This window comes from Triturus cristatus, chromosome 4_1 (assembly GCF_964204655.1).
Source record: "Triturus cristatus chromosome 4_1, aTriCri1.1, whole genome shotgun sequence".
In the NCBI taxonomy this organism is placed as follows: Eukaryota; Metazoa; Chordata; class Amphibia; order Caudata; family Salamandridae; genus Triturus; species Triturus cristatus.
The window spans coordinates 215,391,369-215,535,547 of NC_140585.1; positions in this window are offsets into that span (position 1 = coordinate 215,391,369).

Here is a 144,179-nt window from a genome sequence, read left to right on the forward strand (position 1 = left end):
CATGTCACATGGAAGTGGTGGGATGGCTCATTAGGTGATGGAGAAGTACTTGCTGCTGTCCAGAATTATATTTAATGTGTGGGCAGGGACTAAATGCAGCAGCTGTCCACAGCCCCCACCACTCTACTTGAATGTCCCTTGCAATGTTTCTGGGACCAGGAATAATGGGTCTGGAGATTGTGGACCCAATTACTCTGGGCCCACAGACACTAGGAATGAGAGAAGAACCTGGAACACAAACCCACAAGGACATACTACTTCATGCCACTTGAAATAATGGCCATTGTTTGAGGCTCAAATAAGTTCAGTGGCTTAGAGTCACAAGATGTATCTGACCAAGATTCCACAGGTCTGCTTGTCCTTTACTGGAACACATTCTGTGAATGCCTTTGGAATAAAACAAAAATCTTCAACATGGATCAACGATGTAGTTAGCAAATGAGGTTGTATTGTGGCTGTATTGGTGATCTTACCTCTGTCCTTTGGAATTGGAAATGGGCAACTTATACTTCACAAAGCAAGCTAATGTCCTTCAAAACAACATTTTCAGGCAAAGCAAACTTCATGAATAGCTTGTTTTAAGTTGGCTTCTTCTGCATTGGCCTGAACGGTCCCTTTTAAGGAACACATTGACTGAAAACAAAGATGTACTGATACCTGCTCTCTCTTTTAAATAAAGTGTAACTGTTTCTTTTAGAAAGTCACTTCAGAACTTCTGTTCAGCCCTTGCATTCTTGCATCTGGATGGTGGTCCCACCCTACCCAATGCCTCCCAGACTCCACGGGGCAGATTTTCAAGCCGCTTGCATGACTTTTGCGCTGCAGTTGCGTCACTTTCTTGGGGCAACAGCGGCGCAAACAATGCGGCCTATTTACAACGTGACGCATCTAGGGAGATGAGTCAAGTTGTAAAGCCCTGCGTCACATTATACCTGCGTCAGGTATAATGTATGCAGGGTGGGCGTTCCCACGCAGGAAGGCCTCGTAAAAGTGACTCAGTGAAATATACAAGATTTCTCTGCGCCACTTTTATGATGCCACTGCGTCAAAACCTTGCGCCTGTGCAGTGTAGTGGAAATAGGCCTCAACACGCATTGCTGGAGTTGCGTTGTGCTTGCAACACGACTCCAGCCATGCGTGACTTTTCCGCCAACAGATGGGTCAGAATATCTGACGCATCTGTCAATCCTTGTGCCACAGTGCGCCGTATTGTAAATACGGCGTATCTATGGTGGCGCAAGGGTTTCTAAGGGTGGCGCAGGGAAAGTGACGCATCTGTACAGATGCGTCACTTTCTTGTAAATCTGCCCCCACATTGACAATCATAAAGGGCATCCTACATGCTGCATCAAGTCTCATTCGGGCCTGAAGACATCACCTCACTCCATCCTGATGGAACTTCATTAGCTCCCCTTTCCAGTCTGCACTATACTCAAAACCAGCTTTATCGATTGTGAATTCATCGTGACCAGCATCTCCGCTTCTATTCCAGACCAGCTCAACTTCCCTGGTGATTTTCAGCACACCAATAGCTAGGACAACATCAGACTAAAAAGTGTGAAACTGAACATCAACATGACATCCGTGTATCAACACACTGTGCATATCAGAGGCTTCCTTTCTCTGAATCAATTCACCTTCTGGCATTCTGGAGTGTTGTGATCACATTCATGCGGAGCGTCAAGAGGTAAGTACAGATCACAGAACATGACTGAGTACATTTGGCTAATACTTGTTTAGAAAGCTATGGTGGCAGCACCCTAAAACGCATTAAGCAGCTGAATTTCCTTACACACAGCCATATAACAGTCATAGAACAAAGGTCTTCAAAGTTTCTAATGCCACGCTCCCCTCCAGTAAAAAATAAATTGATCAGACACCCAAAAATGGCAAACATTTTTCGTACAATTATTTCATAGAATTGTCAGCACTGACACATTTAACATGTCAAAGGTTGAATTTGTTTTAAGCTATCCCTTTTAAAATCACAATAAAAAAATGATTGCCAAATTCAGTATTAACAGTGTGATATTTTACCAGAAATCAAGAAAAGAGACTTTGGGGGTTATATGTTTCCTTACACCTTGATACTGCTACTTATTTTTTTGCATTTAACACATAGCCAGCATGAAGTCATCTCATTGTCCCTGTTTACTAGGGGATAGATGCTCCATTTGGCCAGAACTTGACACCCCAGTGAGATTAAGTAATGCCTCCAAGTGATTCTGCCATAAACAAATACATGTATAACTGACCATTGCCTTTGTATCATTTTTCTCGTTTTTTCATTTTGCACGTCTGAGTACTGCACTTTTCAACAGTAGACACAACACAAAGAATGCATAAATATACACACCTGACCTCCCTATTTGCACTGAACCAATTGTTGAATCTTATGTTGGCTGAGTTTTAGACATTCCACAATTTTTCAAGAGGAACAGATTCTAAATGGACAGCACTGGGGAGTATAATTGGGTTGTAGGGGGTGCGCCGGATCTCCCGCTGGCACAGCATCCTGCAGCATCATTTGCTCATTTCGTGTCATTAACAGGTAAGTGGTTTATAGTTTTGGTTTAGGCCAGATAGGTATTTATCTATTTAATAAAATACTACATATATTTTATAGCTAAATATATAAAAATATGCACAGATCATTTGTTTGATTACAAATGTATATTTGTATCAATCTGCATACCTTTATGAACATCACAAGGGAGTGGAGAGCATGCAGTCTCAAGAGACGAGATTCCTGTTTCATGGGAACCTATGATGCACATAGAGGCAACTTGACCCTAGAGGACAGTATCATTAAATTACCTGAAAGGGAGCCTTGACTAAGAAGAACAGGTGTTAGAGAGGTAAATAATGGTGTGTTCAGATACTATTGATGAGAAGAACCATTCTGATAAACAAGCAACCTATGGAAGATAGCTATGATACCAATTCTGGAAAACCACACATGAAAGAAAATCACATTTGAATAAGCCAGAGACAAGCATAATGTGTGCTAAGAGATTCTACTGTCAGATACAGTGATTATTAATGTTTCTTGGTATTATAGCTATATCTAGATCCATATATTGAAAAAAACAAGGGTTACAGAGACATTATAATTTGACTCACATTTCATTCATACAGAACTAGTGACATTCAGCAGTTATAGTTAACTGAGCTAACTATAACATATGCCCCCTGCTTATGACCTCATATATCACATCATACATGGGCAGTGACATTTACTCTTAACATCTCAAAGAACATCACTGATGACATCATTCAGTGATTGTGAGTGTTTTCTAAATGTTTATGAGTATTAAACCTTGATCCTAAGGTACTGTAAAAGTACCAGATACGCCTAGAAAAACAAATTTGTTTTTCCTATAATACCTCCAAAACTGCTGAACAGATTTATAACAAATAACTAAAAAGCGTGATCATATTAGCAAAATCTACCTTTCTGCCAAATTTCGTGTGAGACGTTTGAACTGCAAACGTGTCTAAAGAATCTATGGGAAGAAACATGGAAAACACACTTTTTTGACATATCCCCTGAAATTTTCCATGCACAACTAGAACTACCTGCACATTTCATAAAAATTCGTCAACCAGTGCAAAAGATAGCAGCCAGTGAAAAAACGCAAAATATTCACTAGCCACCTCAAAAACCCATACCGACCCTAAACCCTAAATGTTCCCTTGCCAACCATAAACCTATACCCAACCTTAATCCAAACAATTCCCTTGCCACCCAAAAACCTACACCCACCTCAAACCCTAAAAATTCCCTTGCCACCTAAAAATACGTACTCACCATAAACAATCACTTACCACCAAAAGTCCACATTCACCCTAAACCCTAAAAAATCCCTTGCCGCTTAAAAACCCACACCCACTCTAAACACAAACAAATCCTTGCAACCCAAGCATCCATACCCACCCTAAGCCCTACAAATTCACTTCCTACCCAAAACCCCTACCCACCCTAAACCCTAAAAGTTACCTTGCCACCCAAACCCCACACACACCCTAACCCCTAAAAAATCCCTTACTACTCAAAAACCTACACTCACTCTAAACCCTAACAATCCATTGCAGCCTAAAACCCATACTCACCCTAAGCCCTTAAAATGTACTTGTCACCCAAAAAGCCATACCCAGCCTGAACCCTAAAACGTTCCTTGCCATCCAGAAACCCATAACTGCCATCAAATACGGCTCCCCCATTTAAATTTGGTCAGCTCCCAGAGAATGGTGTCCTAGGGGTCGAAATCAGGGAGGGAGTTGTGGCCAGGGCTGAGGGGATGTGGTCCCTGGGACTGTTCTGGCCCTGATGCTCATTTCACAGAAATAAATCCTCAATAGGAAGCACTTACAAATACAAACATAGCAGATGCCCCAGCTGAAGCTCCATTTCTGTAAGGGACAAATTATAGCAAATCATACAGTTAAGAAGAAAAATCCTTGTTTGATGAAGATTAACCTCTTTGTAGTCTTGATGTCTTCTCTATAGGAGGATTTATCTTATGGCAAATTTCTGGATAAAGATGCACCAGGAACAATCCCATTGCCAAAGCGCATGCAAGGTCACTAGTGACATTTCCTCATGCTCCTTAATGCAGCAGTGGTGTAGAATATGTACCGCACATTTACCGAAGGAGGTAGCACTTAGTAATAAACCAGTAGAAAGTGCTCCACTCATGTAGATATATTGTGCAAAACTGTCAAGTCCTGTTGGAGTAAGTTGCATGTACAGTCCCTTTGTGGCCAAATCACTCACACTGCTTCTAACACACATAAACAGACACTTAGATGCCTTCTCATACTCTTAGGCACTCGAACACCCACTTGTCAAATGGCCCATGGGGTCATTGTTGTCTTCTTTGGGTTAGCATGAGCACGCTGCAGATGGTCTGCTGCTTCGTGCATGTTACTACACAAGTTTATTTTGCAAAGGCCTTTTACCATTTCCACATGAGAACCTACCGCTGTGTTCACATTCTGCAGGTTACTGGAATTTAGTCAGAACATTCTGAGCAAGGTCGGTCAACAATGCCCCTTGTTATTTTGTTCTGGTCAGGCCCTAGCACCTAGACAAAACATACTGATGCAGCTGTTGTTTGGGAATACGCACTTTGGTCTTATTGGAATACATGAATAGGTAGCACACACTTGGAGAGGGACCATTCCAGGGAGAAGAGAGAGACAGTACCTATGATGTAGATCTACAATCTATAGGCTATGGTATGGGATCTGCAGACAAAGCCCAGAGATCTTCTGATATATAATCATTCTGCTTCTATGCAAGGGGAGGGAGGTTACTGTCTTTACCATAATGACATCTCCTTTCATGATTTATGGACTAACTGCGTTGCTAACCACATTTGTATTCTACATTTTTCTGCTTGTTCTGGCAGGTATACATCATATTAGAGCTGGTTCATTAAAAACAATATTTTAAACTGTTTCATGTGTCTGTCAGATTAGTGCGAGTGAAAGGGTGTGTCTTGTAACCCCGACTCCTGAGAGATTCAGGAGTGTTGCGTTCTGGGCTATCTAATCACTTGTTTCTCTGTGAGTAAGTAGGAGAGCAAGTGAGACACTATAGCTAGTTGGTCCTGGGCTCATGGGTACTTAGGTGGTAGGATGACTCAGTCCCTATGCACTAAGGTCCCATATTCCTACCCATAGTTCTGTGTTCATGCAGAATCCCTGCAACACACTGACAGAGAAACTGATACAGCCACTCACAGATCCCCTCAGATACAGATCTACTCAAATCAAACACTCTCACACATACTCATAGACCCACTAAGACTCTCATGTACTAACAAAGACACACTCGGACACCCTTATACCTGCTCACAAACCCACTCAAACAAAACCAAAGGGGATGATGGACGGATTGTTGAACACTCACCCCCAGTCAACTGATCGGGGTTTAATCCATCATCATTCTTTAGCTAACTCCGCCACCCCAGTTCAGACATGGCCATATGCAAATCAGTCTGACCCTGTGCCTCATGGGAACAGTCTAGCCCAAACTGCCAAGCCATGTCTTCCCTGGACCGTAAACAAGCATCCTGGGACCGGTTTCTGGCTAATCAGCCATCATCAGCCAAGCTAGTATGAATCCAGTGGCAAAGTGAGCAAGGGACCCACATCTGGGCATACCCTGCCAAATTAGGGCGAACAAAGCAAAACCAAAGGGGATGATGGACAGAGTGTTGAACATTGCAAGCACTCACCCCCAGTCAACTGATCTGGGATTAATCCATCTCATTCTTTAGCTCACTCCGCCACCCCAGTTCAGACATGGCCAAATGCAAATCAGTCTGACCCTGTGCCTCATGGGAACAGTCCATCCCAAACTGCCAAGCCATGTCTTCCCTGGACCGGAAAAAAGAATCCTGGGACCATTTTCTGGCTAATCAGCCGTCATCAGCCAAGCTAGCTTGAATCCAGTGGCAAAGTGAGCAAGGGACCCACGTCTGGCCATACCCTGCCAAATTAGGGTGAACAAAGCAAAACCAAAGGGGATGATGGACAGAGTGTTGAACATTGCAAGCACTCACCCCCAGTCAACTGATCTGGGTTTAATCCATCATCATTCTTTAGCTCACTCCGCCACCCCAGTTCAGACATGGCCATATGCAAATCAGTCTGACCCTGTGCCTCATGGGAACCATTCAGCCCGAACTGCCAAGCCATGTCTTCCCTGGACCGGAAACAAGCATCCTGGGACCGGTTTCTGGCAAATCAGCCGTCATCAGCCAGGCTAGCTTGAATCCAGTGGCAAAGTGAGCAAGGGGCCCACGTCTGGGCATACCCTGCCAATTTAGGGCTAACAAAGCAAAACCAAAGGGGATGATGGACGCAGTGTTGAACATTGCCAGCTCTCACTCCCAGTCAACTGATCTGGGTTTAATCCATCATCATTCTTCAGCTCACTCTGCCACCCCAGGCACTAATGCACTGACTCAAAGAAGGACTCGGACACTCTAACTGCCCCTCACAGACCCATTCAAACACTCATGAACCCACTCAGACACTCATGCACCTACTCACAGACTGACTCAGAAGCTCATGGAAGCACTAACAAACCCACTCATGCACCCACTAAGGCACCCACTCAGATACTCAGACACCCACTCACAGATTCACTCTACAATCACAAACCCACTAACACACCCAGTGTGACACTTATGCAGCCACTCCTAGGCCCACTCACATACTCACAGACACATTGACACACCCACTCAGATACACTCTCACCGACGTATAGACCCACTGAAACATGTATGCAGTCACTCACAGACTCACTCTCAAAGGTTACAGGTTACACATAGGAAATAGGGGGTAGATGCACAACTTTTTTTGAGGTTGCAAATGGGAATTTGTCCCATTTGCAACCGCAAAATTGGTCAGCCCCATGTACAAACTATATTTTATGAGTCGCTAACCTATAACCGATGCGCAAAATATGGTTTGCAACTTGCAATTAGGAAGGGGCATGCCAAGGGCATCCCTTCCTCATAGCGAGTCTGACTGCAATGTATGATTATTTTGCGACCGCATTTGCAGGCTCAAAACACTCACAGTTTACCACCATTTGTGAATGGGTGCAAAATTAATTTTTTAAGAGCAGGCAGTGGTCCCAGGGACATTGCCTGCCCTAAAAAAATTAACCTGAAAAATTTCAATTTTCTTTTTTAAATGCATCCCATTTTCCTTTAGGGAAATCGGGTTGAATTTAAAAAAAATGGTTATTAAAAAACAGTCACAGATATGGTGGGCTTCAGACCCCAGCAGGCCACCATCCCTGTGAGTGCTAGCCATTCCCAATGGGGTCTAAAATTACGACTGCCTCATGACAATTAAATAGGCATGCAATTTGTGACCCAATTGGGAATCACAAACAGTGTCTGATACACTGTTGTATATTAACATTTGCGAGTCGCAAATTGTGAGTCGCAATTTGACGCAATTTTTAACTCACAAATGTTAATGTTCGTACATGTAGCCCTAAATTTTTTTTAAAACCTTAGAAATTCACATAAAATACTAAAGATTACAGAACAATATAGTTAGGAAGTAACACCAAAAAGCCATACAAATTCACCCAAAAACTAAAGGATACAGGGATTTTATAGTTAGGAAATAGAATTAAAGAAACCTTACAAATTCACTGAAAAAACAAAGGTTCCAGGGTCACCAAGTGAGTATAAGTGTTTTCTAAGAGTTTTGAGTGTTAAACATATATACTAACCTACTACACAAGTTAGATTAGTATGCTAGGTGTAGTACTACTAAGTAATACTTTTTCCATCATGTGAGTCTGTCTGTACCAGTGTGTGAGCGGGTGTTTGAGTGGTTCTATGGGTGTGTAACTGACTGTGAGGGACTTTCTAGATGTGTGAGTGGGTGTGGGAGAAGCTATATGAATGTTTAAGTGTGTGTGTGAGCAACTGTGTGGGTGAGTGAGTAGCTGTAGGGGTGTGTGAGTGGCTGTATACGTGTTTGAGTGGGTATATCAGTTGCTGTATGGGTGAGTGAGTGCCTGTGTGAGTGTCTGTAAGGGCGGGTGAGTAGGTGTGAGTGACTGTATAGGTGATTGAGTGTGAGTCTTAATGGCTATTTGAGTGAGTGACTAGTTGGATATGTGGGTGTATGGGTAAGTGAGTGGCTGTTTGAGAGGGTGTTTGGTTAGGTGAGTTGCTTTGTGATTGGCTGTATGGTTGAGTGAGCAAATATGGGAGTGCTTGTATGGATGTGTGAATGAGTATGTAAGTGGTTGTGTGGGTGTTTGAGTGAGTGTTTGAGTGCTTGTATGGTTGAGTGAGTGGATGTGTTGAAAGGCTGCATGTGTGAGTTAATGATTATATGAGTGGCAGTATGAGTGAGTGTGTTAGTGGGTATGTGAGTGGCTATATGGAAGAGTGGTTGTGAGACAGCATAATCCCCATCAAGAGCAACATCCAGAGAAAATCCTCCAAAAAGGCCAGCTGGAACACCTAAGAACTCAGAGCAGCAAAACAGGACAACAAACAGTTGGAGGGAAGATCTTGCACCAGCAAGGACACCTCCAACAGGGCTGACTTAAAGACCTCCCTTACCACTATCAGCAACTGCTGAGAGCAAGAAAGAAGACAGGCCTTCCCACATCCATTGAAACCAGCACCAACAATACAAAGAAGCTTTTTTAACATTGTTAAGGCATTCTCCCTCCAAACTGACTGCCAGAGAAAACAACATCATACCCACATGCCAACTTTGCTCACGTCTTCCACAACACAATTGCAGCCATATATAAAAACGTCAAACCCCAACCCACACCTACTGACTTCCTCAACAGATACGCCACCACAGTAACCAACACAAACCACACACTGACCACAAGGAATATCCTCTCCACCCAGGATATCATCTCCACTATGAAATCCATTCACTCAGGAGCTCCCAAATACCAATGCATGCACCACATCTTCAACCTTGGAAACCAAAGGATCGGCCCAGACCTCGTCACCCTACTCAACACCTTTATCATGACTTCACCATTTCACAATACCTGTGTGAGAAGTTAGCCTGGTATATGCTGTCACCATTTATAGTGGGCACCCTGTACCAGTTAAAACAACCCCTTATTGGTTATAGGTTAAAGACAACATTTATTGAAAGCTATCCTAGTGGTAGCTATGGAGAGCAGCCTTCATGTTAAGTCTTGAAGGAAAGTAAAGCAGCTTGTTTTACCAGTCTATAATCTTTTGAGTGCCTAAATGAAAAATATCCACACTAAGTATATATATAAAATATATGCATTTATTACTAAACACACCCTCCTAGTTTCTTTATGAGACTAGAGGTCAAAACACATAAGTTACACTTCAAATATGACAGTAAAATAGCACAAATACACATCAGGCACTAGAGCCAATGCAAACCATCTACTAAAATAGTGGTATAAGAACCACAACTCAACTAGACACAAGGCCTAGAGCCTGTAGAATTGCTGGGACCCCAAGGAACCACCCAAGGTAGTGACACAGGGGACGCACGGGGGCTGTTTGCAGTGTGCGAACACAGCCGCGAGCTCCCATTAGCTTCTATGGGGAAAGTTGCGGTTAGATTTTTAAAGATTAGGGACACTTAGTATTGAGTCAGGACCAAACCCTTTTGGACTTGGGAAGTTCTAGGGCCAACACCCACAGGATCACCGGAGTATTTGTGTTCGTTCACCCAGGGAAGCCGGGTGCATAGGTGTATTTTGGTGACGGGTCATGTCGTCGATTTCAATTGGAGCTGGCAAAGAAGTGCTGCTGCCGGGAAGATGCAAAGTGTCCAAAGAGATCCAAGCCTGGATCAAGGATGAGAAGAACCTGAAAGCAGAGGGGACAGAGTCTGGGTCACTAGCCAGTGACCAGGAAGGTGATAGGCAGATGCCCACCGATGTCTGGTTTGTTTTCAGGTGAATCTTGACTCTTCAGCCACGAGGACCAGGAGGTGTCAAGGACAACCAGCAGCTGGATTCGAGCTGTCCCACAAAGGATGTTGAGTGCTGCAGCATCGGTGCCCAGATTGGACACAACAAGCCTTGACAACAGCAGCCCATGCAGAAATGAGAAAGATGCTTCGGTGCAGACCAGCAAGGTCTGTGGGACTCACCACTTGGTAGGGAGTCAGGGCACATCTAGAGCAACCAGGGAAGACCAAGGAAATTCAAAGTTACCCCCCCAGGGACCCACCAGGTCAACAGACCAGGGGCCGCGAAGGGACCTCAAGACAAAACACACAATTATGGCCCATGGGTCACTCGGGGTGAGTAGGCCGACAATCTTCGGTGGATTCTGTGCTTGAGGTGGAGGCTACAAGTCAGCCCATGCACGGCTTCAGGAGACGTTGAAAAGTTAATGCACTTGCAAAAGTGCACAGTGACCAGGAGTTCCGGTTCCACGCTATTCACGAGGGCTGCAGGTCTCAGCTTTGCTAGGGACTCGGGTCGGTCTGTGAGATGTCTGGAAATCCTCTTCCTGGGCTGCAAATACTTCGGAGTGCGGCGGGAGCTTCGGAAATGCAGACTGACAAATTGCTTCGCTGGTGTCTGCCAAGCAGGGGAGTCACTCCTTGATTCCAAGGGAGATTTCTTATGTCCTCTAGTATTGAGTAGAGCGTCGAAGTTCCAGGATCCAGCTTCAGAGTTTCGTCCAGGGATATCTAAAGTTCTGGTTACAGAGGTTCCTTACTTATACCTAAGGAGGGGGTTGGACTAGCTCTGGGGACCCACCTATGGGAGAGTTTGGAAAGAGGGGTGGCTACACCCATTTTCTTTGTCCAGTTTCACGCCAGAGCAGGGACTGGAAGCCCCTGAACCGGTTTGAGTTGGACTATGGACAGGGACACCAAATATGCCCCCAGTGCAGGACTTCAAAGCACACAGAGAGTGCTCCCACCAAGCCCCAATACACATAAGCCTGTCTGGGAGGTAGTTACACCTCCTTGTGACAGGAAACCTATTGTCTAGGCCTCCCCTGCCAGAGTTTTGGTCAGCAGCAGGAGGCCAGACCCGTGTCTGTGGTTGCAGCATCCATTTTGTGATGCCAGGGCTCTATTAAGTTTCTACCGGGCAACCCAGTACTGCCATGTCTCTCCCTCTAGAAGGATGGGATCATACTCCCACACCAGTTACTGGTGTGGGGGTATGATTCCAAGGTGTTTGACACCAAACATGACATGTTTCCGTGCAGCCGGTCCAAAGTTAGCATTTATCGTTGGGTTATAATACACTTAAGAGTATATGGTCAGGTTGCACTACAAACAGCATCAGAGAAGGGACTCTGAACACTGCAGAGGGGCTCTGCTCATGCAGGGGCACCCTCTCACATAAGAACCACGCACACTTCCTTGAGGATTGACAAGGCCTGCCATAGGAGTGACTTATAGGTTTATATGTGTGTATATGTATAGTGATACACGTAACCTATATCACAGTAAGGGGTGCATGCACCACCTTACCCAGGCTGCAGTAGCAGGTGTCATTTTGGGTGGCTTAATACATGCTTCAGCCCCTGGTAGGCCTCTGGGGTACCTATGCCCTGAGTACATAGTACACCATATACTAGGGACTTATAAGGGCACTCCAGATCCAATCTGAAATGTACCTAAAGTACATGCAACCAATTTAGAGAGGAAGTAGCTAGGCTGGGGCCCTGAATAACAGGGTCCCAGCCAGACTAAAGTAAAAAAAACTGTGAAACACCAGCAAAAAGTAGGGATAAATATGTGAAGCAGATCCTACTCTCCTACAGCCTGAAAACAAACAAGGCCACTACTCAAAAAACCTCTGCTGACCCCAGCAAACTAAAAATCTATTGGCCAAGCCCCCTGCTCCTATTCCCGGTGAAGGTACTGGAAAAGATAATCACAATTAACTCATTAAATTCACAGAGCAAAACCAGCTACTCGACGCTTCCCCATCTGGCTTCCACAGCAATCACAGCACCAAAACTGCACTGATGGCAGCAATTAATGACATCCCAATCTCCTCAACTGAGGAGAAACAGAAGCTTTGATCCTCCTAATCTCTCTGCAGCCTTAAACACTATCAGGCACATGCATCAAGCAAAATACCGGTCGCAAACGGGCAGATTCTCAGAATCTGACCCTTTGCTCCCGGTATTTTTGCATTTGGGATGCATCATCCCAAATGCAAAAATCGCTATGTAAGGAATCTCAAAATTGGGATTCCTTAAATAGCGATTGCATTTAAGGAATCCCTAATTGAGATTCCTTAAATGCAATGCATTACAGTTTAAAAAATAGCGATTTCGCTATTAGCGTGAGCAAATTACCATGAGGCTGGACCTCATGGTAATTTGCGAAAACTTAGAAAAATGCACTTATTTGCATTTTTCTAAGTTTCATGTTGCCCACACACATGCCCTTAGAGCATGTGTGTATGCAACATTTGTGCAGATGGAACATACATGGGTGCAATAGGGTGTCATTTTGACACCCTTGCACCATCGTAATTGCGGGAGCAATTTGCGAGTACCTACTGGTACTCGCAAATTGCTCCCGCAATCTCTAATTCATTCCTATGGGCCTGTAGGCCCATAGGAATGAATGGGAAGACATTCCTTAATTGCGACTCGCAATTTGCTAGTCGCAATTAAGGAATTTGTGGGAATCGCTATTTCTTTAGCGATTCCTACATGCATAGGGTTTTGCTATTCCTTAATTGCGATTCCTTAATAATCGCTATTAAGGAATCGCAAAACCCTATGATGATGCATGTGCCTGTAAATCCCACAACACGCCGATTGAAAGACTCCACCACATTGGCATCCAAGGGAACACGCTCAGATGGATTACCTTCCACCTCCCACCTTTCACCTCTGAACCCAAGGATATCATCTGTGGTATCCCTCAAGCTTATCCCTCAGCCCCATGATATTCAACTCATATATGACCCCACTGGCCAACATCGTCAAACCCCAGGGTCTTAAAATAATTTCCTACACAGACCACACCCAACTCATCCTCTCACTCTCCGAGAACCCCACCACTACCAGAATCAATTTCCACAGGTGCATGACAAACATCGCCGAGTGGATGAAGAACAACTGCCTGCAGCTGAAAACAGACAAAACGGAAGTACTGATCTTTGGCAAAAGCAGCAGTAAAGACTGGAACAGCCTCCCCACGCACCTCCTGACCATTACCTCACTTCCGGAATTCCGAATGAACCTCAAGATCTGACTGTTCGAATAAGCCTACGGGATGCAAGTGTCTGGACACCCTATCAGGTGATTAGCCGTGCTTTATAAATCCTGACTGATTGGTTGATTGTAAGGGTGTTTGAGTGGGTGCATGAGAGGTTGTAGATGGGTGTTAGTGGGTGTGTGAGAGGTTCTGTGGATGATGCCATCAGTATTGTCATTTGAGATATCATGAGTGATGTCCTGAGTGATTTTACTGACCATGTCATAAGTGATATAATATTTGAGGTCATAAGAAATGCATTTCGGGATGAAAGTTATAGCTAACTCTGAAAACTATCACTGTTGAATTTCACTTGTTTTGTGCGAGTGAAATCTGAGTCTAATTATCATGTCCCTGTAACTTTTTTTTTAGTGATATATATAATATATTAACTTCCGTGTCATGTGATCAAGGCTCTTCTGAGCCGAAATGCGTCAGACCGAGCAAATAGCAATAAAGAAAACTGTGGCACGACTCTGTGGTCCGTCTCCGTCTGTGGAGCGAATGCTGAGGAGCAAAGGAGTGACTGGATATTGGGAGACAGAGAAGCAGCGGCTCTGGAAATGTTTGATGATTGCCCAGCAACAACAAATAGTGCTACTATACCCAAACCGACACAAAGTCAAGCAAAAACATTGAAAGAAAAATGTGAAATCCTAGAAAAAAAGAGGAAAGCTGAACAAAGTAAATGGTGGGAGTCCTGCTCCCTGCGGCGCTATTTCAACGTTGACAGAATCCCCCGCAGCCTTCGTACATTTTTTGCACCTAATTACGAAAATCCGAACACCGAAATGATGCGTGAATGGGCGGGGTGTAACTTAGATTCTGCCAAATGTTTGCTATTGATTCTTATTAAATATGCAGACATTGACCGGGCAGCCCTTTTGGAGGAAATAAATAAACTGAATGAGTGTGAGAAGTTGGCCTGATATATGCTGTCCAATTGTCATAGTGGGCACCTTGTATCAGTCCAAACGACCCCTTATGGTGCTAGGTTAAAGACAACCTTTATTGAAAGCTATCCTAGTGGTAGATATGGAGAGCAGCCTTCAGGCTAAGTCTTGAAGGAATGTAAAGCAGCTTGTTTTCCCAGTCTATAATCTCTTGAATGACCAAATGAAAGGACAACCACACCAGATATATATTTAAAATATATGTATTTAAGATAAAACACACCCCTCCAGTCTCTTTATGAGGCTGGAGTACGAAGTACTAAAGTTACAGTCAGTATTCAACAGTAAAAGCACAAATACACGTTTGGGCCCTAGGGGCGTACCAAACCATAATCCAATAAAGTGGTATAAGAGCCACGAGTGAACTTGACACAGGCCTAGAGCCTGTAGAAATACTTGGACCACAAGGAACCACCCAAGGTAGTGACACAGTTAACTTCTATGGGGAAAGTCACGGTTGAAAATTAAAGAGTTTAAGGACACTTAGAGGGTGACTACAAGTGAACCCTTTTAGACTTAGAGGTGTCTAGGGCCAACACCCACGGGAGCACTGGAGTACTCGAGTTACCTCACCCAGGGAAGCAGGGTGCATACGTGTCAAATGGTGTTGGGTCACGTCGCTGTTTTCAATGGAAGCTGCTCAGGAAGTTCTGCTGCCGTGAAGAGGAGAAGTGTCCGGACAGATCCAAGCCTGGGTCGAGGATGGAAGGAACCTGAAAGCAGAGGGGACAGAGTCTGGGTTACTTATCAGTGACAAAGGGCACGATAGTTCAATGCCCACAGATGTCAGGTGCTTCAGGTGAGTTGACGGGTGTCTTGATTCTTCAGCCACGAGGTCCAGGAGGCGTCGACGACAACCAGGAGCTGGAATCGAGCTGTCCCACAAAGTCTGTTGAGTGCTGCTGTGTCGGTAACCAGATTGGACCCAACAAGCCTTGGCAACGGCAAGTCACTTGGAAATAGAAAAAGGACGTCGCTGTGGACCAGCAAGGTCTGGGGGACTCACCCAGCGAGGGTGAGTCGGGGCACGTCTGGAGCAACCAGGAAAGCCTAATCAGAAGAGGACTCACATTCCTGTAGACCCATTAGCCAACGAGCTAGTGATCAGCAAAGGAGCCTTGAGCGGTTGCACTTGAAACTGGCCCACGGGTCACTCGTGGAGTGGAGGCCAGAGATCTTCGGTGCAGGAGGTGCTCAAGGCTGGAGCTACGCAAAGCCCAAAGCATAACTTCGAGGAAGACCAGGAAGATGACGGATCAGCAAAAGATCACGGTGTCCAGGGGTAACAGTTCCACGTCACCCATGATAGCCATGGGCCTCAGCTTTGCTGTGGACTCAGGGTAGCCCTGGAGAAGTCTGGAAATCCACCTCTGGGGATGCAGAGACTTTGGCATCTGGTGGAAGGTTCAGAATTGCAGACCAGACAGTTGCTTCTTTGGTGACTGCCAAGCAGGGGAGTCACTCCTTGACCCCAAGTTAAAGTAGAATGTCAAAGGTCCAGGATATATGTTGCAGAGTTTCATCCAGGGTAATCTAAAGCCGCAAGGACTGAGTTCCCATTCTTATACAAAGTTTGGGGGTTGGACATACTCTAGGGACCCACCTATGGAAGGGTTTGAAAAGAAGGGTGGTTACACCCATTTCCTTCATCCAGTTTCACACCAGAGCATGGGCAGGTAGCCCCTGCAACCAGTTTGAACTTGACTATGCACAGGGACATCAAGTGTGCCCCCAGTTCAGGACTTCAAAGCACCAGAGAGTGCTCCCGCCCAGCCCCAATACACATCTGCCCATCTGGGGAGGTGGTTACACCTCCCTGGGACAGGAAACCTATTGTCCAGGCCTCCCCTGCCGGAGTTTCCGTCAGCTGCAGGAGGCCAGACCCGTGTCTGTGGCAGTGGCATCCATTTTGTGATGCCAGGGCTGTAGAAAGTCTTTACCGGGTTAGATAAGTGTGAACATGTCTCACCCTCTAGAAGGGTGGAATGCTACCCCCGCCACCAGAAGTGGCGGGGGGTAGTATTCCAAAGTGTTTGACACCAAACATGACATGTTTCTGTGCAGCCAGTCCAAAGTTAGCATTTACCGCGAGGTTATAATGCACTTAAGAGTATATGTTCAGGCTGCACCACAAACAGCATCAGAGGAGGTACTCCTAATGCTGCAGAGGGGCTCTGCTCATGCAGGGGCACCCTCTCACGTAAAAACCAAGCACCTTCAGGATTGTTAAGGCCTGCCATAGGAGTGACTTATAGGTTTTATATCTGTGTGCAATGGTAGTGATATAGGTAGTGTTGGACTTGGTCCTTTTGGCAGGTTCACCCCTAAACATTTTGCCTTTTAATGTGACCTGATGTTAGTAGTTTTTGGCCTCTGCGCACTTTGGCACTGTGTCCCAGTGTAAAGTGCGAGAGCTCTCTGAGAGCGTGTGGTGAGATTGGCCTGCCCTCCCATAGGAATGCATGGGGGATATGTGTGTCCATGGTAATTCCTGGTGTGAGAGGAGTGCAGGGTCAAGTTTAGTATGTGCGAACTTGTGAGAATAAATGCTGCGCAATGGTGTGCGCAGAGTTATTGTGACTGGTGGAGAAGTGCCATTTTTTGAAGTTGGCATTTCTGTGTACTCTGCGTCTGCCTGCCTGATGTGGAGTGCATGTCTGGCTAGTGATTGACAGGCGCTGGATGGTGTGGGGAATTCCAGAAGCCAGGGTGAGTCAGCCTAGTGGTGAATAGAGAGATCTGCATCTATATTGGAGGGAGGAGTTGCACCTGGTACCTGAAAAGAGCTGTGTCTTCACTCCACAATGCTGGCTCCGCCCCCTGTGGTGCATCTGAGCACCTAGCCCCTACCTAACAAAGAAGAGAGGAGCTGAGCATAAAAAAGTGCTCCAAAGCTCCCCCAAACCAGTTGCATCTGGGTTTACCCCCAGCCCTGTGCTGGGGCACAAAGGAAAAGGGTGTATAAAAGAAGAGGTGGTGACCCCATGAAAAGTACTGTTGTGCTGTTCCTGACTTGAGGGGGGGCCTGCTGCTGCTGCTGGGCTCCAGGAGAAACCGCCACTAGGGACTGCCTCCCTGCTGGAGGACCCTGTGAGCTGGCCTGCCTGGGCCCAGCCCTTGCCCCCTTCCTCCTAAAGTACTTTTCCCTGGACTTTGGGGGACTTTCAATCCTAGCGCCTTGAAAGTGCTACATTTTTGGTGAGGAGCACTTTTTTTGCCCAAGGAGCGGGTGGGCACCGCAGCGCTGAGCTGCCTCATCTACATAGGGAATCCTGGCGCAGGGATTCCCCCGCAATTGCCATTCAGCAAGCAGGTGCCCAACCTGCCTGTGTGCGCTTTGAAATCCAAGCGGGAGTCCACCCCGCTGATCTATGCTGAAAACGGAGCGGGAGCCCACCGTGCGTTTCTGCCGGTTGTGAGCGGGTGCCCACCCGCAGGTAACTTTATTTGAAGTTAACGGGAGCCTACCCCGTATTGAGGAGATCACCGCCGCAGCCCAGGCCAACTAGGAAGTCAGGCAACCCTCGCCGAGACGTGGGCAGGGCCTGACCAGGCGAGCAGGAAGTAGTCTGGGAGCCTCGCAGGCTCCAAAACAAAGTCCCGGTCCAAGCACGGCTGGATGGTGGTGCGGGGCTCCCATAAGTGGAGAGAGCCCTGCCCCCATCAAGAGAGTAAGGCGGAGTGGGGGGGCTCGAGGCGCATTGTCAGCGCCTGCCTCCGCTGCATAGGACAGCCGCCGCAAAATGTGACGGATCCTCCCGGGCTTCAGGGATGACGTCTTCAGCCTTCCCCCACCTGGCAGAGGGGAAGGAAGGTCCCAGAGATCCCCGGGGAAGCAAGGAAAAATGCCTGGAGTCCTGAACAGCCCGGTGAGTGGGGCTGATTCCTAGTACGGGGTGTGCTACCTGAGGCCCATGGGGCCTGTGCTTGTGTATTTTGTGCATCCTCAGCTGCCCCGCTGCAACTTGGGGCCGCAATTGTTGTTCCAGAGTCCCAAGGTGGGGCTCACGAGGACCTAGTGGTGCCATTGCCCATTTCTACATCAGCTGCACCGCCAGTTAGCGGCAGCTGCAACATTGGCGGAATTTGTTGTAAAGAGTCCCAGAGGGGGACTCAGGGCACAGTAGTGCCAGCCCCACTATTTTTCTTGGGGGCATTACAGCTTCAGATTCCCAGAGAGGGGCTCAGAGGGCACGCTGGTGCCCGTGCTCATTTTTTACAGCTGCCCAGCAAGTAGTGGGCAGCTGCCACGTTTAGGCCTGAACTTTTGCGCCCTCTACTTGTGCTGCATGCGCAGCCGCCCTGACATTTTGGACATCGGGCATTTGAGGCCCTGTGAGAGGCCAGCTGGCCTGGGGCCAGTTGGCCTGGGGCCAGTTTTCAGGTGCTGTGCCCCCGCTTGGGGCACACTGTGTTTATGATGGTAATTACATTAGGTTTTATACCTAACATGATGCCTAATGTGATTTATGCGTAATGTATTCACGCCCTTGAGGTTTGGGCAGGATATCTTTGATTCCTATTTTGTAGTGTATTTATGCTTAGGATGTTAGGCATAATGGGATTTATGCTACGCTGAGGGTGCCAAGTTTGTTTCTTCTACCAGTAGAGATGGGTTGTTATTACTGATTGACTACATTTATTATTTTGTGCTACAGTTAGTATATGTTCTGCATTTGCTAATTTCCCTTTGTGATTGTTCTGACAGTGGCGCAAATTGCCCTGTCATGTGTATATAATCCCCTGTAGATACTGCCCAGTGCCAGTTGGCACAGTGTACATTGTGTGATTATGATCTAATGTGTTTATGGTAATACAAAGGTTATTGTTATATATAACCTTGTATGGAGTTCTTTTTGTGGTGTGTCTAGTGGGTTGCTGCTGTGTGTGAGTGTTGAGCAAACGCTTTACACATCGCCACTGGGATAAGCCTTACTGCTCGTGCCAAGCTACCAAGGGGGTGAGCAGGGGTTATCTTTGGCGTGTAACTCCCAAGCCCTGACTAGAGGGGTGGTATCTGCCTGGCTTTGGCGCAAGCCTTAGCCAACCAGAGATCCCATTTCTAACTGGTGATCAGCGGTGGGATAGGACTTGCGTTTGCGCAGTACCACAGCGACAACTGGCTGCACTACAAAGCTCTGCATTTAGATAATCACATGTTTCTGGATTATTGTTCTGAGTTTTAATTTAATTATTCTCCTAAATGTGTCATTTTTTAATTGTGTACTCTTGCTTCAGCTCAGACACCTAGTTCCCTAGGCGGGCAGGAAGTAGTCTGGGAGCCTCGCAGGCTCCAGAACAAAGTCCCCGTCCCAAGGAGGGGGACCGGGTGAAGCACGGCTGGATGGTGGTGCGGGGCTCCCATAAGTGGAGAGAGCCCCTCCCCCGCTGAGATAGTAAGGCAGAGCGGGGGGGCTCGAGGCGCATTGTCGGCGCCTGCCCCCGCCGCATCGAACATCCGCCGCGAAATGTGACGGAGCCTCCCGGGCTTCACGGACGACGTCTTCAGCCTTCCCTCACCTGGCAAAGGGGAAGGAAGGTCCCAGAGATCCCCGGGGAAGCAATTAGAAACGCCTTGTGTCCTGAACAGCCCGGTGAGTGGGTCTGATTCCTAGTACGAGGGTGTGCTACCTGAGGCCCGTGGGACCTGTGCTTGTGTATTTTGGGCATCCTCAGCTGCTCCGCTGCAACTTAGGGCCAGTTTTGAGGTGCTGTGCCCCCGCTTGGGGCACACTGTATTTATGATGGTAATTACCTGAGGTTTTATACCTAACATGATGCCTAATGTGATTTATGCTTAATGCATTCATGTCCCTTAGGTTTGGGCAGGATATATTTGATTCCTATTTTGTAGTGTGTTTATGCTTAGGATGTTAGGCATAATGGGATTTATGCTACGTTGAGGTTGGCAAGTTCATTTCTTCTACCAGTAGAGACTGGTTGTTATTACTCATTGACTACATTTATTATTTTGTGCTACAGTTAGTATATGTTCTGCATTTGCTTATTTCCCTTTGTGATTGTTCTGACAGTGGCGCAATTGGCCCTGTCATGTTTATATAATCCCCTGTAGATACTGCCCATTGCCAGTTGGCACAGTGTACATTGTGTGATTATGATCTAATGTGTTTATGTTAATACAAAGGCTATTTTTATATATAACCTTGTGTGGAGTTCTTTTTGTGGTGTGCCTAGTGGGTTGCTGCTGTGTGTGTGTGTTGAGCAAACGCTTTACACATCGCCTCTGGGATAAGCCTGACTGCTCGTGCCAAGCTACCAAGGGGGTGAGCAGGGGTTATCTTTGGCGTGTAACTCCCAAGCCCTGACTAGAGTGGTGGTATCTGCCTGGCTTTGGCGCAAGCCTTAGCGAACCAGAGATCCCATTTCTAACTGGTGATCAGCGGTAGGATAGGACTTGCGTTTGCGCAGTACCACAGCGACAACTGGCTGCACTACAAAGCTCTGCATTTAGATAATCACATGTTTCGGGATTATTGTTCTGAGTTTTAATTTAATTCTTCTCCTAAAAGTATCATTTTTGAATTGTGTACTCTTGCTTCAACTCAGACACCTAGGTCCATTGTGTTGCACAAGTCCCTGAGCGTCCTGCCAAAATGGAGTCTGCTTTTAATTTCTGGGGTCTGTTTAGATACAGTTTGTGGGAGTTGGTTGAGTTTTGTGAGGAGAGAGACATAGCAGTGAGTGGGTCAGACTCCCACTCAAGACTTAGGGAAAACCTGATCCAATGGCAGAAGGATGAATGGGAATGTGAGCGAAGTGAGGAGGAAAGGGCCCGGGCCGCACGCCAAGATGGTGGTGGGTCAGAGGGGAGCCCTGAGGAGTCTGAAGAGGAGGAATAAAATGACAGACCAGGGACGCCAGTAGATAGTGAGGACCACATGGATAGGGAGTCCCTTGCTGGGTCCAGTTTAGGGGGCAGCGCCCCATCCCTGGTCCTGTCCCCAGAGGAAAGGGTAGATAGGAGGGAAGAAAGGGAGAATCAGCTGACTTTGGAGAAGCTCAGGTTAGAGCATGCCACGGAGATAGCACAGCTGAGTGTGGAGGAGAAAAAGTTTGAGACCCAGAGGGTCTTAGCGCAGGAGAGGATGGTTAAGGCAGAGAGGGCCTTCGCCAGAGAGAAATTAGCTCTGGAGGGTAGATTATCCCCTTGGCGCAGTTGTAGTTTTTTGGATTCACCAGTGAGGGTGGGGGCCAGTGGTGGCAGCAATATAGAGTCCAGTGCAGGAAGTCCCATTCCCAGGTCCCAAAGTATGGTAGCTTGTTCCCTTGGAGAGGAGTACTGGTTGAAGTTCAGGGGCAGTAAGAAACTGTCTCACCAGTCTTGGGGGGAGTTTGTGGACGAATGTGGTAACGCACTGGACGAGTGGTTCATGACTAGTGCAGCAGAAGATTTTTATTATGGCTGGCTGGCCCATTTGACTATCAAAGAGCACAAGCTCAGTCATTGTTTTCTGGGGTTGCGCCAACACCTGCTGGGGTGTGTGTCCTCTGATCCCAGGGAGCTTGCACGGGAAGCCGACCTCTGGGTGGTGGCCCGAGGTTCTGAAGAGGCATTGGGGAGTGATCCCAAAAGTAGTGGCTCAGGTATCTTCCAGCCCAGAGTGGTGGAAGACGTTCAGAGAAGCCCAGCTAGGTCCCAGTGTAGCGAGAGGGGTGTAGGGGCTCATGTCCTGTCTCAGTGGAGTAGAAGTGAGTGTGGGACTGAGTGTTCCCAGGTGCCCGAAACCCAGTCACAGAACCTGGATGGTTTCTTCAGGGAACACCAGGTTGGGGGCCTAGGCTGTCCTGTTAGTCCATTTGAGGAGGATCTCCTAGTGTCTGGAGAACCTGGAGCGTCTGTAAATAGAGCTCTAGTGGTTCTGGTGTCTGGCGGTGCCGCTCCAGTAGGGAGGGTACAGAAGTCCGAATTGAGGGGTGAATGGGGGATGTGTTCCCCAGTGGAAGAACCAGTGGGTCAGGGACCAGCCAGAAGGGCTGAGTTCCCTTGGAGTGACCATGGTGACACCACTTCTGTTCTGGGGGATCTTTGCGCACTGTCAGGTGGACAGGGGATGGGAGATCTGCGCCAGGCAGACGGTCACGCAGCATGTGAGTCAGGTGTTACCCTCGGGGGATACTCTGTGAGTCCCCAAAAGTACTGGCGTGCCAGGCAAGTACTCTGCCAAAGGGTTTAGACCAAAGGTTGGAAGGCCAGGCTCAGGATCGGCCTGACCTGGAGGGACGGACAACTGTAAGCAGTGTCCTGACCGATGTAGCTGCTAGGGGCACCACTCCAGTTGGGGCGGTGCCGGACTCTGGAAGGGAATGTAGAGGGAGGGAGTCCTCGCCTCTAACCCCGGTGCAACCTGAGGGGTTAAACCCTAGGTTGGGAGACCAGTTCTTGGAAAGAGGTCCTCAACTGGTGGGAGAGTTGTGTTATGAGGGTGCCTCTCAGAGGAAGAGAGGGCAGAACCCTAGAAGAAGAGGTAGGGGGAGGAAAGCCTCGCCCGTGACTTTTGGCCAGCTTGAGGGTGCAGACCCTAGGCTAGAGGATCAGTGGCAGTTTAGAACCGCCCTGATGAGGGGTAGAGTGGGGAATGGTTACTATATGCCAGGGGTTCCTACCCCCCACTCTGTGGATGTGCAAGGACCAGCGGCATCTGGGTGGCCTGGGACCTGGTCCTGGCCGCGGACAGCTAGGGAGTACCAGTGGGGTAGCCAGTTGGTCCAGAGAGCTTTTACAGAGGGAACCACATGGGTTCAGAGTGGCATAGAACCGGAGGGTGTCCCTGCCGTTGCAGGCCCACGTCCGTGTTCTATCACCCAAAGCAGGGAAGCCCATCACGGTGGTGATTGGTCTACTCTGCGTTTTGGCTGGGAGGCGGCCGTGTTGGACTTGGCCCTTTTGGCAGGTTCTCCCCTAAACTTTTTGCCTTTTAATGTGGCCTGATGTTAGTAGTTTTAGGCCTCTGCGCACTTTAGCACTGTGTCCCAGTGTAAAGTGCGTGTGCTCTCTGAGTGCGTGTGGTGAGATTGACCTGCCCTCCCATAGGAATGCATGGGGGATATGTGTGTCCATGGTAATTCCTGGTGTGAGGGGAGTGCAGGGTCAAGTTTAGTATGTGCGATCTCGTGAGAATAAATGCTGCGCAATGGTGTGCGCAGATTTATTGTGACTGGTGGAGAAGTGCCACTTTTAGAAGTTGTCACTTCTGTGTACTGTGTGTCTGCCTGCCTGATGTGGAGTGCATGTCTGGCTTGTGATTGACAGGCGCTGGATGGTGTGGGGAATTCCAGGAGCCAGGGTGAGTCAGCCCAGTGGTGAATAGATAGATCTGCATCTAGATGGGAGGGATTAGTTACATCTGGGACCTAAATAGGGCTGTTCCTTCCCTCCACAATGCTGGCTCCGCCCCCTGTGGTACGTCTGAGCACCTAACCCCCACCTAACAAAGAAGAGAGGAGCTGAGCACAACAAAGTGCTCCAAAGCTCCCCCAAACCAGTTGCATCTGGTTTTTCCCACAGCCCTGTACTGGGACACAAAGGAAAAGAGTGTATAAAAGAAGGGGCTGTGACCCCATGAAAAGTTTCTGTTGTTCTGTTCCTGACTTGAGGGGGGCCTGCTGCTGCTGCTGGGCTCCAGGAGGAACCGCCACTAGGGATTGCCTCCCTGCTGGAGGGCCTTGTGAGCTGGACTGCTTGGGCCCAGCCCTTGCGCCCTTCCTCCTAAAGGACTTTTCTCTGGACTTTGGGGGACTTTCAATCCTAGCGCCTTTAAAGTGCTTCATTATTGGTACGGAGCGCTTTTTTTGCCCAAGGAGCGCATGGGCTCCGCAGCGCAGAGCTGCTTCATCTACAGAGGGAATCCTGACATAGGGATTCCCCCGCAATTGCCATTCAGCAAGCAGATGCCCACCCTGCCTCTGTGCCCTTTGAAATCCGAGTGGAAGCGCACCCCGCTGATCTATGCCGAAAACAGAGAAGGTGCCCACCCCGCGTTTCTGCCGGTTGTGAGCGGGTGCCCACCCGCAGGTAACTTTATTTAAAGTTAATGGGAGCCTACCCCGTATTGAGGAGATTACCGCCGCAGCCCGGGCCAACCAGGAAGTCAGGCAACCTTCGCCGAAACATGGGCGGGGCCTGACCAGGCGAGCAGGAAGTAGTCTGGGAGCCTCGCGGGCTCCAGAACAAAGTCCCGGTCCCGAGGAGGGGGACCAGGTGAAGCACGGCTGGATGGTGGTGCGGGGCTCCCAGAAGTGGAGAGAGCCCCGCCCCCGCCGAGAGAGTAAGGCAGAGCGGGGGGCTCGAGGCGCATTGTCGGCGCCTGCCCCCGCCGCATAGGACAGCCCCCACGAAATGTGACAGAGCCTTCCGGGCTTCAGCAACAACGTCTTCAGCCTTCCCCCACCTGGCAGAGGGGAAGGAAGGTCCCAGAGATCCCCGGGGAAGCAAGGAGAAACGCCTGGAGTCCTGAACAGGCCAGTGAGTGTGGCTGATTCCTAGTATGGGGGTGTGCTACCTGAGGCCCGTGGGGCCTGTGCTTGTGTATTTTGGGCATCCTCAGCTGCCCCGCAACAGAGGGCCGCTGCAACTTGTGGCTGCAATTGTTCCAGAGTCCCAAGGTGGGACTCACAAGGACCTAGTGGTGTCTTTGCCAATTTCTACATCAGCTGCACCGCCAGTTAGCGGCAGCTGCAGCATTGGCGCAATTTGTTGTAAAGAGCCCCAGAGGGGGACTCAGGGCACAGTAGTGCCAGCCCCACTATTTTCCTTGGGGGCATTCCAGCTTCAGAGTCCCAGAGAGGGCCTCATAAGGCACGCTGGTGCCCGTGCTAATTTTTTACAGCTGTCCAGCAAGTAGTGAGCAGCTGCCACGTTTAGGCCTGAACTTTTGCGCCTTCTACTTGTGCTGCATGCGCAGCAGCCCGGACACCTGGACATTGGGCATTTGAGCCCCTGTGCAAGGCCAGGGGCCAGTTTTCAGGTGTTGTGCCCCCGCTTGGGGCGCACTGTGTTTATGATGGTAATTACATGAGGTTTTATACCTAACATGATGCATAATGTGATTTATGCGTAATGTATCCATGTCCCTGAGGTTTGGGCAGGATATATTTGATTCCTACTGTGTAGTGTATTTATGCTTAGGATAATGGGATTTATGCTACGTTGAGGGTGGTAAGTTTGTTTCTTCTACCAGTAGCGACTGGTTGTCATTACTGATTGACTACATTTATTATTTTGTGCTACAGTTAGTATATGTTCTGCATTTGCTAATTTCCCTTTGTGATTGTTCTGACAGTGGCCTAATTGGCCCTGTCATGTGTATATAATCCCCTGTAGATACTGCCCAGTGCCAGTTGGCACAGTGTACATTGTGTGATTATGATCTAATGTGTTTATGGTAAAACAAAGGCTATTTTTATATATACCCTTGTATGGAGCTCCTTTTGTGGTGTGCAAATTGGGTTGCTGCTGTGTGTGTGTGTGTTGCGCAAACGCTTTACACATCGCCTCCGGGATAAGCCTGAATGCTCGTGACAAGCTACCAAGGGGGTGAGCAGGGGTTATCTTTGGCGTGTAACTTCCAAGCCCTGACTAGAGTGGTGGTATCTGCCTGGCTTTGGCGCAAGCCTAAGCCAACCAGAGATCCCATTTCTAACTGGTAATCAGCGGTGGGATAGGACTTGCGTTTGCGCAGTACCACAGCGACAACTGGCTGCACTACAAAGCTCTGCATTTAGATAATCACAGGTTTCGGGATTATTGTTCTGAGTTTTAATTTAATTATTCTCCTAAAAGTGTCATTTTTGAATTGTGTACTCCTGCTTCAGCTCAGACACCTAGGTCCCTAGGCGAGCAGGAAGTAGTCTGGGAGCCTCGCGGGCTCTAGAACAAAGTCTCCGTCCCAAGGAGGGGGACCGGGTGAAGCACGGCTGGATGGTGGTGCGGGGCTCCCATAAGTGGAGAGAGCCCCTCCCCCGCTGAGAGAGTAAGGCAGAGCGGGGGGCCCGAGGCGCATTGTCGGTGCCTGCCCCCGCCGCATAGAACAGCCGCCGCAAAATGTGACGGAGCCTCCCGGGCTTCACGGACGACGTCTTCAGCCTTCCCTCACCTGGCAGAAGGGAAGGAAGGTCCCAGAGATCCCCGGGGAAGCAAGGAGAAACGCCTTGTGTCCTGAACAGCCCGGTGAGTGGGTCTGATTCCTAGTACGAGGGTGTGCTACCTGAGGCCCGTGGGACCTGTGCTTGTGTATTTTGGGCATCCTCAGCTGCCCCACTGCAACTTGGGGCCAGTTTTCAGGTTCTGTGCCCCCGCTTGGGGCACACTGTGTTTATGATGGTAATTACATGAGGTTTTATACCTAACATGATGCCTAATGTGATTTATGCGTAATGCATTCATGTACCTGAGGTTTGGGCAGGATATATTTGATTCCTATTTTGTAGTGTATTTATGCTTAGTATGTTAGGTATAATTGGGATTTATGCTACGTTGAGGGTGGCAAGTTCGTTTCTTCTACCAGTAGCGACGGGTTGTTATTACTGATTGACTACATTTATTATTTTGTGCTACAGTTAGTATATGTTCTGCATTTGCTAATTTCCCTTTGTGATTGTTCTGACAGTGGCCCAATTGGCCCTGTCATGTGTATATAATCCCCTATAGATACTGCCCAGTGCCAGTTGGCACAGTGTACATTGTGTGATTATGATCTAATGTGTTTATGGTAAAACAAAGGCTATTTTTATATATACCCTTTTGTGGAGCTCCTTTTGTGGTGTGCAAATTGGGTTGCTGCTGTGTGTGTGTGTGTTGCGCAAACGCTTTACACATCACCTCTGGGATAAGTCTGACTGCTCATGCCAAGCTACCAAGGGGGTGAGCAGGGGTTATATTTGGCGTGTAACTCCCAAGCCCTGACTAGAGTGGTGGCATCTGCCTGGCTTTGGCGCAAGCCTTAGCCAACCAGAGATCCCATTTCTAACTGGTGATCAGCGGTGGGATAGGACTTACATTTGCGCAGTACCACAGCGACAACTAGCTGCACTACAAAGCTCTGCATTTAGATAATCACATGTTTGGGGATTATTGTTCTGAGTTTTAATTTAATTATTCTCCTAAAAGTATCATTTTTGAATTGTGTACTCTTGCTTCAGCTCAGACACCTAGATCGCTTGTGTTGCACATGTCCCTGAGCGTCCTGCCAAAATGGAGTCTGCTTTTAATTTCTGTGGTCTGTTTAGATACAGTTTGTGGGAGTTCGTTGAGTTTTGTGAGGAGAGAGACATAGCAGTGAGTGGGTCAGACTCCCACTCAAGACTTAGGGAAAACCTGATCCAATGGCAGAAGGATGAATGGGAATGTGAGCACAGTGAGGAGGAAAGGGCCCGGGCCGCACGCCAAGATGGTGGTGGGTCAGAGGAGAGCCCTGAGGAGTCTGAAGAGGAGGAATAAAATGACAGACCAGGGACGCCAGTAGATAGTGAGGACCCCATGGATAGGGAGTCCCTTGCTGGGTCCAGTTTAGGGGGCAGCGCCCCATCCCTGTTCCTGTCCCCAGAGGAGTGGGTAGATAGGAGGGAAGAAAGGGAGCATCAGCTGACTTTGGAGAAGCTCAGGTTAGAGCATGCCAAGGAGATAGCACAGCTGAGTGTGGAGGAGAAAAAGTTTGAGACCGAGAGGGTCTTAGCGCTGGAGAGGATGGTAGAGGCAGAGAGGGCCTACGCCAGAGAGAAATTAGCTCTGGAGGGTAGATTATCCCCTTGGAGCAGTTGTAGTTTTTTGGATTCACCAGTGAGGGTGGGGGCCAGTGGTGGCAGCAATATAGAGTCCAGTGCAGGAAGTCCCATTCCCAGTTGACAAAGTATGGTACCTTGTTCCCTTGGAGAGGAGTACTGGTTGAAGTTCAGGGGCAGTAAGAAACTGTCTCACCAGTCTTGGGGGGAGTTTGTGGATGAATGTGTTAACGCACTGGACGAGTGGTTCATGACTAGTGCAGCAGAAGATTTTTATTATGGCGGGCTGTCCCATTTGATTATCAAAGAGCACATGCTCAGTCATTGTTTTCTGGGGTTGCGCCAACACCTGCTGGGGTGTGTGTCCTCTGATCCCAGGGAGCTTGCTCGGGAAGCAGACCTCTGGGTGGTGGCCCGAGGTTCTGAAGAGGCATTGGGGAGTGATCCCAAAATTAGTGGCTCAGGTATCTTCCAGCCCAGAATGGTGGAAGAGGTTCAGAGTATCCCAGCAAGGTCCCAGTGTAGCGAGAGGGGTGTATGGGCTCATGGCCTGTCTCAGTGGAGTAGAAGTGAGTGTGGGACTGAGTGTTCCCAGGTGCCCAAAACCCAGTCTCAGAACCTGGATGGTTTCTTCAGGGAACACCAGGTTGGGGGCATAGGCTGTCCTGTTAGTCCATTTGAGGAGGATCTCCTAGTGTCTGGAGAACCTGGAGCGTCTGTAAATAGAGCTCTAGTGGTTCTGGTGTCTGGCGGTGCCGCTCCAGTAGGGAGGGTACAGAAGTCCGAATTGAGGGGTGAATGGGGGATGTGTTCCCCAGTGGAAGAACCAGTGGGTCAGGGACCAGCCAGAAGGGCTGAGTTCCCTTGGAGTGACCATGGTGACACCACTTCTGTTCTGGGGGATCTTCGCTCACTGTCAGGTGGACAGGGGATGGGAGATCTGCGCCAGGCACACGGTCACGCAGCATATGAGTCAAGTGTTACCCTCGGGGGGATACTCTGTGAGTCCCCAAAAGTCCTGGCATGCCAGGCAAGTACTCTGCCAAAGGGTTTAGACCAAAGGTTGGGAGGCCAGGCTCAGGATCGGCCTGACCTGGAGGGACGGACAACTGTAAGCAGTGTCCTGACCGATGTAGCTGCTAGGGGCACCACTCCAGTTGGGAGGGTGCCGGACTCTGGAAGGGAATGTAGAGGGAGGGAGTCCTCGCCTCTGACCCCGGTGCAACCTGAGGGGTTAAACCCTAGGTTGGGAGACCAGTTCTTGGAAAGAGGTCCTCAACTGGTGGGAGAGTTGTGTTATGAGGGTGCCTCTCAGAGGAAGAGAGGGCGGAACCCTAGAAGAAGAGGTAGGGGGAGGAAAGCCTCACCCGTGACTTTTGGTCAGCTTGAGGGTGCAGACCCTAGGCTAGAGGATCAGTGGCAGTTTAGAACCGCCCTGATGAGGGGTAGAGTGGGGAATGGTTACTAAATGCCAGGGGTTCCTACCCCCCACTCTGTGGATGTGCAAGGACCAGTGGCATCTGGGTGGCCTGGGACCTGGTCCTGGCCGTGGACAGCTAGGGAGTACCAGTGGGGTAGCTGGTTGGTCCAGAGAGCTTTTACAGAGGGAACCACATGGGTTCAGAGTGGCGTAGAACCGGAGGGTGTCCCTGCCGTTGCAGGCCCACGTCCGTGTTCTATCACCCAAAGCAGGGAAGCCCATCACGGTGGTGATTGGTCTACCCTGCGTTTTGGCTGGGAGGGGGCCGTGTTGGACTTGGCCCTTTTGGCAGGTTCACCCCTAAACTTTTTGCCTTTTAATGTGACCTGATGTTAGTAGCTTTTGGCCTCTGCGCACTTTAGCACTGTGTCCCAGTGTGAAGTGCGTGTGCTCTCTGAGTGCATGTAGTGAGATTGGCCTGCCCTCCCATAGGAATGCATGGGGGATATGTGTGTCCATGGTAATTCCTGGTGTGAGAGGCATGCAGGGTCAAGTTTATTATGTGCGAACTCGTGAGAATAAATGCTGCGCAATGGTGTGCGCAGATTTATTGTGACTGGTGGAGAAGTGCCACTTTTAGAAGTTGTCACTTTTGTGTACTGTGTGTATGCCTGCCTGATGTGGAGTGCATGTCTGGCTTGTGATTGACAGGCGCTGGATGGTGTGGGGAATTCCAGCAGCCAGGGTGAGTCAGCCCAGTGGTGAATAGAGAGATCTGCATCTAGATGGAAGGGAGGAGTTACACCTGGGACCTAAATAGGGCTGTGCCTTCCCTCCACAATGCTGGCTCCGCCAACTGTGGTGCGTCTGAGCACCTAACCACCACCTAACAAAGAAGAGAGGAGCTGAGCACAACAAAGTGCTCCAAAGCTCCCCCAAACCGTTGCATCTGGTTTTTCCCCCAGCCCTGTGCTGGGACACAAAGGAAAAGAGTGTATAAAAGAAGGGGCTGTGACCCCATGAAAAGTTTCTGTTGTTCTGTTCCTGACTTGAGGGGGGGCCTGCTGCTGCTGCTGGGATCCAGGAGGAACCGCCACTAGGGATTGCCTCCCTGCTGAAGGGCCTTGTGAGCTGGACTGCTTGGGCCCAGCCCTTGCCCCCTTCCTCCTAAAGGACTTTTCTCTGGACTTTGGGGGACTTTCAATCCAAGCGCCTTGAAAGTGCTTAATTTTTGGTACGGAGCACTTTTTTTGCCCAAGGAGCGCGTGGGCTCCGCAGCGCAGAGATGCCTCATCTACAGAGGGAATCCTGACATAGGGATTCCCCCGCAATTGCCATTCAGCAAGCAGATGCCCACCCTGCCTCTGTGCGCTTTGAAATCCGAGTGGAAGCGCACCCCGCTGATCTATGCCGAAAACAGAGCGGGTGCCCACCCCGCGTTTCTGCCGGTTGTGAGCGGGTGCCCACCCGCAGGTAACTTTATTTAAAGTTAATGGGAGCCTACCCCGTATTGAGGAGATTACCGCCGCAGCCCTGGCCAACCAGGAAGTCAGGCAACCTTTGCCGAAACATGGGCGGGGCATGACCAGGCGAGCAGGAAGTAGTCTGGGAGCCTTGCGGGCTCCAGAACAAAGTCCCGGTCCCGAGGAGGGGGACCAGGTGAAGCACGGCTGGATGGTGGTGCGGGGCTCCCATAAGTGGAGAGAGCCCCGCCGAGAGAGTAAGGCAGAGCGGGAGGGCTCGAGGCGCTTTGTCTGCGCCTGCCCCTGCCGCATAGGACAGCCGCCGCGAAATGTGACGGAGCCTTCCGGGCTTCAGCAACGACGTCTTCAGCCTTCCCCCACCTGGCAGAGGGGAAGGAAGGTCCCAGAGATCCCCGGGGAAGCAAGGAGAAACACCTTGTTTCCTGAACAGCCCGGTGAGTGGGTCTGATTCCTAGTACGAGGGTGTGCTACCTGAGGCCCGTGGGACCTGTGCTTGTGTTTTTTATGGGCATCCTCAGCTGCCCCGCTGCAACTTGGGGCCAGTTTTCAGGTGCTGTGCCCCCGCTTGGGGCACACTGTGTTTATGATGGTAATTACATGAGGTTTTATACCTAACATGATGCCTAATGTGATTTATGCGTAATGCATTCATGTACCTGAGGTTTGGGCAGGATATATTTGATTCCTATTTTGTAGTGTATTTATGCTTAGGATGTTAGGTATAATTGGGATTTATGCTACGTTGAGGGTGGCAAATTTGTTTCTTCTACCAGTAGAGACTGGTTGTTATTACTGATTGACTACATTTATTATTTTGTGCTACAGTTAGTATATGTTCTGCATTTGCTAATTTCCCTTTGTGATTGTTCTGACAGTGGCGCAATTGGCCCTGTCATGTGTACATAATCCCCTGTAGATACTTCCCAGTGCCAGTTGGCACAGTGTACATTGTGTGATTATGTTCTAATGTGTTTATGGTAATACAAAGGTTATTTTTATATATAACCTTGTATGAAGTTCTTTTTGTGGTGTGACTAGTGGGTTGCTGCTGTGTGTGTGTGTTGAGCAAACGCTTTACACATCGCCTCTGGGATAAGCCTGACTGCTCGTGCCAAGCTACCAAGGGGGTGAGCAGGGGTTATCTTTGGCGTGTAACTCCCAAGCCCTGACTAGAGTGGTGGTATCTGCCTGGCTTTGGCACAAGCCTTAGCCAACCAGAGATCCCATTTCTAACTGGTGATCAGCGGTGGGATAGGACTTGCGTTTGCGCAGTACCACAGCGACAACTGGCTGCACTACAAAGCTCTGCATTTAGATAATCAATTGTTTCGGGATTATTGTTCTGAGTTTTAATTTAATTATTCTCCTAAAAGTGTCATTTTTTAATTGTGTACTCTTGCTTCAGCTCAGACACCTAGGTCCCTAGGCGAGCAGGAAGTAGTCTGGGAGCCTCGCGGGCTCCAGAACAAAGTCCCCGTCCCAAGGAGGGGGACCGGGTGAAGCACGGCTGGATGGTGGTGCGGGGCTCCCATAAGTGGAGAGAGCCCCTCCCCCGCTGAGAGAGTAAGGCAGAGCGGGGGGCCCGAGGCACATTGTCGGTGCCTGCCCCCGCCGCATAGAACAGCCGCTGCGAAATGTGACGGAGCCTCCCGGGCTTCACGGACGATGTCTTCAGCCTTCCCTCACCTGGCAGAAGGGAAGGAAGGTCCCAGAGATCCCCGGGGAAGCAAGGAGAAACGCCTTGTGTCCTGAACAGCCCGGTGAGTGGGTCTGATTCCTAGTACGAGGGTGTGCTACCTGAGGCCCGTGGGACCTGTGCTTGTGTATTTTGGGCAACCTCAGCTGCCCTGCTGCAACTTGGGGCCAGTTTTCAGGTTCTGTGCCCCCGCTTGGGGCACACTGTGTTTATGATGGTAATTACATGAGGTTTTATACCTAACATGATGCCTAATGTGATTTATGCGTAATGCATTCATGTACCTGAGGTTTGGGCAGGATATATTTGATTCCTATTTTGTAGTGTATTTATGCTTAGGATGTTAGGCATAATGGGATTTATGCTACGTTGAGGGTGGCAAGTTCGTTTCTTCTACCAGTAGAGACTGGTTGTTATTACTGATTGACTACATTTATTATTTTGTGCTACAGATAGTATATGTTCTGCATTTGCTAATTTCCCTTTGTGATTGTTCTGACAGTGGCGCAATTGTCCCTGTCATGTGTATATAATCCCCTGTAGATACTGCCCATTGCCAGTTGGCACAGTGTACATTGTGTGATTATGATCTAATGTGTTTATGTTAATACAAAGGCTATTTTTATATATAACCTTGTATGGAGTTCTTTTTGTGGTGTGCCTAGTGGGTTGCTGCTGTGTGTGTGTTGAGCAAACACTTTACACATTGCCTCTGGGATAAGCCTGACTGCTCGTGCCAAGCTACCAAGGGGGTGAGCAGGGGTTCTCTTTGGCGTGTAACTCCCAAGCCCTGACTAGAGTGGTGGCATCTGCCTGGCTTTGGCACAAGCCTTAGCCAACCAGAGATCCCATTTCTAACTGGTGATCAGCGGTGGGACAGGACTTACGTTTGCGCAGTACCACAGCGACAACTAGCTGCACTACAAAGCTCTGCATTTAGATAATCACATGTTTGGGGATTATTGTTATGAGTTTTAATTTAATTATTCTCCTAAAAGTATCATTTTTGAATTGTGTACTCTTGCTTCAGCTCAGACACCTAGATCGCTTGTGTTGCACATGTCCCTGAGCGTCCTGCCAAAATGGAGTCTGCTTTTAATTTCTGTGGTCTGTTTAGATACAGTTTGTGGGAGTTGGTTGAGTTTTGTGAGGAGAGAGACATAGCAGTGAGTGGGTCAGACTCCCACTCAAGACTTAGGGAAAACCTGATCCAATGGCAGAAGGTTGAATGGGAATGTGAGCGCAGTGAGGAGGAAAGGGCCCAGGCCGCACGCCAAGATGGTGGTGGGTCAGAGGGGAGCCCTGAGGAGTCTGAAGAGGAGGAAGAAAATGACAGACCAGGGACGCCAGTAGAAAGTGAGGACCCCATGGATAGGGAGTCCCTTGCTGGGTCCAGTTTAGCGGGCAGCGCCCCATCCCTGTTCCTGTCCCCAGAGGAGTGGGTAGATAGGAGGGAAGAAAGGGAGCATCAGCTGACTTTGGAGAAGCTCAGGTTAGAGCATGCAAAGGAGATAGCACAGCTGAGTGTGGAGGAGAAAAAGTTTGAGACCGAGAGGGTCTTAGCGCAGGAGAGGATGGTAGAGGCACAGAGGGCCTTCACCAGAGAGAAATTAGCTCTGGAGGGTAGATTATCCCCTTGGCGCAGTTGTAGTTTTTTGGATTCACCAGTGAGGGTGGGGGCCAGTGGTGGCAGCAATATAGAGTCCAGTGCCGGAAGTCCCATTCCCAGTTCCCAAAGTATGGTACCTTGTTCCCTTGGAGAGGAGTACTGGTTGAAGTTCAGGGGCAGTAAGAAACTGTCTCACCAGTCTTGGGGGGAGTTTGTGGACAAATGTGGTAACGCACTGGAAGAGTGTTTCATGACTAGTGCAGCAGAAGATTTTTATTATGGCGGGCTGGCTCATTTGATTATCAAAGAGCACATGCTCAGTCATTGTTTTCTGGGGTTGCGCCAACACCTGCTGGGGTGTGTGTCCTCTGATCCCAGGGAGCTTTCGCGGGAAGCCGACCTCTGGGTGGTAGCCCGAGGTTCTGAAGAGGCATTGGGGAGTGATCCCAAAAGTAGTGGCTCAGGTATCTTCCAGCCCAGAGTGGTGGCAGAGGTTCAGAGTAGCCCAGCTAGGTCCCAGTGTAGCGAGAGGGGTGTAGGGGCTCATGTCCTGTCTCAGTGGAGTAGAAGTGAGTGTGGGACTGAGTGTTCCCAGGTGCCCGAAACCCAGTCTCAGAACCTGGATGGTTTCTTCAGGGAACACCAGGTAGGGGGCCTTGTCTGTCCTGTTAGTCCATTTGAGGAGGATCTCCTAGTGTCTGGAGAACCTGGAGCGTCTGTAAATAGAGCTCTAGTGGTTCTGGTGTCTGGCGGTGCCGCTCCAGTAGGGAGGGTACAGAAGTCCGAATTGAGGGCAGAGTTCCCTTGGAGTGACCATGGTGACACCACTTCTGTTCTGGGGGATCTTCGCGCACTGTCAGGTGGACAGGGGATGGGAGATCTGCGCCACGCACACGGTCACGCAGCATATGAGTCAGGTGTTACCCTCGGGGGGATACTCTGTGAGTCCCCAAAAGTCCTGGCGTGCCAGGCAAGTACTCTGCCAAAGGGTTTAGACCAAAGGTTGGGAGGCCAGGCTCAGGATCGGCCTGACCTGGAGGGACGGACAACTGTAAGCAGTGTCCTGACTGATGTAGCTGCTAGGGGCACCACTCCAGTTGGGAGGGTGCCGGACTCTGGAAGGGAATATAGAGGGAGGGAGTCCTCGCCTCTGACCCCGGTGCAACCTGAGGGGTTAAACCCTAGGTTGGGAGACCAGTTCTTGGAAAGAGGTCCTCAACTGGTGGAAGAGTTGTGTTATGAGGGTGCCTCTCAGAGGAAGAGAGGGCGGAACCCTAGAAGAAGAGGTAGGGGGAGGAAAGCCTCGCCCGTGACTTTTGGTCAGCTTGAGGGTGCAGACCCTAGGCTAGAGGATCAGTGGCAGTTTAGAACCGCCCTGATGAGGGGTAGAGTGGGGAATGGTTACTATATGCCAGGGGTTCCTACCCCCCTCTCTGTGGATGTGCAAGGACCAGTGGCATCTGGGTGGCCTGGGACCTGGTCCTGGCCACGGACAGCTAGGGAGTACCAGTGGGGTAGCCAGTTGGTCCAGAGAGCTTTTACAGAGGGAACCACATGGGTTCAGAGTGGCGTAGAACCGGAGAGTGTCCCTGTCATTGCAGGTCCACGTCCGTGTTCTATCACCCAAAGCAGGGAAGCCCATCATGGTGGTGATTGGTCTACCCTGCGTTTTGGCTGGGAGGGGGCCGTGTTGGACTTGGCCCTTTTGGCAGGTTCACCCCTAAACTTTTTGCCTTTTAATGTGACCTGATGTTAGTAGTTTTTGGCCTCTGCGCACTTTAGCACTGTGTCCCAGTGTAAAGTGCGTGTGCTCTCTGAGTGCATGTGGTGAGATTGGCCTGCCCTCCCATAGGAATGCATGGGGAATATGTGTGTCCATGATAATTCCTTGTGTGAGAGGAGTGCAGGGTCAAGTTTAGTATGTGCGAACTCGTGAGAATAAATGCTGTGCAATGGTGTGCACAGATTTATTGTGACTGGTGGAGAAGTGCCACTTTTAGAAGTTGTCACTTCTGTGTACTGTGTGTCTGTCTGCCTGATGTGGAGTGCATGTCTGGCTTGTGATTGACAGGCGCTGGATGGTGTGGGGAATTCCAGGAGCCAGGGTGAGTCAGACCAGTGGTGAATAGAGAGATCTGCATCTAGATAGGAGGGAGGAGTTCACCTGGGACCTAAATAGGGCTGTGCCTTCCCTCCACAATGCTGGCTCCGCCCCCTGTGATGCGTCTGAGCACCTAACCCCCACCTAACAAAGAAGAGAGGAGCTGAGCACAACAAAGTGCTCCAAAGCTCCCCCAAACCAGTTGCATCTGGTTTTTCCCCCAGCCCTGTGCTGGGACACAAAGGAAAAGAGTGTATAAAAGAAGGGGTTGTGACCCCATGAAAAGTTTCTGTTGTTCTGTTCCTGACTTGAGGGGGGGCCTGCTGCTGCTGCTGGGCTCCAGGAGGAACCGCCACTAGGGATTGCCTCCCTGCTGAAGGGCCTTGTGAGCTGGACTGCTTGGGCCCAGCCCTTGCCCCCTTCCTCCTAAAGGACGTTTCTCTGGACTTTGGGGGACTTTCAATCCTAGCGCCTTGAAAGTGCTTCATTTTTGGTACGGAGCACTTTTTTTGCCCAAGGAGCGCGTGGGCTCCGCAGCGCAGAGCTGCCTCATCTACAGAGGGAATCCTGACATAGGGATTCCCACGCAATTGCCATTCAGCAAGCAGATGCCCACCCTGCCTCTGTGCGCTTTGAAATCCGAGTGGAAGTGCACCCCGCTGATCTATGCTGAAAACAGAGCGGGTGCCCACCCCGCGTTTCTGCCGGTTGTGAGCGGGTGCCCACCCGCAGGTAACTTTATTTAAAGTTAATGGGAGCCTACCCGTATTGAGGAGATTACCGCCGCAGCCCGGGCCAACCAGGAAGTCGGGCAACCTTCGCCAAAACATGGGCGGGGCCTGACCAGGCGAGCAGGAAGTAGTCTGGGAGCCTCGCGGGATCTAGAACAAAGTCCCGGTCCCGAGGAGGGGGACCAGGTGAAGCACGGTTGGATGGTGGTGCGGGGCTCCCATAAGTGGAGAGAGACCCGCCGAGAGAGTAAGGCAGAGCGGGGGGCTCGAGGCGCATTGTCGGCGCCTGCCCCGCCGCATAGGACAGCCGCTGCGAAATGTGACGGAGCCTTCCGGGATTCAGCAACGATGTCTTCAGCCTTCCCCCACCTGGCAGAGGGGAAGGAAGGTCCCAGAGATCCCCGGGGAAGCAAGGAGAAACGCCTGGAGTCCTGAACAGCCCAGTGAGTGGGGCTGATTCCTAATATGGGGGTGTGCTACCTGAGGCCCGTGGGGCCTGTGCTTGTGTATTTTGGGCATCCTCAGCTGCCCCGCAACAGAGGGCTGCTGCAACTTGGGGCCGCAATTGTTCCAGAGTACCAAGGTGGGGCTCACGAGGACCTAGTGGTGCCATTGACAATTTCTACATCAGCTGCACCGCCAGTTAGCGGCAGCTGCAACATTGGCGCAATTTGTTGTAAAGAGTCCCAGAGGGGGACTCCGGGCACAGTAGTGCCAGCCCCACTATTTTCCTTGGGGGCATTCCAGCTTCAGAGTCCCAGAGAGGAGCTCATAGGGCACGCTGGTGCCCGTGCTCATTTTTTACAGCTGCCCAGCAAGTAGTGAGCAGCTGCCACGTTTAGGCCTAAACTTTTGCGCCTTCTACTTGTGCTGCATGCGCAGCCGCCCGGACACTTGGACATTGGGCATTTGAGCCCCTGTGCAAGGCCAGTTGGCCTGGGGCCAGTTTTCAGGTGTTGTGCCCCCGCTTGGGGCGCACTGTGTTTATGATGGTAATTACATGAGGTTTTATACCTAACATGATGCCTAATGTGATTTATGCGTAATGTATTCATGCCCCTGAGGTTTGGGTAGGATATATTTGATTCCTACTGTGTAGTGTATTTATGCTTAGGATGTTCGGCATAATGGGATTTATGCTACGTTGAGGGTGATAAGTTTGTTTCTTCTACCAGTAGTGACTGGTTGTTATTACTGATTGACTACATTTATTATTTTGTGCTACAGTTAGTATATGTTCTGCATTTCCCTTTGTGATTGTTCTGAGAGTGGCCCAATTGGCCCTGTCATGTGTATATAATCCCCTGTAGATACTGCCCAGTGCCAGTTGGCACAGTGTACATTGTTTGATTATGATCTAATGTGTTTATGGTAAAACAAAGGCTATTTTTATATATACCCTTGTGTGGAGTTCCTTTTGTGGTGTGCAAATTGGGTTGCTGCTGTGTGAGTGTGTGTTGCGCAAACGCTTTACACATCGCCTCCGGGATAAGCCTGACTGCTCGTGCCAAGCTACCAAGGGGGTGAGCAGGGGTTATCTTTGGCGTGTATCTCCCAAGCCCTGACTAGAGTGGTGGTATTTGCCAGGCGTTGGCGCAAGCCTTAGCCAACCAGAGATCCCATTTCCAACAGGTAGCCTATACCACAGTAAGGGGTGCATGCACCACCTTACCCAGGCTGCAGTGGCAGACCTGTGATGTTATTTTGGAGTGCTTCCCAGGGGTGGCATGATACATGCTTCAGCCCCTGGTAGGCCTCTGAAGTACCTATTCCCTAGGTACATAGTATACCATATACTAGGGACTTATAAGGCACTCCAGAATCCAATTAGGAGTGTACCTAATGTACATGGAAACCATTTTAGAGAGGAAACAGCTAAGCTGGGGTCCTGATTAACAGGGCCACAGCCACACTAAGGTCGACAAACAGTGAAACACCAGCAAAAAGTGGGGGTACCCATGTGAAGCAGATCCTACTCTCCTACACAACCCCCACCCCCCAAATGCAGGGACATTAAACTAACCTTCACCAGTTGAGTTTCATGTTCTAAGTGGAAATACCTAGAGAGTCCATCTGCATTGACATGGTTACTCCCAGGTCTATGTTCCATTGTAAAGTCCCTCCCCTGTAGGGAAATGGACCACCTAAGCAGTTTGGGGTTTTCACCCTTTATTTGTTTTAGCCATAAGAGGGGTTTATGGTCTGTCTGAACAATGAAGTGAGTACCAAACAAGTATGGCCTCAACTTCTTCAGAGCCCAAACCACAGCAAAGGCCTCCCTCTCAATGGCTGACAAACATTTCTCTCTAGGGGTCAGCCTTCTGCTTATGAAAGCTACTGGCTGATCCTGACCTTCATCATTCAAATGTGACAGTACAGCCCCTACCCCCAATTCAGATGCATCTATTTGGACAATGAACTTCATGGAGTAGTCAGGACTCTGCAGAATGGGAGCAGTGCACACGGCCTGCTTCAGGTCATCAAATGCCTTTTGACAGCTAGCTGTCCACTGAACCTTTTAGGGGCATCTTTTTTGAAGTTAAGTCATTCAAGGGTGTCACTATTGATCCATACCCTTTGACAAATCTCCTATAGTACCCAGTCAGGCCTAAGAAGGCTCTCACCTGAGTCTGGGTAGTTGGAGCAATCCATTCCATTATGGTCTGGATTTTGCTCTGCAATGGTTGAACCTGGCCTCCACATACAAGATGGCCCAGGTACACAACCTGACTCTGCCCTATCTGGCACTTAGTAGCCTTGATAGTTAGGCCTGCTTTTTGCAGGGCCTCCAAAACATTCCTCAGGTGGACCAGGTGATCCTCCCAGGTGGAGTTAAAGACAGCAATATCATCTAGATATGCTGCACTAAAGTCTTCCAGGCCTGTAAGGACTTGATTCACCAACCTTTGGAAAGTGGCAGGTGCATTTTTCAGACCAAAGGGCATTACCACAAATTGATGGTGCCCACTACGGGTAGAAAATGCTGTCTTTGGCTTTGCATCATCAGCTAGTCTGATCTGCCAGTAGCCAGCTGGCAGGTTAAATGTGCTTAGGAACTTGGCTGAGGCCAAAGTATCTATCAGTTCATCTGCCCTGGGGATGGGATGGGCATCAGTCCTAGTGACTGCATTGAGACCCCTGTAGTCTACATAAAACCTCATCTCTCTTTTCCCACCACTGGTGTGAGGCTTAGGTACCAGGACTACCGGGTTAGCCCAAGGGCTAACCGAGGGTTCAATTACACCCAGATCCAACATCTTTTGGACTTATACAGTCTCTGACATGGTCAGGTTGCCTGTAGATCTTATGCGTCACAGGTAGACTGTCCCCAGTGTCCACTTCATGAGTGCACCCGGTGGTCTGACTTGGAGTCAGTGAAAACATATGTCTAAACTGGCTGAGAAGGTTTCTGCAGTCAGTTTGCTGTTGGGCAGTGAGGCTGCCTGCCAAGGCTACACCATCCCCTGACCCATCATCAGGGTTCTGAGAAAGCAGGTCAGGGAGTGGGTCACTCTCTTCCTCCTGTCCTTCATCAGTGGCCATGAGCAAGCCCATGTCTGCCCTGTCAACATATGGTTTTAGTCTGCTGACATGAATACCCTATGGGGACTCCTAGGGGTTTCAAGGTCTACCAAGTAGGTAACCTCCCCTTTCTGTTCAACAATTTTATGGGGCCACTTCATTTGTCCTGGAGGGCTGCTGGGGCCACAGGCTCCAACACCTATACTTTCTGTCCTGGCTGGTAAACAGTCAGTACAGGCCTTTGGTCATGCCAGGCTTTTTGCATTTCCTGGCTAGCCTCAAGGTTTTTGTTTGCCTTTTTCATGTATTCAGCCATCCTGGAGCAGATACCAAGTACATAGTCCACTATGTCTTGCTTTGGGGGCTTGAGAGGTAACTCCCATCCTTCCTTCACCAAACACAATGGACCCCTGACAGGGTGTCCAAACAAAAGTTCAAATGGGCTGTAATCAACCCCCTTTAGAGGCACCTCCCTGTATGCAAATATAAGGCAGGGCAAGAGTAGGTCCCATTTTTGCCTAAGCTTCTCTGGGAGTCCTTTAATCATGTCCTTTAAGGTTTTGTTGAATCTCTCAACTAAACCATTGCATTGTGGGTTGTAGGGTGTGGTGAACTTGTAGTTCACTCCACACTCCTTCCACATAGCAGTCAAGTAACTAGACATTAAGTTTGCATCCCTGTCAGATACTACGTACTTAGGAAAGCCTACTCTTGAGAACACACTCAAGAGAGCTCTAACCACCACAGGTGCTGTAGTGGTCCTTAGGGGAATTTCTTCTGGGTACCTGGTGGCATGATCCACCACCACCAGTATAATTCTGTGCCAAGATGCTGTTTGGGGATCCATGGGACCAACAATGTCAATCCCTACCCTTTCAAACGGCACCCCCACCACAGGTAGTGGTATCAGGGGGGCCTTTGTAGTGCCACCTGCTTTGCCACTGGCTTGGCAGGTTACACAGGAGCGACAAAACTCCTTTGTGTCCTCAGACATGTGGGGCCAGTGAAAGTGCGGAACAATTCTGTCCCAAGTCTTGTTCTGACCTAGGTGTCCTGCTAGGGGAATATCATGGGCTAGTGACAATCGGAAACCCCTAAATTTCAGAGGTATAACCAACCTCCTGGATGCACCAGGCTTGGGGTCTCTACTCTGTGAGAAAAGGAGTCCATCATCCCAATAAACTTTATGGGTGCCACTAGCATTCCCAGCAGCCTCATCAGCAGCTTGCTTTCTGTGGGGTTCAAGAGAGGGGTAGGTTTTCTGCTCCTCTCTCAGATCAGACCTAGAAGGGCCCCCTGTCCCCAAGAACTCAACCTGGTCAGGTTCAAGCTCATCTGGGACAGTTCCTTCTTCAGGCTCAAGATCATCTCCCTGAGGAGACTGATCAGCATTCTGAGTCAGGTGGGAAGGCTCTGCCTTAACACTCCTGCTCCTCCTCTTGTGATGCACCTGGTCCATTATTCCAGAATCCAGGGCCTGTCCAGTTTTAGACATTTTAGCCTGTGACCTGGTCACAGCAAAGATATGTGCAGGGATCCCTAACAGTTCTGCATGTGTCCTGAGCTCCACTTCAGCCCAAGCTGAAGTCTCTAGATCATTGCCAAGCAAGAACTGTACTGGTAGGTCTGCACTTACCACAACCTTCTTAAGGCCAGTTACCCCTCCCAAGGAGAAGTTAACAACTACCAGAGAATGGTCTGTTCTGACATTGCTAGCATTGGTCACTTGGTACATTTCACCAAGTATAATCTGCCCAGGATCCACAAGATCTTTTGTCACCATTGTGACACTTGCTCCTATGTCCCTGAATGCCCAAGCTTCTACTCCATTTATCAAAGGCTGCTGTCTGTATTTGCCCAAGTTACTGGGACTCGCACAGGGGGACATATCAATGCCCCCATCACAGACAAGCAGAGCCTGAGTTGGTACTCTGACTAGGCCAGAGTCCATCTCAGAACCCAGGGTCAACCCTACTATACCCTTATTCTGTGTATTCCCACCACCAATTGTAACTGCACACGGGGGAGCAGGTGCCTTAGGGGCATTGGTGGTGGCTGGAGTATTTTGGCCTTGGTGCAGTCACTGGTCCAGTGAGTTTTCTGCTTACAGATTTTGCACAAAGGTTTCTTTTGGCCTTTTCCCTTACTTGATTGTGACTCCCCATTAGAAGAAGATTTTTGGGGCCCTTGAGAAGACTTATGGTCTTTGCCCTTGTCCCCACCCTTGTCAGAGTTCTTGGAATCTTGCTTCTTAGGGTCACCACCTTGGTTCTGTACCTTCTGCCTCACCCTGGTTCTGACCCATTTGTCTGCCTTCTTTCCCAATTCTTGGGGAGAGGTCGGATCAAAGTCTACCAGGTACTGGTGCAACAGCTGATTTTGACAGTTATTAAGAATCTGCTCCCTCATTATCAGATCGTACAATCCTATGAAGTCACACACTTTACTGCCCAATAACCAACCTTCCAGAGCCTTAGCAGCACAGTCAACAAAGTCAACACAGTCTTGATTTTGTGCGTTTTAGGTGTCTCTGAACTTTAACCTGTATTTTTCAGTAGTTAGGCCAAACCCATCTATTAGTGCACTTTTCAAGACCTGATAATCATCAGCATCCTCTTCTCTTACAGTGAGGAGCTTGTCTCTACCTTTGTCTGCAAAGGAGAGCCATAAGATTGCTGCCCACTGACCTTGAGGGACCTTCTGTACTTTACAGGCCCTCTCCAAGGCAGTATTCCATTTGTGGATGTCATCCCCACTCTGATAAGAAGGGACAATCATACTTAGGTTTCTATGATCTTAAGACCTCTCCCTATCTCTAGGGAAATTGCTGCCACCAAGGGACTCTAGTCCCTCCTTTTTACTAGCTCTGTAGAGCTCTAGGGCTTCCCTATCTAAGGTCATCTGCTGCTTTCTGAGGTTGAACCTGTCTTGCTCATACTTCAGCAGTCTCTCTCTCCTCTCCTGGGAGGGTTCCCTCCCTCTGTGAGAAGAGACAGAGGTCCCTATAGAGGAGATAGACTGGACAGATCCCCTTGACAGAGATCTTTCCCTTCTAGCCCTATTTTCAGGTCTACCTGGAGGGATAAAGGAAGGAGCATTGTTGGCATCCTCCTCCTCCTCCTCATCCTGGAGATATGTGTTCACCAGAGTCTGGTCATTGTCACCAGTCTGGTCAGCATTAGAGGTAGGGTCAGGGGAGTTTCCACCCCTAGGCCCACCCTCACCTGCTGCCCCACCCACAGTGTCTATCTCATCAGGTCCACTAGGCCCTGTGATATCATCCAGCTTAAGTATCTTTATGAGATTCTGGGTGGTTGGGCTTTTGCCTGTCTTCAGCTTTCTAATGGAACATAAGACCCTAAGCCAGTGGTCTTCAAACGTTTTTAGGCCAAGCCCCCCCAGACAATATTTTTTAGGAGTGGAGACCCCCCAATCACAGTAGTTGGAATTTAGCATCTTTGGCAACCATTTTTACCCCAAGGTCTTATCTGAAATCTAATTTTCACAATATCGAAACATTAACAGTGTTTTGTAAATGTAAGATTTGTGAGTTGTAAATCTGGCAAAAAATCACAGAACTCATGCAACACCATTTGAAGGGAAACTTTCTTTTGAGTGAAAACTGCTACAAGGTCAGTGCATGCAACCCCAACTTTCAGGACCGCATCTAGTACAAATTAAGTACTGGAAATAGCACTGGAAACAGTACTATAAGAAGACCAAAAGAGAAATGAAGAGTGGGAGGGTCTATTAGAAACATATTCTTCCTGGTTTTATGTAGTTTGTGCACATTGTACAGTAGTTAAGCCAGATCCAGTGCAAGGACTGAGAAAAGTACCCCCGAAATGACTCTGGAAAGTAGACACCCCTTCCTCACAGCAGCTGTAGTTTTTTGGCCGTTATGTCAGCACTCAGAGCAGTGGATTCAACAAAAAGAGAACACCCACTCCATCTGAAAGCATCGGTACGAAATCATTGGCAATAGTAAGCAGTACACAAGATAGTTAGTCTCATATCATTGTGAAATGTCTGAGTACATTCACTCGGCCTCTCAAGAAATGTTACTTGCATTTGTAATCAGTCATACTCATAGCCGGTTAGCCTCACATAAAGATTCCAATGATCCATGGTGTACAACGCACCACCCACGCCACTCTCTGACCTGGCAGAAGCATTGGAATTAGCTGCAGTTTCGGAGCACAGCAGAAGGGGTGGTGAAAATATATTTAGCCCCAGATCAGAGGCGCAACTAGAGCCAAATTTCGTGGGGGCTACTACAAATTTCAGGGGTTGGGCTAACTCTTTTAGCAATAGGCAGAGTGGAGATGAAGGGGTAAAAAAACAACAAAGCCTCACAAAAAAGTCTAGTTAACATGTAAATTGTCTTTTAAAGACCTGTGAAGTACTCGGGTGCGGCTTTGTGTGTGCCCGGGAAGCTGTCTCAGCCTGGGCTGACATACACGACGGAGGGCGGGGGCGGGGGCTGAAGGCCTTTGAGTCCAATTGGCATTGCGCGCCTGTCCCAGACAGAATGTACATCTTCGGCTAACAGCCATCCAATTGTTCATTGCAATATGTGAATATGTTTTAACAAGTCCTCAAATCTGGGCCGATCCCATCTCCAGTAAATCAACACGCATCTTGTCTCAAACAAATACAACAAAGGCTCTGCCTCTATGCTGCTCTGTCTCTGATTGGAGGAACGTCCGAATTGAGCTTCCAAATAGTGATTGGCTACTGTGACTGCTGCCTCTAATCAGAGAGTCCTGCTTGCGACGACCCTAATTCTGTAGAAAAAAAAAGCAAAAGTAAACGTACTTCAGACGTCCGAATGAACTCGGTGGAGCTTGTGCCCCCCCAGAGGTGTTTCCGCGCCCCCAGTTTGAAGACCTCTGCCCTAAGCTGAGCAAAGGTGAGATCCTCATATTTATAGGGACGGAGCTCACTGGTTCCTGGTAGGGACCCACTGGTTCCTGGCTGGTTAGACATTACTAATGTGGTGTGGTGTATTGCACTACCTACACTAGTGTGGCCTACTAAACTCTCTTGAGTTGTAGAAAGGGTGTGCTAGGCCTTAACACACAACTCTAAGTTCAGTAGAACTTACTGTAGCTAAACTTCATATTATATGTACCTTAGGTACCTTTAGTTGTTTTCAGTTGATCAATTCAATTGAGATTATCTGGTAAAACAATAGCAAGCTGGAATCCCACACGCTGCACACCAATGTGAGAAGGTGGCCTGATATATGCTGTCCACTAGTTCTAGTGGGCACCTTGTATCAGTCCAAACAACCCCTTATGGTGAATTGGTTAAAGACAACCTTTATTGAAATCTATCCTAGTGGTAGCTATGGAGAGCAGCCTTCAGGCAAAGTCTTGAAGAAATGTAAAGCAGCTTGTTTTACCAGTCTATAATCTCTTGAATGATCAAATGAAAGGACAACCACACCAGGTATATATTCAAAATATATGTATTTAGGTTAAAACACACCCCTCTAGTCTCTTTATGAGACTGGAGTTCGAAGTACTTTGGTTACAAGTTAGCAATTATAAATAATAGCACAAATACACGTTTTGACCCTAGGGGCGTACCAAACCATATACCAAAAAAATGGTATAAGAACCACGACTGGAATAGACACAAGGCCTAGAGCCACTAGAATCGCTGGGACCCCAAGGAACCACCCAAGGTAGTGACACAGGGGTCCCACGGGGACTGTATGCAGTGTCTAAACACAACCGCTGGTTCCCGTTATCTTCTATGGGCAATGTTGCGGTTGGAAATTTAAAGATTAGGGACATTTGGAATAGAGTCAGGACCAAACCCTTTTGGACTTAAGAAGTTCTAGGGCTAGCACCCACGGGAGCACTGGAGTACTCGAGTTACCTCACCCAGGGAAGCCGGGTGCATAGGTGTCTTTTGGTGTCGGGTCGCGTTGTCGATTGCAATGGAAGCCTGAAAAGAACTGCTGCTGCCGTGAAGAGGAGAAGTGTCTGAAGAGATCCAAGCCTGGATCTAGGATGTAATGAACCTGAAAGCAGAGGGAACAGAGTCTGGGTCACTAGCCAGTGACCGAGGGCAGGATGGACCAATGCCCACAGATGTCGAGTGCTTCAGGTGAGTTGATGGGTGTCTTGACTCTTCAGCCACGAGGTCCAGGAGGTGTTGACGAAGTCCATGAGCTGGATTCGAGCTGTGCTATGAAGTCTGTTGAGTGCTGCCGTGTCGGCAACCAGAATGGACACAACAAGCCTTGGCAACGGCAAGTCACTAGAATTCAGAGAGAGGAATACGGTGCAGAACAGCAAGGTCTGAGGGACTTCATGACATGGAAGCATCGGGCATATGTGGGGTACCAATAGTTTAAAAAATGTGGACCCTAGACGTGGGTAGCTGCCACACATCCTCTGCATTAAAAAGATAAACACGTGCATCTTGCTCAAACATATACTGCCATTAGCCTGAACAGTTTATAATCCCAAAAACTGCTGTCATGTATTATATACTAATAGGTCCAACTGGACACTGAGTATAAAGTGCTAGTGCAATAAATATTTACTATATACTATATAGTTATTAAGACAATAGATCTTATTAGCATAAACGTATATATGCACGAACATGCTCAATGGATTTAAACAGACAGTACAGAATAAAGTGCAAGTGCAATATTGCATAAGGTTTAGTAGCAAAAACCAAACAGACATTACAGTATGAAGTGCAAGTGCACTAATGTACACAGTTTAGCAGCAAATCTTAACAAGGGTCATAAAGTGCAAATGTAATTTTCATATAGAATAAGAACTTGCAGCATTTTTCAAAATCATAGAGAATGCCGGACCAGGTAGATCACACAACCCAAAAGAACACAGGGGGAGAAAAAATAATTATAACATTAGAGTAACAGTTTACATGATTAAAAGTGTCGCCCCTAAACCGCTGTAAAAACCAGCATAAAAACCCTGACTGAAACCAAGTAAAAACCAAACGTAAAACCAGGTTAAGAACAAGGCCCAGAAACTGGCTGATAAACAGCTAAAAAGCTAACACGAAATAATCAAGCATGAAAACAGAATATACAATGTTAAAATTGATGTATCTCATTGAAACTTGTGCAAATCTTCCCTTGTGTTCAGGCCATTATGCATCTTGGTATTTAGTAGCAGTATGCAGTGAGACTCTAGTTGTCGTAATTTCTTTTCCTTATTTCCACCCCTGAGCATCTTGGGTTTAAAATCTATTACATAGTATCTCAAATCATTTAAATTATTGTGATGCACTAGCTTAAAATGACGAGCTACCGGGTAACTTGAGTCAGAGTTGACAATAGCACGCAAGTGTTAAAGTATGTGTGTGAACACTTGCAATTTGGCACTCCCTACATACTTTAACTTGCAAGAACATTCCAGTATGTATACTGCATGGTCTGTCTTGCAAGTGAACAATCCTTTTATTTTAGTAGGAGGGGATTCAAAGGCATTATAAAACTCAGATGTGTTGATACCAAATTTACATGCTCTACAGGAGCTACACTTGAAGAAACCATTACGCTTAGATAACCACGTTCCTGACCTTGCTACCTTGGGGCTGTTTCTAACTAGGGCATCCCTCATAGTGGGAGCCCACCTGAAAGTAATTTGAGGGAGATCAGGCACCATTTGTGACATGGTTAAATCAGTCTTAATAATGGGCCAGTTCTTATAAATGATTTTTCTTATCTCTTTATCTTGACAGCTGAAGCCGGTTATTAATCTTACAGTTTCTTGGTTCTGGGAAACGCTAGTGGAGCGCATAGTTTTCTTGGATACAGTACCCAAATAGTCATCACGACTAAGGCTATTGGCTTTAGTTAAGGCTGCTTTCAAGTCGCTGTTTTTATACCCATGTGCCAAAAATCTTTGTAGAGAGTCGGCATGGCATTGGATAAGGTCCTTTTCTGAGCTACAAATTCTTTTTATGTGTAAAAACTCACCATATGGGATACTCTTTATCAGATGTTTAGGGTGGGAGCTTTGTGCGTGGAGTATTGAATTGTTGTTGATGGTTTTAACAAATTCTTCTGCTGTCTCAACCGACCCTTTCCAAATAATACAGACATTGTCAATGAAATTCCACCACTGAATAATGTTGGTTTCATACAGCTCCCTATGTGTTTTCCTTAGGACATGCTCCTCCCACCAGCCAACGTGAAGACACGCGTTGCTGGGAGAGAAGCAATCCCCCATGGCAACACTCCGAAGCTGCTGAAACAGCTCTTTGTTGAACATAAAGTAATTGTTACATAGGTATAGTTCAATCATATGTAAGAGCATAGCATTATATTGGTAAAAGTGGATGTTCCTTTTATCAAGATAAAATTTCACCGCATTAAGTCCATCTGTGTGTTGTATGCTTGTATACAGTGAGCATATGTCCATAACTATAAACTCATAGTCATCATCCCAAGCTATAGACTTTAAACTCGACAAAAAGTGCCCAGCATCTTTGATAAAAGACAGTACATTTTCTACAAATTCATGCATGAAGTAATCAACGTACTAAGACATAGCTTCTAGGAGACTTCCTTGGGCTGATATAATCGGTCTTCCTGGTATGGGTACCACTCTCTTGTGAACTTTGGGAATAAAATAAATACTAGGGGTCATGGGATGGTAATTTTTCAAGAAACCGTGTTCATTTTTGTTTAATAGGTCATCTCTCTTCCATTGCCCTAGCTCATTGTACACCAAATCCTTCACTTGTCTTATATTATTGGTTGTAGCTTTTCTATAACATCATTCAGATGTTGATATGCTTCTTCCATATACTGGTTCTTGGGCCAAAGAACAAAGTTACCCCCTTTGTCGGCTTTGTTCACAATGATATCACCATTATTTTTTAATTTACTCATTAGTGCTGAATATTACTTGTCTCTATTTGTGCGTTGTTTTCTTTTGTTAAGTATCCTTCGATTGAGTGTTTTTAGATCATTTATTACACAATCACTGAAAATATCAATTGCGTCCTTGGGCATGAGAGGAATAAAAGTCGATGCAGGATAAAATGGACTAGCAGATGGAGAATTGCTAGTGATACCTCGATCTAAGAGCTCTTCTTGTATAGAGCCCTGGATTTCACTTGTCTCTTGAGCCAAAGCATGAATGGTACATAGAGTTAAGATGTCAGATACCAATAAAGTCTTACTGGATTTAGTAGTAATCTGTACATTGGATTCTGTTTCTTTCACTTTGCCCAATTTGAAGTGTTTCATTAGTTTCAGTTTTTGAATAAATTTAAAAACGTCAATCCTGGATTGCACATATTTAAATTGATTAGGGGTCAGAAAGACAAACCTAAAGCTAGTAGCTGTGTTTCAGCAGTTGTAAGATCAATATCCGATAAATTGATTACAGTAGTGTCAATATATATATATATATATATATATATATATATATATTATATATTCACTTAAAAAACCATAGGTTTCACACATATTATAGTTAGCTGGACATTTAACTCGAAAAAAACCAATTAAATTCCCCCGTTATAGTTAGTTCAGGCAACTATAACTCACGCGACCGCAATCCACTGCTGATGACGTCAGATATTACATCACTGTATTTAGACACTTATTTACCCATTTATTCTTCCATTTACCTTTAGCTATACATATATTACAAATATTTATTTTACAGAAAGACACATATGTGATCAGTGATGTAATATCTGACGTCATCAGCAGTGGATTGCCGTCGCGTGAGTTATAGTTGCCTGAACTAACTATAACGGGGGAATTTCATTGGTTTTTTTCGAGTGAAATGTCCAACTATAACATGTGTGAAACCTATGGATTTTTAAGTGAATTTCAAAGGTTTTTTAAATGCTAATTCCTAACTATAACGTGTGTGAAACCTATGGTTTTTTCAGTGAATTTCAAAGGTTTTGTAAATGCTAATTTATGTATTATTTTTTTATGGCATTTTCACCGTGCGCGCGCGCGCACCCTCGCGATTTTTTGCTAAAAAAATAAAATGTTTTTTCTCACCCTTCGGGGTCCTTCAGGGACCCCCTGACAAAGGCTAGGGGGTCAGAAACTCTCTACCCTGCCCCCTTTTCACGTTCTTATATATATATTTTTTTAAGGGTTTTTCACCATGCGCGCACGGTGAGCACACCCCGCTATTTTTTGAAAAAAAAAAAATGTTTTTTCTCACCCTTGGGGGTCCTTCTGTGACCCCCTGACAAAGGCTAGGGGGTCAGGAACTCTCTTCCCTGCCCCCTTTTCACGTTTTCCACCTTTTTTCCACCTTTCCTTTTCAGTGCGACAGACAAAATGGCGGCCGACACTTCCTGATTTCGACCGATTCAAATGTTTACTAACATCTAACAACCAATCAGAATTTCGATCGCGCACGGCACCGTTCGCACGCGGTGCGCGCGTATAGATATTTATATGCTTTTAAATGCTATTTTCTCAGGAAATACTGAACAGATTTACACCAGACCTGCAAAAGGCACTTCCTTGACCTGAGGACTACCTCTCTGCCAAATTTCAAGTAATTCTGTTCAGCCGTTCGGGCTGTACCTTCGACTAAATGTCCTATGGAAAAATGCATGGGGAAAACGCGTTTTGGGACCCCCCTTTTTTCTCGGCCCCCGCTTGACGAATCACCCTGAGACTTTCAGGGTAGGAGCTGAACGGAGCGCCCCATTAGTTTTGAAAATTTCGCGAGGATTCGTCAATTGGCGCCAAAGTTATTCAAAATAGAATTTTGAGATTTCCTATGGAAACACGATCCTAACTATAACTATCTACTGGCGACCGCCAGTAGATAATATATATATATATATATATATATATATATATATATATATATATATATATATATATATATATATATAATATATAATATATATATATATATATATATTATCACCACACATATCCAATGTCCCGTGACAAAGGTGTGAAGGAACTCCGAAATGCGTCGGACCTAGAGGTGCCAATAAATCAAGCTTGCAATCGAGTGGCCGTGGCTCCAGTGTTTTCTTCTCAAGGATTTATACATTGGATTTGTGTGGTGATTATTTGGGGGTGGCTACCCCGGCCGTGTGCCCGTATTACCTACTGGCAGTCACCACCTCCACAGGGCTTTGTTATTAATGTGTGGGGACATGTGACCCCCGCAGCCCCAGGGACAGCCACCCCCCAGGGTTTTTCATAAGAAATGTGTGGGGAATTACTTTTCTTATGTTTGGGGGTCTTGCGGCCCCCCCCAAACCCTAACAACTGCCTCCTCCCCTGGGCTTTAATAATTGAAATTAAGTTGAGGGGGCTCCTGCACCCCCACACTACCCTGGGGACCATCACCTCTCTGGGGCAATGAATAAATTAAATAGTGAGGTCTGCAGGGGACCCCTGGCCCAGGGGCCACCACCTCCCTGGGGATTTAAATATGTTGGGAGGGGGGCTGTGCAGCTGCTCCTGGAGCCCTCCCCCAGGGCTAGCTCCAGCAATGTCCCTGTGTTCCCCCCGGGACATTGCAGTTTGCTATGTCAGGGCTGGAGCACTGCTCCCACCCTGCCACACCAAACTCCAGCTTTGCTTCATGGAAGTGAGAGCAGGAAAACTGTTCTGGCTTCCATGAAGCGAAGCAGAGTAGCTTTTGGGCAAAGGGAGCTGCATGTCAGCAACTTTTTTTGCTGAAAAGCAATGCCAGCTCCCACACGAGGCGGGGAGGCGGCAGGGACGGCGGGGGCATTGGGGATGGGGTCCCTGGGCCAAAAGTGGCCCGGCAGGGGGGCCACTAAGCCCTCCTCCTTTTCTTAAGTTTAAAAAAAAAAAAGCCAGGCCCCAGGGATGAAATTGCCCTGGGGTGGGGGCGGCGCGGCTCCTTGCTTTAAAAACTATAAATGATTTTTTTAAATGGCCAAGTCCCAGGGGATGGGGTCCACAGAGCCAAAAGTGGCCCAGGAGGGGGCCACGCAACCCACTCCCTTTAAAAGAAATTAAAGCCTTAGCATCGGTAGATGGGGACAAAAAGGCTCAAAGGAAGGGGGGCCACACAGCCTCCCTTCTTAAAAAAATAATAGAAACCGGAAACTCACCGGAGACCCCGCCCCCTCCCTGCAAGACTCAGCAAATGCACCTCCTGGTGCGCTCTCGGTTGGGGGATTAAGTCCCCTACGTTTTCAACTGCCCTTAGGAGCCAACTAGCTCAACAGGTACCTCCAGTAAGCCCCACACACTGGGATTGCTGTGAGGTGGTTTGAGGCCATGCCCCTTTTTGCACCATGACTCTTGGAGCACTGCTGGTAGGGGGATGAGGTTCCCTTGTGTCCTGAGGACTTCAGGACTAAAGTGGACTTCATATCACAAGCAGCAGGGCACCAGGAGGCATGTTTGCAGAGTGGTGTAAAAGGGGGTGTACCCTCCAAACACTCTCAGTAATCCAGCTGTGTGGGGCTTTCTGAAGGTTACAGGAGGGCTATTTGGCCCCAAGGGACCCTCAGGAGGCAAGGGGACATACATCAACCAAGAGCACGCCAGTAGGCATGTTTGCAGAGTGGTAGAGAAAGAGATTGTGGCCTGTGTCCACCTCTCAGCAATCCCACTGTGTGGGGCTTACTGGAGGTAACAGGTAGGCTAGTTGGCCCCTAAGGACCCCCAGCAATGAATGGTACTTCAATCTCCATCCAAGAGCGCACCAGGGAGCATGTTTGCAGAGTGGTAGGCAAAGGGGTCGTGGCCTGCTATGAGAATATAGCCATCCTGCTGTGTGGGATTTACTGGAGGTAATAGGAGGGGTAGTTGGCCCCCAATGATGTCCTTGGGGGCAACTACCCCTCCTGTTACCTCCAGTAAGTCCCATACAGTGTAATTGCTAAGATGTCTTCGAGGCCACGCCCCCCTTTCCCCACCACTCTGCAAACACCCCTCCTGGCACACTACTGATTGGGGGATGAAGTCCACTTTACTCCTAAGGGACTTTGGGGGCCAAGAAGCCTTCCTGGTACCTCCTGTAAGTCCTACGCTGCAGAATTTCTGAGCGCTGGTCAGAGGGCCAGTCCCCTTCCTCCACCACTCTGCAAACGCGACTACAAGTTAAAGAAGCATTTGCAAGGTAATAGGTCTCGCATTTGTGCAACTTACGGCTATTGGCATTGTGAATGTAAAAGTGTTTTACTAATGTTTTTTGGAGTGAAGTGGATGTGTGTTGTGTGTATCGGAATTATGTGGTAGGTTGTGCAGTGAAATGATGTGGATAGAAATTATGTGGTATTTAGTATATACAAATTATGTAGAGTGGGATTATGTGTTATGGAGAGTAATTATGTGGAATGGTACTGCGTTGTGGAGTGGCCAGGGCGACTGATTCTGGAATTTGGGGATCACGGTACGATCCCAGGCGCTGGCGGCAGATTAGCCCAGCACCATGTGACTCTGGGCAATAGTTTGCTTAATCTTCCTGAAGGCCCCCAGCGCCTAGAGACCCTTACTGGTGATTGTTTGTGCTCTACAAATGTGGAATATTATTATGAACTATAAACTCAATAAGACAAAAAAAAGAAGAAAACAATGAGGAGCACTTCTGGACCTAGTCAGAGGTATATGCAGGGCCACTGGAATTATGTGACTAGTCGGCTGCAGCGTTTTTTGAATAATTAGAAATGTCTTGCATTTGCCCCATAATCTATCATCTGCTTCATAATCTGGAGATTTGAACAAAAACAACCTTGTTTCTAGCTCAAACGGCTTTAATGTTACAAAATATGCAGTGACAACTATTACAGTATGGTGGAAGGCCCTTTGCAATCCTGGAATGGTCACCTGTTACTTATTGCTAAATGTGGGTGTAAAATTGGTACTAATGGTGCGCAAACCACTCTTGCTTCTTTCTGCGCCTTTCTTGCCTCTTTCTGCATTTCTCTTGCTTATTTGTGCACCTTTCTTCTTTTTTCTGTGCTTCTCTTCCCTCTTTCGGTGTATCTCTTCCAATTTCTGTACCTATCTTCTTTCTGCACCTCTCTTGCTTCTTTTTGCACCTCTCTTGCCTCTTTCTTCTGCACCTCTTGTGCCTCTTTCTGTACCTCTGTTGCTTCTTTCTGTCTTTCTCCTAACTCTTTTTTGCACCATCTTTCTGTACCTCTCTTGCCACTTTCTGCACCTGTCATGCCTGTTTATGCACTTCTCTTGCATCTTTCTGCACCTCAATTGCTTCATTTTGCAGTTCCATTTCTTCTTTCTGCTCCTCTCATGCTGGTGTCTGCACCTCTTTTGCCTGTTTCTGCACCTATGTTGCTTCTTACTGCACTTTTCTTGCTTCTTTCTGTACCACTCTTGCTTCTTTTTACACCCCTCTCCCAAATTTCTGCACTACTCTTCCCACTTTCTGTACCTCTGTTGCCTCTTTCTGCGCCTTCTTGCCTCTTTCTATACTTCTCATCCCTCTTGCTGGATCTCTCCTGCCTGTTTCTGCACTTCTATTGCCTCTTTATGCACCTGTTGTTTTTTCTGCACTTCTCTTGCCTCTTTCTGAATCTATGTTGCTTCTTTCTGCACTTCTCTTGTGTCTTTCTGCATCCCTCGTCACTCTTTCTGCACCTCTATTGTCTCCTTCAGCACCTCTCTTTCTACAGTTCTCTTGCCTTTTTGAATTTTTCACCAGTTCTCTTGTGTCTTTCTGCATCCCTCGTCACTCTTTCTGCACCTCTATTGTCTCCTTCAGCACCTCTCTTTCTACAGTTCTCTTGCCTTTTTGAATTTTTCACCAGTTCTCTTGTGTCTTTCTGCATCCCTCGTCACTCTTTCTGCACCTCTATTGTCTCCTTCAGCACCTCTCTTTCTACAGTTCTCTTGCCTTTTTGAATTTTTCACCAGTTCTCTTGCCTCTTTCCGCACCTGTCTTGCCTCTTTCTGAACTTCTGTTGCCTCTTTCCGCACTTCTCTTTCTTCTTTTTGCACCTCTCTTGCTTCTTTCTCTACCCCTCTTGCCTCTTTCTCTACCTCTCTTTCCTGTTTCTGCACCTCTGTTGCTTCTTTCTGTACCTCTCATGCCTCTTTCTGCACATCTCTTGCCTAGCCTATTTATGCACCTCTCATGCCTCTTTCTGCACCTCTCATGCCTCTTTCTACACCTCTGTTACCACTTTCTGTACATCACTTGCCTCTTTCTACACTCCTTTTCTATCTTTCTGTACCTCTCTTGCCTCTTTGTGTACCCCACTTCCCTCTTGTGCACCTCACCTGCCTGTTTGTGCACCTTTCTTGCCACTTTCTGCACTTCTCTTGCCTATTTCTGCACCTCTGTTGCTCCCTTTTTCACTCCTGTTTCTTCTTTATGCACCTCTCTTGCCTATTTCTGTACTGGTCTTGCGTCTTTCTGCACCTCTCTTGCCTATGTCTTCACTTCTCTTGACTCCTTCTGCACATCTGTTGCGTCTGTCTGAACTTATCTTGCTGCACCCTTCTGGCTTCATTCTGCACCTTTGTTTCTTCTTTCTGTACTTCTGTAACTTCTTTCTGCACTCCTCTTGCCTCTTTCTGCACTTCTCTTGCTTCTGTCTGCACCCCTTTTGTCTCTTTTTGCACCTATGTTGCTTCTTTCTGCACATTGCTTGCTTCTTTCTGCACCTCTCTTGCTTCTTTTTGCACCCCTCATCCCACTTTCTGCATGACTCATCCCTCTTTCTGCTCCTCTTTTGACTCTTTCTGCACCTTCTTGCTACTTTCTGAACTTCTGTCTCCTATTTCTGCACCCCTGTTCCCTCTTTCTGCACCTCGCCTGCCTGTTTCTGTACCTTTCTTGCCTCTTTCTACACTTCTCTTGCCTCTTTCTGCACCACTCCTGCCTGTTTCTGCACCATTCTCACCTCTTTCCTCACTTCTGTTGCCTCTTTCTGCACCTCAGTTGCTTCTTTCTGCACCCCTCTTGCCACTTTCTGGACCCCTCTTCCTGCACAACTCTTCCATCTTTCTGCACTTCTCTTCCCTCTTTTTGCACCCCTATTGCCTATTTCTGCACCTCACTTGCCTTTTTTGGCACCTATCTTGCCTCTTTTTGCATCTCACTTCCATCTCACTGCACTTCTGTATCTTTTTTCTGCACCTTTCTTGTTTATTTCTCCAATTCTCTTGTCTGTTTCATCTCTTCTCTTGCTTCTTTCTGCACCTCTGTTGCTCCTTTCAACACTTTTCTTTCCTCTTTCTGCACTTTTCTTACATGTCTCTGCACCCCTGGTCCCTCTTTCTGTACCTCTCTTACCTGTTTCTGTACCTCTCTTACCTCTTTCTGTACCTCATTTGCCTCTTTCTGCACCTGTGTTGGTTCTTTCTGCAATTCTCTTGCCTTTTTTGTACTTCTTTTGTTTCGTTGCACCTCTGTTGATTCTTTCTGCACCTATGTTGCTTTTCTCAGCACTTCTTGTGCCTCTTTCTGCACCCCTAATGCCTCTTTCTGCACTTCTGTTGCTTTTTTCTGTACTTCTCTTGCTTCTTTCTGCACCTCTCTTGCTTCTTTCCACACCCCTCTTGCGTCTTTCTGCACCCTACTTCCCTCTTTCTGCACTGCGCTTGCCTCCTTCTGCACCTCACTTGCCTCTTTCTACAGATCTGCCTTTTTCTGTACCTCTGTTGCTTCTTTATGTACCTCTCTTGCATGTTTCAGCACACCTCTTGCCTAAGTCCACAGCTCTGTTGGTTCTTTCTGCTGTTCTCTTGCCTCTTTCTGTACCTCTCTTGCCTTTTTCAGCAGTTCTCTTGCCTCTTTCTGCAGCCGTCTTGCCTCTTTCTGCACTTCTTTTGCCTCTTTCTGCACCTCTATTGCCTCTTTCTGCATCCCTCTTCCCTCTTTCTGTACCTTTCATCCGTGTGTACACCTATGTTGCCTCTTTCTGCACCTCTCTTGCCTTTTGCTGCACCTCTGTTTCCACTTTCTGTACCTCACTTGCTTCTTTCTGCACCACTCTTGCCTCTTTCTGCACTCATCTTCTGTCTTTTTTTACCTTTCTTGTCTCTTTCTGTACCCCTGTTCCCTTTTTTTGTACTTCACCTGCCTGTTGTTGCACCTTTCTTGCCACTTTCTGCACTTTTCTTGCCTATTTCTGCACCTCTGTTGCAACTTTCTGCACCCCTGTTCCTTCTTTCTGCACCACTACAGCTTGTTTCTGCACATCTCTTGTCTCTTTCTGTACTGCTCATGCTTCTTTCTGTAACTCCTTTGCCTATTTCTTCACTTATCTTACCTCCTTCTGCACATCTGTTGTTTCTGTCTACACTTATCTTGCCTCTTGCTGCACCCTTCTTGCCTCTTTCGGTACCTCTGTTGCTTCTCTCTGCACTTCTCTAGATTCTTTTTCATGTACCTTTCTGTACTCCTCTTGCCTCTTTCTGCCCCTTACTGACCTCTTTTTGCACTTTTGCTGCCTCATTCTGCACTTGTGTTGCTTCTCTATGCACTTTTCTTACCTTGTTCTGCCTCTTTATGCATCCCTATTGCCTCTTTCTGCATCTCTGTTGCTTCTTCTTATACCCCTCTTGCCTCTTTCTGCACCAATGTTGGTTCTTTCTGCAGTTCACGTGCCTCTTTCTGCACCACTTTCCCTTTTTTCTGCGCATCTATTGCCTCTTTCTGTACTTTTCTTGCTTCTTTCTGCACTTCTCTTGCTTCGTTCTGTGCTTCTCTTGCTTCATTTTGTACTTCTCCTGCTTCCTTATGCAATTCTATTGCCTCTTTTTGCACCTCTGTTGGTTCTTTCTGAACTCCTCTTGCCTTTTTCTGCACCCCTCTTGCCACTTTTTGCACCCCCTTGCCTCTTTCTACACCTATGTTGCTTCTTTCTGCACTTCTCTTGCTTCTTTCTGTACCTATCTTGCATCTTTCTGCACGCCTCTTGGTCTTTCTGCACCCCTCATCTTCTGCACCTCTATTGCCTCCCCTCATCCCTCTTCTGCACCTCTATTGCCTCCTTCTGCACCTCTCTAGCCTCTTTCTATAGTTCTCTTGCCTCTTTCTGCACCTCTGTTGCTTCTTTCTGCACCCCCTTTGCCTCTTTCAGCACCCATCGTGCCTCCGTCTGCACCACTGTTCATTCTTTCTACAGTTCTCTTGCCTCTTTCTGCAAACTCTTGGCTTTTTCAGCAGTTCTCTTGCCTCTTTCTGAACCCGTCTTGCCTCTTTCTGAACTTCTGTTGCTTCTTTCTGCACCTCTCTTGCTTCTTTCTGTGCCCCTCTTGCCTCTTTCTGCATCCCTTTTCCCACTTTCTGCATCGCTCTTCCCTCTTTCTTACATCTCTTACCTCTTTCTACACCTTTCTTGCCTCTTTTTGCATGTCTCTTGCCTAGCCTATTTCTGCACCTCTAATGCCTCTTTCTGCGCCTCTGTTGCCACTATATGTACCTCACTTGCCTCTTTCTACACTCCTCTTCTATCTCTCTGTACATCTCTTGCCTCTTTCTGTACCCCTGTCCCCTCTTTTGCACCTCACCTGCCTGTTTTTGTGCCTTTCTTGCCACTTTCTGCACTTCTCTTGCCTATTTCTGCACCTTTGTTGCTACTTTCTGTACCCCTGTTCCTTCTTTCTGCACCTCTCTTGCCTCTTTCTGTACTGCTCTTGCTTCTTTCTGCACCTCTATTGCCTGTTTCTTCACTTCTCTTGCCTCCTTCTGTAGATTTGTTGCTTCTGTCTGCACTTATATTGCCTCTTGCTGCACTTCTCGTGCCTCTTTTTGCACTTCTCGTGCCTCCTTCCGCACCTCTGTTGCTTCTTTCTGCATTTTCTTAGGCTTTTGCTGCACCCCTCTTGCCTATTTCTGTACCTCTGTTGCTTCTTTCTGCACTTCTCAAGCTTCTTTCCGTACCTTTCTCGCTTCTTTCTCCACTCCTCTTGCCTCTTTCTGCACTTCTCTTGCCTCTTTTTGCACTTCCCGTGCCTCCTTCCGCACCTCTATTGCTTCTTTCTGCATTTTCCTAGGTTTTGCTGCACCCCTCTTACCTCTTTCTGTACTTCTGTTCCTTCTTTCTGCACTGCTCCTGCTTCTTTCTGCATCCCTATTGCCTGTTTCTGCATCTCTGTTCTTCTTTTTCTATCTCTCTTGCTACTTTCTGCACCCCTCTTGCCAATGTCTGCACCAATGTTGGTTCTTTCTGCAGTTCATTTGCTTCTTTCTGCACCTCTGTTCCCTTTTTCTGCACATCTCTTGCCTCTTTCTGCAATTTTCTTGCCTCTTTCTGCACTTCTCTTGCTTCTTTCTGTGCTTATTTTGCTTCATTCTGCACTTCTCCTGCCTCCTTCTTAAAATCTATTGCTTCTTTTTGCACTTCTGTTGGTTCTTTCTCAACTCCTCTTTCCTCGTTCTGCACCTCTCTTGCCTTTTCCTGCACCTCTGTTGCCTATTTCTACAGTTCTCTTGCCACTTTCTGCACCTCTGTTGCTTTTTATTTACCTCCCTTGCCTCTTTCAGCACCCCTCTTGCCTCAGTCCACACCTCTGTTAGTTCTTTCTACAGTTCACTTGCCTCTTTTTGCACCTCTCTTGCCTTTTTCAGCAGTTCTCTTGACTCTTTCCGAACCTGTCATGTCTCTTTCTGCACTTCTCTAATCTTGCCAAATAAAATGTCAGCTCCTAAAGACCTGACCTCGTGGAATGAGCGGGTGAATTCCTCTACAAAGGTCAGCCGGTTGTTTGGTCCCACCTGAACAACCTAGTCAAAGGTCTCACACACCACAAAACACTATCGCTTCAGAACGCTCCTAGAGGTTGGAAACAGTTTCCCTGTGCCTCAGCAGAACTCAGTATTCCTTTAATGATTATAGGTAATGCCGACCACAGACATATTCTTGAAAGTCTGAAAAAGCCCATCACCCAGTTAGCAGCAGCATCTTTCGTGCAGCTGCACTCCCCCTCCTGGAACTCACTGCCTCCGTCTGTGGAACCTAAAACAATAGAGGCAGTCCAAAGCGCACACGTGGCTTACTGCCTGATGTTTCTTCTGACTTTTGAAACACTATAAATGTGTTCCAATGTTTGTGCATACTGATGCCATTTTTTTCAGATTTTTTTTCTTTTTTTTTTAGCAAGTCTATCAGCATAAAATCTGTACTAAAAACTGCTTGTAAGAAACACTTTTAACTTTTCAACATACCATCATCATCATCATCAGTCTTTATTCGATTTCAAAAGATCATAAAAGACACAAACATATAACTCAACATGGCATCTAGAGCCCAGTAGAATTTTTAAAATCCATCAATAAATACTTAAAAATTATAAAAAAGCATTAAACAGATCAGGATGACTACAGAATTAAAATTTGAATAATTAAAAATCACCCACATCTACAACAGAGTAAAAGAATATCAATTGATGAGGTTCACGTCATATTACATTAGTTTAAATAGGTTGATGAGGACACTTCTGGTATTTGCTAGAGGCCTGAGCCCTTAAAATCCATGCCCATCCCAAATATTTGGCTAGTGATATAGAAATAATTGGTAAAGTGCTTGTCCGTAAGATTCTTAATGCAACAGCGCAACTCCTAGTACCTAAAATTCTACACATTGGAGACAACCAGACTCGTCTTGGGGTGGCAAATACTGGGCAAACAAACATAAAATGGGCGATTGATTCTGCTTGTAACCCACAAGCAGGACATATTTCCTCACGTGCACTAGACTATCTTCCTGTAAGAGACCTATGTGGTAAAGAGCCAGCTCTAAACTGGAAGTAGAGCTTCCTATCTCCGGGTTTCGTAATCAAATCCCAGTACTGTTCTAGAGCAGGTGTAATCTTTGCCTCCAGATAACAACTGGTCATCCCAGAGAAATTTGCTCTACTCCATACATGATGTTCAACTCGTTCCCAATAGATCATTTGTAGAGATCTCTTTGAAGGGAACAGTGCAGCCACTGGGTCGCTCCACAGCCCCTCCATACCCAAGGCTGTCAGGGTCTGACGGAGCTTCCTCAACCATCCGATCTTGTGGAAGACATCTAGTTTTATGACATCCATGAGGCCTTTAGCATACAGGGAAAGTTCCGGAGTAGTCCAGAGCCTTCACCAGTATAAGACCGGACGGAGTTTAGCTATATCCATAATGGCCTTCCTACCTAGCTCGTATCTTAGAGGAACCAAAGGGGTACTCTGAGGAAGACCTGTTATGCTGCGGAGGAATTTGTTTTCAGCTATAGTTAAAGAAGTTAGCTGGTCAAACCCCCATAACTCTGCCCCATACAAAACTGAGCTTAGGGCCTTTGCCTCATAGACTTGGAGCACAGGTTTTATGGGTTTGGTAAAAGATTTTTTATGCTCCCTGGTTAATGCTCCCGATATTTGCCTAAATTTCAGGGCAGCCATCTCTATATGCTTGCTCCATTTATTATCTTTTGTTACATGCATGCCTAAATAAACAAAATTGGCAACCATTTCTAACGGTTGCCCATTCATAAAAAACTTCTTCCCTCTGTAGCTTGGATATGGGTTAAAAACCATGAGTTTCGTCTTGGCCACGTTTACCTCCAGACCATGACCAAGGCAAATGTCCTCGAAGACTAGTAAAGCTCTTTGCGGAGTTTTTGATACGTTGAGCGTATCACCCGCAAACATCAGTATCGGAGTAATAACTCCGGCCAGCTTTGAGGCATCTGTGTTAACGCTAAGCATGGATTCTACTATCCCATTAATGTATAGTGAAAAGAGCGTGGGGGCCATGGTACAGCCTTGCCGCACACCACGCTCTACCGGGTACTCGGGAGTAACATCACCTGGCCCCCCCCCACTGAATTTTAGCAAAGTTAGTCTTGTGTAGCCTCATTATCAGGGTCAGAATTTCTGCGGGGAGCCCTAAATTATCCAGCACCGCCCACAACCGCAGACGTTTTTAAAAAAAGTGTTTTTTTGCATCAGAATTGTTAGACTTGGCATCTTTTGGCATGTTTTCCCTTAGTTTTTGATTTGTGACCTCCTGGTTTTTAACTCTGTTTTTGCTGGCTTCGTGTCTCTGTGCACTTTTCTCACTGCTGATCAGTGAAGTGCACTGAGTGTGCCAGGGCCTGTAAATCAAATACTGTTAGTGGGCTGCAGCACTGGATTGTGCCACACACTCAAATAACCTGTAAATGTAACTCTGGCCTGGCTGTTCATGCTACTAACACAGAGGGAGAGTTGCTGCTGCTTGGAGGGACTGCCGGATTCCACAGACTTGTTTTGCCTGGAATAACAACTTCTCACGGCCCCCGCTGCGCGGGAGCCGCTCGAGTGGGGATTACTGCAGAGTGACATTGGTGCAAGGGGAAGAGACTGACCCCCAGATCACCGCGGGACTGTGAGGACCAGCGTGCAGTGCGGCGCTCGATCTGCCACAGCTGGTCCTCTTCCCACCCCTATCTCCCTGGTGAATAAAACCTCAGGCGGATACTGTTTACCTGGTGCTGTTTGTGCTACTAACACAGAGGGGGAGTTGCTGCCGCTTGGAGGGACTGCCGGATTCCACTGACTTTTTTTGCCTGGAATAACAACTTCTCGCGGCCCCCGCTGCTCGGGAGCCACTCGAGTGGGGATTACGGCAGAGTGACATTGGTGCAAGGGGAAGAGACTGACCCCCAGATCGCCGCGGGACTGCGAGAATCAGCGTGCAGTGCGGCGCTCGATCTGCCGCAGCTGGTCCTCTTCCCACCCCTATCTCCTCCTACTTAACCTCTATCCGATCCGCGCACGGGGGACGCGCGCTGGTGAACGCCGGGTGAAGCCCGGGCAAAGGGCGGGCTGTCTACGGCCGTCCAAGGACGAACAAGGCCGGGCTGGGCCACCTTATTTGATTCTAAGTTTTAATTCTATACTGTGTTATTATATTATATACAGTTACAGTTTATTCCCCTAACAATTGTTTACTGACTACTGTTGACCTGTCATTATAGCTTTACATTCAGGGAAAAGTAGATTGGTTACCTTGAATACAAACGCTGGTCTAGTTACGGGCACATTGGATCAGTTCTTTACAAGGACTACCAGAATTTTAGAGAAGGAAATAGCTCTTACAGAAAAACGCCTGTCGATTGACTTTTTGACGGGCAAGCGGTCTTCTCTGGGTGCGATCGGGTCTGCTGTAACACCGGCCTATTGTAATGACCCTGCCCCACTGGTAGCCACTAGCCCAATCCCTTGTTTATCAGAGGAGGGGCCAGGTGGTTCAGTTACCGGCTCTATGTCGAGTTCAAACTCACTTAGTTCTCTTTCCAGTGGCTTGAGCCGCAGAACCTCCACACCAACGTCTCCTACTCCTGCCCCCTCGGTTAGAACAAGAACAAGTTCAGGTGACGGGGGGAGTAAATAAGAATTGTATTGTAACTTCTAAGCTTGGAAAAAAGAAGAGAGGGGGAGGTCATAGGAAGGGTAGTGGCATGAGACTGACAAAAACCCAAAACCCTAGCGATTCCCCACGGTTTGTAGTCCAGTCTCCTACCCCAAATGGTGTTCCAACTAACACTGTTTTACCTCTGAACCAACAGAATCCCAATGACGATCTTCTTGTCAAAATGGAAACACTAGTAAGGTCATTAATATTGCCCCTGATCAATCGAACGAAACTAATCAAAGAAAAATTAGACCAGTTAGAGTTAATGGCTAAAGGGAACACGTCAAAACTCGACGCGCTGATTACAAGCATAAAAAGCAAGGATGTTAGAGTCCCTCCCATTGTACCCTCAGGAAATGCTAAGATTGCTAAAGCTGCTCATTCTGTGACAAATGTAACTGCTGTAGTTCAGAATACTCAACCAGCCACAGGGGAAAAAGGTGTAGCAATTAGAAACGCTCAAGGCACTGAGGTAGTCATGGTGGTTGCCTCTAAACAGGCTTCTAATCCAAAACAAGTGGTCAGACAGTCTTTGAGTGATGCACCCCAGGGCAGAGAAGTGCCAAGAAAGAGGCTCCCATGTGTAAATCTACCCCCGGAATCTATGCCTTTCACTATTATCTTAACAGGGGTACCAGAATTTAGCCCAGAATCCCACGAATCAGATAGGGAACTTAAGAATAAAGTCATTTTCTGGCTCAGTAAGAATAGGAGATTACCCCTGGGCTCTAATACGGAGATCTTAGGTGTGAGGAGAGTGGCTTTGTTAGGCCATAGTACTAAGGATCTCGAGGGAGATTGTATAATTGTTAACCTTAGAGATCCTTGGGCTGTAGACTATATATGTAGGGAGCCAAGGTTTGGCCGATTAGGTGATATCCAATCAATAGGCCTACATTATTTCTACCCTTATGTGAATCCTGGTTTGCCACGTTTGTCACAGATCTCTGGTAGGGGCAGACCTTTTGGTAACAACAGATTGGATTGGGTAGCACAGTATCTACCGCTAAGAAATAGGTTTGACCCACTCGTGGGACTGGAGGGGGTGGATTGACTCCGGAACGATTGTATCTCTAATAGCGGGGATGAAGATATGGCTCGGGATATGGCTGTTAGCCCCAGGAGGAAAAACTCAATTGAAGTAGTTGGCTTTTGGGTAGAGACGGTTAGCAATACAAGTCCATCTTCCAATCCGTTGATTGTCCCCATAGTGGCGTACAAGGGAGGGAGAGGAGCAACGGCACCTTTGGTCATAGAAAATACTTACATTGCAGTAAATCAGAGTAGGAGAGACAACACCAGACAGTTAAAATTGGCACCTCTTGATGCAGTAATTAATCCTGTAGGAATAATTCAGGGTGAGAGTGATGTGACCCAGCCGAAAGTAACAATATTCCTGGGAATAAAGACAGTCTGGCTGACGGTTGCCCTTTCCGTTTGATCTCATGGAACATAGCTGGTTTTTCTCGGAGGCTGGAGGACCCGGTATGGTTAAAATTCATTGAATCCTTTGATATAATTTGCCTCCAAGAAACCTGGAGTAGAGTGGACCATAGCTTGGACGGATATCAAATGTTTAATGTTCATGCTGAGCCCTCACATGCTGGAAGAGCTAAGGGTGGTCTCATGACAGCCATTTCTGTGAAGTATAATATGATAAAAACTGTCTCATTGGTGGAATCTCCCTGGTACCAAATGCTTATGATCAAGGACTTATTCCCAGTACCCTTGCTTCTAATAAATTGGTACTACAATATATTTGTTGCCCATGCTACATCAGTTATTGTAAAATTACAGGATGAGATTGTTAAAGTGACTAACATCGTATTTCCCCTTTTTATTATGTGGATAGGTGATTTTAATTGTGCTTTGTGCAAGTTTAGCAGGACTAGAGTCTGTGGCTTGGTAGACTTAAGTGATCAGCCTTTGGCACATTTTAAGCACTCAAAACAAGGGGATGCTTTGAATAATATCATTACGATTAACGAACTTTGTGTCCTGGACATGCCTAGTTTCTCTAGACCATCGGGTATACCCACCTTTCAAGGTACAGGGGCCAAATGAGCGTAATTGATTTCGCCATGGTCTCTAGCAGGTATACTCATCTTGTTAATGATTTTCAGATTGAAGTGAATCCTGCTAGCGACCATAACCCCTTAATCTGAAGTCTGAACCCTGTTCTTGAGAGAGTTCAGACTCCGGAACAGCCAATAAAATACAGCCAGAATCAAGGGGTCACCTTAAAGTGGGATAAGGTAGATGCAAGGCAATTGGAGGTGGAGATTTTTAAGACAAATATGGTAGGGATAGATGCTTGCTTAACCCCCACCACTGAGCCAGACTTAATAATTAAGAACTTTGAGGCTCTTCTAGGCAATGTGGCATCCCACCTCATAAAAACCGTGGGGGGGAAAAAGAAATTGGATGCAAATGGTTTGATGCTGAATGTTCCGCAGCACAATCAAGATTAACAAAGGCACTACATCAAGTACCACAGGATAGGGAGCTGGTTAGAAATTCTAGGAAAATTTACAGAGATGTCATCAATAGGCGAAAATCAGATTTAAGGACAAAGGCATGGGAAGACTTAGGAAAAGCATCAGAATTGAAGGATAGCAGGCTATTTTGGGAGGTTATAAACCGCCCATTTCTAAAGAGTGAAGAAAAGGGCAATATGCTAGTGCATATACCGGGGGATACCTGGGAAGCACACTATGGAAGAATTTTTAATCCAAATGAGGTGACGTTGTCAACTCCTAATGAGGGGGTTGGCGATTTCCATTTGGAGTCAGCCCAAACGCTTAGCCTTTCACTCACTCTTTCAGAGGTAGAGGCTGCTTTAAGGAAGGGCACCACACTAAAGGCCCCAGGGCCCGATGCAGTCCCTTTAGATCTTTTTAAACACAACGTTGAGGTGTGGGCACCACTTTTATTAAATGTATTTAGAGCAATTGTGGTACGGCGTATTCCAACTTCTTGGCAAGAGGCGGTAGTGGTACCGATCTTTAAAAAGGGTGACAAGGGTGATCCGTGCTGCTACACACCGATATCATTAATAGATGCGTCTTGTAAGTTGATGGGAAGAGTGATACTGGCAGGCCTGGAAACATGGGCTGAGTCATCAGAAATTATCGTGGATTTCCAGTATGGGTTTAGGAGAGGCAAAGGAACTACAGAGCAGTGTCTTAATTTGGCTTTAATTATGGGTAAGTACATGAGGGCCAAGCATAGTTGTATTCATCTGGCCTTCATGGACTTATCCAGTGCCTTTGACACTGTATGCAGAGGTAAGTTGTGGCAAATGATGGAGACCATGGGGTTTGAAGAACCGTTAGTCATCCTGCTCCGCAGGCTGCATGCCGCCACAACAGTGAAGATTCGATTTGGACCAGGTGGTGACAAGACAAAACCCATCCCATCTACTGAAGTTGTTCGCCAGGGATGTATCCTGGCTCCCTTTTTATTCTTGGTGTACACCAATGGTCTAGAAAGTATTCTGTTGGATAGCGGTAGAGACTTCCCCCAGGTAAATGGTAAACGGATACCGATGTTATCTTATGCAGATGACACGGTGCTAATGACCCTCACTGCCAACCGCATGCAAACTTGTCTGAATGCCTTTGATATTTTCATGGAAGGATTAGATCTTAGGGTCAACTTCATAAATTCTTTTGCCATGGCCTGTGGTCCCAAAGGGGTAAAATCTCGCAGGTTTATGGTGAAAGACTCAATCATTGCGAAGGTCGACAATTTTAATTATCTGGGGAATTTATTTAACAAAACGTTGAGTTGGGACCCTTTAATATCAGCTCGTGCTCAAAAGGCTACACAATCTATAGAGGCCCTTTTCCGTTTTTCCAGTAAATTGGGTCAAATGCCGATTGCAGAACTAAAAACTCTATATAAAGCAAAATGCCTCCCTGTTGCAACATATGGTGCAGGAGTGTGGGGATACAAAATTGTGACAAGATCCAAGTTATGGAAAATAAATTTATAAAGCGCCTTTTATCTGTCCCATCTGGTACCTCAAATAGTTTCTGCCATATTGAGGTGGGTATTGATTTTGTGAGTGATATTATCCATGTCTCTCCTCTGTTGCTATGGAGCAAGGTTTGGCAGTCTGAAGAATTGAAACTCACAAAGGAAATCTTACAAGACTGCCTTAAGCTTGATTATTCTATGGAGATCCCATGGCTGCTATATGTAAGGGAAACCCTTTACAAGATTGGGTTGGGACATATATTTCAAAATCCCGAAATGGTTGGCAAGGAGTCTAAGTTAATGATTAAAAACGCTTATTGTACCAGGTTAGGTATGTTAAGAAATAGTGAGCATGCACTATATAATAGGGGCAAGCTGCAGCAGCAGTTTTACCTATCGAATATCATGCAAACTTAATGGCGTTTTTACCTGACAAGGTTTCGTCTTGGCTCTCTGCACTTTCGTTTTGCTTTTCCAAAACAAGGGAGGTGGTGTGAGAGACTAACCCCTTGCCCTTGTAACGATAAGGTTTCACAAAGCACTGTGCACCTCATCCTCTTTTGTGCTCTGTATGAAGATCCAAGAAACCGGTTCATCAAGCCTGTTTTGTTAACTCTTGGATCCCGTTATTATAAATAAAGAGGGTTATGAGTATTTATTGTCCTTGTCAACTCCAGCTATATGTAGCACTGTGCTTAGTTTTATTAGATTGGCACTCAATATTAGAAATCTATATTGAACAGTATTATTCTTGGAAACCTTCTGTAATAGACTACTATGTGGATTTGTATCTAAATGGAACACACAAGCACTTTACAATATGCTCATATATGTGACCCTTTTAGTCTAAATGTATTGCAAATTTAATATGGATATATAATATGTACTATGGATGTTAACATAATTTCATGGTTTAAAAAAAAAAAAAATTATGTAATCTTTTATATCTGTGTATACTTTTATGATTCTATGTATGAATCGAAATAAAGTTTATTGAATGAACTCTGGCCTGCCATTGCAGAGCCTGTGTGCAGTCTGAGACTGCCATGTCGAATTGCCAAGTGTACCCACTTTCCAGGCTCTAACCTTGCCTTTTCTTACATGTCAGTCACCCCTAAGGTAGGCCCAAGGTAGATTGTCTGCTAGGTAATGACCTGGAGCAGTCCTTGTGTAAGGATGTTGAGCTCAGGTCTCACTTTGAGATGCTTGGGTTGCCAGAGTGGGCATATATGTCCACTCGGTCAATGGCGGCCAGAAAGGATGATCAGAAGGACTTGGAGCCTGAAACAGTGGCCCAGGTCCCTGCCAAGAGAAAGGGCAGGGGGCATGGGACACTGGCCCCTGAGGTTCCCATGGACCAAGCTGTCCTTGAGGGGGATGCCCCGGTACCTACAGTGGAACAGGTAGCTGAACTGGGGGACATCTCTGAGCTGACCCATTGACAGCAAGAAGGGGGTCCCACTAGAGAAGAATTGTGCAGGGAGCAGAAAGTGTTGCTTTCTCTGGAGGGTCTGCGGTTGCAGGCTGCAGACCAGGCAGCTGGTGATCAGTCTGAATCACGTTGGATCCACTGGGAGAATGGCCTCTGTATAGTGAGCCTAAGGTTGCTTGGCCTGGGTCAGCCCGTGTGCTGGTGGTACCTCAGTGCTTCAAGACTTTCCTTCTTTTTTTTTTTTTTTTTTTTTTTTGGTGTAAGAATTTTATTGCACTTTTGAACACACATACAACATGTCGAGAATCACTTATATTGCACTCGCCTACATCCGCCGTGGGCCGGCTACATGCAATCACAGTTCTCTGCTACAATGCTAGTTGTACACAGCCCATCAGCCGACATCCAGCGGACCGGCGGCGTGTTATCAGACAGTATGCAGTTGTGTGTCAGTGCTATGCTCGCTGCCTGGTACATCGGTAGTCTTACATTTTTACAGTTTTTGTTTATTTTATGCGCATTTTTGTGTTTTAAACTGAAACTTATCTTAACATTGCATTCCCCAACTTGTAGGTCTCCCCCTGCATCCTTCCCTCTGCGTCACGGCATCCTCCCTCCCAAGTGTCAGTACTGCACAACTGATCGCCCTGTGTTATCATTTGCAGTCTTTCAGTTTACGCAATTTCCGTTTCTGTGTCTGACGTGCCATGTTCAAGCAAATAGGCTCGTAAGTACCCCCAATAGTCTTTGGGCCTAGAGCCAACCGGCAATTCCTCTTCGTATGTGACGAGCGTATCTCGACAATACACGACAATACACCATGTCTTCAAGCCAGCGTTTAACCTCTGGCGCTCTTTTACTATGCCAGTGAAGCGACACCCTTCTTTTAGCCAGCAGTAGCGCCACAGCACAGAATCTACGCCTCAAAGCTCTCAGATGTGGAGTAATACCCAGCAGACAGACCTTCGCCTCGCACTGCACGCCAACCCCCAGCATTTCGCTCAAAACCTGTATGACCTGTTCCCAATATCCCGCCACTTTACGACAGTGCCATGCTAGATGCATGAAATCCGCGTCCTCCTGACCACACCTGCAACATTTTGAATCGTCCCGTAAGCCATGTTTGTAAAGCCTCTGAGGTGTGTGGTACACCTGATGCAAATACTTGTAATGTATAATTTTCAAATTCCCGTTGGGTGTCAGCATACCCGTGAGCATGCAAGCAGAATCCCACTCCACATCCGTCAGGGGTTCTGCTAGTCCAGCGCTCCATCTGTCCTTGGCCTTGTGTGTGTTGTTCCCTACCGCCCCTTGTATACTCGCATACAGTTTGGCGACCAGGTGGGATGCTTTGGGTGTAGTCAGGAGTAGAGTAGTTGTAGAGGTTCAAGGGTAGGTGGTTCTTCCGGATGTGTCGGGTAGTGTTCCCGTAGTGCTCTCTGCAGCCTATAGAAGTTAAAACTGAACAGCGGAGTTGGATTACTGATGTATTGTAACTTATCAAGTGTCTGGAATTCGCCATTTGTGTACAGGTCCCCCAATGTGTCTATTCCGGCCCGCCGGAACAGATCCATGCCAACCCTCTCTTGTGTTACCGAGAGGGCTGGGTGATGCGCTAGCGGGAGTGTGGGTGCATATAGCGGCAGGCAGCCTGCTTCCCTGCCCAGTAGTCTCCATGCCTCTGCGGTCGTGTTAACTGTGTTAATATCACGGTCGTGTAGCCTGGAGCGCTTATGAGTGAGCATACTGGCCAAAGGGACCGGGTCGGCGTCACCTGCCTGAGCGCATAGGTAATATAAGTAGAAGTCTGGAACTTTGAACCCCCCCTCGCGTATGGCAGTGTCATTGTGCGTAATTCCATCCTCGCCTGTTTGCCTGCCCATAGCAAACTAAGGACTAGCGTCTTGATATTGCGGAAGACGGCAGCGGGAGGTTTTATTGGGATATTGTTAAACAAATATAGGAATTTCGGCAGAAGTACCATTTTTACAATCGCTGCCCTGTCCGCCAAAGAAAGCGGAAGTCTGTTCCATTTTTTAATTTTGTCTTCCAGGGCTGCTATCGCCCGCCCGTAGTTTGTCCTGATTACCAATTCACCGTCTCTGTGGAACCATATGCCCAGATATTTGGTGGGTTCCTCTTGCCACTCTAATGGATAGTCTAATGTGGTCGGTCGTGTGCTGTCTGTTAGCGCCAATACAAGGGATTTATCCCAGTTTATCTGTAAACCTGCCTGGCGACCGAACTTTATATACTCTCTCAGAAGCGGATTCAGGTGCTGTTCAGGGTGTTTAACATATAACACCATGTCATCCGCGTATAGTGAGATATGTATGGGTCGGGAGGGCATTTGAATCGCAGAGTGATGGTAATGTTGCCGGATTTTGCAGGCTAGTGGCTCCAGCACTAAAGCGAAAAGCATCGGCGAGAGTGGGCACCCTTGCCGAGTGCCTCTGCAGATTTGTATGGGGTCTGAGATGTATCTGTTTACTCTGATGCGTGCTGTCAAGTTTGTGTATAGCATAGCTATCCATCTCTGAAATATCCACGGGAATCCCATGCGGACCAGCACTGCGTGGATAAAGGGCCAGCCAATAGTGTCGAACGCTTTAGCAGCGTCTAGTAGCACTGCCACAGCTTTCGTTTCCGGATCCAAATAGTGTGCTAATGCGAACAGTGTGCGAGTGTTGTGTGTAGTGGCCCTGTCCGGAATAAATCCCGACTGATCAGGCCTGATCAACAGCGGCATAAGTGGTTTAAGTCTGTCTGCCAGCAGACTAGCTATAATTTTGGTGTCTACATTTAACAATGATAGGGGACGGTATGAGTCACATTTATCTACTTCTTTGCCCGGTTTCAGCAAAGCAATGAGCAAGGCTTCCCTCATTGACGCCGGCAGTGTCTGGGCCTCATGTGCCGCCCCGTACAAGTTCACTAAGTGCGGGGCGAGTAAGTCAGCATACGCCTTATAGAATTCCGCTACAAAGCCATCCGGCCCTGGCGCTTTGTTGTTAGGTAAGCGCCTAATGGTGTCTGTGACTTCTTCTACAGTTACTGGGCGTTCTAAGTATTTTCTATGTCCATCAGCCAGCCACGCCATCTCTATGTCCTCCATGTATTTCAATAATTCAGCCTGTGACGGTGAGGGGTGTGCCTTGTATAGTGCGCCATATGTGTTCATGAATTCCTGCAGTATACCCTTGGTGTCTGAGATCACCTCCCTGGTGCCAGTAGTTATGGACGTGATATTTTGTGGTGATTTGCCTGCGCATATCTTTGAGGCCAGTTCCCTGCCGGGCCCACCTCCTTCCCCATATCTTCTCGCAGTAGTTCGTTTAGACACATATTGCAGCTCTTCAGTTGCAAGTTTAGCATGCTCCGTCAGTAGTACCTGGATATCCCCCAAGATTTTGGTGTCTCCCGTCTGGGTGTAGGACTGTTCCAGTTTTTGAATGGCCTGTTCGCGCGTGTGCAGTTGCCGTCTGAGAACTCTGAGGATGCCTGAGGTTGTACTGAGGCAGACTCCCCTGATTGTAGCCTTAAAGGCCTCCCATAACAAACCCGGGTCTTCCGTTGTTGGGCCGTTAAGGTCAAAGTAGTCTCCTATTGCCTCCTGTATTGTAGTAACGTATACAGGGTCTCTCAGTGCCGCTGCGTTAAAACGCCAGGTGAAAGGCGGTGGGTCGTAGCATGGGACCTCCACCTCCAAAAGCACCGGACTGTGGTCCGATAGTGTTCGGGGTAAGTGAACAACATCTAATACCCATGAGAGTACGTCTTGTGTGCCCAGCCAGTAATCTATCCTGGACCAACTGTTATTCGCCGCGTTTATGTGTGTCGCTGTCGTTACCCCCGAGTTACGCGCCCTCCACAGATCTACCATGCGTAGGTCTTCCATTGCGTCCCGCAACATTGTCCTGGCGTTCCCATGATGTTCCGCAGTGTGTGCTGCTCTATCTAGTGCGTCTTGCAACGTGACATTGAAATCCCCTCCCCATATTACGTGAGGCGCCTGCATGTCCGTGATGGTGTCCCATACCTGTCTAAAAAACCCCGGATCATCCACATTAGGGCCATATGTGTTTACTAATAGGATCTGTTGCCTTCGAATCCTGCCAGCTATTGCCACGCTCCGCCCAGCCGTGTCTCTGTGAACGTCGGTAATGTCAAAGCCCGTACCCTTCCTAATCAATATGCTCACTCCCCTGGAGTAAGATGAGTAGTTAGAGTGAGTGACCGATTCAGCCCATTTAGCCCCCAGTGTGGAAGTGACGTCTCGACCCAAATGTGTTTCCTGCAAGAAAACAATGTTGATTCGCAGCCTATCAAAGTAAGCAAACAGTCGCCTAATTTTCTTAGGGTTGCCCAGCCCTCTCACATTCCAAGTGAGTAATTTCAGCGAGTCCCTACGTGACATGCGTGTGTATAGGGTGATGGATTATCCCCGTCAGATGTTCAGTCAGGGTTCCATATCGCGTGTGCACTGTTTTATACCCTACGGTAGGTGAACGTGACAGCGGCATGCGTTGAGTGCAAACATTATATATGTGATAGTACCTTACCAAGGAGTTCGCCATGCTTCTCAGACACAGAGGTTGCAGTCGGTTGGAGTCCAATTCCCCCACCCTCCCCCCACCCACTTTAGCACCCGAACTTTGCCAAAGCCATCCCAGAAGTAACTGTAACTTCAACTGTAGTATACTTAGATTCGAAGTGGGGCGCACCCTCCTGGGGGTGTCGCCAGGTTCACACATCTCCATCCACATAGTGGATGTGGGCAGAAGTTTGAAGCATTAATATTGATTAACTTGCATGTTACCTTCCGTCCCCTCCCCCACCCCATACAAGTTTGCAATCACAACCGCCGGCCCGGCCGCCGATGCATAAGTGCGCCATGTCCCAAGTGTCCATCATCCCGCTGTACACCTGCAAGGTTCCTTTACTGCTGTCTCTCCCAGCCGGATTGCATCTCCCTCTATCGGTGGACCGCCACCTCCCAAGAGGCTAGTGTCACCCAGTGTCTCGCGCCGTTGCGCCAGCCCTCCGCGTGTTGCATGTGCATTGTGTTCCCCATCTTAGACGTAAGTCTATGGCCACCAATCTCCTCATTCCCAATGCGTTCACTGTACTCACTGCGATAGGGGACACCTCCGGTGCAACCGATCAACTGTTCCAGGCAGGGAGTGTGTCATCAGTACTTACTCCCGCACTCAGTGGGAGAGCAGGGTCGCCCGTCATCTCACTGGGCGCCCACTGCCACATTGATCGCAGTCTGCCCTGCGGCACTCGACGGCCTGTATATATCCACAACTGGGTGTAGAGTAGGTCTTACTTTTGTCGTCGCGCGTGGTCCAGTGTGTCCAGGAGTCATTCAACGTCGCTGGTTCGATCGGTCCTTTCCTGCGATTCCCTTCGCTTTCCCAGCTTCTTGACGTATTCCTGCGCCGCCTGCACTGTTGGGAGTATTACCGGCTTACCCGCTGACATGATCTTTAGTTTTGCTGGGTAGAGCATTGCATACCCTAGCCCCATGTCTCGTAATTTTTTCTTCACCGGGGCAAATTCCTTGCGGGCCATCTGTACCGCCATGGTGTGGTCTGGGTAAAATTCCAGGTTATTTCCTTGATGCGTGATTTTGCCCATTTCCCTGGCCATCCTGAGTGCTGTGTCCCTGTCTCTGTAATTCAACATCCTCGCTATTATCATGCGTGGGGCTGCTCCCGGTTTAGGTGTTGGTGCCAGTGACCTATGGGCCCGCTCAACAAGGAAGACAGGTGAGAATTTATCGGCCCCGAAGATTTCTTTTAGTAGTGTCTTCACATAGGTCTCCATCTTCCCAGTGTTTGTGGACTCCGGAAGGCCAGAAATGCGTATGTTGTTCCTCCTGGATCTAGCTTCCTGGTCCTCCACCTTTGCTCGCAGGGTCTCAAGCGCTTTATCGTGACCACTGCACGTTTTCAACGCAGCCCTGGAGTCGTCTTCCGCTTTTGAGATCCTGTGCTCCGCTTCCGTCAGCCGTCCATCATGTTTCTCAAGCTTTGCCGCCATGGTATCGACCCTCAGCATCACGTTATCCAGTTTGTTGTTCATTTCTTGTAGGCTCTGCTGGATCGCCTTCAGGACAGCCTCCATTCCCGAGCCTTCAGACGCCTCCCGATCCCCCTCAGCGTCTGGGGTGGCCGCGCTATTTTTGCCTTGTTTGCGGGCCTCGAACTGTAGCTTGGACTGTTGTTTGTCCGTTTTACCCATGTCAGCCGCCTGTGTCCTGGAGCTGTGGGCATGTGGGTCAGCGTGGTACCTGGCTATCTTCACGGCTGCGGCGCGGCAGGCAGTTGTACGGGGCTACAGCCAGGCAGCGAGTCTACACATCAGCCATCCATCGGCTGTTGGCAGGTGTATCACCACCCCCAGCCTCGCCAACACTGGCCTCAGCAGCCGACCCAGGCTCCGTGCGCCACCACACCCCCACACCCACCGATGCGAGTATGAAGGCCCCTAGGTCCGCCGCCCCGTCCCGTCTCCTGCGACGTAAGGAGGTGCTTCGTCCAGTGCCGTGAGGTGGTGTATTGCTCCAGTCCGAGGCCGTTGCGTCAGTGTCTAGCTATGTGGCGCTATGAGGTACCGCTTCAGTAGGGACAGGCCACACATCCCTCACCAGCCAAGATCGCCCTTCCAGCAACGTTGTTTTCGCGCCTGTTTCTCCCTCGCTGTTGAAGCCGCCATACAGCCGCGTTGGTATGTGTACTCCCGGGTACTGCCCACGTCATACCCCGCCACCGGCCATCCGTCGTGTGTCTTCCGAGTCCGATATAGCGGTGGTCATCTGGCTACATTCGCTCGTGCCTCCCTTCCTCACAGCATCTCGGGTCTGCAAGCCAGCCCCTCCGCCATTTTGTGGTCGCCGGAATGCACGCTATTTGCCAGTGCTTTTTTCGTGCCCCAGGGCTCACCTCCAGATTGCACCAGCGCCCCGTTGGCGGCGCTCCGCTTCTTACACCACGGCAGGTCCGGGCAGCCGCGGGCCGGTTTTTGGACGTTTAGAGGCGGCGGCAGTCCCGAGCAGTGGGCGCGGCCATCTTGTGTCGGCTCTCCGGTCCCCGTCCACTTTTAGCCGAAAATGTCCTGCCACGCCGCCGTTTCAGCCCCGCAACTGCATTTCCTTAGGCACCGAGGCGTCCGACTGCCATATTCGCCGTTTCCGCCGCTGTTGGGGTGGTTTAAGGGGGCGAAAGTCCGCTAATTGTCTTCCGCCCGGCGGAGCTGCCTTTCTCAGCCAGCCATTCCGCAGTGCGCCCTCTAGCGCCCCCAAGACTTTCCTTCTTGGTCTGGCTCATGATGTGCCTTTGGCAGGACATTTGGGGCGGGACAAGACCTTTGACAGGCTTGTCACCCACTTCTTCTGGCCCCAAATGCGAAGGCAGTCGGATGTACATTGTAGGTCTTGCCAAACTTGCCAGGCAAGAGATAAAAGTGAGAGGAGGGTAAAAGATCCTTTCCAACCTTTTTCAGTTGTTGGAACACCCTTTGAAAAGTTAGGGATGGACATTGTGGGGCCACTGGATCCTAAGACAGCCATGGGCAACAGGTACATCCTGGTCTTGGTGGACCATGCCACCCGGTACCCGGAGGCAATCCCTCTCAGGACAAAGATGGCACCAGTGGTGGGCCGACCGTTAATGGGCATCTTTTCCCACGTGGGGTTCCCCAGGGAGGTGGTTTCTGACAGGGAATCCAATTTCATATCCAAGTATATGACATCCCTTTGGAAGGAGTGTGGTGCAACCTACAAGTTCACCACTCTTTACCACCCCCAAGGTAACGGTCTAGTGGAGAGATTCAACCAGACCTTGAAGGGCATGATTAAAGGTCTAACAGAACCCATGAGGTGTAAGTGGGACTTCCACTTGCCATGCCTTCTCTTTGCATACACGGAGGTGCCACAGAATTCTCATGAATTCAGTCCCTTTGAGCTTCTGTGTGGTCACCCTGTGAGAGGATCTCTGAGTTTGGTGAAGGAAGGCTGGGAGGCAACTCCCAGGAAAACTCCCCAGGATGTGTTTAGTTACATGCTGGCCTTCAGAAACCAAAGTGCCCCGTTCAGGAAACTTGCTCAGGCGCACCTAGAAGCAAGCCAGGAATGAAGAAAGAAGTGGTATGACCAGAATGCCACTCTGGTGAAATTTCAACCTGGGCAAAAAGAGTGGGTCATGGCCCAAGTGGAACCTTGTGCCTTGCAGGACAAGTGGACTGGGCTGTTTGAGGTGCTAGAGCGCAAATGTGATGTCACCTACCTGGTGTATTTGCAGACTCCAAGGAACCCTTTGAGGGTCCTGCATGTCAACAGCCTCAAGCCCCTCTTCGAGAGGTCCAAAGTGAGCATGTTCCTGCCGACAGATGATGGGTTAGAAGAGGAGAGTGAACCTCTTCCTGACCTCCTGTCCACCAAGTAGCACGATGGGTCAGTGGAAGGTGTGATCCTCTCCCCTATACTGACCCCAGAGCAGCAGATCGACTGTCACCAGTTGTTGGGACAGTTTGACTCACCGTTTCCTCTGACCCCAGGTGTTACTCACTGATGTACCCATGACGTGGTCACCAGTGGCATCCCTCCCGTAAAACACAAGATTTACAGGTTCACTCACCGGGTCAGGGCCAGCTTCAAAGAGGAGGTCTTTAAGATGTTGGTGTTAGGGGTGATCAAGCCCTCCAACAGTCCTTGGGCCAGCCCAGTGGACTTGGTCCCAAAGGCTGCTGCACCCGGTGCCACTCCAGAACTGCAGTTTTGTGTGGACTACCATGGCTCAATGCAGTAACCATGACTGATGCACACCCCATCCCCAGAGTTGATGAGTTAATTGACCGGTTGGTAGCTGCCAAGTTCCTCTGCATGTTTGATTTAAATTTTGGGTACTTTAAGATTGCCTTAACCAGTGGGGCCAAGGAGAGGTCAGCATTCTCAACCCCATAAGGACATTACCAGTTCCGGGGGATGCCCTTTGGGTTTAAGAATGCCCCTACTAACTTTCAGAGGTTGGTCAACCAGGTGTTGGCTGGACTGGAGGATTTCAGTGCTCCTACCTGGATGACATTGCAGTGTTCAGTTCTAGCTGGGAAGAACACTTGCAGCACCTCGGGGAAGTGTTGAAGGCTCTGCAGAGGGTGGACCTCACGATCAAGGCCAGTAAGTGCCAGATCGGGCAGGGTCCTGTGGAGTACTTAGGACACCAGGTAGGAAGCAGTCAGATGTGCCCCTACAGCCCAATATTGACACCATTCTAGCTTGAGAGTCCCCGCCAAGATCCAGACAGAGGTGGGAGCCATTTTAGGTCTCACTGATTACTACAGGATGTTTGTAAAGGGCTATGGCACCATTGTTGCCCCCATAACAGAGCTGACTTCCAGGAAGCAGCCTAAGAAGGTGATCTGGACTGAGTCTTACCAGGTGGCTTTTGATGCCCTGAAGGTCGCCATGTGCACAGAGCCCGTGCTCAAGGAACCTGACTTCTCCAAGGAATTAGTTGTGCAGACTGACGCTTCAGAGCATGGTGTAGGGGCTGTGCTCTCACAACTGAACGAAGAGGGCCTAGTCTTCCTTAGCAGGAGACTACTCCCCAGAGAACAGAGGTGAAGTGCCATAGTAAGGGAAGCTTTAGCTGTGGTCTGGGCACTGAGGAAGCTGAGGCACTACCTGTTTGGGACTCACTTCCAGGTTCAGACAGACCACAGGCCCCTCAGTTGGTTGATGCAAATGAGGGGTTAGAATCCAAAACTGCTGAGGTGGTCCATCTCCCTACAGGGAATGGACTTTACGTTGGAACACCGGCCTGGCACAGAACACGCCAATGCAGATGGTCTGTACAGGTTCTTCCGCCTAAGTGAAGAGAATTCCCAAGAGGTTGGGTAGTTCTCCCTACTTTCAGCTGAAGGGGACATGTGTTAGACTTGGCATCTTTTGGTGTGTTTCCCCTGAGTTTTTGCTTTCTGACCTCCTGGTTTTTGACTCTGTTTTTGCTGGCTTAGTATCTCTGCACACGTTTCTCACTGCTGATCAGTGGTAAATTGCAAGTGCTCCTTTTGTGAACTGTGTTATGGATTGGTGTTTCCATGATTGGCATATTTGATTTACCTGTCATTCCCTAGTAAAGTGCATTGAGCGTGCCAGGGCCTGTATATCAAATGCTGTTAGTTGGCTGCAGCACTGGATTGTGCCACCCATGCAAACGGCCTGTAAATGTAACTCTGGCCTGCCATTACAGAGCCTGTGTGAAGTCTGGGACTGCCATGTCGACTTGGCAAGTGTACTCACTTGCCAGGCCCTAACCTTCCCTTTTCATATATGTCAATCACCCCTAAGGTAGGCCCAAGGTACTCCTGTGGGCAGGGTGCAGTGTATGTGAAAGGTAGGACCTGCGCTGGGGTATGTGGCATGTCCTGATAGTGAATTACTGCCAATTTTGTTTTTGACTATTGCAAGGCTACCTGTTCCCATGGGACAGAATGGGGAGTTTGTTTATGACATCTTATAACCATTACTGGACCTGGGAACTAGGTAGAACAATAAAGTTTAGTATGCCTGCACTCAGAATCCTAAAGATGCACCTTTTAGTGAAGGTGATTTTTACATTCTGTGTTTGAAAATACCACTTTAGAAGGTAGATAATTTTTGCTCAGCCATCCAGTAGGCCTCTACTGGGGTTGTGGATTGACTGTCTGGGTTTTGAATGACAGGGGCTGGGGAGAAGCTGTGGCTCCTCGTCGTCTAGGTGGGTCAGGCAAGGGCTGAATAGACCTGGGCTGCATTTAGAGTAGGGGAGGAGATTTCCTTTCAGCTGAATGTACCTGGTCTGCCTCTGTCAATGCTGTCTCCACCTCCTGCCAGGAAGCCCCACCAGAGAGGGCTGAATTGGTTCTGGCTGGACGCAGACACTCTCTGCCTGAGAGGACAAAGGATTTTGGGCTATAAAAAGTGAGACCCAAACCTCTGAACTCTAGAGCTCTTTTGGACCAAGAAGACTGCCAAAAAGAAAAGCTGGAGAAGCTGTGAGGAGGAATTACTAGTTAGCTGTGTGCTTTGCCATGTTGGCCTGCAGTGGCTGCTTCGGTCTTAGGCAGTGAAAGGACTGGACTGAACTTTCTGCAATCTATTTTTGTGAGTTCCTCCAAGGGCTTGAGGTAGAGCTTGCCCCCTGTTCAAGAAGTTTCAGGAACAGCAAAAGTTCTTCTGTCCTCAGCACTGGGGGACAGTGTTTTGTGCTGCAAAAGAAGAAAAAGCAATGCAACGGCAATCACAATGCCTCTGCCGACTCCGTGTCCTGAAGGTACAGCAGAGTGCACCGACGCAATGCCGCACTGCGACCCTGGTCTCACCGACGACGTCTGCTGATGCCACCACCGAGCAGTTGCTCGCCCTGTGACCTGTGGGCACCGCACTCCGCATCACCTCGCTTCACAACTGCGCCTTGTTATCCCTGACGACTCCATTCCACACCGAAATCAACGCTGCTGCTTGCACCATGGTTTGAGGCACCCTCATAAAGATACACGATGCACCGCCCTCATCCGGCACCATAGCCTTGGCATACCGATGCCGGCGCAATCGACTCCAGTTCATCAGCCAACGACAGGCGCTTCAGCAATGATGACACCGCTGCTTGCACCGTGATCTACCTGCACCGCGACGAGCGCCGCACCACTTCGCACCACAACTCAGGTCTCTCCAATGACGCCATCTGACGCCGCCACCGAGCCGCTGCTGGCACCAGGACTTAAGGGCATAGCATGCTGCACCACTGCACTTTGTACTGTAGCACCAGATGCCTGCCAATGCCAGCGTTTCTGACTTCAACCGCAAGGAGTTCGATCAGCAACACGTGTGACTTCAATGGCCCGATGACTCCTAAACCCACCTCTGGAGCCGACGCCTGCGGATGCTCTGCTTTCAGAAGCTCAACTAGAGGTCACCAACACCCCGAATTTCTAAAGGTACTGTTTTGTGGGTCTTCTCGACACCGTAGCTGGCCTGCGACACCGTGGTCAGCCAGAACTGTTTGGATTTGTTTGTTCATGATGCCATGATAGCCCCAGAGGGCGCTATCGACTTCAAGGAACTGTTTTTTAAGGTTATTTTGATAATTGAGGGTTTCTAAGTACTGTATGTTTGATTTTTATCATGTTTGGTCTTGTCTTAAGTATATAAAAATATTGGATTTTTTTTCTAATCTGGTGTGGTGTCCTTTTGCATGTCTTACACTGTATTACTGTTGGTTATGTGTGAATGCTTTATACACTGCCTATAAGATAAGCCTGACTGCTCGTGCCAAGCTACCAAGTGTAGGAGAGTAGGATCTGCTTCACATGTTTACCTCCACTTTTTGCTGGTGTTTCACTGTTTTTCAACTTTAGTCTGGCTGGAACCCTGCTATTCAGGGCCCCAGTCTAGATGCTTCCTCTCTAAGTCGATTGCATGTACTTTAGGTACACTCAAGTTTGGATTCTGGGGTACCCTTTTGAGTACCTATTATATGGTATACTATGTACCCAGGGCATAGGTACCCCAGAGGCATAACAGCATGTACTTTAGGTACACTCAAGATTGGATTCTGGGATACCCTTGTGAGTCCCTATTATATGGTATACTATGTACCCAGGGCATAGGTACCCCAGAGGCCTACTAGGGCTGAAGCATGTATTGTGCCACCCCTGGAAAGCCCTTCAAAATGACACCACAGGTCTGCTACTGCTACTGCAGCCTGGGTAAGGTGGTGCATGCACCCCTTACTGAGGTATAGGTTCACTATCAGTCACCCCTAAGGCAGGCCTTATCAATCCTGAACGGAGGGTGCTTGGTTATATGTGAGAGGGTGCCCAGGCATGAGCTGAGCCCCTCTGCAGCCTTCGGAATCTCTTATCTGGGGTTGTCAGTGGTGGAACCTGACCATATACTCTTAAGTGCATTATATCTAAAATGGTTAATGCTTACTTTGGACTGGCTGCACGTAAACTTGTAGTGTTTGGTGTCAAACACCTTGGAATAATCATACCCCCACATCAAATCCTGATGTGAGGATATGACCCACCCTTCTATAGGGAGAGACATGGCAGTACTGGTATGCCCGGTAGAAACTTAACAGAGCCCTGGCATCACAAAAAGGATGCCGCAGTCACAGACACGGGTGTGGCCTCCTGCTGCTGACTGAAACTCTGGCAGGGGAGGCCTGGACAATAGGTTTCCTATCACAGGGAGGTGTAACCACCTCCCAGACAGGCTTATGTGTATTGGGGCTGGGTGGGAGCACTCTCAGAGTGCTTTGAAGTCCTGCACTGGTGGCACATTTGGTGTGCCTGTGCATAGTCCAGCTCAAACCGGATCAGGGGCTTCCAGCCCCTGCTCTGGTGCGAAACTGGACAAAGGAAATGGGTGTAGCCATCCCTCTTTCCAATCCCTCCCATAGGAGGGTCCCTAGAGCTAGTCTAACCCCTTCGTTAGGTATAAGTAAGGAACCACTGTAGCCAGAACCTTAGATATCCGTGGACGAAACTCTGAAGCTGAATCCTGGAACTTCAACACTCTACTAAAGACTAGAGTACTGAAGAAATATCCCTTGGGGTCAAGGAGTGACTCCCCTGCTTGGAAGGCATCAATGAAGCATTTTGCTGGTCTGCATCTCCGAAGCTCCTGCCGGACTCCAAAGTATTTTCAGCCCATGAAGAGGATTTCCAGACATCTCAGAGGCGGACCCGAGTTCCCAGCAAAGCTGAGACCGGCAGCCCTCGTGAGTAGCGTGGAACCGGAACTCCTGGTCACCGTGCACTTTTGCAAGTGCATTGACTTCTCGACGTCTCTTGAAGTCATGCTTAGGATTACTTGTAGCCCGCACATCGAGCAGAAAATTCACAGAAGATTGTCGGCCTAGTCACCCTGAGTGACCTGTAGGCCACCATTTTGGGTTTCCTCTCGAGGCTCCTTCGCGATCCCTGGTCCGTCAACTGGTGGGTCCCTGTGAAGGCAACTTGGGGTCCCAGCGATTCTACAGGCTCTAGGCCTAGTTAAGTCGTGGTTCTTGTACCGCTATTTTAGTATATGGTTTGGCTCTCCCCTAGGGCCTGACGTGTATTTTTGCTTATTACTGTCATATTTGAAGTGTAACTTATGTGTTTTGACCTCTAGCCTCATAAAGAGACTAGGAGTGTGTGTTTAGAAATAATGGGCGGGAAACATAAATGTTACATAACATACCTCGGGAAGCAATTGTATTCTTAACTGACGCTCAGCGTCTGTCTTATTTATGCAGCACAACGTGGAGGAGGAGGACGTGATTGGCCCTAGAAGTTATCAAGAGCCTTGTTTTAGAAATTTTAAGACGACTATACTAACAACAAGGTAGGATACTATTTTACCAAAAATGTAGGGGCCACTGATTAAGGAGGATATTTTTTAGGCTCCCAATCTGTGTTTCCATCCTAGGTGTGAAGCTGGTATTTTAAACAATCGAGCCACTGATATAATAACAGGATACACTCCCAAATTTGCAGGAGATTGTTTACCTTCATTCAGTAAGGTACGAGCTTATTAGTTTTTATTTAAAAAATAAAAAGACATGTGACTGATAAGTGCAAATAAACTGTCTCCTAGCAAATACTGAGATGGGCCTTTTCTTTAAATCCCTCTCTTTCTAAATAGGTTACAAATTGGGAATTTTAACAGATTTATTTCTTTTATCATATGATCGGACCTTCTTGAGATCCAAAGAGCTATATATAGAAGCAGAACCCGTATATTTCGAAGGTAATTAATTTGGATTATCGTGGTAATTGTAGAAAAATTGAAGTACTATAGGCAGAACAAATATGAATACCCATTAGGATGCATGAAGTCATAGGGTATATATAAAGTTTAAGGGTCAAATGGCAAAAATAAAAAGTAGTTCAGGATAATGAAATACAGAAGAGTAAACAGGGGGTGAACTAAAGCGAATACATTGCATCTTTCCCCAGCACATATTAACAAGAGCAGTGAGTGGTATGACTAACATTTACCAGGACAAGGGACAAGTTGTTATTGTAAATTGTACCAGTGGTATGATGTTTGTTTTATATATGTGTGTATACCAAGGGGATATTCTCTGAGCAATAGTGAGAGAATTGTTACCTGTCTATAGATATTATGAGATAAGACACAAGAGTTACTATATAATAGACAATTATAAACATAACTTTTATTTACATATTTGTTCCGCACAGAACTTATAAGAATCAGGGATCAGTACAGAGAGAACTGAATCAGTTGTCTTGATAAAGATGGAATAGAAATGGAATAAAAATGGAATAACCATCAAAACGCGTTGACGCAATTCTGGTTACATAATCCCTGTTGGAAGGCGGTCTTGGAATTGTATAAGTAGGAGTTTACCTGGACCACACCTTCATATGTGTGGGGGATATGTACAAACAATGACAAATTTGAGTGTCTAAAACCATGTTTTTTCTCTTTTATTTGGGTGTGTAATATGGCTTATGTCCTGTGTAAGATTGTGATATGTGTTGGAACTGATTTAATGAAATATATGAAATGTATTGATGATTTTTAAATAGTATATGAGCATTTAGTTTTTATTCCATTTTTGTGATTTTAACAAAATAAATGTTTGTAATATTTCAATGTTATGTGTTAGCATTTAATTTGATTATGCGTTTAGGTTGCGATGCTTTATAACATAAGTGTGGAGATAAGAATTTCCTTATTAGATGCTTCCATCTAGCAATTGTGATCGATATTTCTGTGTGAAGGTAACCTTTGTTGTTTGAACTTGTAAGAGTACCATATCCCTTTGGTTTTATAAGGGGTCTCTCTCTATTATTTACACGTGTTTAGAAATAAATACATATATTTTATATATATACTTGTTGTGGTTGTCTTCCATTTAGCCATTCAAGAGATTATAGACTGGTAAAACAAGCTACTTAACATTCCTTCAAGACTAAGCCTGAAGGCTGCTCTCCATAGCTACCACTAGGATAGCTTTCAATAAAGGTTGACTTTAACCTATCATCAATAAGGGGTTGTTTGGACTGGTACAGGGTTCCCACTATAACTAGTGGACAGCATATACCAGGCCAACTTCTCTCACCAAGGGGGTGAGCAGGGGTTATTTTAGGAGTGTAACTCCCTTATCCTGACTAGGAAGAAGGGTCCCTACTTGGACAAAGATGCAAGCCCTTGCCAAACAGAGACCCCCATTTCTAACAAGAATAAAAAATGCTAAGTCTTCATTCAAGTTTAAATTATTTTATTATAGACAGTCTTTGTTACACATACTGGTGTTACACGACCTTACACTTTTGACAATCACCATATTCTGTTTTAACAGAACTTGACGTAGACCTGCCGTTTCTTTCACATATTTCATAACAATACTGTCATTGGTAACAAGTTCATTTGAAAACAGATTTTAAACATTTCTAAACGGCATGCTCTCTAACATTTTACTAATAGAAATACATACAATTCTCCACACACTTGATGGCTCGAGAATCCTGTACCTGCATGTTGTTATACCCCACCCTAGCAGCAGTTTTTTAACATACTTGAATATAGGCTTTGTATAGATGCTATGTTTGGGGACTGCTGCTGAGCTTTCAAGCACCGTAACCTTGTCTATATCCAAAATCAAGGCCACCCAATGTGTTCTGGTCTTGTAATGAGGGTCTATATTAAAGACAAACCGTTGTGGTCTTACTAACCTTATTTCCCCAGGTAGACAATCACTTGAAACAACACGCAAAAAGTATTTCTTAGTGTATTTATAACATCTTAAGAACTCTCGTATCTGAACCATGTCCATTTCACAATATTTTAAAGATATATGTCTGGCATAGTTGACCTGATCGATGCTGTCGAATACAGAGAATACAACTATGTTTACATTTGTAGTCAAGGGTTGAATAAACCGTATTTCAGCTTTTCGATTTTTGTTTTTGATCAAAATTTAGTGGTTGCCTTTATTCATGACGGGCATTTCCGGGTTATCGAAACCAGACAGAGATTTTGCCTTATAAAAGTAGCTGTTCCAAAACTAGTTGTGTAGGTTTTGCCAGAATTACACACCCCTCATGGACCAATGCAGCGTAGTTAATGTTGTAGTGTTTGAAAATGAAAGGCTTGGAGGTATAGAGGGTGCTAAAAGCTGTATTGTCCAGAAAATCGATGATCAGTTTTGGTAGTAGCCCCAAAAATACATTTTGCTGTTGGGTTAATCTGGTGCCTGATGAGATGCTGAATATCTTCAGAGCTACTCTTTCAATAGCGTACTTGGCATTCAATCACTGTAAAGCTTCGGCGTGAGCAAGTTTGATGCTTGGCGACACTTTCACTCTCTTTATAAACAAGCTAGCGGACCAGTATGACGAGTTTGTACTGTTCTGCATCCCCTCTCATGAGACAGAACAAGTCCTTGTTGCACTTAAGTTTGATCTTAAGATCAATACCATTGATGAGTAGTCTATCTTGGAAGAAAAGGCCCGAATGTTTATGTTGAAGGAAGTCAAACTGTCTACTGCCTGTGGCCAGCTTGCTCTTATTACAAAACCTGTATTGTTACCATCCAGCTCCTTGTCTTCAAACTGTGCATCTGTATCCTTGTCGAAGAGTCCTGCTGAAAGCTGCGTGTCAATTTCTTTACAACTGTAATTTAGAATACTCTCGAAGTAGGCTATGTAGGAATGCATCAAGGGTGATGTCCACCTGATGAAACATTGTTGGGATGTGGGATGGGGTAAGTGATCGTCACCACTTTAGAAGCTGTTGGTATATTGGTACCATCCGCTTTTATGATTTTACATACAAGATGCAGCAGAGTGTTGTTGAGATCCAGATACATAACTGTGGGCCCGGACACAAAAAACTCTATCGCGCCAACGGCGTCAAAGCGGCTAGAGGCGATACTTCCATGAAAAATCTGCTTCAATTGCTTGTCTGAATGGGTTTTAGAGGAAGCAGGTCTAACTCTGATTTGGAGCATTCACCCGAAGTGCAATGTATGAATGAAATTTTTCAGGTTGTTGCCTTTTAAAACATATTTATGCTAGCACCATTTCTCTTCTTTCACAAAACTCTCTTCTGACTTATGGATCTTCATTTTATAGGGAGACATTGGGCACCTATGCTTAAAAGCCCTTTTCTTCCTTTTATTATGTGTGCTTGACTTGCACACCAGATCTGCTCCTTCTTGGGGTTATTTATCATGCGGTCAACGATAGCAGATGTCCCAGACCCCACCAGATCCTGGGCAATGTTCATTGCTGCCGCTTTAACGTGGGGTGTTGCAATTTCAAAGCCTCTTCTCAAGAAAGGCATAGCTCTTCTAAACAAACTATAGAAGAAACCCCCCAAACTGTCCCTGTATATAACAGGGGACCCTTGAAAGTATGGTGGCCCTCCATATCTCGCCTGTTTTTTGTAATATTCCCTATAGAGAGCTGGGTCATTGTATATTTTCATGATCGCCATGATGACTTCTTAATATTTGCTGTTGCGTTGTGGCCCTAAATGAATCTTAACAATAATTTTTTCATATATCTAAATTACACCTGCTCAGACTACTCATCGAAGATCATGATCGACATAGTGTAAAAATGTTCTATTAGAAATTGCAACATAGTCAGGTTTGTTATATTGAATACTAATCATTGTGTTATTTTCACCCTTCACCCGAACCCATCTTAGCAGCAGTGAATAACTACCCTTGATCCTCTGCGGCTCTACAGTGGTGCTATATGTGTAGAATATATAGAAACCACCTCTAATATCACGGCACAACAGGAATGGCTCTACCTGACTTATTATATGTACTGTTCCTAAAAACCTTCTCAATCTACCTGTACAGCTAAACACTATAACCCAATTTGGAGCATTAAAAAAACACCTTTCTTCTAATGTTATTTAATACTAGCTGAATATTTGTATATGTTGCAATGTCTGCTATGGATTTGTTGATGGCCTCAACAACCGCTGCGACGGATGGGTACTAGCCATGATGAAAGCCGGCGTGGATGTTCAAGGGGTCCTATTCAAGCTTTATATTAAATTTGGCCTCGAGTGTTGTAAATGTATTACATGTTTTTGGGTATTGGATTCCACTTTCATGTCCACAGGTTTAGGGAGTTTGATGGTTTAGTTTGAAATTTGATTGTCGGGGGTAACATCCTTCGAAGCGTCAGACTGTAGGGTAATATAAAATGGGGTTGTATCTATCTTGAAGCCTACAGTGAGACCTCCCCATACTCGCACACAAGTACAAATAAACACATGGTAGCAGCGAAACCCATATGGTCTGGTACTTACCTATGTCCCCTACTCCAACTACAGACTCTGGGGTTATGGATGGCACCTCCCTCCCCCCAGCATAACAGTATTGGAAACAACACCAAAATGATATATTTTTGGATTAAGGGGGTGTAACCCCCCGGCCGTATTTATTAAAAATTAACAAACAATTTTTTAAATCATTATATACAGAAATTTACGCAGAAAGTACAGATACATTTTATAGACGGATATTCAAGGGCTAACCTTAACACAGTCTAATACACAAGACACTCCTACCGTAAATCTATCAATGCATGTATTTACTTTCTACGCGTTCCATCTAGAGCCTACGGCAAAGTCAATGACTGGCAGCTCCCCCGGTCCCAGTGTGCTACCAATACTACCCCCGGAATAAGGATGCGCAGGGGGTACAGCTTATCAGACGGATACTTTCCCCCGGGCCCCCCTACGCCCTATGCTGTAAACTCCATTACGGGGGGCTGCAGACTTCTGCATATTGGTGCCTTGATGCGCATGCGCATGCAGGGGTGGCCCCAGGCCCACTGGGAAGGATGACTCCCCCAGCCCCCGCACCCCGACCTACTTATCAGCTGTCACTACCCCTGGAGTTACATGGTGCTGACCGCTAAGGACCAAAGACCTTGCTTTCCAATCATGACCTTGTCGCCACAGGCCAGCGTAGTTGCCCGACTACCTGGCCTCCCCCTCACTCACTAGGAAGGTTATGTACTGCGCCTCATACTCTCCACCCAAGCTAGGATGTCCTCCATGAAAGCCTGATTCCCTTTATGCAAGAGGTGCACCCCGTCCTGCAGAAAAAACTGTTCCCCCCTGATGTATCTGTGTCCTATGGACCTTAATCTAGGGGTCCTGAATAACTTATCAAATTTGTTGTTGATCCGCTTTACCGCATGATTCAACGCTCTAACTGACTGGCCTCCCCCTCCACTGGAACCTGGGGATCATGTGATACCATGCTATTAGCGACTGAAGACACTGCTTCGCTAGTCACCTCACTTCTGTGAGCAGATCTTCCACTAGTACTCTCCTGCCTAATCCGGCCAAGTAATTATCCCCCAGGTGCAGGATCCAGATCGCCGGTGGTCCCGTACTTGCTTTCAAAGCGCAGTTCACCAACTCCCTGAATTGACCTGCGCACAAGCCACCCTGTCCAATAAATGATAACCTTACCCCCAGTTGATGGGCCCTAGTCCTGACAGACCCTGAAAAGAAATTCTTCAAACGGCGAACATATGAATGCCCTATCACCCAAACATGTTGATCTTCCTAGTGCGAAGAGTGAACTAGCGCCTCCATTTTTGTTGCTTGCCCGAAGCTCGTCGTCCGACGCTCTCCTGGTTGCTCCTGTGGTTTGTGAGTGCGAACGAGTGCAGGCTTCCCCCCTGAGTCACAGGGTGAAGAAACTGCGAATGACATGGAAACAAGAGAGCCAAGGTAAATGCCTTGCAACGCCGGCATGCAGCACACAAATACAAAAACTGCACATAGCACTATCTGATAGTGAAATATACCCCTCTCTCTGAGTCACAGGAAGAAGGGAAAAAACCCATTGCGCACTTAAAAAATGGACAGTCACACCATGCTAGAGCATGTGCAGCCTCACATATCTCTTGTAACAGTTAGAGGACCACCTACCGATCCTCTTCAGATGCTCGTCCCCCAGCCCTCTTGCTGCTGCTTCAGTTGCTGCCCCTATACTGAAATAAGAGTCCCGAAGTCGGCAGTGTCTAACCCGGCACACTTCAATGCCAGAAGCGTGACTCTCCTGAACTGGAATACCGTGAGTGGTGACCCGTCCCCATATATCAAGAGAGGCCCCCTCGTGATTTGTGGACGTTGGGCCATAAAGTCCTCAGCCTGTAGACAGGGCAGCATGAAGTGTCCCCTTCCCTGTGTAATACTGTGCTCTCTCCCCTACCATCCTGATAATTTTTTGACTTTAGGATGGAAATCAGCACTGAATCCTTCTTTATGTTAACGTGTCCTATCTGCAGTAGGCCAGGGCCAAAATTCCGTTCCGTTCCGTTCGCTGAAATTGCGATAATTTGGCCTTTTCGTGTTCCGCGGAAAGCGCGAAAATGTCCAAATTTCCGCATTCCGCAGCTTAGCGATAATTTGTTTCTTGCTCGCGCAGTAAAAAAATACATTCTCGCGTGCACGCGATCGCCTTACCTGAATCCCCGTGTTCGCTGACAAGTTTTCCCGACCCGGTCGCGTTCTCCACGAGATATTGGATTGTTGGTAGCCATTTTGCGCTGTCTCGCAACAGTTTGCGCTCGCATTGTCGCGCGATCACGTCATTTGTCGCGCGATCACGTCATTCTTCTCGCGATCATGCACCGCGCGAGTATGAGAAGATTGAGATCTCGAACATGTCATTCTACACCGCGAGCGAGAGGGTGAGGACGCAGGCACGTCTAATCGAACGCGAAAAGGAGAAAGAGACCCCGAACACGTCATATCCAACGCGACAGGGAGCATGAGAACGCAATCATGTCATTTTCGACACGCCATCGACATCCGGTGGAAGTAATGTGAAGCTCGAGAACTCGAACATGTAAAATTTTCAATTTGGAGAGGAATATCAGCCCTAGCAGCATGAAACCTTCTGCAAATGCTGATTTTGGATGAAAACAACTCCTCACATTGACATGTGGCTGTCCTTTTTTGCGCAAGGAGTCCTTTTTTAAAAAGGTGGGGAGAGGGAGGAAGTGACACAGAATCTCCAACTTCCTGTTCCTGTCCAGCAGGCTCCTCCTAGTGCTTTGTCCATCTCCTGCTCATTCTGCCTTTGGATTTGGAGCTGGAAAGATCACTCTTTTTGTCTGCTGCATCATTGCAATTGGATTTGAGGATTTTTGGAATAGGATATTTTACAAGTAAGTGGTTGTTGTGTCTGTTTGATTGTGGGCATTGCAGTTGTTGTAACTACAATTTATTTTTGATAACTATCATCATTCCTTTTTTTTAAAATGTTGTGGGTAGTAGTAGTAGTCCCTAGCTAGTCATGGGCATGGTCTCATGGGTGTGTGCATGATGAAGCAACTGTTCCTTTTGGTGTTTTTTGAATGTATTTCATTTTCAAGCATCATTTAGGGCATGGATGGCATTGGATTGAGTTGGGGAAGTGTGGTTTTTTGGGGTGGCCTTTCTGATGTTGTTGTGCCTGGCCATGTGGCTGGTGGGCATTTTGAAGCCTAGGCCTGCAAGCTTGCCTGGCCTTGTCTGCCAACCGGCCTGCTTTCATCCACTAGGATCAAAGCAGGTAGCCACAGCTTTATTAATCAAGTGTTTTCTGTGTGGCCTGTTGAATTTAGACTTCATTTAGGGCATGGATGGCATTGGATTGAGTTGGGGAAGTGTGCTTTTTTGGGGTGGGCTTTCTGATGTTGTTGGGCCTGGCCATGTGGCTGGTGGCCATTTTGAAGCCTAGGCCTGCAAGCTTGCCTGGCCTTGTCTGCCAACAGGCCTGCTTTCATCCACTAGGATCAGAGCAGGTAGCCACAGCTTTATTAATCAAGTGTTTTCTGTGTGGTCTGTTGAATTAAGACTTCATTTAGGGCATGGATGGCATTGGATTGAGTTGGGGAAGTGTGATTTTTTGGGGTGGGCTTTCTGATGTTGTTGGGCCTGGCCATGTGGCTGGTGGCCATTTTGAAGCCTAGGCCTGCAAGCTTGCCTGGCCTTGTCTGCCAACAGGTCTGCTTTCATCCACTAGGATCAGAGCAGGTAGCCACAGCTTTATTAATCAAGTGTTTTCTGTGTGGTCTGTTGAATTTAGACTTCATTTAGGGCATGGATGGCATTGGATTGAGTTGGGGAAGTGTGCTTTTTGGGGGTGGCCTTTCTGATGTTGTTGGGCCTGGCCATGTGGCTGGTGGCCATTTTGAAGCCTAGGCCTGCAAGCTTGCCTGGCCTTGTCTGCCAACAGGCCTGCTTACATCCACTAGGAGCAGAGCAGGTAGCCACAGCTTTATTAATCAAGTGTTTTCTGTGTGGTCGGTTGAATTTAGACTTCATTTAGGGCATGGATGGCATTGGATTGAGTTGGGGAAGTGTGCTTTTTGGGGGTAGCCTTTCTGATGTTGGGCCTGGCCATGTGGCTGGTGGCCATTGTGAAGCCTAGGCCTGCAAGCTTGCCTGGCCTTGTCTGCCAACAGGCCTGCTGTCATCCACTAGGATCAGAGCAGGTAGCCACAGCTTTATTAATCAAGTGTTTTCTGTGTGGTCTGTTGAATTTAGACTTCATTTAGGGCATGGATGGCATTGGATTGAGTTGGGGAAGTGTGCTTTTTGGGGGTAACCTTTCTGATGTTGGGCCTGGCCATGTGGCTGGTGGCCATTTTGAAGCCTAGGCCTGCAAGCTTGCCTGGCCTTGTCTGCCAACAGGCCTGCTTTCATCCACTAGGATCAGAGCAGGTAGCCACAGCTTTATTAATCAAGTGTTTTCTGTGTGGTCTGTTGAAGTTAGACTTCATTTAGGGCATGGATGGCATTGGATTGAGTTGGGGAAGTGTGCTTTTTGGGGGTGGCCTTTCTGATGTTGTTGGGCCTGGCCATGTGGCTGGTGGCCATTTTGAAGCCTAGGCCTGCAAGCTTGCCTGGCCTTGTCTGCCAACAGGCCTGCTTTCATCCACTAGGATCAGAGCAGGTAGCCACAGCTTTATTAATCAAGTGTTTTCTGTGTGGTCTGTTGAATTTAGACTTCATTTAGGGCATGGATGGCATTGGATTGAGTTGGGGAAGTGTGCTTTTTGGGGGTGGCCTTTCTGATGTTGTTGGGCCTGAAAGAAAGTTGCTGGTGAGAAGAAGGAACAGAAAAAGGAAGTGCCATTAACCACGACTGGTGGTGTGCCGGCCAATGTTTTTTTTGGCACCAAAAAAGTTACGCCTGCAGCAGCGTTGTCCGGAACCAAGCTGGGAGCAGCACAGCGGTCCAACCCCACCAACCTAGGCCCAAGGGCTTTAGTGTTGCAGAGGTAGCCAGTCTACTAACAAGCAGCGATGTTGAAGAAATGTCATTACCGCAAAGTAGTACACAATCAAGTTCAACGCAGGCGCAAACTCAGCAGATCAGTGTGCAAGAACAGCAGCAGCCGGCGCAACCAGAACAGCAGCAGCCGGCGCAACCAGAACAGCAGCAGCCGGCGCAACAAGAACAGCAGCAGGTGCCGCAACAAGAACAGCAGCAGCCGCCACAACAAGAACAGCAGCAGCCGCTGCAACAAGAACAGCAGTGGCGGCAACAGCCCACCATAGTAGTTGTTGCTCCTGACGTAGGGGCATTTCAGGAAATGGAGCAAAGTGAAACCACTGTTTCATAAGATCTATTGTCTTCCAGACCACCAGCAAGGAAAAGGAGGCTTAGTCCATCATCATCTTCTTCAAGCCCCGCTTCTGATGATCGTGATGCCACTTGGCTCCCACCAGCTCAGTCTGAGACTGATATACGCCACAAGACAATGCTTCTGAAAAGGAAGGTCCCAGAAAAACTTAGAGTTATGGAGGTAGATGTAGAAGAGGGGGGTGATGAAGACGAGCCAGTCATCACGCACATTACTCCCGCCCCAAAGGGATTGGAGACCAACATTCTCACCCTATCCAGAAAGGTTGCTACTGAGCGGGATGTAGCACGGATATCACCAACACAGGTTACACCACCACTACCTCCAGCTGCCATATTTTCCAAGGCCCGGCAGGGACCTACATCCAGCTCAACCATCTCAGTAGGTAGTGGTAGTAAAAGTCACAGTCTAGGTGCACTGGGTCACATATTTTCAAGCACCCCCTCCAGTTCATCTGGTGTTGAAAGTGGCACATCCAGCAGTGCCAGAAAGTTCTCCTCCCCAGTTTGGGACTTCTTTTCTGTTAGCGCCAAGGAGGAGAACGTTGCTATATGCTCAATTTGTCGGCAAGGTTTTCGGCGTGGTAAGCTTGGTACCAACTATGGTACCGGAGGACAAGCAAGTCATCTAAGAATACACCACACCATCATGTGGGAGGATCACCTACTTAAGTTAAAAGGAAGTAGAAAAACTCAACCCATTGAAGTTGGTCAGGATGAATCAGGGAGCGATATTATTGTGGTGGCAGGTGAAGAAGGAGGCATTTCTAGCCCTGTCCCCAGTAGTGCAGTCACTGCAGTGGTAACGCCCACATCCTCCTCAGTAACATCAGAGTGGCACCGCAGTAAGAGCCATACTCAGAGTCAGGGTGAGACACCAAGGCGACCGATTACCTCAATGAGACAATCTGTGTCGTTGAGCCTTAGTGGGTTAATGAAAACAGCACCACAAAGGAAAGTAATCCAGCATACCATTGAGAGCATGTTTAGGTTGGAGGGGCAGTTCCAACGCAACCACCCAACGGCACGATTGTACAATGCGAAGCTGGCTAAAATGTTAGCGCTGGACCTTCTTCCTTTTTCATTTGTGGAAGGGGTGGGTTTTCTTGAAATTGTGTCTGCCATCTGCCCTAAATGGAAGGTTCCCAGCCGGTCCTATTTCGTAAGAATTGCTGTTCCGGCACTACATCATGATGTGCTGGAATTGGTTGGACAAGCTTTGCAGCAGAGTGCTGTGCACAATATCCACCTGACAACAGACATGTGGACCAGTTGCCAAGCCACAGATTACATGTGCATCACTGCACACTGGATCTCTTTTGTGGGGGTTAGAGATCAGCTATCTGCACGAGGTGTTGTTGACACAGCTGCAATTTTTGAAGGTACTCCGAAACATGCATCTGTAGCCATGTTCGCCATGGAGAAATCTCATACGGCTGAAAACATTTTACACGAGTTTCGCAGCAAGGTTTTGGAATGGCTGAGGCCCAGAGGGCTTGGTATTAGTTTTGTTGCCACAGACAATGGCAGTAATGTACTTAAGGCCATGGAACTTGGTTCCTATTTCAGGGTTCCGTGTTTGGCGCACTGCATAAACATTATAGTTCAAGACTTTCTGAAAAAAGAACCCATAGTCAGCAATTTACTGGCCATCTGCCGAAGAATATGCACTCATTTCAGCCATTCTTTTAAAGCTCGGAAGCAGCTGAGGATCATCCAACGTGAACAAAGGATGCCAGTCAAGGCACTCTGTTATGCCTAGCAATGCTTGTTTATGTGAGCTGAATATTCTCTGTGGTTGCCATGAGAATCTGATGTGGGTGAATTCTATACTGTTACTGTTGGGATCTCTCATGGACTGGAAGAGAGGAGCGGTAGCTCGTTGAACCTACAATAAAGCTTTCAATCTACTAACAAGTCTTTGGTCAATCCATTGTACTAAGAAGGTTATAACATAATTTTTGGCGATGAGTGGGCGAGCCATCGCAACAGTGAAGTGTTTCACAGATTTAGTGGACCTGTCACGTGAAAAGGAACATCTCAAGAAAGAAGAAGACGACTTGGTGCCTGGCCACTTTGTTACACAAGAAAATGGAAACTTATTTTTTCTTCTGTACAGCTAAAGGATAAAGTGCAAAGACGTTTTTTTTGCGTATTCACAAGCACGCAGATTCAACCGTCCTTATCCTCCTGAAGTGTTTGAAGATTTTTCAGGTTTATGGGGTGTCTATGCTGCTAAGGAAAGGAACGTTGTTGAAAACGCTGGTTCGTTGGTGACGAGATCGAGGCAGGAGGAAAAAGTACCTGCTCAAGAAGAGGCAGCGCTGATCGGGCTGTCTGTGTGTGAGTTACTGCGACAGGAGTTGTTTCCCCATCGAGAGCTGCTGGGGAATGATGACGCAGTAGAACGCTACTGGCCGTATTGGTGGAAGCTCGGGGATGCAGCCTATCACGTCTGCAAGTGTCATCAGGGTAACACAGCTATGATCGGCATCAGCACGTTGGTTGTCGAGTGAGGAAATGAAACGATCAGCGTGTCAGCAATGCCTATCATGTCCGCAGGTGTCATCAGGGTAACGCAGCTATGAGCGGCGTCAGCACGTTGGTTGTCGAGTGAGGAAGTGAAACGATCAGCGTGTCACCAATTTCGGAAGGTGATTCATCTCCAACGTTCTTACGAGCAGTACACAGTAGTGTGGGTGTTCCTGTCATATTTGAAGGTGGGGAAGTTCAAAGGCAAACGTACTGGTGCGTGTCGAGCAGTCAACAAGTTCAAGACTCTGGTAGTGTTTTATTATTCTTCTTCCTGCTCGAGGGAACCCTGACTTTGCTGTGTTCAACTTGTCTTTGCTGCGTTCAAACTGGATAATTTTTTTTTGCTGGTTTTGATAATTTTTCGAATGGTTGGGTGACATTTCTGATTTATTTTAAGTCAGTTATTTTTTTAGCGTTGGACACTATTCTAACAGGGAACTGTATGGGGGCGGAATTGGGGGTTCATTAATCTGGTCAGGAATAGCATTGCGTAGCAAGGAAGATTTGTATTAGGGATCTCATCATGCAAGCGGTAAATCCGCCTCCTCAATTTCTGGAAAGTCCTGGCACACCACCAAAACAGTGGAGGCAATGGTTTGACGCATTTGAGACATACATTGGGGCGATTGGAGCTCGCGTTATAGGGCGGAAAGGAAAAAGTTTCTGCTCTTAAATTCTCTAGGTTTTGAAGGAAGAGAAGTTTACAAGCATCTTCCTGTGTTAGTATTAGCTGATGGCGAGGTTATTGATGAATATCAAGAAGCTGTAAAAAAGTTAGTCTTAAAGTTTGATGTTCAACCTAGCTTGGTTGTGTTAAGACACAAATTTTTTAAAAGAGCACAGTTGCAATGTGAAAATGTTGACACATATCTTAGTGCGTTACGGAAATTGTGTGCGGAGTGTGATTTTGGTGAATACAGAGACCAGTTAGTTAGAGATCAATTTATTGCGCATTGTCAGGATAGACAAATTCAACAAAAATTACTCACCATGGGGAACCCTAGTCTGGAGGAAATAATAAAAGTGGCAAAGAGTGTAGAGTTGGCAAGGAACTCTATCAAAGAGCTAAATATCGCTTCTAGTTCAAAAGAATCTGTCAATGCTGATGCCTCTACGAGTGCCGATTGCAATTCCTCTAGAAAAGCTAAAAACCAAGAGAAGGGGTTTTTCAAGAAAACCTACATGTGTTACAGATGCGGGTATTCACCGCATGGCAAGGACAACAGATTTTGTCCTGGGAGGAATGCAAAGTGTGGCAGAATGGGGCATTTGGCGAAGGTGTGCCAATCAAATTTTCTTAAGAATGAAAAAGTGAATAGTGTGGTCAAAGATGAACGTCTGAATCAGAATGAGATAGTTCAAGAGTTTCAAGATATGATTGTCACGGTCACTGAGGAGAGTATTGTTTCTGGTGACCCGGCTGATTGTGTTGATCCGTATGTGGACATAAAAGTGGGTGAAGTCACTTTGAAGTTGTTGGTGGATTCTGGGGCATGGATCACTATGATTACATATGAACTCTTTAGAAAATCTTGGGGTGAGAGACCGCTTTTTCCACCAGATAGAGCACCTGTGTCCTATGAAGGACGCAAGATAGATTTGGAGGGGTACATAGAGGATGTGTTGGAGTTCAAAGGTCGTAAAATCCAGGGAAAAATGTATGTGGCTGTTCGTGGCTTAAACATCCTAGGGTGGTTTCACCAAGGCCTGTTTGGGATGGTTTTGAAACCGGGAACGAGTGAACAGGTGTTGGTCGTGCAGGAGGTCTCTGGCTCTGATGGTTTGGAACGTGAATTTTCTGGAGTGTTCTCCGATTCTCTCGGAAAAATTAATGGTTTCAAACATAAGATTAAGGTTAAGAATGATGCAGTTCCAGTCAAGCACAAGGTGAGGTCAGTGCCATTCAGTCTTAGGGCAGATCTTAAGGCAGAGTTGGACAGGTTGGAAAAATCTGGTATTATAGAGCCGGTAGAATCCAGTTTATGGCTTAGTCCATTGGTTGTCGCACGTAAGCGCAACGGAGAGATCCGTTTATGTGTAGATTTGAGGAGTCTCAATAAGGAAATTTGGGTAGATGCACATCCCCTTCCTAAAATTGGAGATTTACTAGAAGAAATTAGAGGGGCTGAATGGTTCTCGAAAATTGACCTAGCGTCGGCGTATCATCAGGTTTTGTTGGATGTTGATTCTCGGCATTATATGGCTTTCAATTCTCCTTTTGGGTCATTTCAGTTTTGTAGAATGCCTTTTGGGCTAGCTTCTGCAGCGTCTGTTTTCCAAAGTGTTATGCAGTCTGTGTTGCAGGATGTAAAAGGAGTGGTAATTTTTCAAGATGATGTGCTGATATTCAGCAAGCATTTGGATGAACACGACAAGGTTCTTAGATCTGTCCTAAGCATTTTTGAAGAAAAAGGGATTGTTGTTAAGAAGAGCAAATATGAATTCTGGAAGTAGGAGATAGAATTCTTAGGACACTTGGTCTCTGGTGATGGCGTGAGTCCGAGGCCTGGGTTGGTTAAAGCAGTTGTGGAGTGTCCTTGTCCCAAGAACAAAGATGAGCTGCGTTCGTTCTTGGGATTGTGTGAAATTTATTCACATTTTATACCCTGGTATGCTAGTAAAATGAAAGTGTTATCCAATATGTTGAGGTCGAATGTCACGTTTTTGTGGGATGACCTATGCCATGAAACTTTTGAGTTGGTCAAGGCTGAAATGAATAATGCAAAGTCTTTGAGGGCTTATGATCCAACGGTACCTTGTATTATTACTGTTGATGCCAGCAACTATGGTTTGGGTGCGGTGCTTACTCAAGTCTTGGGTGAAGATGAGGTCACTGTTAGTTATGCCTCCAGGCTACTAAGGGATCCCGAGGTCAATTACTCCGTGATTGAGAAGGAGTTGTTAGCATGCTTTTGGGCATGTGAGAAGTTCAGGACGTATATATGGGGTAGGAAATTCCAGATTCATACTGACCTCAAACCTTTGGTTTATAAATTGGGGGGTGAGCGGGTAAAATACGCTACTCCTCGTATTGCGAGGTTGACCACAAAGTTGTTACAGTATGATTTTGTTACCAAACATATACCTGGGAAACAAAATGTTAGGGCCGACATGTTGCCTAGACTTCCTCTGGGTGATGATGATCCTTTAGACTTGGATGAGGACAAAGAGGATTGTTTTATTGCTGTGGTTGATGCAGTTGATAAGAAGGCTTGCAGTGAGATGGAATGGAGAGAGGCGGTGAATGAAGATCGTTGTTTGTTTAAGGTGAATGAATTAATTGTGAAAGGTTGGCCACAAGAAAAATGTGTGCGTCCTGAAATTCAACCCTTTTGGAAGATTTCTGAGGAGCTGTCCATTGAAGATGGTGTGGTTATGAGGGATGGTAGGTGTGTGCCTCCCTTTGGGATTCGTTCCAAGCTTATGGATTGTGCACACGATGGCCATCTGGGTGCAACCATGACAAAGAAACGCCTTAGGTTACATTATTGGTGGCCTTCTATGGATAGGGACATAGAAGAGAGTGTTAAGCGGTGTGGTGTGTGTAGTGGTGCGGAGAAGAAACTGAGGGTTGCTACTCCTCCGCTTCAACCTATTGCTTATCCCACAAAACATGGTTGAAGGTGGGAATTGATCTAGTTGGTCCATTCAATTTCCTTCCCTATAATCTTCGTTTTGCTTTTGTTTTAATGGATTTCCATAGTAAGTGGCCTGAGGTAAAATGTTGTGCTTCACCCACTTCTAACAATGCCATTCTGTTCCTCAAAGAGATATTCATGAGGGAAGGATTTCCTGAGGCCATTGTTTCTGACAATGGTGTGCAATTTGTAAGTCAGGATATGGATGATTTTTTAAAGGAGTCAGGTGTGAAACATTTGAAAAGCTCTGTCAGACATCCCCAAACTAATGAGTTGGTAGAAAGAATGAATAGGGTGGTTGTGGATTATATCAAATGGGCGAGACAAAATTGTTTTGACATCGAAGGTGCGGTTAGATCTATGTTGTGGTTCTACCGCACGACACCTCACTCTCTTACAAAAATTGCACCTTTTGTATCCTTGAAAGGGAGAGTTCCTACCTCTACGTTGTATCCTGCTTGGTTGCTGAGGACAGTGGCTAACAAGGTTTCGTGTAACATAGATAATGCTGCTTTGGAGTCACGGGTGAAGGATGCTCAGAAGAAGATGGCTGACAGATATAATGTGAAAAAGTCTGTTAAGCTTGTTGGGCTTTGTCCTGGGGATCTGGTTCGGATTAAAAACACACGGTATGTCAGTAAAGGCGGTAAGAACTTTGGTGAACCTGTTTGTGTGGAAAAAGTGTGTGGTGGGGCAGTAATGGTTAAAGGTGGTCACTGGTGGAATTTGAACAAAATAGTCAAAGTTCAATCTTCAAGTGATACATCCCCTGTTGTGAACAACACTTCTAGGAAAACTTCGTCGGTGTCTACCACTTCTGCTGGTTCACCTACTGTGCCACAAAATGATCGTTGTGGAAACAATGGGTCTTGTTTGGTGTCAAGGAAGTCTACACGTGTTAAGCAACTTCCGTGGAAACTGCGTTGATGGTAGCATTATAAAAAGTAATTGTTAACGATTTTATTACTTACAGGTTTGCTGAGGCCGCTTGAGCTTTCTAAACCTGTACTTCTTATTTTAAGGTTACTTTAGTTTTTTTGTTTGTTTTATTTTTCTTTGGCTTAGTTAAAATTTTATTGTTTCTTGTTTTTTCAAAAAGAGATATTATGTTATGCCTAGCAATGCTTGTTTATGTGAGCTGAATATTCTCTGTGGTTGCCATGAGAATCTGATATGGGTGAATTCTATACTGTGACAGTTGGGATCTCTCATGGACTGGAAGCGAGGAGCGGTGGCTCGTTGAACCTACAATAAAGCTTTCAATCTACTAACAAGTCTTTGGTCTATCCATTGAACTAAGAAGGTTATAACACACTTATCCAGGAGGTGGCAACACGTTGGAACTCAACGTATTACATGCTTGATCATCTGTACGAACAGTACAGGTCACTCCATGAATATGTCTGGAACAGAAGCGGGGATGCTAGTGTGAAAGGCATGAACCTTGAGATGGATCAATAGACCCTAATTAAATGCCTGACTGAGATGCTGTGTCCTTTTGAGGTCTTCACACGTGAAGTCAGCAAGGAGGACTGTACAATGGGCCAAGCTATCCCATTATTGCAAATGCTAGAGCATGAGCTGAATAATGTGTCTGAATCATACAAAGGTGTAGAGGACAAAAGGCAAGCCCATGACTTGGTGGAGAGCTTATCCCGGCGCTTAGCTGAAAATGTAAGGATACAAAATAAAATGTTGTCACAAGAACATTACATTTGTGCCACAATTCTGGATCCACGTGCAAAATTAGGACTGAAGACATTCTTTGCTTTTTCCGACATTGATGTTGCCCGCTACAAAAGTTGCATAGCTGAAGCAGCCAGTAAGCTGGAAAACGAACGGCAGCTAATTAAAAGCCCGCAAGATCAACCCACAAGAAGTACTGAAGCAGGCCATGCAGGATCAAGTGCAACTTCGTCGGCTGAGAGCAGTGCGTTTGGATCACAATCACAACACCCACCATCATTATCGACCACAGAAACAATAACTGGATCATTAGGCCGAGTACAATCATTATCATTACAGGTTTGGTATGTAAAGTTAGGCCTTAATAAGCACAGTGCTGATGCACAGAAAAAACAGCACAAAAGCTTACCAGCAGCAACCCTGAACATTGAGCGGATGGTCCAGGCCTATTTGGACGACCCAACAGAGGTGTACATTGATCAAAACCCATTGCAGTATTGGTATAGGAAAAGGTCTGAATGGCCACAGCTCAGCAGGCTGGCGATAAGCTATCTGGCTTGTCCTGTCGCAAGTGTCTCTTCCGAACGTGTTTTCAGTGCTGCTGGTTCCATTGTAACATTGAGAAGGACCAGTCTATCGCCAAAAAACGTGGAGAGGTTAACAATGATCAAAATGAATCAGCACTTCATACCACCGGATTACACAATACATGAAGCAATGGAGGAAGATGAGGACAGCGGCTCAGGTGACGGAAGTATTGTGTCAGATGATTACCTACTACTGGCTGAACCCCCAGAGGTTGAGGACGAGCTATACTTCCCTGACAATCAGGCTCGTACTTACTGTCTTCCTCCCTTTTTTCCCCCTTTGTTTGTGTGTCTGTCGTTCCGGTTACAAACTTGTGAATCACAACAAATCCATTACCACCGTCTTCTACTCTTCTAATTTAATATACAAGTTTCAGGTGTCTGCTATTTGACAGTACATTCCTCCGAATCCAGCTCCTGCGCTCCATCATACTGAATCTCCTGCTCAATTCCATTTCCCTCATGAAGGATGATTGGATGATGGTAAATATTACAACAACAAATTCAAACTTTCCTTGTCCTTCCAAAAGAAGTGGATCAGATGACTACTATAGCTATCCTCCTTTCAGAGCCGAGAGAGACTGCCCATTAACTGAAAATGAGATGGAACAGGTGATGATTGATGCCATGCATTGGACGCAGAGTCGCAGACTGAATGATTTAGATTTTGTTGTGTTTGTTGTGCATGAATTTATGTAATTGTGCACTGCCACTAATCAACTTTCTACAGAACAAACTAAACTTAACTCAAGGTAAATTCAATTGTCCCCTTATTGCAAATATTAAATTTGTACTTCTCCTACAGCTAGGTGATACATTGCTTTTAATTCAATACAGGAAGGGGACTCACTCAATCTGCGCAATGAGTATGATTGACACAACAGACCCGTCCATGATGATGATGGCGAAATAGACGGCCCGTTAACTTAAGATGAGAAGGAACAGGTAATGACAATTAATGGCATGCATTGGACACCTGACTCTGAGCGATTGGTCTTTGTGTTTTCGTTATTTGTTTGTTGTGCACAAAGTGAAGTCAAAGTGTACTAGTAATCTATCTTTCTGTACACAATAAAGAATGACTCAAGTCAGTAATATTTATATTTCTACTCTTGTTGTGTCATAAAAATTTTACTTATACTGCAGGCCGATTTTCACAGTCAGTCAGTAAAAGTATCGGAGATGATGATGAAGTCAGGAGGACGTTTCATGAATGGCATAAAACGGAAAAGCATAAAGGTAAACACGTCAACAACAACCACAGCAGACACAAATGTCTGTGTAGAAGTGGAATAGAGTGTAGCGGTGGGATGACTGCAGTGCATTGATTTTACTAACTGAAACTGAAACTGTAAAATGCTATGTTTTGGAATGGATAATGTGCTTTGCGTTTGTCCAACTCTTTGAGAGAAAAAAAAAGGACTCTAAAGTGTTAACGTAGGATGTGCTACTGCTAAGCACTGTGGGCCTGCTCTCTCCTGTTACTGTTGAAGGTCAATGCTGGAAACAGTCTAGAGTAGTAGAGATGATGCATACATGCCACCTCGGAAAGTGTTCTTGTTGCACTACACCATAACTTGTGCATTTGTTTCAACTTTGTTTCTCAATATCCCCTTTGGTTTTCCATCTACAATTACAGGCCGGGCCTTGCCCTATACTTTGTAAAACATTACAATGCATAATTACCTTACCAATAAATCACCTTTTTATTTCCAGCCGGGCAGTGGCGAGGCGACACACCCAAGATTGATGGACGAGAGGAGCAAGAGGAATGCCGAGATGCAAATCCAGTCCACATTTTTGACCAGGATAACACAGTAACAGTATCCACTTTTATCTACTTTTAAATAATTTGATTAATATTTTGTATACAATCTTTACAACAGTGTGTTCTTGGAGTTGTTATTATCATCATTAGGTTTGCTCTGTGTTTACGATTCTTCCCTACCAATATTTAAAATTTCTATTTGCTATCTGTAAAAGTATTAAGGCCAGAACAGAGCAAGAACTAGAAGTGTATGTAATCCGGGTCTCTCATCATCATGCATGCATTGCCTTTTTCTCCCTTAACATATGGATATGGTAGTCTTCAATGATTGTCGTTTGTTTGTCTATGTATGCATACTGTTTTTCTATGTCAAACCTTTCCCAAAAATCCCCTTCCCATCCATTCAACAAACCCTAACCCTCTTCCCCCGGGCTGTGTGACTTATTGTCGAGGTGTAACTAAATTAAATGTACACCAATACTTAATCACACACTTGCTGGGGCGGATGTGGTGAAAGCAACACTACTTCATTTTCAAGGCAGAGCGATGATCTTCCTCTGCTTGCCCACTCATGAGTAGGATATTTCAGAGGTTATTTTATTGAACAAAGGAACATATACCTCAGCATGAATTGCCGGCATTGATTGGATTTGTTTGTTGTCATTCCTCATATACAGCACTAACTGTTAGGCTGTAGGCCTAGTCAAGTGACTCGACACAACTATAGTTTGTAACTCTGTCTAGTAGGCTATCCCAACCACCATTATGTTTTTTGTCAAATATTTGAGCATATTATTGTTGCTCGGTAAGTTCTGTACTGTACTTCATTCTACTACTCTAACAGTCTCTCAAAGGCGATTGACTGTCTCCTTTTCTTTTTTTGCAAATGCTGCCGCCCTGCCAGTGTCTACTACTACTACTATGCTACCACCACCACCACCCCAATCATGACATGAATGAAAAAGGAAACCATCTTCACCATGCAGCCAGTGCTGTGCCACAGTTGGACACAAACATCAAGCACCGGTAAGAGAGAAGTTTGGAGGAGGCAGAATTAATAATGGACATGTTGTCAATGATTTCATTTTCACACAACACTCCAAAGAATGCATAGACTAGAGGACAGACTGAAAGTACTAGAAGGACAAGTCAATGAGTGAGGTGTGTCGCATCTATCTGTTTGAGTCTTATACAGTCAGCCAATTATTTAACTCAAACACAGGCTATGGGCGGCCATGCACCAGCAAGGAAACAGTGTGATGTAAAACAGTTACCCCACCTACAAAACATTAACAACATTGCATGTAACATAGAAAAATATATTTAATTTACCCTAACAAAAATAAACTAAACCCACAAAAGCTGACTCACCCCCCTCCCTAACCCCAACCAATGTCCATAGGAGAAAAAACTTAAGTCCGTAACGCCCAAACAAGTTCTCACCCACCCACCCAAACAAGAATTAAAAAAGGGGCAGAACAGGATGACAGGGACTAAGTGGTGGGGCGGGACTCAAGGAGGACACGCATCTGGCGCATCTCGCCCTCTAAACGGGCGACGCGGCGTCTAAGGGCGCGGCAGTTGCAGCCACAGTGGTGGGGCACCGGAGATGGCACTACGGTGGCGGCGGGCAGCCGCCAGACGGTGGCGCCGTACCACTGGAGGGCGGTGGCTGGGGCCCGGGGCACTGGAGGAGGCTTCAACAATTGCTGCCGCAGTCTCCACCTCCTCCTCGGCTAAGACCACCAGCCGCCGGTATTCCCGCTGGATTGCCTCCAGCTTCCGGCGCCGTGCCTTGGTGGCCAACTCCTTTCGATTTTGTTTCGGAGTAGCTGTGTATCAAAAAGAAAAAAACAAGACAATTGTAAAATATACTCTTAGAAAAACAGTAAGACAAGTTAATTATTTATACACATAGTGGCATGGTAGAGTAGCACTATAAAGCACAGTAGTACATAACATTTTAAATCTCGCCCGTCCTTCTTCCTTCCACCCGTCTTTCACTTTTTAGTTGAACAGTGCACCAGGTGCTCTTCTCCATAAAACTTTCAAAGCGGAGTTGAAATCAGATAGATGAGGCCATTGGTTACTTACTCCCGGTCCTATGCCAATTAAAGGGAATTCTAGTCTTCTAGTTCACTCTTCAAACGTCACCAACAACTCATACTTACTTATGATATCGGATAGCGGGCGGACTTTGTCCGCCCGCCATCCTCACGCTAAAAAGGGTGGGGGTCCTGTGGGGACAATTAATTAGGATGATGCGCCCGGCACAGTGGCGGGCGCATCCTGTTTTTTTTACATTCTGGTTGGCGTTGCTACAAGCAATGCTAAAAATACATGTTGTGCTGCTTTTCCAAGCACAACATGACGGGCCCCGCATGGAGCCTGTCACGTTTTGCTTTGAAAGGTGGGGGGGTACCATAGCATAGGTAGTTACCCTGCATGGGGGCCCCCAAGCATACTCTGCAATGTCTGCATGCCTTTCCGTGGCGGACGGCAATGCCGCCACGCAAAGGCATTCCAAAATGCAGATTATATGGCTGGCGGTGTGTTCAGAGAGACAACACCGCCATATTGAACCCTTTTCCGCCTGGTCGACATGTGGGGGGTCTGAATTTTTTCTACAGGGATGACGGGAGGTTTGCCCCTGCGGTGTCGGCAGTGAATTCCAGCCGGCCCGGCGGGGGCAATACTCCCACCATCCTAATGGGGCCCTAAGTCACAACTGTACAGTACACATATACATACAGTATACCCTTGCAGTGAGTGTACTGTCAAGTTCAACAATAGTTAAGGATTATGAATCTAACTTACCACCGCCTGCCACTGGTGCTGCCACTCCCCTTACTGCTCCGTTGCTATCTGCAGCAACTGCCGCATCCTCGCCCTCCGCGTCGCCTTCGCTGGCCCCAGCAATGGTGGTCGGTAGTGCGCCTAGAAAACATTACACATTTATTAGGCGTCATATATACCTCCCCCCTATTGATCAGTAGCAAGGTTGAAAAATGAGTTAATACTAACATACATCACTAGTACAAATCAGGTAGTAGTAGAGTAGACACTAATAGTTATATATGATCATTGTAGCCTTTGCTTAATTAGCCCTAGCCATGCTACCATTTTACCTTTGTGTCTTTTATTTTTGCACATGTGACGTTACCTTGCAGCTTCTTGTATAAGACACCTTTGAGCCCACATGACCTGCCTCACACTGCTACTGTCTAGTCTACGCGCTGCGTACAAGCGGTCAACAAAAACATTAACAAACCACTTTTTTAGGAATTACTGGTGTACTACTGTTACTGTTAGTCCATATTGCTTATCCATAAATGCCACACTTTTTGGCATGGCTGAGAAATGCTTGCAAGTTGCAATATACTAACGTACACCATTTAATTTTTGCATTACAGACAGAAGATTCCCTTCTACGAACCAGAGCTTCTGAATGATCCAACAACTACCAGTACTAGGTTCTTCTAAGGTGAGGGGGTCCCTTCACTCACATCTTCATTTATAAATTTATATAAACTAAATTCCTAGGGGATGGTGGTGCTGTCTTCCACCACTGTTCAGTTCTCATGATTTAATCCCCAACTGTATAAGTGTAACAATGTATATTGTTTTAATGTTATTGATTTTCCGGTTGGTGCTGCATTTTATAATAAAACAGTGTACAGAGCTTCTCAATTTGAAATAAACATTTTGAACTTACATAGCCTTGGTGGTATTTGGTGTGGACTAACTTACACGAGTGAGGGTGTGCATGTGCATTGCTTCCACGACTGAGAGGTTGGGTGTGTTATGTTCTGGGTTGTCTACTTGTTGGGTATCTTGGGGGGAGGGTTCCGAGACCTAATAGTTATGACAAGACAGTACTATAGTCAAGCAGTGGAATTGTGGTGGGGGTGGAATTTCTGATTGAGGTGTGCGAGCCGAGGAAGGTCCAACCTACCATCACCAACATCCTATTTTCTGGTGCAAATGTCTGTGTATGTGCAAGATCCCTACAACAGTAGTAGTATGTCCTATAGGCTATCCTATCAAAATAGTAATAAATCTGGTAGGGCTGTTGTTGCTGTAAATTTTCAAAGCCTCAAGATTAACAAAGACTCAAGATCAATAAGAGTAAAAGTAGTACAAGACGACGACCTGAAGGATTGGAGTTGGACTCAATGGTCAAAAAAAACTTATGTAAACAACAATTGCAATAACTAAATTGACCAATCTCATCTGGCCAACAAGTAATATCGGGGGATTCGCAGTTCGACTACTTACGTTACTATTTATCAACAGTAATCCAGTCTTCCATTCTGATTCCATAATACTAAGTTACAACTAAGCCTAAGTACGACGTACCACCCAACCTAGCCCACCTATTCCAGGCATGCCAATTGTACATTAAGTATGCATTTCCACTGTATTCCTCAACAATGCATATGGTCAAATCATGGAGGACACATGACTACATTTTTTGTATACACCAAATTTTGGTTTGATTGATTGATGCTGATCTGCTAGTGCTAAGCCTACCACCACTCATTGAACAAACTAGAAAAGGTTCTAATAAAGACTGCCGTACTAGCAGCACGTCACGTACCAGAGTGAGGGGGCATCATGCATACCACTAACAAATTAGAAGCTCATACAAAGTACCTAAACCTAAGTATCCATCCGCCCCTATCTATTAGTGACAGGACAAAGTAAGGAGTGGACTAGAGTCACTGTAGCATTACGTAACTTAATTTCTCTAAAATAAACTCGTAAAGAATCACGCTAAGCAAGCGCAAACGCAAAGCTGCAAACAAGTACGATTAGTAGTAGCGCAGAAGAGCACCTGTGTCATAATCACAGAAGACTTTTAAACGTTATTAACCTGGAATGTATTGTAAGCAGAAACATTCTAGCTGGTTGGAAGGAAAAAAAGATATATAACACAGAGCAGAAGAACAGACACAAAGTTGTAATAATTAAATAGATACTCACCAAGCCCCGGGACCTCTACTCCTAGCAGGTCCTGCTCACGGTCCAGGATGTCGGACCACCGGTGCATCTGCTGCGCCTGGGTGCGCCGGACCCCAGAGAAGCGCGCAACTGCCCGGCGCACCTTCTCCCACTGCTGCCGACGCTCCCGGAGGCCGTACCCGGACCCAGGCCTGCCACCTGCTGCCAGGGTTGAGGGGAGGTGGCGCTGCACAAAGAAAATTAGTGCAGCCAACTCCACCTTCCCAAATAAGGCCCGTGCCTGCACCCCTTGTGGGCGCCGCCTTCCGCAAGGAAGGCGGTCGCGGCTCTGGCTGCGATGGCAAACAGCCCTACCCTTAGACATGGTTCTGGGGACGGGGCGGGAAAGAAAAGGTAAAAAAAATAAAGGAGTAAAGGAAATAAATGGCAGGCAATAGAAAGAGAGAAAAAGTAGCTAAAAAACAAAAAAAAAGTAGACAAAAACAAAAAATATAGAAGCAGGAAAATAGTTAGAGAAATAATAAGTAAGAAAGATCCAAAAAAAAGTGGCTATAAACAAAGGATTGAAAAGATTTTGGGAAGATTCAAAATCAGGCCCCAGAACCATGCAATAGAGTGAAAACCAAGATGGCCACGCCCATTGCGACCACGTGCGCAAGTTCGCGTGATATTTTGTCCCCGAGCAAGCAAAAAGCAACGCGATCAATTAAAAGCGGTCGCGAACAGGAAATAACTACTGCGAACGGGCGCAAACATGCATTGCGCGACTCGGAACAGGAAGCGCCCGTGAGCAACCGCATGGGTAAGTGGGCGACCCGCGATCACGCAAAAAATACCACAAACAAGCGGGAAAAAAACGTCAGCGTCTTCACGATATTTCCAGGCGTGTTTGCGGAGATTTTCAGCATTTTCTCGATAATTTGCGAAAGTTAATTTTGCAAATTCCGCCCACCCCTAATCTGCAGGACCCCCAGCCAATCTTTCTTATTCTTTGCGACTAGCTCGCCTACCCTAAATGCGCCATAAAATGCAAGGCAGAATGCTGCTTGAAACATGACCACTTCGCCTCGGGAAGTGCAAACCTGCGGCAGTGCCCCCACTAGTTTCCCTAGTATTTCTAATCCTATGGGTCTGCTGACATCCGGCTGCCCTCCCTGCAAACGTTGCCATCCTTTCAGCGCCTGGCGTACCACGAAGTTCCTTGTGGGATCCCCCCTTCCATTTATCTTCGCAAAAAATGATATGGCTGAGATATGTCTCCTTGCCACTGATACCGTGCGCCCTTGATCTCTCATGAAAGCAAGATATTCCACTACTGACTCATGGTCATGCCACTTGTGCTCCCACTGTTCCCCCAAGAAGAAACAAAAAGACCCAAACGCCCCTTCGTAAGCACTTCTGGTTCTGGGCGCTAGGCTCGCTGCCACGAGGTTCGATACTCGGGGGCACCAAGCTGCCAAAGCTGTCCTGGGAAAGGTGTTGGGTGCACTGCAGCTTCTGGGATGTGTGACCTGAATGCCTGCATTTTAAAAGGAGACAATGCATCAGCCGCGTGGTCCAGAATAGCTGGCACGTGTTTAGCTTTAAAAAGGACATTCAATTTCATGCATTGCAACACAATCTCCTTCAACAAACGCAGCATCATGCCGCATTTAGCCGTTTGGCTATTTATGCATTCTACTACTGCCATGTTGTCATACCAGAATATTACAGACTGGTTTTTCAGTCCCTCCACCCATACAGTCAGCGCCACTAGAATTGGAAAAAGCTCTAGGAAGCTTATGTTACTGGTGAGCCCAGATTTCCTCCACCAATCCGGCAATCGCTGAGCTACCCACTCGCACCCCAGCATGGCCCCGAATCCCTCGCTACCTGCAGCATCAGTCATTAGTCCCAGCTCCAGGCTGGACCTAGGTGGGCTGGGCCACACCACTCTCCCATTAAAGTCACGCAAGAATGCTTTCAAAATCAACTTGTCCTGCCTGACTTCGCCGGACAGCCTGGTGTGATGATGCTTCTCCCTGAGGCCTGACATGGCATATGCGATGGTGCGGAAAAATGGGCGCGCCATAGGGATTACGCATAGTGTGAAATTCAATTGCCCTACCACCTGCTTTAACTGGTGCAGTGTAACCTTATCTTTGTTGAGGCAGTGTTGCAATGCCACCCCGAAATCTTTGACTTTGTCAGCTGGTAATCTCAAGACCTCTTGGACAGAATCTAATTCAATCCCCAGGAATTCAGTCGCTGTGCTTGGTCCTACTGTCTTACTGGGTGCCAGAGGCACACCAAACTCTTGCATCAAGATGCAAAACTTTGACAATGCTGCCCCGCATTCCCCCGAGTCTGGTGCCCCTAGAAAAAGAAAATCACCCAGGTAATGTAGCACCCATTTATGCCCCGACTCTCTCCTGAATGCCCACTCTAAAAAGGGGCTAAACTTCTCAAAGTAGGCGCAGGACACTGAGCAACCCATTGGCATACATTTGTCCACGTAGTCCTTTCCCTGAAATTGGAAGCCCAGCAAGTGAAAATCTGCAGGGTGGACCGGTAGCAATCTAAACGCGTACTCAATGTCGGCTTTTGCCAGAAAAGCTCCCCGACCTAGCGACCTGAGCATGTCAACCGCTTGGTCAAACAATGCATATTTCACACTGCAAAGCGTGTCAGAAATGGCATCATTCACTGAACTGCCCCTTGGTGCAGAAAGATTGTGTATCAGTCTGAATTCGCCTGGCGCTTTCTTAGGTACTACCCCTAGAGGTGAACAAACGAAATCCTTCATTGGGATGTCATCAAAAGGCCCCACCACCCTACCCAGGTTTACTTCCTTGAGGATCTTTGCTGTTGCTATGTCTACATTGGACCTAACTGAAAGCTGGTTCCGGCAGTGTTCCACCCCATTGTAGCCTTGGGCTGGTATCCTGAAACCTTCAACAATCCCCTCCCTGATCGTCCTGGCTGCTTCAGGGCAATTGTATGATTCTAACCAAGGTGTCATGGCGCTAACGTTAACTGGGGATCTAGCCTTTCCTAAAAGTACAGTGCTATTCTTGCTTCTTGCCCCCTTTATCCCTGGATTTTTTGTGACACGTGGACTCGGGGTGGGATGCGTTACCACAGTAACCACAGGAATGCTTGAACCTACATGTGCCTGGCGCTCTACTGCAAGTTCTCTTGTTAAGATCAAAACAGACACCTTTTTTACCCGTGTTCCCTGTCTTCCCCATGACACCCCCGTGTTACCGGTGGGGCCTGCTTTAAAGGGCTGGAACCGAACGCTGTCAGGTACCTGCCCCCGCCCATTATCCACTGGGGCCCTGCACCAAATGTCTTAAATGAATAAATATGTCGGTCTGGATCCTGTGCTTTTGCCCTCCTAAACTCTTTGTCATATTCTTTCCACCCATCACCTCCCTGTGTAGCATGGGCGACGGGGATCCTATTCTGATAACATGCCATCTCAGATCCAACCTCTGGGAAGCGCTCTAACATGGCGGCCATAAATATAGTGAAGCCCTTTATCCAATTGGCCAGATTCTCCTCTACACTGTATTTCAGGATTATGTTTAACCATTCTTTGTGATGTGTCCATTCCTTGTTCTTCTTAGCCTCTTCCCTTTCTGCCTCAAGAGGGAAAACATGCTAACATATTCCCCCTTCCAAATCTTTTCCTTAGTCTCTTTAGAAAAATGCCGCCCCAACTGTTCCCTCCCAGAACGCATCTCCCCCAAGCCTAGCGGAGGCAGTGTCGCCCTTGTACCTGCTGGTGCTGCCGTATCAGCCGTCTTGCACGCCTCTGTGTTCTTCGCGTTGCTGACTGTTACCAGGATACCTTCGCCACCGGGGACCGGTGCTGTGACCATGGGTGTTGCACCCCCTGCCGGTATTGCTGGCACCTCACTTGGCCTCCGCTACCTAGTTCAGCCATCAATTTCTTCGCCCTTTCAATGGCATCGCCCCCCTCACCGGTTGTCGCCCTTGCGGTGTGAGACCAGTTCCTCACCATCTCCAGCCAAGGGAGTAGTGCCGCCAGGTTGGCGGTTGACGACTATGTCAGGCTGAGCCGGCGAGGCTCCCCCTGTCCCATTCCCCGAGGTGGGGGGGGGGCAGGGACAACAGCCTGGTACTCAGTGGGCCCCACGGGCACTACACCACTTGGCCTCCCTTCGCCCGGAGGGCCCGGTGTGTCTGCAGGTGGAACTGCATCACCTGAGCCTCCCTCGCCCTGACGGCTTGGCATTGGTGCAGGCGCACCTCTCGGTGCCACCCCTGCCCCTTTCCCATAGGGCCTGCGCCTGTTCCTCTTTGGCGGTGGTGGGGAGTAGGTTTTTGGTGGGACAATAGGCCGCCTACCCCTCCCTTCTGGCACCTCTGGACACTCCACCTTATCCTGTAACCTGTTGAGGGTCTGCCCCATAACCTGGACTTGCTGCATTAAAGCCTCCAGCAAAACGTACTGTTGCAGGGATTCTGCTTATGCACAGAACTATGTGCAGGAACCCAGGACCTCAGTGAATTGTGGTGTACCAAAAACTCACCTCAGAACCCAGAACCCCTTATCCGACCAGCATCAGTGTCCCATTCGTTATCCGAGGTTTAGCTCGGCGGTCCCAATGTATAGACAACCCAGAACAAGCGACTTAGGATATTCTCAGGAATGGTGGGAATCAGAAATACCTGTTCGTAATTATTCTCATATAAGTCCACAACAGAATAAACAAAGACACAGTAAAGTTTAAAGAGTTTATTCTATAAACCTTGTGTCCTAATATGCAGTACTTTGGCTAACATAAGCAGACTAATGGTTAAGATCAGAACCATCAGCATTGTTACAATACCATAGAAAATGAAAGGAGCAATCATAATAAAATGACAGTGGAAATCAGCCACCTTCCTTTCGCTAGTAAACTAATAGTATTATTATTAGACTAATAGAAGGTCTCTAGGATTAAATGGGGAACCCCATACCGTATAGATCAGCTTAGTGGAATCACATCACAGGGTCAGCTAGGCTCTCTCCTGGGAATGCTCTTCTTCCGAATGAATCTAAAACATGCTGCACTGCAATATTAAAAGCACTCGTCTTTCAGGTATCTGCAGCTGCGTGCATGTTATGGCTAAATAGTGGGCCGATCAACCTGCACCCAACAACATGCACCGTCTAGTGACCCAGACTATTTCTTTACACAATGTACAGACCAAGGTCGCTGCTCACTGTTAAGGTTGTTAACAACAGACAGTTCTCATGTGAAGCAAAGTAGAGTAAGCATTTCTCAATTAATTACATGCAACTACAGTGTCGCGTGCGAAAGCAGCAAAAGCGGCAAGATGGCTTTCTAACATCTAACGCGGTTGTGCTAACTTAGCATTGTACATAGGGAGATAGTAATCTTCACTACAGTACGTACGTGACCGCTTCTCATTCCGCAGAACCGTAGGGGCCATGGCGAAAGATGCTAATTTATATGGGACATGCCTGCACGCGTAGACCATAGCCCCAGATAGATGACAGTGTCACCTTTTACCTTCAAGAAGCAGCAGCTCCAGCCAACCCTTGCACCCACGCAACCAGAGCCATGACCTACTGGCTAACCCAGTAGGCTCAGGTGAGCCGCCCGCTCAAACCCTCTGTGAATCCCAGAAGCGATAAGATGCTGGCTAGCCGGTGCCGCCCAAGCACGTTCCTCCAGTGACCACCAGCGACCTTTTAGAGGCAGGAACAGTCGTGTCCTCCTCGGAATGCGTGCTGTGACTGTGAAAACAACAAATAAAACCAGTTTTGCTGCGCGACGCCCTACCTGTTTATTACCCAACCACTTCTAGACTAACGAACGTGGCCTGAGTGAAGGACAAAAAAAAGGACCCCCGCAACGTTATCCTGCTGCAATTTAAATTGCCTGTTCGCCACCTTCGTTGCCGCCCCCTCCCCCTTGGGGCACTCACGCTTCAGCCCGATTATAACTCGCTCCGTCCTAAAATAATTCCCAACCTTATTGAAGGAAAATACCATTGCCTACACTTTAGACTGAGCAAAAAAAAATTGGGGGAAATTTTGGATATTTTAAATTAATTCATAATATCCTTTTGTTGGTTTCAAGTGATACATGTCATATTATGTTTTGTATATTAAAAAAAAGTACATTTGTAAAACTCGCCATATGCCGTATGGTTTTGTATATAACAATATACTAAGGAAAAAAAGATGAAAAAACAATTTGCTTAAAAAAAAATGATGAAAAGAAATAAAATATGAAAGTAAGAAATGTTAATATTGTGTGTAATAGGAGTGTTTTTTTTTGTGCCTCACTTATGAGTTTATAAAGCCTTGTGGAAAGAAATACAGGCCAAGAGTGATACTATTTATTTATAATTTTTGTCCTTTTTTCCCCCTTCTCCCTGGCCTCTAAATCAACTTGTTCTAGGGGGTTGCCTTACTTCTCCTGGACTGAGCAAACAGTGACATTGAAAGACCAGGGATTGAACACCTAATCCCCAGAGTAAGAGTCTAAGACCTTAACCATTAGGCCAAAGTGACTCTTTCCAAATGTTTTAAATAGGCGCTCTAACAGTGCCTAACCCCAACGTCCCTCGCCGCGCCCGCTAATATTGCCCCTTCACTGCCGGCTTACCGCACTCAATACCGGGGCAGCTAGCGATTCCGGGCAATGTTGTTTCACCACCTCGCTGACTTCGAGCGGATCGCAGAACACGTTGGTTCTCCTTGCTCCGTTCCTGCGATGCGATGCGACGACTCTAGACCTGCAAGGGGGCGAAAAACAAAAGAGAGAGATGCTCCCTGTCGCGAAGAATCTCTTCCGACTCCTTGTCTCCACTGTCCTCGCAACGTGAGCTGGTAAATCTGCAGACGAAAAAAAAAAACAGATAACGGGCCCGCAGCCGGCCCGGTGAATGTTCCTGTGGGGAGCAAGAACAAGAGATTGTTCTGCTCCCCACGGCCCCTTTTAAGGAGGGTACCCAGGCTGACCAGATCAGACCGGTCTACCTAGGCACAGGATAGACATTTTCAAGCCAGAAGCACTGAAGTGCTTCCGGTTCAAAAAGACCGCCTCTTTCAATGGTTCGATACGGGGGGGGGGGGCACCGCGTCATTGCTGACGCGGCCTCCCCCCCTTCTCTTAGCAGGGGACTAGTGTGACCGCCATAATGGCGGCACGGTCTATGCTAGCCCTTGCCTTTTCCAGCGGTCGCGGTGTATTCAGGTGAGTGTCACATTGCAGCTTGAAGGCACTTTCAATCAGAGGAAATTTGAAATAGAGTGGAGATAGGCAAAAACTCTACAATGTTTACTGCATGTGTGTGCAATATTGTATTGATCGGGTATACAGGCATGTCAGGACTGGACCATTGGAGCAATGGGATTATGAATTACGGAGAGGAAGATGATGCAAGAGCATAGTGGGTTAATGGTTTTTGCACGTAGACCTATGGAGGCATGTGCGTTGGTGCAATGTGAGCTGGTGTTTCAGTGTGTTTGCAGCCGCCCATGTGATGAACGGTGCCCAAATGTCTTTGGGACGTGATGGAGTGGGCATCAGCTCCCTGTACACTGCTAGCATCTCCTGGCAATTGGTCACGTCCTTTATTCACATGTTGATGTTGGGTGCTTGGGGTGATCCCCAGTAAATTGCAATGCACCTCTTGGCCAAGAGGAACATCATGACTAATAGGCGTCCCACACTTGGAGGGGCATCAGCAACGTGGCCGAGTATGGCCGTGAGGGCAGTGCGGGCACGCTGGAAGCCCGTAATTTCATGAATTATGTTAAACACCCTGTCCCACAACAATGAGATGGGGTCACAGTGCCATGACAAGTATAAAAAGGTGGCTTGTGCATCAGCGCAACGCCAGCATGCAGCATTCGTGCACTTGTGTACGATATAATCTGTGTAAGTAATTGAAGTGTATGAGCTGCAATTTATAATTTGGAGAGGCGCTTGAGTTGAGCGCAGTAATAGGCCCATTGCTTGTCTGTGGGAGGTGGGTCCAGGTCTGAGGACCACTGCGCCTGAGCATTGGGTGTCGTAATCAGGCTGGTTTGCCATGTGATGATATAGACACGGGTTACAAGCTTCTTGGGCGAAGGGTTCGCTAATATGTTTTCCAACGGGAGCAGGGGTGTAGGTGCAGGGGGAAAGAAACTGTTTATTTGTGAGCAGTTAGCCCTGAGTTGGTGGTAGAGAAGGAATTTGTGCATCTTCCAGGTTTTGTGGCTGAGGCAAAAAACCCTCTGCTGGATATAGGTCTGCAAATAGGATAGCCCCATTCGTCAGGCTCTTTGTATAGAGCCAACATTTTGCATTGGAGGGAAGCTTGGCTGGTGGGCTAGTGGCGTAGATGGTGCGTATAGCTGTGGTAATTTCGCCCGACGTCGAAGTCCATCCCAAGCACAGCGTAAATTTTCAACTGTATTAATTTCAGCATTGGGCCTTTTGTAAGTTGCAGCTGATAGCAGCTGGTAGAGGAGCCAGGAAAGCAATATCCCTCTCCACCGCCACATGGGGTTGAAACAGGACAGGGTGGACCCAGTAGTGGATGTATTGGGCCTGAGCGCTAAGAGCGTAGAGTTGAAAGTACGGCACCCCCAGACCCTCTTGTGTCAATGGTCTGTCAGGACAGGGTTGATGCAGGGTTGTTTACCCGCCCAGACCAGAGAGATTAAAAGAGAGATTAATCATTTGAAAAAGGCCGGTGTGAGGGGGATTGGAATGTTGGCTAAAAGATATAGAAACTTAGGCAGTATGATCATTTTAGCAATCGCTATCCTACCAGCAAGCAACAGCGGTAGTTTGGTCCAAAAGGAAATCCTACCCTCCAGCCAGGTGATGAGGTGGCCATAATTCAGACGCCAGATATCCTGAAGCTCCCTAGAGAGCCATACCCCAAGGTATTTGACCACTGGATCCACCCAAGTAAGTGGAAAGTCAAGGCCTAAGTCAATTGGAGCTGGTGTTAAGGCAAGGAGGGTCGATTTGGACCAGTTAACCTGTACTCCTGACATGCCACCGAATATAAGGATTTCCGGTAGCGCGGGGCTAGGATTTGCGACCGGCTCCCTGATGTATAATGTGATGTCATGAGCATATGTTGATATGATCAAGCCCCTATCTGTGAGGCCAAGTCCCCTGTCTGTGTGGTGTTGATGCTGCCTGGTTGCGAGAGGTACCGTAGCTATCGCAAATAATAAGGGGGACAAAGGGCATCCCTGCCTAGTGCCTCTGGTCATGGGAAAAGGCTCCGACAGCAAATCGTTCACCTTAAGTTATGCAGTCGGGTTAGTATATAAGAGGTGGATGAGTTAAAAAAAATTAGGGCTAGTGACAATCCTTGGGAGTATAGTGAAAAGAAACGGCCACTCAAGTGAATCAAATGCTTTTGTAGCATCTAAAAACGCAGGCAGCGCAGGCAACTTGGGGTCTAACTGATGAAGTATAGAGAAAAAGGTGCGCAGGTTATGAGTGGTGGATCTGCCAGCAATGAAGCTGGATTGGTCCGGTCTAGTGATAATTGGCATTCTGTTTGTGATCAGTTTGGCCAGATGTTTCGCGTCATTGTTAATAAGGGAGAGCGGGCGATAGGAATTGCACTTGTTAGCCTGTTTATCTGGCTTCAGGATTGCCACTATCACAACCTCACGCATTGTCGGGGGGAGGTGGCCAATTTCTAGGGACTCTTGATATAGTTCTAATAAATGAGGGGCTTGTTCAGTAGTATAGGATTTATTAAAAGCGTCGAGGCCAGGAGTTTTGTCTCCAGGAAGGCTTTTAATGACCTGGATGATGTCTTCTTTGGTGAATGGCACGTCTAGGTATTCTCGATGATTTGCGATGCTCAGCCAGACCAGCTCGATGGAGTCAAGGTAGGACTGCAGCTCCGTGTGCGGGCAGCTTTGGGTCGCAGTATAGAGGGATTCGTAAAATCTTTTCATTCTATCTAGGGTGGACGACTACCCAAGTGCAGACCTGGAGTTGTCTTCCAGGAGCTCTGTAATATAAGCAGAGGTGCAGTGTTGTTTAAGTGTGCAGGTCAGGGCTTTGCCTGGGTGATCCCCCACTCCGTAGGCACGGGCTTTGGCATTTCTGCCAAGGAAATTTGTTTGGCGGACCACTTCTTCATCGTACTCCAAGATTTTACTGTGAATAGTAGCGAGGTGCGACTTTAAGTCGGTTTGGAAGAACAGTGTTTCCGCCTGTTGCATTTCCATCTCTATTCATTCCAGAATGGATCGAATGGATTTCAACACCCCTGATTGTTTGGAAATGCAAACCCCTCGTATGCCAGCTTTAAAGGCTTCCCACAGTGTGGAGAGGGAATCAACAGATTTGACATTGGTGGTGAAGTATTGCTGAAGTTCCTCAAGGACCTCCTCGCGGAATACGGTATCGCGCAATGCGTGCGGTGGGAGGCGCAAGCTAAAGGAACGCGGTAACGCGGCTTGGATAGTGGTATGAACCAGGTGAGTTAGACAGGAGAGTGGTCAGATAATGTATGTGGTGTATGTTTGATTTTAATGGTCCAGGAGGCTATATCCTGGATAGCCAGCCAGAAATCCAGCCGAGACCAGGAATTGTGACAGGAAGATATACATGTACCCTCACGAGTATATGGGTGCCACGCGCGCCAGATGTCTATAAGGCTATGTTCCACTGCTATGGTGTTGAGTACTTTGGGGGTTTTGGGGTGCAGCTGCCTAGATGTACCTACGCGGTCCATAGAGTCTTGCATGACTGCATTAAAATCTACCCCCAGATAATAGTGTCATCGCCAAGCAAAGTTATCTTTGTCCAAATGGTTTCAAAGAGGGCAGGGTCATCAATGTTAGAGCCATAGATGGCTGCTAGGATCAGTGGAGTTGTGTGAAGCATGCCTTTTAGCAGCAAGTAACGGCCTTCAGAGTCAACACTGAATTAAATTGTGGTCCAGCCTGCATTTCGCTGAATCTATATTGCTGTGCCTCAGGCATAGTTGGAATATGTGGCTGAGTGTATCTCCCCCCAGTACCTATTTTGTAGCTTGAGGTTTGTGGCCTGCATGAGATGTGTTTCTTGAAGGAAACAGATATCTATTTTGTGTCTAATCAGGCGTGAGTGAGTCTTGCCTTTCTGTAGTTGTTTAGACCTCTTATGGTCCAGATTAGAAATGATACTTCAGCCATGCAATGTGGAGTAGAGTGCAGCGAGGTAACCACTAGCGTATGGTACGCTGGGCTGATACGTAAATTGAATGTAACGCAGCTTTTGAAATTGTGCGTCTCTGAGGGTAGTGAAAGTTGTGTCTCGTAATACATGTGAAGGCGTAAAAAAACTGAATGACCTGAATTGCCAACTTAACATGATTAATATGAAACACCTCCCTCTCCCACTAAAACCTCCCAACTTGGTTGAGAACCAACTACCTCACCCCTCCAACACGTATCCAAAGCAAGAAAGGACCAAATGAGTCCTGTGAGATCTCCTTGTGGGGGCATGAGTTGACTGCGAACTGCCCTGCGCTGAAAGCAGGGTGGCCAGGCATACATATTAGACCAGAGGGATGATTGTAGAGCGTGAAACGATAATAAACATTATATTAATGATGGGAGATAGGCTACTGGGAAACGAATAATGGCAACAGCAGTACAATAGGGAGAGAGTACATAGTACAATTTGCCTGAGTATATGGACCGAAGTTCAATCATTGTCACTTAGTCTGTCTCTCGCCTCCGCGGCCAGGGGCGTCCGGGGGGAGGACCGACCTGGGCAGATATGTTTAGCATCAGTGAAAAAGTGTGCTTGGCCGTCGTGAGATATCTTCAGCATCTCCGGATAGAGCATCGCATAAGGTATTTCAGCGCTTTAAAGGAGATGTTTTTCAGGTAAGTACTCTTTATGTGCGGCCTGTACCGTGGGAGTAAAATCCGAGAAGATAGACATGTGGTTTCCTTGATGCATTATAGGGACATGTTCTCTAGCCGTTTACAGGATCGTGTTTCTGTCGCGATAGTTTTGTACTCGCACAATGATGGGTCTGGATGTACCACCAACGGGCGGTGTAGGGCCTAACGAGTGATGTTCACGTTCCATTACGAAGACAGCAGAGAGGGCCGCTGGGAAGAGCTCACTGAGTAAGGCTTCAACATAGGGCTCCATTTTGGGGAATGCTGTGGTCTCTGGAATTCCGGCGATGCGCAGATTGTTGCGTAGGTCGTCTTCCTGTTTGTCGCCAGCTTGAGAAGGTTCCCCTTCAGGCTCGGGGCCTGCGTGCCCAGCGCGAGTTGTGCGCTTATTTTCAAAGGGCAATTTGGATTGTTTGGGGTCATTTTTCCCCATGATGAGATGTGTGAGCGGCTGGCTGGCTATTCGCCGTGGCACACTCTAGGGCCCCGTTGAGTCCCTGGCACAGTAGTAAATGTTCATAGGAATAGGCAGCCTGGCACTTCTCCAGCCTGGAAAGCACTTGGCCTACTTTATGGTCACCAAAACACCAAAAGACCTGATTAGCAGGGGCGTATTCAGGATTAAGTTTGGGTGTTCAACTTCCAATACCCATCTATTGATTTCGAAATTTCTCAATTTTACTCAATCCTTATACCACACAATACATTTTTAAATGTATTTAAAAACTTTGAATTGTCAGTTACTCCAAGTATACCCCCAACTAAACAGGTGTATAAACAGCAAAAAAATTTGTGTAGGTGACATACAGGCACATGCATCAATGTAAAAACATACAGGCACATGCATCAATGTAAAGGCCCAAAGGAATGAATGGGAAGGCATTCCTTAATTGCGAGTCGCAATTTGCGAGTCGCAATTAAGGAATTTGTAGTAATCGCTATTTTTATAGCGTTTCCTACATGCATAGACTTTTGTAATTCCTTAATTGCGATTCCTTAAAAATCGCAATTAAGGAATCGCAAAAGTCTTTGTTGATGCATGTGCCAGATAGCCCCTTACATGCGAAAACCAAAGGAGCTTACTGGTCGGTTCTCACAAGTTGTGCCCACGTTTCTCATCATTGTTAGCTATCTCACCTGTGAAAAAAGAAGAAGTGTCCAGTACAACAATAAAGGTGAAGAGAAAGTTTGTGTATGTCACAAAGAGACCCGTGTTACTGTGAGAGTAAGAATATCTCTAATAAAAATTGAGTAAAGACTTACATATACAGGATGCCAATTTTATTCGAAAATCGTGAGCTTACTCAAGGTTAAAAAACAATTGCATGTTGCAGAGCAATTCAGGATGGGCCAAAATGTTAAATTGCCTGTTTCTTTGTTGTGGCAATTTTGCAGGGGTCGAGGTCATAGATCACCTTACTGGATTTCAATTTTGTACACAAAAGTGACTGACAAACACAAAAAGATATCTATTAAAAACGACCAACCAGTTAGAACCTCCTTGATAATATTCACTGGCTTCTTTTGTCAATACAATTGACCTAAACAAAAGTTGCTGAAATAGGTATTTTCCAGATGTTAGCCAAGGCACCTCGTACCAGCTATCCACCTTGTCACAGGGTACTTCTTTCTACAGTAAGACCCTTATACAACACCATCCATTGTTGTAAATCTATATGAAAAGTCATACAACTATTGTTTGCTCCGATCCTTTTTTATATATGCCAAATATTCAATAATCCACACCGTGATCATACTCGCTGTCATCCCATAATCACAGTCCTTGACTCACACTGTCGATTTTGTTTAAACATATATGCTTGCCTCAGTTCGTTCATCGTAAATTTGTGGTGCCAAAATAAAAAACTTTCACACAACATTGTCCCTCTTTGTAGTTATCCGTAATCTGGACAGGTATGTACACTATCAAATTAAAAAACACTTGCATACTCTCGTCTGCTCATTCAATTTATGTTCAAACCCGGACCTCTACTGAGCTCAAATCTTTCGGGCGCATCGTCCCTCTATGTTACAATCCACAGCCAGTATGCATACTCAATCACCAATCTTAAGGGCTAACCACACACACTTGTACCGCGTTTACCCGAAGGACAACCTTGTCTCGTTCAGGTGTATGGCTGCGGTCCTCACGCTGAATTTTACTAGCACGTCCTGGAAATGGGAAGTAAAAAGACTTACTCGCTAGTCAGCGTGCATTCAATGCAAAGTGTCAGCGCCATCTTGGACTGGTTTTCAGCTGTTATGCGGTATTTCCAGAAATGCACAAGATATTGATGTGTCTCTATTTGTCAACGGGAATTGATATCCTCATCATCTATACCGTTCATTTATTTATGAATATTAATGTAATATATTAGGAATAATATCCAGATGCAAGTTTCAAATGAAAAAGAATGAAGTTTATTGCAGAGGAAATGAGATCCCATCCACCATGTCCAATCTGTCAGGTACAACTGACTCATAACCACACCAGTGTATTCCATCACCATGGAGCTTCTCCAACAATAGCAACATCACCATACATTTCCCTTAAAGTGGTACTACAGATATATACACAGTGAATCCATAAATATAACATGCACATTACTACACATCTCCCTCCTTCTTAACGAAGTGATACATAAGAAAACAAATGTTAAATTCTAAGGTAATCATTGAATTTAGATGGAAGTTTGACAATCCTTTTACTCTTTTCTCTCAATTCACTAGAAAGGGGGTCATCACCTGACGGACCATTGGATTTGTTTATGTTCTTGTTTTCTCCAATTCTCTTTACAACCACCACCCTATTCAGATTCCAGATCCTAGAATCTTCGGTCTTGATTGCATTGGAAAAAACTTTTTTAACTTTGTGAACAATTTTAAACAATTCAGAAGACTGCCGTCCTGGAGGTGCCCTCATCATTGCTAAGTCACCTACATTAACTAAAGTTTTCTTAACAGCTTTCCTATTGTCATACCACTTCTTGTGATCAATGATCTTGTCTGATTCTCGCTTTCTCCATGAATCAGAACAAAATCCAAAAGTGTCACTCTTTCCTACCTTTTCATTCACCCAGAAATGCGTGACAAAGATATTGGGATGTCTGTTTTTTAGAAGTAGGAAAGGTGTATATCCAGTGGTTGCATGAGGTGTAACTCTATACATTTCTACAACTTTATGTACCCCCTCCTTCCAATCTAGATTATTCTGTTTAGATAAGGAGATTGACTCTTTAAGGTCTCGTACAAACCTTTCTACCATTCCATTACTCTCGGGATGGTATAGAGAACAACGTTTATGTTTGATAGCACACTTCTCTAGAAAATCACCCATTTCTTTGGAAACAAATTGCACTCCATTATCCGTAAGGAGATAACCCGGGAGACCCTCTCTAGTAAACACCTCTTTGAGGAAAGTTATGACGTGCTTGGAGTCAATGCTTTCCGTAATTTTTATTTCGGGCCACCGTGAAAATAAATCATTCAGAAAAAATAAATAAACCTCACCATCTTTACTTTTGACAGGACCCAATATATCAAGAGCTAATTCCTCCCAAGGCGAATTCGGTCTATCTCTTATAACCATAGGTTGCACTCTTGGTTTGAAACATTTCTTGCTTAACGTGCAGGGAATGCATTCCCGCACCAGTCTCTCAATGTCTAGGTCCATCCCAGCCCACCAATAATTGAGCCTAACACTCTCTTTAGTTTTAGAAATGCCTTGGTGCCCTTGATGAGCTAAGGTGATTAACTCTTCCTGCAGGCACTTAGGGGGAATCAATCTTGTGCCACGGAATACAAATCTGTCAGACAAGGATAACTCATCCCTCACATTCCAATACTTCTCAGAGACACCTTGACTTTTATTAACCCATCCATTTCTAATAAAGGAAGACAACTCTATAAGTTTGTTGTCCACACTACTTTCTTCTCTCCACTTATCCTCTTTTATAGAACTACACTCAATGGCACACACCCATTCCAATATCTCCTCTTCTTCTAGGTCGTCACCAACATCATCTTGTTTAGCCAACCTGGACAAAGCATCAGCAGTATCATTACATACTCCCGGTAAGTATTCCACATTAAAATTGTATCCCTGTAAGTCAACAATCCATCTTGAAATTCTGCTAGAAATAGCATCAGTTCCTTTTTAAATGAAAACCTCTACCAACGGTTTGTGGTCAGTGCGGACTACACACTCAATGCCCCACAAAAAGGTCTTTAGTTTCTTGATAGCCCAATGAACAGCTAGCGCTTCCTTCTCTATTACTGAATACCGAGATTCAGCACCCCTGAGACTCCTTGACAGGAATAAAATGACTTCGGTTTTTCCCCCACTTTCTTGTTGTAGCACAGCACCCAACCCTTTCATACTAGCATCTGTAACTAACACTGATTTGGCTTCAGGGTCAAAGCTTCCTAATCTGGGAGTCTCTTTTAAATACCCCTTAATCCTGGTAAATTCTGCTTCACAATCCTTACTCCAAACAAATTCTACGCCTTTGCAAAGAAGGGTGTGCATGTGGACACATTTTTCAGCAAATCCTTTAACAAACTTGCTGTAATACTCAGCCATCCCCAAAAATTTCATGAGATCTTCTTTATTTTTAGGTGAAGCTAAATTCTCTATAGAATTCACTAAGTCCCTCTTGGGTTGTATACCCTTACCAGATATGGTGTGCCCCAAGTAATCGATAGATGACTTCCTAAACTTGCATTTGTCAATCCTGACTGTGAGATTGTATAAACTAAATCTCTGCAACACCTCCTTAACTCTCAAATCATGCTCCACCTCATCTTTTCCAAATATTAAAACATCATCTTGGTAGATTTTGACACCTTTCTGATCCTTTAAAACCCGCTCCAGAGCCCTCGGAAAAACTGAAGCTGCGGAGACAAGCCCGAAGGGTAGGCGCTTGAATCTGAATGTCCCAAAAGGAGTGATAAAAGAGGTGTAGTCCTTAGACCTCTCCTCTAATTTAATTTGGTGGTAAGCCTATTTAAGATCGACTGTGGAAAATACTTTTGCTCCTTTAAGTAGCATGAGCATGTCAGAAATCTTTGGAAGAGGATACCTGTCAACGATGACCTGTTTATTAAGTTCCCTGAGGTCAATGCATAAGCGAAGACTTCCGTCCGATTTTCGGGCAGCCACGACCGGAGCCAACCACTGTGTTCCTTCTACCTGCTCTATTATACCTTCCGACTTTGATTTCTCTAGTTGACTTTTCATCTCTTCTCTGACAGACAAAGGAACACCCCGCACCTTGCTTGTAAAAGGAACAGCACCAGGTTTTAATTTGATTTTATGTATGTAATCATTCAGACAACCTAATTCATTCTTGAAAACATTCGGAAAAGAGTTTTTCAACTTCAATTCGTATTCATCCCCACTCAATTGTAAATCAACTTTGTTTATATTGAAATTGTCTTTTAGTAAAATGGGCGGATCACTATTAGGGTCCAACATCACCCCAAGGTCTTTTTGATGTAGCCAACTCAATAAGCTATCTCCTTTATGTGAAACATACACCTTCCCAGATATGTACCTCCCTTTGTATTCGATAAGACCATTAAAGTAGCCCATTAATTTTATTGGCTCTCCACCACACGAAAATGGATTTATGTCCGCTTTCAATAATTTTGTCTTGCCAAATAAATGGTGCTCATAAAACTTTTTGGACACTATCGTAATCTTCACATCAGAATCAAAGAGGACACCTGTCTTACAATGCACCACAAAAATGTAATCTATGGGACCTTTCTTTTTATCATCAGACACTTGAGACACAACTTGTCCACAAGCAAACTCTGAGTTAGAGTCACTCTCACTTCCATCATTCTTGCATATCATATTAACCTTCAATCCATTTTTTTTTAATTTACAAGAGGATGAAAAGTGTCCTATCTTTTGACATTTATTGCACTTGGCCTTGAGAGCCGGACACCTCTTATCGTTGGCTAGGTGATTGGGACTCCCACATCTATAGCATTTAAAATTACCATCATGTTCCTTAGATGCAAACAAGGACTTCTTTTCAGAACTGAAATATTTAGATCTCTTGTCGTTCTTATCTTTATTACTCACATTTTCTTTCCCTTGTACCTTAACCACTTGAACTTTATCACCTTTAAACTCATTTTTGGTTATGACTTCTACGCATTTAACAGAATGTTCAATCTGCTTAGCAATGAGTAGAACTTTATCAAGGGTAGGATCGTCTTTCTGCCATATATCGTCTCGCACCTTTTGTACGTTTCACCCTAGCATGAACTGATCTCTTATCCTCTCTTCTAAAAGACCTCCAAATTTGCAAGAAGATCCTAATTTCCTGAGGGCAGTGACATAATTCTCAACTGATTCTCCCTCATTTTGTGTACATCTACCAAAATGATAACGCTCAAGAATGGTGCTGACCGTAGGTAGATAATGACGATCTAACTTGAGTATCCAGATCTGGTATTCATTCAGGCTAGTGTCATTTATTTCTGGCAAATGATCACAAACTTCTTGACCTTCTGACCCTAGGCAGTGAAGAAGTGAAGCCGTTCTTCTTTCTGCACTTAAATTAGTACCGCAAACTTTGGCATACCTCTCGAAGTCTTTCTTCCATTTCTGCCACTTTATTGGTGGATCACCGGGATTAGAAAGGAAGAAAGGAGGGGTAGCAACGTTCTGCATGATGAATTAACCAAATTGAGTTTAAATATAATAAGACAGTTACTCAATTTAAAACAGGAAAAATGTAAACCTATGTGAGGTACATATATATAGAGCAAAAAAAAAACCAAATAAATTCCTTGTTGTATTCCTAAATATTATCAATTTTTGTACAACCATAACATTTATCATAGATAAACAAAAAGCATAGGTTGAGTACGGACCTGTAATGTAGAGAAAAAATAACAAGCATACAATGTAATAACATTAAGGAAAAGAATTGCCTCAAATTGAAGAGTTATTTTCCAGAAGAAAAAACCAAATGAATGCGTGTTTCATGAGAGGCCACAAGATGGCACTGTTGCATGGAGTCTTTTCCGTGAAGAAATAGAAATAAAATGACAGTACCTCTGTTGAAATGCGTTCATTTGTAAAAACGCTGACAAGCACTTAAAAGTTGTCTTAAGGGCTTTGCTATTTATTTCCCCTTATTTTTTTTTCACAACCGGAACACCAGAGTCTTTCCTCAGATTCAGCACAAAGGCCGTGTAGCAACGTGACAACGACGTGAAGACGTCACATTGGGCTACGGGAGCCAGCGACGAACGATCCTAGGGAAGTTCCAAAGGAACGAAGATGAATGAGCAGAGAGGATTCCTGTCGTCACCAGGTAAGAACGAAGACTTCACGGTCGTTAGCTTGCACGCGAGTTAAACCTTTTAAGAAACAACAGTGTTTGAAAAATGCTGCGAGATGAAATCAAGTTGTTTCGTTTTTCCCTTTTTATTTTTTATCTCTTTGGTGCCTCTAAATGCGCAAACAAAGCCTCCCGATCGACAGAGGTTTTGAGGGAAAGTACTGCACAGCAAAAACAAATATAAGAGCAGTAAAGTATCTTTGGCTTGGGCACTTCAGGCTAACGAAGACCAGCCAGCTTCACAACTTAGCAGCAAGCAGCACAACTTCTCACAAATGGCACCGCTTTTACTGTAGCATCGCACAGACACCAGACAGCATGTACAGATGTGAAAACATGATAGCGCCAAGACATCTCAGATCCGTGTGAATTTAAACTCTTTCCCAAGTAGAGATTTGTTGAGAAACGATGTAAAGTATATATATATAAGCCAATCCTTACTTTGATGGCAAAGATTATCAAAGTTTCCAGGATTAACTTGAGTTTACCCCAACTTTAAAATAATTATTTTCCAATCCTCAGATTAATAATTTTTAAAAGGTTCAAGAGTTGAAGAAAAAAAAAATCTTTGTAGAGGGAAGAAGCACTTACAAGTAAGTAGTCTGTTCCAGAAGAAATAATTAGATGTTGGGATCTCCTTTAAAGTCAAAGTTCCTCATGAATAGAAGAAGAAAAGGTGAGTAGAAACTTCACATCTCAGCATCTCTTCACATCTCAGCATCCCATCCTCGTCGCCAGTGTAAAATATTAGGAATAATATCCAGATGCAAGTTTCAAACAAAAAAGAATGAAGTTTATTGCAGAGGAAATGAGATCCCATCCACCATGTCCAATCTGTCAGGTACAACTGACTCATAACCACACCAGTGTATTCCATCACCATGGAGCTTCTTCAACAATAGCAACTTCACCATACATTTCCCTTAAAGTGGTACTACAGCTATATACACAGTGAATCCATAAATATAACATGCACATTACCACAGTTAATGATTGGGGAGGCAATTTATATGGGTAATTACCATATCCCAGTTCAATGCTAAGGCCCTTGATCTTTTCTACTCCACAAACCCATTAGATATACTCAATTTGAATGCCACTTCCACCTCAGACATCAAAGATGCCAAATGAATCATCATAATTAGATAATGTATGTGTCCAAGAGATGGTAAGATAGTTAGATAGACGTTTAGGCTACTGGTGATAAGTCCCAAATATAACTATCCCAAATTGAAATACTCTATCTTTCGGTTCCACCAGTATAGATCTATTACATTCAAAACTCATTATTTTAATGTAATCTGATGCCTACCATTGTCATAACATTTCTAAAGTTTTTAGGACCTCGTCAATTCAACACCATTACTGATATCAAGCAGCAGTCATCATGGTCTTCACTCAACATATTGCATATTGTGTCTGGACGAATCTCTTACTCCAATTATTCACCCACTGATCTTATTCGATTCAATACAATCGTTCAATCCAATCTGATAGGCCTTTTTTGTGAAAATCCAACGGGCCTCTTTTTTGGCTAATGTTTTCTCAATGTTACATGCCTCATCCACTACTTATTCCAAAATGAGCCATTTCAATGCTCTAGCATCATGGTTTTGTTCTTTGAAATGTTGCACTAGCCTTGTAGTTAATTTTCCTGAATATATTGTACTCAGATGTTCCTGAATACGAACTTTGATCTTTCGAGGGGTTAAACCTATATAGTGTATTCCATACTGGCAAGTAAGTCGGTAAATTACATTCACAGTATTGCAATTGCTGAATTTGGTCAGGTGCGACGTTTTCCCAGTCAACAATCGTATACTATTGGTTTTCTCAGTTAACTCACATACTGAACAACTCCCACATAGGTAGTGTCCAGGCAAGATAGATGAATCCTTAGTACGCAGTACTGATCGTGTATGAACCAGTTTATCCTTTAAATTACATGCTCGTCTGAAGGCAAACCTGGGCTGTGGCATCTTGAGTTCGGTCGTGGATAATAACGACCAATGTTTTCGAATGGCTTGACAAATTTTGGTCGACAGTGGATCATAAGTCATGACAACTGGCAAGCAATCACTACTCTGTCTCAAATTATTCTCATGTAAAGCAGTTCATGGTGTATTAAGTGCTCTTTTTCTGGCTTTATTCACTATCCTAGTGGGATAGGCCCTCTGTACCAATTTGTCTGTCAGGCACTCCAATTGCTGCATATAGGCACTAGTGGAAGAGCAGTTCCTGTGGTAACGCAAGAACTGGCCCATGGGCAGGTTATCACAGAAGGCCGTAGGATGGAATGACTGGAATGACTGGTAATGAAGCAGTGAATTTCTATTTGTGGTTTTCTGATGCAGAGAGGTGCAAAGTTTATTGGCAACCACCGCAATATCCAAGTCCAGTTATTCTGACTTTTGATTGCTCATAGTCCAAGTGAACTAAAGGCTTGTATCCAACCCATTAAGCTAATTCAAACATTCAAGGAGACCACTTTCCGCTCCAGACCAGATGCACAACACATCATCTATATACCTCTACCAGAGGCGAATGTTACTCTGGAAGGGATTAGAAAGATGGTGGATATAGTTCTCTTCAAACTGGCCCACATAAATGCAGGCTTAGCTGGGCGCAAAGTTTGCGCCCATAGATGTCCCTGATACTTGTAAAAAGAGCTGATTTTTATAGCTAAAATAGTTGTGACTGTAACACGAATGATTGCATGGTATCGTAAAATCACTCCTGCTCCCCAAGGAGGAGTTACGTAACTTCTTGAGCTAAAACTACATTTCATTTTACTCCTATGTCTGCACCCTCTGGGCTAGATGATGTCACAGGCATATAATTGTGGGTTTAGGCCATCATATGGGATGTGGATAGTCAACCAGTTCCTACAAAAGTGTGTATTAGGATATTGGTTTTGGTCAGCATGTGAAAATACACATCTTGTATGCCAACTTATTTTCTTTCACTTCTTGTACCCATACAGGTCTACACTAATTATAAACAGGACACTTGGAAGGCAATCCCCAGGATGGTTAAGACCCTGGGCGTCTACAAGCAGCACACTATCCATTCCTGCAATACATAGGATGACCAACGATGCTGGACAAGTCAGCGAAAGTTCACCTCAGGCAGTCCTGCCAATGTGGGAACTGTGCATCACACTCTAAACCCCCTGATGTCCCACATTTATGCAGTGTCCTTTCTAGAGCTTCATGGGCAGTTGAGGGCCAAACAGCAGCAACAATGGGATACGTTCTTATCAGATTTTCAGGTTACATGACAAATTTTGTGTTACAGCTAGGATTTGTCACATCAACATTGAAGGTGACCCATGTCCAATACACAAGAAGAGTTCTTTAAGGTGTAAGGTTAGCACAATTTGTATAATAATGTTCTTTTCTATTAATGTTTTGGAAAGAATCCCACCTGAATCCTGTTCACAACCAAAGGATCGTTCCAAGCAGACACATGGCTGCCTAAACTCCACATATACTTCAGGTTATTTTATGTTGAGAGGGACAGTTGTACTAGACATGCCAATAGTCTTTAGTGTTCCAGTTGTTATGCTCCTCCACTGCTGTGGATGATGCAATGGTAGCTTTATTACATGTGACGTAGCTTACTAGGCATTTATGATACAGTGCATATACCAAACGTCACATTGGTGAGTTGGGATTCTACACAGAAAAGATTGAGCATGTGATCCAAAATGACTAGTGACATCAGAATTGATAACTACATTGTGTTAAACAAAACATATCCAAATTTGTTTCACATCAAAAATACTGTTTCATATATGTTAAAAGTGACAGATTAGCATGCCGTCTTACTCCTTCACAAAGGTGTGTGTAAACCAGTGTATTTTTGGACAAATGATTGTGATAGGCATAACATTTTTGATGAAACACGGACAGGAGTGTATACACATTAGTAACAGAGTAACAAAAACCCCAAACCATTTCTCAATGTCCTTTCTTAAGTCTTGGGTGAAGTTTGTGGGGTTCTACTCAGCGTAACTCCGCGAAGTGACAGTAAAACCTTCCTGTGCTCCGCAGAGTTCCACCAGGGTTGGCATATGGTCAGGGCCGGGAGTTGCCCCTCGTTGTGAAATCAGCTCGAACGACACTCCGCATCACGCTAGAGGGAGGTGCTGTGTTCTGCCATTCAAGTAGACATTCTACTCAAGCGGCAGCTTCATTAATGCAAGCAACAGATTTCTCAAGCGGTTGTGAGTGGTCGTGACTGGCCGTAACTACCCAGATTGAAAAATCTCGTCACGAGGCAGTCTAGCGTGCAATTTGTTTTCTCACAAGCGCTCAGCAACTTAGCGCTGGCAAGCCATGCAAGAGAAAAAACTCCACTCATGGAGTTTTGCTGAGAGCTCAGTGGGAAAATCTCTGCGAAGTCCGCCGGTAGAGCGGAATTCTTCAGCCAGTCCTATTTGTCATATCCACATGAAAAATCTTTGATGGAGAAAAATGAGAAACTTAAAGGGATTTTGGCAGATGGAATGTTCCATCACAGTGTCCCATCAGGCAAACTCAGAATCAGGCCATACTAATGACTCATCGGGCAAATGTTGAAATGCATCAAGCGGTGTTGCATATTGAAATTTATACTACAATTTATACTACTTTTTCACTACAGTGAAAGCTAGGTTATTTATTGAAACAATATCACAAAAATACAACAATGTTAAAAAACATTAAGATATTTAGGAGCCAAATATGAATATGTTTATACACTGTAATGAAGTGTATTTGAAATGTTTCGAGGGCTATGGATTTACTTATGCTGTAGAAGTAATTTGTCAATCCACAAAACAATATTTCTTACTGACAGTCTTCAAGCATTGTAGTGCAGTTCCTATATCCCTGATAGGCTCTGCGCATTGGAATAACATACACTAAAGATTTGACATAGGACTAAGGTCAGTATGTCTCTATCGTGTATGTTAAACTTAATTACTTGTGTGTGCCAGCTAACTCAGAGGTCACTAGAAACTTCGTGTATATACAAGAAGGGATTAGTCTCTGACAACCGCATATACATGACAACTTTTTTCCTCTTAGAATCGGAACAGTCTCAGAATCGTGGAAACAATAGATAACAGTTTCACTCAGTCAATCGTGCATGCTTCGTTTCTACAGAGTTTGCACAGAAACAAAGAGACGGGCGTTTCAATAAAAGGGTTTATTGAACAGTCTCATTTCTCATGCAAGAGATATGAATTGTTACAATCACAAGACAGACTGTGAAGTACAATATGTACGAGGTTAGCAGTAAGATAAAATAATACTGCAATAGCATGGTTTGTAGCTATGACATATATTAATCAAAATACATACATAAATAACATAAGCTAAAATGTGATACTCATCTGATGCTTCTCAATTGTTCTACCCCCAGTGTACCTAACCTAAGTGCAGTACGAGGTTTGAAGTAGGTGCCATTTTCTAAAGTATAGCTAGCTATATTTTAGTTTAGGGTACAATCAGGATAGGGAAAGAGAAGATGTGATCCGACCGTCTTCCGGCTAATCATAAATAATCAAAGGGGGAGGGATCACTAGTTACTGGCACCAGGGTTCAAGTGGTTGTCTCTGGTATAGGTAAAAAACCCTCAATCACGTTAAACGTATGTCGGGGCGGTATATCTTGATTCTCCGCCGTTTAAATACGTGATAGCATCATCATTGGGTTGATTCCATGCATCCTCCACCCGGAGGGAACCACTGGGTTTTTCAGCAGTGATCAGGGAAAAAATGATAAAATAAAAAAGTGAAGAGTGCTCAAGTGAGTGATAAAAAAGGAGTTGTTCCTCATGCTACCTATAAAAAACTTTATTCTGATAGGTGCTGGGGAGACGTTAAAAAGAGATAAAGTTGCAGGTAGGATGAGTAATGGACCCTCTGCAACTTTAATCGTGGTGATTGGTCGACATGTTTCAGCTCATACACAGCCCAAAGGTCAGGGAGCTTTCTTCAGGACCACAGGTGAGTAATGTGAATTGAGGAAGTACATCAATTGGAAGTTCTAAGGTTGATTCAAATGAACTTCAAACAGGACTAATACCTATATACAGAGAAAAAAACCTTAATGAGGGTAGAAAAGGTGCCAAATGAAGTTTTTTTAAAAGAAAGGGGGGGGAAATGTAAAAGCAAATATAAATGGCAAATCTTTATATACTTATTGGCATACATTTTGATCTGCAAGTGAGGTTGCGAACCATCGCTCTTACTTAAGAGAGTAAACAGCAAAGTCCCTAGGAGACAACGACTGGTGAGAGATAATTCAAACATATAACAATTCATCAGACATACATGTAGAATAAATATATGCAGCGGAGGTGGTGAAGACTGCTCGTAATGTACGTGTGTTCAATTCGCAGGTAAATTGTTTAGCCATATCTATTGGGAGTTAGAGGTTCCTTAGGTCTAACGTTTGTAATTATAGACATGCGAAAGAATTTATAATCAAGTAAGGTGTGCTATTTGGAGACAAGTATCAATAATACCTCTAATATGGAATTAGCGTGCAATATTCACTGTTAAATACCTGAATGTTTCAAAGTACGAACTCCGTACGAAGATACAAGGCTGCGTAAATACTAGACAATGAAAGAGAGGAAAAGAAAAACAAACATTACAAGGGGAAACCCCAGGTTAACGTTACGTGTCTTCCAAAGGCTGCAGAGGTGGAGGTCTCCATACCGCATGGTCCGCTACGACTTGTGCTGACTCTAGTTTCCTGTGTGAGTACGTAGGCATAGGGGTGTGTCTTAAATAGTTGGTAGCGTAGAGACAGTGAAAGGACTAGAGAGGGCCGGTTTGTAGCCTTGAAAACTTTATTCAATTGTTGTCTACGGTTGCCGTGAACAGAGTACCAATCAGCGTATCAGTTTTATTCCGTCTGCTGCGTGGTTTCGGAAGAAGTTTCTTGAGAGATAAAGCGGCAACGTTGTTTCAATGCCAAATGTAGTTACCAAGAGCGGATGTGACCTAAATAGTTACTAATATAAAAGGGCCATCGTTTTGGGAAACTTTAGGGATCCTTGTTTACCATGAATAGAGTGTAAGCTCTGAGTAGCGCATATGTTTCATTTCGTCTGTTGCTTGCTTTTTTGCGCTGTGTCTTGACAGATAAGGAAGGCACAGTTGATGGTAATACGGTGATACAAAAGAGTTGAAGTGCCAATGGGGAGCTCGAAAGGGTCACATGAGGGAGACAGTTGTGGCTGGTGGAAATCTCCGTTTATACGCTCAACCATGGGATATCATCATTCAGTCCTATGATGTTAGTCTTGAGTCGATGAACCCAACGCTGTTCTTTCTGGAAGAGTAATTTTTCTGCATTTGATGTTTTTAGTACCAGTGTTTCAAGGACTATCCAGCTCAGCTCATTGACTGTGTGAGGATGTTCAATGTAGTGCGAGCTCAATTTGGTTGTTCCTCTACCGCATTTAATGTTGCTGCGATGTTCGCATATTCTTTGCTTAATCTTCCGGCAGGTCATTCCAATGTATCGGAGATGACATGGGCATGTAATCATGTAGATTACATGTGTCGTGTTACAATTAGAATGTTGTCTCATCGTCCAGGTCAGTTTAGGTGATAGGATCACACTCTTAGTGATTGTAGTCAGGGAACATACAGAGCAATTGCCACATGGAAAGTGGCCCGTTACTGGGGGAAGGGACCACAGGGTGCTCTGACTTGAATTTGGTTTCACGTCAGGTGGACGAGTGTGTACCAGGATATCTTTGTAGTTTCGAGTTCGTCTATTGGCAAACATGGGTTTTGGCCAAGTCAGATTTCCAGATGTAATGATGCGCCAATTTTTGTTGATAATTTTCTTTACAGAGTTTGTAACAGGACTGTAGGTGGTGACACACGTCAGTTTTTCTGTAGATTTTATTTGTGGTGTCGGTTCCAAGAGGCTTTCTCTAGGCTGGTTCCGGGCTCGTTTCTGACATTTTTTGATAATCTTTTCTGGATAGTTCCTTCTCTTGAGTTTGTTTGAAAGGTCTTGAGCTTGTTGTTTATACTCACTTAGTTCACTACAATTCCTTTTGAGGCGAAGGAATTGGCTATAAGGCAAATTCTCTCGTAGTGGGCGCGGATGGAAGCTGTTGAAAGAGAGCAGGCTATTCTTAGCTGTTGTCTTAAAGAAAGTCTTAGTTTTAATGGTGTCATTTTCAATGTAGATGGTAAGGTCTAGGAAGTCCAAGTGATCATTATGTGCCTCCAAGGTAAACCTTAGACAAGGGTCTTGGATGTTCATCCAGTCGTGAAATGTTTGTAGATCGGTTTTGGTACCTTCCCAGAGCATGATGACATCATCTATATACCTTTTCCAGAAAAGGATTCTTGGAAGGAAGGGATTGGTGTCATTAAGGATGTATGTACTCTCAAAATTGCTCACGTAGAGCCCTGCCACACTGGGAGCAAAGGTACTTCCCATGGAAGTACCGTGGCATTGTTGGTATAGAGTATCCTCGTATTCAAAAAAGTTCTCAGTTAGGGCCAGTCTGCAGCATTCTAGGACGAAGTGTCTTGGCGTATGGTGTGGCCATTCGTCTTGAAACAGTAGATCTTCTAGAGTGTCTAAGGTGGCTTGCTGAGGTAGGCTCGTATAAAGACTCTCAATATCGAGTCCTACCAATAGCATAGTTGCACTGGAGAGACTTCTGTCCGTGAGATGATTCAGAAGATCGCGTGTATCTTTAAGGTAGGTGGGTGTCTTTTGAACCATAGGCTTGAGAAATTGGTCAGCAAACTGGGATAAGGGTTCCAGAACTGAGCCGATCCCAGACACTATGGGGCGGCCAGGTGGAGGTTTTCTTGCCTTGTGCACTTTTGGCAGCGAATAAAAGTATGGTATACGTGGAAAAGTGGTACGAAGAAAGGAAGCCTCGTTCTTAGAGATCCACCTATTTGTCTCCGCTTCCTCAACCATTAGATTGATGGTTCGCTGTAGTCTGGGTGTGGGATCTTCTGTTATTATTTTATAGAATTTATCGTCGGATAGAAGCTCTTGACATTGTGTATGATAACCTTCTTTGTTGAGGATAACAATGCCTCCGCCTTTATCGGCGGGTTTGATAATGATGTCTGGGTGCGCTTTAAGTTCTTCCAAAGCCTTCTTCTCTTTGTTTGTTGTGTTCATGAATGGTTTTGTAGCTGTCTCGCCAAGTTGATTGATTTCCTTCCTCACTGCTTGCTCGAAGGTTTGAATCTCCACTGGGACTTGATGTTGTGCCGGACAGAATGTTGACTTGGGTCTCAAAGAGGTGTCTCCTTGGGTAGTGTTATCTTCCTTACCCTGAAAGAAAGCTTTAAGTTTTAATGTTCTGCAAAAGTGGGCCACTTCACTCTGTAGTTTAAAAATGTCCAGTGGTGGAGTGGGAACGAAGCCAAGGCCTTTGTTTAGTACCGATTCTTGCTCTTCTGTTAATGGGATGTCAGAGATGTTGAAGATTAGTGAGTCGTGCTCGTGCTGGGTTTGTCTTTGTTCAGGTTGGCCATACTCCTTGTTAGTATTTGCCTTTCTTGGTCTAACCAAGTCACGCCTCTCCTCCTCCCTCTCTGGTTGGACCGGCCTCTCCCTAAAAAAGGCGGTGGTTGTTGAGGGAAAGGGCCCATATAGGGACCTAATGGAGGTGGTATTGTTTGATACGGATTCATCCATCCTTGGTAGTTTTGAGCAAATGGATGGAAAAGAGGTGGTGGATGTTCCCCAAATGTTGGGTTGCGCCAGGTGTTCGGTCTTCGTCTTTGTTGACGTCGGTTGGAGCCTCTAAAATTGCGTTGTTGGGTGGTCTCTTCTCCACTGTAATCTGAGTTGTTGGAAGAGTTGGCACTGGAGTCATTGTCGGATTGGTAGTTAGGTGCTACAAAATCGTCTCTACTGTATGGATGCATTTTCTCTGTGGAAAAGCGTTTCAGATCTTTACTCAGTTTTTGAATTTTGTTTTGTGTCAGGTATTCCTTCGTCTCATTCATGTCCCGGTTGATCTCTTCTAGTTTTTTCTTGTACACTGTGATGTGTACCATATTTTTGAGTTTTGCCTCAGTCAGTTGAATCTTGATCGTGAGTGCCTCAGTTAGTCTTGTCGCGGTTTTGATTATGAGGACGAGGTAATCCCTGGTGCACTTCCATGAGATTGCCGACCAGTCTTTTCTAAAGGCCAAATCTTGTAAGAAAATTCTTGGGGCATTGTGAACCCAGAGGCCTCTGGGTGCAGCGTTTGCGCGTAGGTACTCTGTCATGATGACACCATGGATAGCAGTTTTTACCTGTTCTTTCTTGTCTTCTGATAAAGATTCCCAGTCGTTGTTCTGAGCTAGGGTTTGTGTTAAGTCTCCATCTTGTAAGAAAGATGAAGGGGCAGCTAGGATGGCGTTAATTTCGTCTACAGAGTAGCTTAAGCCTAAGTTCTCTGCCATCTTCGGTGCAAGGGAGGGATTCAGTAAGATCGCGGTAATAGATAACCGAGATCTGGTTATTCCTGATTAATACAGGAATATAGGAAGAAAATTCCCACAGCTGTGCGCTGCTACATATGGTACAATCAGGATAGGGAAAGAGAAGATGTGATCCGACCGTCTTCCGGCTAATCATAAATAATCAAAGGGGGAGGGATCACTAGTTACTGGCACCAGGGTTCAAGTGGTTGTCTCTGGTATAGGTAAAAAACCCTCAATCACGTTAAACGTATGTCGGGGCGGTATATCTTGATTCTCCGCCGTTTAAATACGTGATAGCATCATCATTGGGTTGATTCCATGCATCCTCCACCCGGAGGGAACCACTGGGTTTTTCAGCAGTGATCAGGGAAAAAATGATAAAATAAAAAAGTGAAGAGTGCTCAAGTGAGTGATAAAAAAGGAGTTGTTCCTCATGCTACCTATAAAAAACTTTATTCTGATAGGTGCTGGGGAGACGTTAAAAAGAGATAAAGTTGCAGGTAGGATGAGTAATGGACCCTCTGCAACTTTAATCGTGGTGATTGGTCGACATGTTTCAGCTCATACACAGCCCAAAGGTCAGGGAGCTTTCTTCAGGACCACAGGTGAGTAATGTGAATTGAGGAAGTACATCAATTGGAAGTTCTAAGGTTGATTCAAATGAACTTCAAACAGGACTAATACCTATATACAGAGAAAAAAACCTTAATGAGGGTAGAAAAGGTGCCAAATGAAGTTTTTTTAAAAGAAAGGGGGGGGAAATGTAAAAGCAAATATAAATGGCAAATCTTTATATACTTATTGGCATACATTTTGATCTGCAAGTGAGGTTGCGAACCATCGCTCTTACTTAAGAGAGTAAACAGCAAAGTCCCTAGGAGACAACGACTGGTGAGAGATAATTCAAACATATAACAATTCATCAGACATACATGTAGAATAAATATATGCAGCGGAGGTGGTGAAGACTGCTCGTAATGTACGTGTGTTCAATTCGCAGGTAAATTGTTTAGCCATACCTATTGGGAGTTAGAGGTTCCTTAGGTCTAACGTTTGTAATTATAGACATGCGAAAGAATTTATAATCAAGTAAGGTGTGCTATTTGGAGACAAGTATCAATAATACCTCTAATATGGAATTAGCGTGCAATATTCACTGTTAAATACCTGAATGTTTCAAAGTACGAACTCCGTACGAAGATACAAGGCTGCGTAAATACTAGACAATGAAAGAGAGGAAAAGAAAAACAAACATTACAAGGGGAAACCCCAGGTTAACGTTACGTGTCTTCCAAAGGCTGCAGAGGTGGAGGTCTCCATACCGCATGGTCCGCTACGACTTGTGCTGACTCTAGTTTCCTGTGTGAGTACGTAGGCATAGGGGTGTGTCTTAAATAGTTGGTAGCGTAGAGACAGTGAAAGGACTAGAGAGGGCCGGTTTGTAGCCTTGAAAACTTTATTCAATTGTTGTCTACGGTTGCCGTGAACAGAGTACCAATCAGCGTATCAGTTTTATTCCGTCTGCTGCGTGGTTTCGGAAGAAGTTTCTTGAGAGATAAAGCGGCAACGTTGTTTCAATGCCAAATGTAGTTACCAAGAGCGGATGTGACCTAAATAGTTACTAATATAAAAGGGCCATCGTTTTGGGAAACTTTAGGGATCCTTGTTTACCATGAATAGAGTGTAAGCTCTGAGTAGCGCATATGTTTCATTTCGTCTGTTGCTTGCTTTTTTGCGCTGTGTCTTGACAGATAAGGAAGGCACAGTTGATGGTAATACGGTGATACAAAAGAGTTGAAGTGCCAATGGGGAGCTCGAAAGGGTCACATGAGGGAGACAGTTGTGGCTGGTGGAAATCTCCGTTTATACGCTCAACCATGGGATATCATCATTCAGTCCTATGATGTTAGTCTTGAGTCGATGAACCCAACGCTGTTCTTTCTGGAAGAGTAATTTTTCTGCATTTGATGTTTTTAGTACCAGTGTTTCAAGGACTATCCAGCTCAGCTCATTGACTGTGTGAGGATGTTCAATGTAGTGCGAGCTCAATTTGGTTGTTCCTCTACCGCATTTAATGTTGCTGCGATGTTCGCATATTCTTTGCTTAATCTTCCGGCAGGTCATTCCAATGTATCGGAGATGACATGGGCATGTAATCATGTAGATTACATGTGTCGTGTTACAATTAGAATGTTGTCTCATCGTCCAGGTCAGTTTAGGTGATAGGATCACACTCTTAGTGATTGTAGTCAGGGAACATACAGAGCAATTGCCACATGGAAAGTGGCCCGTTACTGGGGGAAGGGACCACAGGGTGCTCTGACTTGAATTTGGTTTCACGTCAGGTGGACGAGTGTGTACCAGGATATCTTTGTAGTTTCGAGTTCGTCTATTGGCAAACATGGGTTTTGGCCAAGTCAGATTTCCAGATGTAATGATGCGCCAATTTTTGTTGATAATTTTCTTTACAGAGTTTGTAACAGGACTGTAGGTGGTGACACACGTCAGTTTTTCTGTAGATTTTATTTGTGGTGTCGGTTCCAAGAGGCTTTCTCTAGGCTGGTTCCGGGCTCGTTTCTGACATTTTTTGATAATCTTTTCTGGATAGTTCCTTCTCTTGAGTTTGTTTGAAAGGTCTTGAGCTTGTTGTTTATACTCACTTAGTTCACTACAATTCCTTTTGAGGCGAAGGAATTGGCTATAAGGCAAATTCTCTCGTAGTGGGCGCGGATGGAAGCTGTTGAAAGAGAGCAGGCTATTCTTAGCTGTTGTCTTAAAGAAAGTCTTAGTTTTAATGGTGTCATTTTCAATGTAGATGGTAAGGTCTAGGAAGTCCAAGTGATCATTATGTGCCTCCAAGGTAAACCTTAGACAAGGGTCTTGGATGTTCATCCAGTCGTGAAATGTTTGTAGATCGGTTTTGGTACCTTCCCAGAGCATGATGACATCATCTATATACCTTTTCCAGAAAAGGATTCTTGGAAGGAAGGGATTGGTGTCATTAAGGATGTATGTACTCTCAAAATTGCTCACGTAGAGCCCTGCCACACTGGGAGCAAAGGTACTTCCCATGGAAGTACCGTGGCATTGTTGGTATAGAGTATCCTCGTATTCAAAAAAGTTCTCAGTTAGGGCCAGTCTGCAGCATTCTAGGACGAAGTGTCTTGGCGTATGGTGTGGCCATTCGTCTTGAAACAGTAGATCTTCTAGAGTGTCTAAGGTGGCTTGCTGAGGTAGGCTAAGGTGGCTTGCTACATGTATGTCTGATGAATTGTTATATGTTTGAATTATCTCTCACCAGTCGTTGTCTCCTAGGGACTTTGCTGTTTACTCTCTTAAGTAAGAGCGATGGTTCGCAACCTCACTTGCAGATCAAAATGTATGCCAATAAGTATATAAAGATTTGCCATTTATATTTGCTTTTACATTTCCCCCCCCTTTCTTTTAAAAAAACTTCATTTGGCACCTTTTCTACCCTCATTAAGGTTTTTTTCTCTGTATATAGGTATTAGTCCTGTTTGAAGTTCATTTGAATCAACCTTAGAACTTCCAATTGATGTACTTCCTCAATTCACATTACTCACCTGTGGTCCTGAAGAAAGCTCCCTGACCTTTGGGCTGTGTATGAGCTGAAACATGTCGACCAATCACCACGATTAAAGTTGCAGAGGGTCCATTACTCATCCTACCTGCAACTTTATCTCTTTTTAACGTCTCCCCAGCACCTATCAGAATAAAGTTTTTTATAGGTAGCATGAGGAACAACTCCTTTTTTATCACTCACTTGAGCACTCTTCACTTTTTTATTTTATCATTTTTTCCCTGATCACTGCTGAAAAACCCAGTGGTTCCCTCCGGGTGGAGGATGCATGGAATCAACCCAATGATGATGCTATCACGTATTTAAACGGCGGAGAATCAAGATATACCGCCCCGACATACGTTTAACGTGATTGAGGGTTTTTTACCTATACCAGAGACAACCACTTGAACCCTGGTGCCAGTAACTAGTGATCCCTCCCCCTTTGATTATTTATGATTAGCCGGAAGACGGTCGGATCACATCTTCTCTTTCCCTATCCTGATTGTACCATATGTAGCAGCGCACAGCTGTGGGAATTTTCTTCCTATATTCCTGTATTAATCAGGAATAACCAGATCTCGGTTATCTATTACCGCGATCTTACTGAATCCCTCCCTTGCACCGAAGATGGCAGAGAACTTAGGCTTAAGCTACTCTGTAGACGAAATTAACGCCATCCTAGCTGCCCCTTCATCTTTCTTACAAGATGGAGACTTAACACAAACCCTAGCTCAGAACAACGACTGGGAATCTTTATCAGAAGACAAGAAAGAACAGGTAAAAACTGCTATCCATGGTGTCATCATGACAGAGTACCTACGCGCAAACGCTGCACCCAGAGGCCTCTGGGTTCACAATGCCCCAAGAATTTTCTTACAAGATTTGGCCTTTAGAAAAGACTGGTCGGCAATCTCATGGAAGTGCACCAGGGATTACCTCGTCCTCATAATCAAAACCGCGACAAGACTAACTGAGGCACTCACGATCAAGATTCAACTGACTGAGGCAAAACTCAAAAATATGGTACACATCACAGTGTACAAGAAAAAACTAGAAGAGATCAACCGGGACATGAATGAGACGAAGGAATACCTGACACAAAACAAAATTCAAAAACTGAGTAAAGATCTGAAACGCTTTTCCACAGAGAAAATGCATCCATACAGTAGAGACGATTTTGTAGCACCTAACTACCAATCCGACAATGACTCCAGTGCCAACTCTTCCAACAACTCAGATTACAGTG